The sequence below is a fragment of the Acomys russatus genome, chromosome 26 (genome assembly GCF_903995435.1).
Source record: "Acomys russatus chromosome 26, mAcoRus1.1, whole genome shotgun sequence".
Taxonomy (NCBI): Eukaryota; Metazoa; Chordata; class Mammalia; order Rodentia; family Muridae; genus Acomys; species Acomys russatus.
In genome coordinates, this window is record NC_067162.1 from 14,339,439 (window position 1) to 14,480,376 (window position 140,938).

General features: G+C 44.1%; 3 protein-coding genes across 3 annotated transcripts in view; all 3 read left to right on the forward strand.

The window, feature by feature from the left end:
• Cnep1r1 (CTD nuclear envelope phosphatase 1 regulatory subunit 1) overlaps positions 1-3,484 on the forward strand; it is a 16,047-nt gene extending 12,563 nt beyond the window's left edge. Inside the window, exon 6 of the mRNA XM_051168714.1 lies at positions 2,307-3,484. Within this exon, the coding sequence (XP_051024671.1) occupies positions 2,307-2,348 (42 nt within the window). The 3' untranslated portion in view covers positions 2,349-3,484. The remainder of the gene's footprint in view (positions 1-2,306) is intronic.
• Positions 3,485-8,916: 5,432 nt separating this feature from the next.
• Heatr3 (HEAT repeat containing 3) lies at positions 8,917-43,975 on the forward strand. Its single transcript, XM_051168519.1, has 15 exons — positions 8,917-9,156; positions 9,276-9,448; positions 11,240-11,327; positions 13,511-13,623; positions 16,660-16,769; positions 20,765-20,905; positions 24,140-24,414; positions 29,296-29,386; positions 29,505-29,662; positions 29,891-29,973; positions 31,013-31,149; positions 31,960-32,048; positions 35,366-35,509; positions 39,256-39,432; positions 43,259-43,975. Exons 1-15 carry the CDS (start codon positions 9,019-9,021, stop codon positions 43,379-43,381), a joined length of 2,040 nt encoding a protein of 679 aa, XP_051024476.1. The 5' UTR covers positions 8,917-9,018; the 3' UTR covers positions 43,382-43,975.
• Positions 43,976-58,005: 14,030 nt separating this feature from the next.
• Positions 58,006-119,046, forward strand: Tent4b (terminal nucleotidyltransferase 4B). Its single transcript, XM_051169273.1, has 12 exons — positions 58,006-58,639; positions 103,131-103,254; positions 105,560-105,606; positions 106,143-106,263; positions 107,405-107,512; positions 109,967-110,095; positions 111,398-111,611; positions 112,421-112,547; positions 112,644-112,747; positions 112,851-113,038; positions 115,512-115,676; positions 117,429-119,046. The coding sequence occupies exons 1-12, from the start codon at positions 58,053-58,055 to the stop codon at positions 117,603-117,605; spliced, it is 2,091 nt and encodes a 696-aa protein (XP_051025230.1). The 5' UTR covers positions 58,006-58,052; the 3' UTR covers positions 117,606-119,046.
• Positions 119,047-140,938: the final 21,892 nt, after the last annotated feature.

A 140,938-nucleotide genomic window follows, 5' to 3' on the forward strand; every position in this document is an offset into this window, starting at 1 on the left:
ATTATTGGCCATTTTATGCAAAGTCCCAGGCCTATTTCCCCACCTGAGTTATCTTAGTTGAAATCTTCCGTTATGTCTAGTTGTGTATGGGTGCATTGTAGTTTAACCTCCTATTTGACATATACTTCTTTTTCCCATCTTTCAAACCATGTGTTGTTTGTTTCCCACGGGAATTAAATGCACTGTGGTAGACGCTGCTCTGTGTGATTTTATTACCTAAGCTTTTAGAACTTCACATTGTACCTGGTGCGTAGTAGGCACCCAAATGATAGTTTGCTAACACATACGTGTAAATCCTTCGACCCGAATCTAGTTTCCTTCAGATAAACCCTTAGGAAGAAAAGTTGAGATTTTCAGGTGTGTACTTTATTATTACTGTTACAACTTAGTTTTATACATGTGGCTCAGCTGAGCTGTGGTGGCTCATGCCTAATCCTGGCACTCAGGAGGCAGAGGCAGGTGGATCTCTCTTGAGTTCGAGGCCAGCCTGGTCTACAGAGTGAGTCCACAGAGAAACCTTGTGTCAGAAAACAAAAAACTGGGCTAGAGAGATGGCTCAGCAGTTAAGAACACTGGCTGTCCTTCTGGAGTTCCTGAGTTCAATTCCCAGCAACCACATGGTAGCTCATGACCCTATAAAGGGATCTGATGCCCCCTTCTGGTATATAGGTGTACATGCAGACAGAGCACTCCTACATTTATAAACAAACAAACAAAAACCAAACCAAACAAAAGTTCTTAGAATATTCTGACTGACCACCAGCACTATATGAGTATTCAGTACCCTGACTGTTCGTTTACTATTTTGTTAAGAATTATTTCTCAATTCGAAGCCAGCCTGGTCTATAAAGCAAGTCCAGGACAGCCAAGACTACACAGAGAAACCCTATCTTGAAAAAAATAAAACAAGAATTATTTCTCCTTATTTTTAATTTTATGTGCATTGGTGTTTTGCCTGCATATATGTCTGTGTGAGGCTGTTGGATCCTTTGGAACTGGAGTTACAGACAGTTGTGAGCTGCCATGTAGGTGCCAGGAATTGAACCCACATCTTAACCACTGAGCTATCTTTCTAGCCCCCAGGATTTATTTTTATGTGTATACATATTTTGCCTGTATATATGTCTGTGCATCATGTTTGTACCTGCTGTCTTTGGAGACTAGCAGATGATGTCAGGACTCCTAGAACTAGAGTTGACTCTTTTTCTCTTTTTCTTCTTTCTTTCTTTCTTTCTTTCTTTCTTTCTTTCTTTCTTTCTTTCTGGTTTTTAACCTTGGGAAATAAACTTTATGTGGAAAGAAGCATTTTATCCAAATAATTTTATGTACTATAAACTTTAGTCTACTAAGCCATATAAATCCCAATACTTGGGAAGCAGAGCCAAGTGGAATTCTGTAAGTTTGAGGCCAATCTGGTCTACATAGTGAGCTCCAGGTCAGCTAAGGCTATATAGTGAAACCCTATCCCCAAAAAACAAAGGAACAAAAATACAACAAATCTGTAAGAGTTGCAGTTCCCAGTCAGTGTATTTTTTTCTTGTATGTGCCCCATCCCACCCTTCCTTTTGTATTTTCCTCAACATTCCCTGTTTCTTATAAGACATCTTAACTTAAACTAGTTTCAGTTTCTCAGCTGTATACAGCTGGGGGCAACCTAACTGGACAATGCCACCATAAAGCAGACAACCATAACATCAGGACAAAGTGTGGATGCACCTGGGCCAGTGGTGTGCTCCTTGACTCCAACACTTGAGAGGCAGGTCACAGGGGTCATTGGTCTCCTTCCACACTTGGGCCCTGGGGACAGAACTGTCAGGCTTGCCAGCAGGAACCTTGTCCCACTGAGCCATCTTACTGGCCCAGGAAATGCCCTCTTTTAAAGAAAGGCTTTTACATTGTCCATTTATTGTTGGATTGACAGTGTGTATGTGCCCAAGGGAAAGAATGACTTGTAGTAGTTAGGTCTCTGCTTCTGTCATTGGTTCTGCGGGCTGACCTCAGGCCACCAAGCTTGGCAGCAAGTGCCCTTCCCAGATAAACCATGCTCCTCAAATGCCCTTTAACTTTGTAAATAGCTGGCGGTATTTTACATAGAACTGTGAGCCAGGCACAGTGACGCATGCCTGTAATCCCAGCATAGGGGAGGCAGAGGCAGGGAGAGCTCTTGAGTTCGAGGCCAGCCTGGTCTACAAAGGGAGTCCAGGACAGCCAAGGCTATACAGAGAAATCCTGTCTCAAAAAAACCTATGTAAGTAAGTAAATAAATAGAGCTGTGAATTGACTTTTTTCTTTTTTCTTTTCTACAGACAGGAAAACTAATTTTGAAACCTAGACCTCACGTTCAATGACAGTCTGCACTATTAGGGAATTTAAACCAGTCTTTCTTTAAATAAGTGATACAGCAAAACGCCATAAAGGATTCCTTTTGGAGTTGGATATGTGACGGTTTAGCAACAACGGACAAGAAGCGTGCAATATTTGCCCAGATGCTCTCGATGATGCGGACTGAGCTCTCAGCGCCTCAGTACCTTTGATTACCTGTGTTCAGTATTAGTGTCACTTTAGCACTTCAGCTCCTGCACAGAACTCTGCAGATGAAGTCTGTGCATATGTTACTAAGTTAAACTTAGAAACCAAACCTCATTCAGTTTTTATAATGTATTTTTGCAAACTACTGTAAATAGCAAATCAATGCCAATGTTAAACCAAGAGGAAAATGTTTGGACTTTGTTCTCCTGCACCAGTATTTCAGGAACCATCTGCTTGACATCTCCACCACTCCTTAAAGCTGGCTACGCCGTGTGCCTTTCATTCTCAACGCCTCTTTCCATCGTGCTGCAGGAAAACACCAGATTCCACTTCGACTGAGCAAATCTCATCTCCATTATGTTGAAAAATTTATAGATGTTTTGACGATTTTTGTTAAACCCAATACTGGGTTCTGCCAACTATTGTTATATTTTTCAGTAAATTGTTTCATTTAACACTAAATTACTTTTATAAAAAAAGAATTTTAAAAACCCCTAAGTCTTCTGAATGTATAAGTTAAATTACGTATCGTCTGGGAATTTGACAGTCCTTATTTTAGGTGACTGGATTTTACGCTGTGGTAGACTGTACACTAGTACAGTCCTGGTGTAGCTGATGGGCCCAGTCCATCAATAGTACCCGGAACCACACCACAAACCAGAGCCTGCAGTTGTCACTGCTGGAAAGTGTTGATGGCATACTGTGTATGCGCAGCAGCCACGTGTACTACAGCAGCCCTTAAAATGAAACTATTGGGATTGCTGTAAATACATAGAGTACTCAAGGTGCCTTTTACTGTTTATTAGAAGATTTTGAAAAGGTTAAATTATTTCAAGAGGAATATTTTAAATTTCATCTAACATTAAACTCAATTTGAATAATAGGACAAAAATGTTTAACAAAGCTGCCATTTAATTTACGTGTTCATCTTGACTTTCCTGTGTATAAAATTGCATTCTCTGAATTGCAGCAATAAAACCCTCGGCTTCTGAGAACTCTCTAAGAGGGTATTCTGTATGTTCTGCATTGTTTCATTTTCTGTAAATTTTGTAGGTAAATATGTGCATAAAAATAAATACTTTATATATAACTAATTATTAGATTTTTTCTTTGGTTTATTGTATCTACAACTAGAAAAAAATGTAAACATTTTATGTATCAGATACGAGCTAATTCCAAATTAGGTATTTTACTTAAGTTTTTTCTTTGTGTGTGTGTGTATGAGAGGTCTGCCTTCATGTACGTCTGTGCATCCCTTGTATGTCTAGTGCCTGTGCAAGTAGGAAAGGGGTATCAGATCCCCCTGGAATTAGAGTTACAGATAGTTGTGGCCACCATGTGGGAGTCAGGAATTAAACCTCAAACCTCTGAAAGAATACCCAGTGCTCGCCGGGTGTGGTGTCACACGCCTTTAATCCCAGCACTTGGGAGGCAGAGGCAGGCAGATCACTGTGAGTTCGAGGCCAGCCTGGTCAAGGCTACACAGAGAAACCCTGTCTCAAAAAACCAAAAAATAAATAAACAAATAAAGAATAGCCAGTGCTCTTACCTGCTGAGTTGTCTCCAGCTCCTATTTTATTGTAATCCTGTCCTGTAGACCAAGCACAGTTGCAGGTATGGCAGCTCTAGACTATCAGTCTTCCTCATGTCCTACCCACCATGGTCTAATTAATAGTGTTTGGCCTTTACTTGGGAAATGCATGTTTTGTCTGTTGCTCTTACACACTTGGATTGGGAATTTCCTCCAAGAGTGTAAAGCTGAAGAGGATTTTAAGATCCTTAGTATTGGGGCAGAGAACTCAAAGGAGTATTTGATTAGAACCTGGCTCTTCACTCCTAGAAGATATGTCTGTCTGTCTGTCTGTCTATCTATCTATCTATCTATCTGCACCTCAGGGTAACTAGTTCTTTGTTGTTGTTTTGTTTTGTTTTGTTTTTAAAAGATTTATTTATTATCATGTATACAGTGCTCTGCTTGCATGTACTCCTGCAAGCCAGAAGAGGGCGCCATATCACATTACAGGTGGTTATGAGCCACCATGTGGTTGCTGGGAATTGAACTCAGGACCTTTGGAAGAGCAGGCAGCACTCTTAACCACTGAGCCATCTCTCCAGCCCTGTTTTGTTTTGTTTTGAAGACAGGGTCTCACTATGTATCCCTGGTTGTCGGAGAAGTCATATATAGATCAGGCTGCCCTTACACTCACAAGAGCTTCTCCTGTCTCTGCCTCCTGAGTGCTGAGATTAAGGATGGGTGCCACTACACACTGCCAGGATAATTACCAGTATTAACTGTACATTTACAGTAACCTTGTTAAAGGCAGTCTAGAGCTAGTATTCTGTAAATCCCATGATGTCAGGACCAGGGCATAGCTATTATTTCTAGCTCCCCAGGCAGTGCCTAACACATAGCAAGCAAGCACTTTTACATGAGCAGAGACTTGCTCATGAGTAGGTGACTTTTACAGCAACTTTCGCAGAGCTGTCAGCATTTATGTAATCACCACACATGCCTCAGCAAAGTCTGAGAGACAAATGAGACTAGAGAGCAACAGGCTAATCTCAGACTTTGTTCAGAAGGCATTTTGAAATAATCAAAATGGTTCTCCTTTGATATCTCGAAAACTATCACAGTCTTTGTAAATAGAGAGCCCTCTCCTTGATTTTAGTGGCAAATCTGGAACCAGAAGACTGTCTTGGCTTATTTTTCAGATGACTAGTGGCCTTGAGATTCTTTGATGACTAACTACCTAATCACTTAATGTAGGGCAGTGTAAGACAGGAGCAGACTTACTCCACTGCTAATCCAGACTGTTGATGCACCTGCCCTGCAGGGACAGCATTTAGGGATACCTTTTCTGTTTGCACATTTTGGCAACTCTGATGCTGGAACAAAGGCAGGGCCTGGCACTTGCTAGGCAATCACTTTAACACTGAAGCTCATCTCCATCCACCTACCTGCACACATGTGATGACAATTATGGACAATTTAAAGAGAGAGATGCACACACAAAACACATGAAGGGCCCATGGTAATGTGTCTGCTGGGACAGCAAGGAGAGTGAGGACAACATACCAGGCCTCAGAAATTGTCCTTTTTTGGATAGCTCTTATCTCTCCAGACTGTACCCCTACCTATAACAAAAAAGAACTTTTAAGTAGATCTGAGAATATGTCTTAGGTGATGATCAAATGATCAATGCTAGGGACATTGTGTAAACTTAAGCTATCTAGTTGCCCAGGCCTTAGAGTAGTCCAAGAGAGCTTCTGGAAGATTGAGGAGGCTCCCTGGTTTATAGAGGAGATTCTGGTAGCATGGAACAGAATGCCATGAAGTAATAAAAATACCAAGTGGGTTTTACAACTACATGACTCTGCCAACATTTTTAGAAAATATACTTCAGGAGCTGGAGTGATGGCTCAGCAGTTAAAAACACTGTCTGCTCTTCCAGAGGTTCTGAGTTCAATTCCCAGCAACCACATGGTGGCTCACAACCATCAATACCACCTAATGCACTCTTCTGGTGTGCCGTGTACATGCAGATGGACCACTCATATACATAAAATAAAATCTTTTTTAAAAAGTAATTTAAAATAAAAAGAAAATATACTTCAGAGTCTTTTTTAGGAAGGCTACAGTAGAAAAATATGGTGGGGCAACAGCTGACTGAAAAAATAGGTAATCTTAGGAAAAAGTGATGGAATGACTCAGCAAGTAAAGGCATTTGCCATGCAAACCTGAAGCCCTGAGTCTGAATCCTGGAAATTCATGTAAAGGCGGATGGGAAGAACCAATTCTTCAAACTTGTTCATGTTCATGATCACCACATGAACAAGATTACATGTCTGCCCGCACACACACACTATGCATACTTTTTTTGTTTTGAACAGGGTTTCTCTGTGTAGCCTTTGCTGTAGTCTTGCTTTGTGGACCAGGCTGGCTTCAAACTTACAGAGATCCACCTGTCTCTGTCTCCTGAGAGCTGGGATTAAAGGCACATACCACCAATGCCTGGCATCACACATACTTTTAAAAGATTTTGTTAGACCAATATTTTATGACATTTTTATGTCAAGCTTGTCTCAAGAAAAGAAGCTTAGCCTTTAATCTCAGCACTTGGGAGGCAGAGGCAGGTGTGGATCCCTGTTAGTTTGAGGCCAGCCTGGTCTACAAAGTGAGTCCAGCACACAAAGAAACCCTGTCTCAAAAAGCAAAAACAAAAACAAAAAACAAAAAACAAACAAACAAACAAACAAACAAAAAGAAAATGGGGGAAAAAAGAAAGAAAGAGAAAAAAGGCTCAATCTCTAGCACAATAAAATAGGCTGGGTAAGGTCAGTAGGCTCCTACCAAGCCTGTCTATCAATTACGGGTGCCTGGGGAATGGCTCCTGAGGATGGCAAATAAAGCTTATTATTTTCTTATTTTTGGATAGGCCTCACTATGTAGTCTCTCTCAGCTTGCCTGAAGCTCGCTCACTGCACAGGCTCGGCTGGTCTTGAACTCAGAGATCCACTTACCTTTGCCTCCCAAGTGCTGAGATTAAAGGGATGTGCTCCGTGCTACTATGCTCTCCTCCTTTGTTTTGGTTTTTGAGAAAACCAGTCTTGCCTGGTATCAGACTTATTCAGCCTCCCCTTAGCTAAGATTTTAAATCTCTTTTTTCTCCCTTGTACATGTCCACAAGGAAATAGTAGAAATATTTGTCTCATCTAAATTCTCATTTTATTCCATCTTGATTGCATGTCCTGATCTTTCCTGATTCTGTCTCTTTGTTCATTTAAGGAGTTGTAGACAATTTTGTGCCACATTAGTGTTGGAAATACAATAATGTGTGGGAATGGGTATCTTTTCTTTACAGAATGTGATTTTTCTGTTGGGAAGACAGCAATTGTGCAAACATACACAGAAACAGAAAAGTGGCAATCCTTCACTGTGCTTTAAAGCAAACAAACAGGGGGTGTCTCAAAGGCGACCCGTCTCTTACTAGGAAATCGGAAGAGGTACCTCTTGTGTCCACTAATTCATGGGGTTAGGGAAAGAGGTTTATACAAAACTCTGGACCCTAAAGACCAGGCACAGGAGTGAAGTGAGATGCGGCAGCCCAGCTGAGATCTTGGTAACTAACTACCCTAGGGGGAAGAGAAACCTCTGAACGGTTTTAGCAGGACAATGGCTATAATAAGAACCCATGGAGGGATACTTGACAAAGAGCATAGGTGGACACGGAGAGACCATATGATCAAGACCAGTGAACACTACTTTGGACTATGGGTATGGGGTAGAAAAGGTCAAGGAAATAAAACATGTATTTGGTGATGGCTCCACAGGTTATTGGTTGAGAGGATTGAATTTCCGTCGGGAACTACACTAATGATTTCCTTTTTTTTTTTTTCTGTTTTTGTTTGTTTGTTTGTTTGTTTTGAGACAGGGTTTCTCTGTGTAGCCTTGGCTGTCCTGGACTCGATTTGTAGACTAGGCTGGCCTCGAACTCACAGCAGAGGCAGGTGCTCTGCCTCCTGAGTGCTAGGATTAAAGGCGTGCACCACCACCGCCCTGCTCACTAATGATTTCCTAAACATGGCATTGTAAGGACTGTTACCTTTCTTGGTATCATAGTCCACTCCTTGTGGCTAGGTTACCACTTGTCTTTTTTGTTTTATTTTTATTTTTTTATTTTTTTTGGTTTTTTGAGACAAGGTCTCTCTGTGTAGCCTTGGCTGTCCTGGACTCACTTTGTAGACCAGGCTGGCCTCGAACTCACGGTGATTCGCCTGCCTCTGCCTCCTGAGTGCTGGGATTAAAGGCGTGCGCCACCACGACGCCCGGCTAACATCAATGGTTTTTTGTTTTTTGTATTTTTTTTTTTGGTTTTGGTTTTGGTTTTTCAAGTCAGGATCTGTGTTAGCCTTGGCTGTCCTGGACTCGCTTTGTAGACCAGGCTAGCCTCGAATTTACAGCGATCCTCCTGCCTCTGCATCCCGAGTGCTGGGATTAAAGGCTTGCGCCACCACGCCCAGCTCTTTTTCTTTTTTTAAGGCAGGGTTTCTTTATGTAGCCTTGGCTGGCTGGCTGGCCTCGAACTCACAGAGATCTGCCTGCCTCTGCCTCCCGAGGGCTGGGATTCAAGGCGTGCACCCACCACCACCACGACGACCGGGCTGAATTTGTCTTTTGTACATTGAATTAGAAGCCGGGCATTTGTCGGATGAAGATGACGCGAACCGGTTAACTTTCCCAGGAAAACTCGGGGCTCCACCCACTGTTAGGGATGGCCCCGCCCACACAGCATCTAGCGCACGCGCACACCCTGCACCCACCCTCTGCGCAAGCGCGCAGCTTTTACAGGCGTGCTCCGGCCGTCAGCTCGGCCCAGCTGAGAAGAGACGCCAAGTAGCGTCGGAGACTACAAGTCGGCACCGGCCCGGCGGCCCCCTTCGCCTGCAGCAGTCTTCCCCTCCTGGTCTGTCACCGCAGCCTCCGTCGCCATGGGTAAGAGTCGGACGAAACGCTTCAAGCGACCTCAGTTCTCCCCTACCGGTAGCTGTCAGGCCGAAGCGGCGGCCGCGGCGAACGGGACTAGGGACGAGGAGGACGACGGGCCGGCGGCGGAGCTTCTAGAGAAGGTGGGTCGAAGCCTTGGCTCGGGCTCCGGTGGCTTGAGGCGGGCGGCAGGGGGTCCGCGGGAAAGCGGGACTGCGGCGCGCGTGCTCACTACGCGCCTCTGACGTCTTGGTTCCCACAGCTCCAGCATCCGAGCGCGGAGGTCCGCGAGTGCGCCTGCGCGGGGCTGGCCCGGCTGGTGCAGCAGCGGCCGGCGTGGCCAGACTTGGCTCGCCGGGATGCTGTGCGCCGGCTCGGGCCGCTGCTGCTGGACTCTAGTCTGGCAGTCAGGGAGACGGCGGCTGGAGCTCTGAGGTGAGTCGGAGCAAATAAACCCAGCATACCCTCTCCCGATGCATTTTCTACCTTTTGAGGGGGGTGGGTGGGATATCCGTCTGTTATCTCAGGTTTGCAGCGGATGGAGATGTGAGTCTAGGCTCTGAAGGACCCCAGGTCCCACAGACGACACACATTGTTTGTATACAATTTGGCTGCTTCACCTACCTTCAAACCTGATGCACATTTCCTCCTCCCAAAACGCACCTTAGGGTCCCTGATAGGATGAACTCATAAGTCTGTGTTCCAAGTACATCCGACATCTCAGCATGTAAGACATGTCAGGACAGCAAGATTCTTCTTGTCTTTGCACGAGCTCCCTTGAGAGGGTATCTGGAAACTAGCAAAAAGGCTAGTATTAGTATTGATAGCAGTAGTGTGTGTGTGGGTTTTTTTGTTTGTTTGTTTGTTTTTTGTTTGTTTGTTTTTCGAGACAGGGTTTCTCTGTGTGGCCTTGGCCATCCTGGACTCACTTTGTAGACCAGGCTGGCCTCGAACTCACAGCGATCCGCCTGCCTCTGCCTCTCGAGTGCTGGGATTAAAGGCGTGCGCCACCACGCCCGGCTTGATAGCAGTAGTGTTAATGAGAAGTGCTATGTAAGCGAGAGGCTATTTGAGGGGCAGGGGATGGGGTGGGGGAGTTGGATTGGGGTGGCTTCTAGATGACATTTAGAAACTGGAGACCAGAACATCAGAGAACTAGGCATGGAAGAATAGGGTGAGACTATTCTTTTTTTTTTTTTTAAAGAATTTTTTATTATTTATTTATTTTAAGATTTATTTATTATGTATACAGTGCACATCAGATCACATTATAGATGGTTGTCAGCCACCATGTGGTTGCTGGGAATTGAACTCATGACTTCTGGAAGAGCAGTCAGTGCTCTTAACCGCTGAGCCATCTCTCCAGCCCCTGAGACTATTCTTTATGGAGGAACAGCAATGGCAGAGAAGTGAGACAGAGTGTAGATTTACCCAGCATAAATGTGGCTGAAGAGAGAGGGTGGGGGTGGGGGTGGAGGGGTGGGAGGTGGGGTGGGATGCTGCTAGTAGCTGAGGCTGCTGAGTTGAAGGACTTATTCTAAACTGGAATGGTGTCGTCTACTTTTTGAAAAAGCCACTCATTTGTCACATGAGCTAGTGGGTCTTACCCCTGAATGTAAATGCAAAACTACAAAAGCCCTAGAAGAAAATAACCAAGTAATCCATATAGCTAATAGTAATTACAGAGAATGCTATTGAGGGTATGGTGGTTTGACTAAGAACAGCCCTCATAGGACCATGTATTTGAATGCTTAGTCACCAGTGAGTGGCACTATTTTAGAAGGATTAGGAGGTGTGGCCTTGTTGGAGTAGGTGTGGGTTTATTGGAAGAAGTATGTCACTGAGTGTGGGATTTGAGGTTCCTAAAAGCCCACCCCAGGCCCAGCATCTCTGTCTATGGAGCAAGGTGTAGCCCTCTGCTACTGCTCCAGCACCGTGCATGCCGCCATGCTCCCCCGCACCCCATGATGATAACGGCTAAGCCTCTGAAACTGTTCTTTATATGAGTTGCCTTAGTCATGTTTTCTCTTCACAGCAACAGCACAGTGTAGGACAATGACAAAGCTTTTTGTTGTACTCAGGACCAGGACAGTTAAATCTGTAGGTTTGTTTTCCAGGCAAATGCGACAGATAGTTTTTCTGTAGGGAACCTTGTGCTTTGAGTAGCTGAGAAGTATTTTGTGACATGTGACTTGCAAGTAAAACACATTTAAATTTCTCATGTAGAAACCTCAGTGCTTGCGGAGGTTTTGAAGTTTGTGATGACATGGTGGCTAAGGACATCATGACACCCCTGGTGGCACTACTGAGAGAGGTATGTGGTATATAATGTAGCCTGAATGATGACTTGTAAGTGGAGCTTTTAGGAGCTAAGTTTAAGTGGACACCCCCCCCCCCCACCCCGTGTACTTTCATGTCATCTATTATGTGTCCCTTTAAACATCCTGTAGCCATTCCATTTTCCCCCCTGGAAACTGTCAGTACACAGGCATCACTAATACTGATCTCTATTGGTGTCCCTGACACCTTTACGATAATTAGAAAAGCCCTTTCTAAAACTGCATACTTACCCCTTTAGAGTTCAATCCTGTTTCTTGTTTGCTCACTCATATATGTACATAATTTAATCTTCACAGCAGTCCTTTGAGGCAAGTCTCTTTTTCTTTTTTGTGGTGCTGGAGATGGAATTCAGATCTTTGTGCCTACCAGGCAGGTGCTTTACTGCTCAACTATATCCCAAGTCCAAGGCAGTATCATTATACCTGTTTATATGCTGGTGGGCCCAAGGCATAGTCACTATGACCTTATAAGGATTATGTTGCACCCTCATGCTTAATATCACATGGTTCATGTCACGTGATATAGCTCATTGGTTAAGGACGGTGGGCTCTTGGATTTCCTCTCAGCCTGCATGCCTTTCTTCTCTTCTACATATAGCCGAATTTCACTTAATGCAGCATAAAAGATCCAGTTTAATGGGAGGCATCAGTCCTGTTCCTTTACAGTAGGGATTCTACACTGAGGGTGGTGTTGCCACATGGGCACATTTGGCGCTATGCTGCCAGCATCCAGTGGGTAGAGGCATGCATGCTGTAGGGCCTCCTACCATGGAGGGTGGTCTCCCCATAAGAAGTCCAAGACTCGGAAAACCTGTTCTAGAGAGTGCCCTGGACCGTCCTGCACAGAGGTCAAGGGCACCACTCTGAGGCTAGAGTGTCTGTAGGTGAAGCCCAGCCTCACCATACGTTCCTGTACCTTCAGCAGCCTTTTTTATTGTCTTTCTTATACTAGGAGATAAAGGTTAATAGTATCATGCCTCATAATTTTGTTTTAGAATTAATTATTTAATATATATAAAATGCTCAGAATAGTACAAATACTAGTTTTTTTTAATATTTAATTTTTAAATTTATGTGCATTGCTGTAGGGTGTCAGATCTTGGAGTTACAGACAGTTGTGAGCTGCCATGTGGGTGCTGGGAATTGGACCTGGGACCTTTGGAAGCTCAGACAGTGCTCTTAACCATTGAGCCAACTCTCCAGCCCCAATACTAGCTTTTTATTTCTTTTCTTTTTAAAAAAGATTTATTCATTATTTACACAGTGTTCCACCTACATATAACACCGGCCCACCAGAAGAGAGCACTGGATCTCATTATAGATGGTTGTGAGCCATCATGCGGTTGCTGGGAATTGAACTCATGACCTCTGAAAGAGCAGTCAGTGCTCTCAACCTCTGAGCCATCTCTCCAGCCCAGCTTTTTATTTCTTTGTCATTCTATCTTTCATCACATTAGGGAGAATACTTTGTATTGATTTTGTACTTTCATGCAAAGTGTAGGATGCTTTCCATCATGCCTTGAGGACCTTTTTGCCAAAGGAATGTATTTCTTTTTTAAGTTTTTAATCCATTTTTATTCGTGTGTGTGTGTGTGTGTGTGTGTGTGTGTAAATGCCATGTATGTGCAGGTGCCTTCAGAGGCAAGAGGGTGTCAGATTGCTTGGAGCTGTAGTTAACATGTGATTGTGTACCAGCTAATGTGGGTACTGGGAACTGAGCCCAGCTCCCCTGCAAGAACAGTACAAACCATTTCTCTAGAGAAGCAGAGAGTGCTCTTAACTGCTGTGTCTCCCCACTCCCACGGAATGTATCATTTTGAGAATTGTACTTACAATCATCTGATATGATTATATACATTATTATAATTTCTGATGGTTTTGCTTTTTTAATTCTTTATTGTTATTAGGGTTTTTTTGTTTGTTTTTTGCTTTTGCTTTTTGGTTTTGTGAGATAGGATTTCTCTGTGTAGCCTTGGACTCTCTTTGTAGAACCAGACTGGCCTTGAGCTCATAGCAATCTGCCTGCCTCTGCCTCCCGAGTGCTGGGATTAAAGGCGTGCATCACCATGCCTGGCTTTTTACTAGGTTTTTTTTTTTTTTTTTTTTTTGCTTAGCTCTAATTTTGTACCTGGGTGCTAATCATGATATTTGGTTGCAGTGTAGCGTTGGACTGGATTCAAATGAGATGTCTCCACAGGAGAAAGCAGACAAGAGCAGAGATTCTATTGAGAGCATAGCCAACGAGGCCGTGAATGTGCTGTGGAATGTCTGGTAAGGCGCTTTCCCAGAGCAACCTCCTGTTGCGTCACTGCCTGCCTGCTCTTCTTTCTGTGAAGCTGTGGGGACCGTCTATAAATGTGTGATGCTGATACTTCGTAGGTGCTTATATCTGGTGACGAGCTCGTCCTCCTAACGAGTCCAATGTACACCTGCTGTGGGATGAAATGGAAAAGGACCACATGCATTGGGTGATGCTTTCGTCCACTGCTCTGGTAGTGGCTGTTTGACTAGGAAGTGGCTTCCTGAGAGGACCTCTTCGGGACTGAGTAGGAGCAGGGTCACCTTTTATCCATGTTGTCAGCACTGGTTAGGACACTGAGGACTGCGGATGGGAATGAACGAAGCTAGAAATGAAGCCTGGAATCACTTTTTTTAGCTTGACTTTATGTCTGTAATTATAGCAGAATTATAGATTTTTTTGTTCTTGTTGTTGTTGTTGTTGTTTTCAGACAGGGTTTCTCTGTATAACTGCCCTGGCTGTCCTGGAACTCGCTTTGTAGACCATGCTGGTTAAACAGAGATCTACCTGCCTCTGCCTATTGAATGCTGGGATTAAATGGGTATGCCATCATGCCCAGCTATAATTATAGTTTCTTATTTTCAATTGGGAGCAATTAAAATAATGACCTAAAAGTAGTGTTTTTTTTTTTTTTTTTTTTTGAGACAAGGTTTGTTTTTGGAGACCTGGCTGTCCTGGACTCACTTTATACACCAGGCTGGCTTCAAACTCACAGCGATCTGCCTGCCTCTGCCTCCCAAGTGCTGGGATTAAAGGTGTGTGCCACCACGCTCAGCAAAAGTAGTGTTTCTTAGACTCTGAGATGAGTTAGATCTTGAAAAGCTGCTTGCATATCAGTCTCAGTCTGCCTGTAATTTTATCTTAAACTAGTAGGTACATTCTATTCCACCAGGAGCATTGGCAAAATATTTGAGAAAGTGGCTTTTCCCCCCTTTATAGTTTTTCTTTTTCTTCTTTTTGTTCTTTTTTTCCTTCCCTCTCTCACCCTTTTTTCCCCCAAGGTCTCACTATGTAATGTTGTCTGCCCTTGAACTCATGATCCCCTCGGGGATTACAAATGAGCTTTAAGAAATGGTACATGAGAGCCAGGCATGGTGGCGCACGCCTCTAATCCCAGTGCTCTTGAAGCAGAGGCAGGCGGATCGCTGTGAGTACGAGGCCAGCCTAGTCTACAAAGTGAGTCCAGGACAGCCAAGGTTACACAGAGAAACCCTGTCTCAAAAAAACAAAACAAACAAAAAGTAAAGAAATGGTACATGAGCAGCTGATGGGTGTTTTCTGCGCACCATATCTTTTTGTAATATAATTTGTTGTTTAGAACCTTGGACTAAACATGTTCTACCACCGTAGTTTATCTCCAGTCCCTAGAAGATTGAAGATCACAGAACTGGAATTTTGTTTTGTTTTTCTTTAGTTGATACAGGATTTCTCTGTGTAGCCTTGGTTGCCTGGAATTTTCTCTGTAGACCAGGCTGGCCTCAAACTCGCAAAAAAAAAAAAAAAAAAAAAAAAAAAAAAAAGAAAGAAAGGAAAAAAAGAAAGAAAGAAGAAAAAGTTATATTTAGTTACATATGTGTACGGGGGTATGTGCACATGAATGCTGGCGCCCTCCCAGGCCAGAGATCTGGGGTTAGAGATGGTTATGAACCACTTAACAATGGTGCTGGGAATCGAACTCAGGTCTCTACAAAAATAGCACGTACTCATAACTGCTTAAACATCTTTTCAGCTCTTTATATTTTTATTTTTTGAGACAGGTGTAGGCCAGGTTAGCCTAGGACTTGCTATGTGGCTAACGATGACCTTGAATTCCTGATCTTGTGTTTCTGTTTCCTTTATCTGGGCTTACAGGTATGACCCACCTCATGTGGCTCTGGGAATTTTAAGAATATTTTCTTTGAAAAGAGTTGAATGCAGCAGTTCTCAGCCTTCCTGATGCTGCGACCCATTAATACAGCTCCTCATGTTGTGGTGACCCCCAACCATAACATTGTTTTGTTGCTATTTTATAACTAATTTTGTTACTGTTATAAATCAAAATGTAGATGTCTGATATACAGGATCTCTGGCATGGGACCCCAAAGATGTCATGACCCACAGGCTGAGAACCATTGGCCTAATATAGCTATCTCCAAAGTAACCTTATTGTCTTGAGTGTGTATGAGTCCAGTCTTCACCACGTATGGTTATCATAGCTCCTAGAGTTTTGTTTCACACTTTACTTATACATACAATACATACTTACTAATACATACTTTGCCTTTATGGCTATAGTTTAGTACTGAAATAAAATGGACACCTAACAAAATGTCTTTTTGGATAGTGTGAGTCATCTGAATTACTGTTATATGTCTACATTGAGAATATATTCTGGAGGCATGAGTAAAATCATCCTTTTACCCTGTATTTAGTGTGTATGTTTATTAGTAATATTGATAACTTTTTATTTAAAGAAGTTTTGTGATTTCAGAACTAATATTTATTAGAGTAATTTCTCTGAAGATTGAAAATTCTGCTTGTTGAAACTATAATTGGAGTCTAGGAGTGGATAAAATGCGGTTTTTCAATTAAAAATGATGCTTTTCATGTGATAGAGGCATTTGTCCTTATTTGAACACATTATTATCAAGTCGTAATGGAAAAGGAACAGTCTGCACACAAGGAACTGAGACTCTGGGCCTGGTACCACCACGCACAGGACATGGGACTGCAGACGGATTGCCTTGTCTGTGGGTCGTGGGTTTTCTGAAATCTGTAAGATGGGAAGTTGAATGAGTGATTTCTGAGATTTCCTTCAGTTCTAACCTATAAGGAGATAGTGACTAAGATCCTGCTGTGATGGAAACGAAACACTGATAGGTGGTTGTCATGTTCAGTAACTGCATGGTGGGTGTTGACTCCTGATCTTTGGTTTTATAAAGAGTAATTGTTTTGTTTGTAGACTGCTGTGACTAATTTCTTGATGTTAAAGTATGAATAGTAAAATTTATTTCTCCCTTTTAATTTAGTGAATGCAGTAGTAGAGCAGTATCTGTATTCAACAGAGAAGGGTGTTTGGAGATTGTTTTAAAGTACTTACGTAGGTTCCCCACCAATGTTGACCTGGCTGTTTCTGTAGGTAAGTGAACAAAGCGCTCCTTTGATATTTGTGTGTTGCCATTTTCAAGCACAGTGTGTCTGTTGTACAGCAGTGATTGCTGCCATACTGTTCCAATATGTATAGTGGAGTTCTGTTTGTTTGGAATTCTTTAAATCTGTGACTGATATTTATACAATGCTGTAAGGTTCTGCTTGTTTCTTTTTTATTTTGTTTTTGAGACAAGGTCTCACTACATAGCTCTGGCTGGTCTTGACCTTGCAGTATAGACCAGGCTAACCTTTAATGCTGACTCCTGGGTGCCAAGATCAAAGGTGCATTGCCACCAAGCCTGGCCAATTCCTCACTGATTTCTTTTGAAAGGGAGGAAGGCAATTATGTGAGTACATGTAATGTGTAACTTCCCATCCCCACAGAGCAGTTTTTCTGTGTAGCCGAGGCTGTCACAAGGCTCAGGTAGAACTAAGAGACCCTCCTGACTCTTGAGTGCTAGGATTAAAGGTGTGCTCCACCACGCCAGCACTTGGGGAGGCAGAGGCAGATGGAATGCTGTGAGTTTGAGGCCAGCCTGGTCTACAAAGCAAGTCTAGGACATCCAAGGCTACCCAGAGAAACTCTGTCTCAAAAAAACCAAAAAAGGAAAACAAAAATGTGCACCACCACCTGGCTTAGTGATGCACTTCTTTATTTTTTTTCTTAAAGATTTATTTATTATGTACAGTGTTTTGTCTACATGTATACCTGCACACCAGAAGAGGGCATCAGATCACATCATAGATGTTTGTGAGCCACCATGTGGTTGCTGGGAATTGAACTCAGGACCTTTGGAAGAGCAGACAGTGCTATTAACCTCTGAGCCACCTCTCTAGCCTGTGATTTATTTTGTGTTGTTGTTTTGTTTTGTTTTTTGAGACATGGTTTCTCTGTAGCCTTGGCTGTCCTGGACTCTGTAGACCAGGCTGGCCTCGAACTCACAGTGATCTGCCTGTTTCTGCCTCCCAAGTGCTGGTATTAAAGGCATGTACCACCACACCCGGCTGTGATTTACTTCTTTTTTTTTTTTTTTTTTTTCCGAGACAGGGTCTCTCTGTGTAGCCTTGGCCATCCTGGACTCACTTTGTAGACCAGGCTGGCCTCGAACTCACAGCGATCCGCCTGCCTCTGCCTCCCGAGTGCTGGGATTAAAGGCGTGCGCTACCATGCCCGGCTGTGATTTACTTCTTAAAAGCCTTTATTTTTGAAGTTTTCATCTCTATTTACTAAGAAACAAAAACTCAAAGTTAATTGGAATGTAGCCATATTTAAAATGTTTTATGTTACTTTCTCTGACTTCTTTTTTTTTTTTTTTTTTTGGTTTTTCGAGACAGGGTTTCTCTGTGTAGCCTTGGCCATCCTGGACTCACTTTGTAGACCAGGCTGGCCTCGAACTCACAGTGATCCGCCTGCCTCTGCCTCCCGAGTGCTGGGATTAAAGGCGTGCGCCACCACGCCCGGCTTACTTTCTCTGACTTCTGAAGAACAGTTTTTTTTGATGTTATTGTTGGGACGGGGGTTGGTGGCAGGAGCTGTAGAGGTGAACTGATTTCTGTTAGGCCTGTGTCCCTTTCGTGGGAGCTGGGGACCTGGAGTCCATCAGTTGCCTTTAGCCTCCTACCTTGTCTGTGTTGGGCTAGAGAGCCATTAAAAACCCTCAGCTCAGAAGCAGGAGGCAGAAACCAGAAAGTAGGCAGCTGGGCAGAATTCTGGGTACCCACAGAGAAACACTTGCTCCCCTTTATTTCTTATGCATATTTCTAGGAAAGGAAGAAGTGTATTCTTCTTAGCACTGTTTCTCCTTGGATTAATAGATATTTCCTTTTTTTTTTTTTTAATATGGCTGTCCTGGATTCAGTTTGTAAACCAGATTGACCTTGAACTCACAGAGCTCCAGCTGCCTCTGTCTCCAGAGTGCTGGGATTGAAGGTGTACACCACCATGCCGATAACGTTCTTTCTTTGTTTTTTTTTTTTTTTTTTAATTTATTTAATTTTATTTTATGTGCATTGATATGGGGGCAAGGGTGTCAGATCCTTTGGAACTAGAATTACAGACAGTTGTGAGCTGCCATGTGGCTGCTGGGAATTGAACCCGGGTCCTTTGGAAGAGCAGACAGTGCTCTTAACCACTGAGTCATCTCTCCAGCCCCTTTCTTTGTTTTTTTATACTTTATTTCTATTTTAAGTGCATTGTTGTTTTACCTGCATGTATATCTGTGTGAGGGTGTCAGATATTGGAGTTACAGACAGTTGTGAGCTGCTTTGTGGGCACTGAGAATTGAACCCAGGTCCTCTGGAAGAGCAGCCAGTGCTTTTAACTACTGAGCCATCTCTTCAGCCCCCGAGCATTAGTCCCGTAATAAAACAATACATCATATGAAAATTTGTGTATTGATGTGTGTGTACACAGTTCTGCACATAGATGCATTTTGGGATCCAAATTAGATTACAGCAGTACCATGTGTTTTGTTTTCTATTTTAGATTTATTTAGTTTGTGTGTGTGAGTGTATGTGCACCATGTGCATGCCTGGTGCCTCCGCAGGTCAGAAGAGAGTTGGATCCTCTGAAACTGGAATTACAAATGGTTGTGAGCCTTCACATGGGTGCAGGCAATGAAACCCAATTCCTATGCAAGAGCAGTAAGTGCTTTTAACTGCTAAGCCAGTTTTCATTCATTTGAATAGATAACAATCTAATTTGAAATTTTTAGGTCTGGATTTTTTGGAATAAATATCTCAAAGGAAACTACTTTGTATTTAGTTTCCTTTTTATAATTTAGAGGTGTCTTCTATCAAAGCCTTTCATGTAGTTGAGTTTTGGTTTGTTTGTTTGTTTTGAAACATAGTTTTTCTGTGTAGCCCTGGCTGCCCTGAAACTTGCTCTGTAGATGAGGCTGGCCTCGAACTCACAAAGATCTGCCTGCCTCTGCCTCCCAAGTGCTGGGATTAAAGACGTGCACCACCACTGCCCTGCCATCTCAGTTATTCTTTATGCTTTCAGTTAATTTCTAGCACAAATGTTGCAATCCATTACGTTGATTTGTTTTATTATTTATGTATTTATTTATTGAAGCTGTTGTAGAACTATGTAGATGAGGCTGGCCTTGAACTCAGATACCCTTCTGAATGCAGGGATTAAAGAGTACTGGTGTTAAAGGCCTGCGGCACCACACTGAACTACTTTTTTTTTTTCTTAAATAACGCTAATGTATAAGGATATTGTGACCACAATGCCTAAGACCTCAGGTTTGTTCTTGGCAACAGAACTACTTCTAAGCATGTGGTGCATGGACTAGTTAGTGGTCATAAGCTTCCTGCTACTGGCCTATGATAAATGAACAAACTGAGAATAAATTGCAGATATTTATAGTAATTCAGCATTGTCACACCATTTAAGAGCCCTTTAAGTTATAGTTTATGAGAGTATAATTCTGTAAAAAATTAGAAAGCTAGGGGCTGGAGAAATGGCTTAGTGGTTAAGAGCTCTGACTAATCTTCCAGAGGACCCAAGTTCAATTCCCAATATTCACATGGCAGCTCAACTGTCTGTAACCTCAAGATCTGACACTCACATAGACATACATGCAAGCAAACCCAATGCACATAAGAATTAGAAATTTAGTCAGTGGTGGTGGTGTACATCTTTAATCCTAGCACTTGAGAGGCAAAGACAGGCAACTCTCTGAATTCTAGGCCAGCCTTGTCTACAGAGTGAGTTCCAGGACAGCCAGCTATACACAGAGAAACTCTGATTAGGGGAGGTAGGGGACTAGAAATTTAAAGAACTTGAGAAATGGAGATCTCTAGCACCGACAGGTTGTGAGGTCTCTTTGGCGTGTACTACCCTTGAAGTGAAGCCTATATATCTAAAGAAGCTGATGTGTCTGGAAGTTGTAAAAATGCACATTTCTGTATGAATTATTCTGGTGCAAATTATCTTCAAGAATTCAAGGTTTCTAAATTGTTATTCTTGTCGTACAGCATATTGTTTACAGATAGTGACCGAAGATAACCCAGAGCTCCTGCAGTCTTTTGATGGCACAGCACTGCGTGTGCTGGAGTCTGCTTTGCTTTGTCCTGTCACCTCTATGGAATACATTCTGCTAAGAACACTAGTGGCAGGTAAGGTTTAGTCAAATGAAATGGTAACTTGTAATGGATAGAAGTGGAGGGTGAAGATTCAGTTTTCCCCACTGTGCTCTGTCTGGTCTGAACATCTTTTTTTTTTTTTTTTTTTGGTTTTTCGAGACAGGGTTTCTCTGTGTAGCCTTGACCATCCTGGACTCACTTTGTAGACCAGGCTAGCCTTGAACTCACAGTGATCCGCCTGCCTCTGCCTCCCGAGTGCTGGGATTAAAGGCGTGCACCACCACGCCCGGCTCTGGTCTGAACATCTTAGTATTAGAACAGAGACCCTTAACTGACATGGTTTTCCATCATTATGAGGCCTTCTAGAATAGATATTTCCAGTCTCTAAAACTTATTTTTAATTAATTAGTTTCTTTATTTGGTGTTTTGATACAGGGTTTCTCTGTAGCCATGTTGTTCTGGAACTGTCTTTGTAGACTAGGGTGGCCTCAAATTCAGAAATATACCCACCTCTGCCTCCAGAGTGCTGGGATTAAAGGTGTGTGCCACCAATGCCCACATTATCTTTTGTTTATAATCTGTGTGAGTTTATGTGCCCCACATACATGAAGGATTCTGAGGATCAGAAGAGGGCATTGGATCCCCTGGAACTGGAGTTATAAACAGTAGTGAGCTTCCATGTGGGTGGTGGGAATTGAACACAGGCCCTCTGAAAGAACAGCCCCATCCAGTTTAACAAACTATTTTTCCTAATATAGAAACACAGTGGTCCAGACTTTCCTCTTTTTATGCTTTATTTATTTTTATTTTATGTGCATTGGTGGTTTGCTTGCATGTATGTCTGTAAGGGTGTTGAGTCCTCTGGACCTGGAACTATAGCAGTTGTGAGGTGCCATGTGGTTGCTGGGAATGGAACTGAGGTCCTTTGGAAGAGCTCTTAACTGCTACATCATCTCTCCAGCCCACCTTTCCTCTATTTCATGACCCAGTGAGATAAAAAATTGACTCAGGGCAACTAAGACATGGCCCACCACTTGCTCTTCCATGACTTCTTACTCTTTTTTGCCCCTTGTGTCTCTGAATATGGAAATCTGAAGTGATCTGATGGATAGTTAGTTGAGGCGTATACACTTTAAATATTTTATATTTTCCTCTTGCCTTTGACCTGTGCAGAAATCATCTGTTCATTTTATTATTGTTGTTCATATGTATGTGGCCGTGGGTGCACGTGTGCTCTGTATGCCTGTGGAGGTCAGAGGAGAAGGTAAAGGCAAGGTCTTTCTTGTTTCTGCCTCCCCGTGAGCTCCATACTCGCTAGCTAGCTTGCAGGCTTCAGAGAGATTCTTCGGTTTGTGCCTTCCAGCTCTGTGCAGGAGGGCTGCTGTTATAAATGTAAATCCTTCACCTCCTGACTTGTCTCACTGACCCTCTTGTACAGGTCAGTGGAGTAATACAAAGCATTTTCTTGTACAGCCATATCTCCAGGTCTTTTCATCCTGCAGAATGACTGTATCCACTGAATGAGAACTTTTCCTAACCTTGCTCCCCCATCTCTGAACACCACCGTGCTGCTTTCTGTTTCTGTGGATTTGACTACTGTAAAAATCTTACACAAACAGAATCATTTGTCTTTTACCCTTTACGACTGATTTATTTCAGTTACCCTAAGATCCTCAAGGTGACATGCATTAGTACTAGTCTTTTTAATTTTTGTTTTTGTTTTGCTTTTTGAGACAGGGTGTCTCTGTGTAGCCCTGGCTGTCCTGGACTCCCTTTGTAGACCAGGCTGGCCTCGAACTCAGTGATCCACCTGCCTCTGCCTCCCAAGTGCTGGAATTAAAGGTGTGTGCCACCACACCTAGCTTCTTTTTAATTTTTGAGACAAGGTCTTCTGTAGCCTGGTAGGCCTCAAACTTACTGTATAGTCTGATGACAGCAAACTTCCTACAACATGAATGCTAGGAGTATGGGTGTGTATCATCACACCCAATTTATGTGGTGTGGGGGATCAAGCTCAGGGCTGTATGCTAGACAAGCCCTCTGCTGACTGGGCTATATCCCTAGCTCATTTTCTTCTTTTTTAATGCTGAATAGTATTCCATTGTGTGCGTGCATGCGTGTGCGCGTGCACCTCTCTTTGGGTTTACTTTATTTAGTTGGTTTTGGCTTTTTTGAGACAGGATCTCTCTCTATATAACCCTACCTGTCTTGGAAGCCACTCTCCATTTGGTACCCGGGTTGTTTTTTGTTTTAAAATTTATTTTTTATGCCTGCATGTGCACCTGATGCCAGAAGAGGGCATCAAATCACATTATATATGGTTGTGAACCACTATATGGCTGCTGGGAATTGAACTTAGGACCTCTGGATGAGCAGTCAGTGCTCTTAACCTCTGTACCATCTCTTCAGCACCACACCTGGGTTGTTTTAACCTTTTAGTTATTGGTACTGTTGCCACAGTGACCATGACTAATTTCTTCTGGTCTCTGTTCTCAGTAGTTTTAGTTATATCTCAGTGGTGTTTTCATTTTATTATCATCTCTTGTTTCGGAGAGAAGGTCTTATATATGGCCCAGGCTACAATTTGTATTTTAGCCGAAATTGACCTGAAATTTGTGATTCTCTTGCCTCCCCTCCTGAATGCTGGGCTTCCTTGTGTGCAGCACCACCCCTGGTTTTGCAGTCCTAGGGGTTGAGCATGCTAAGCAAGCATTCTACTAGCTGAGCTAAATCCCCAGACCTTGTCATTCACTTAAAAACAAAAGCAAAACTCTGATTTCTTCCTGGAAGCACTGTTTTATTTTGGTAGGAAAAAGCCAAGAATTTGCTGTCTGTCTTCAATATGCAAAATTGGAGCAGTAATACATCCCAGTACACTTGTAATACAAAAAGCTGCCAAGAAGAGCAGCTTAGGTAAAGATGGAAGAAAATGAGGCACTTCCTGCCATTTTAAAACTTTACCAGTATTTCTGAGTATGCAAATTCTATACCAGAGAAAACTGTTGTGTGCCAAGACAGGATGAACAAAGGGTTGGATATTTTGAAATTACACCAGAGCCTAAAGATCCAGCCCTGTGGAGACTCTTTTTCCCCTCACTATTATATAATATTATGTTGTTCCACTTAGTTATACTTCTTTTTTTACTCTTTAGCACTTCCTTTTATTATACTAAAATCAGTCTGTGTATTACCCTGTCAGTGTTAGAACCCATTCTTAATAAAGATTCTATAGTAATTCCTTTGTCTTCATGGTTATTTTTTTCCCAGGCACAATGTGGAACCTAAAGGACATTATTCCATCTAAGAGTCAGGCAGAAATCATAAATGCCATATTAAACATCTTGTCTGAAGTTCTGGAAGTGAATGCTGCTGACACAGTCATTCAGATGAAGGAGGCTGAAGCCCAGCGGTTAAAGACTGCTGCAGATACCGAAGACATACTAGCAAATGCTAATGGGGATTTGGTTGAAGATGATGAGATGGAAGAAATTCCTCACAAAAGAAAACCCAGGAGGAAAACATTTATTTCTGATTTACTTCCAGTGAGTCTGAGTGATGTTCTTTTTTCTTTTTTTGTTGGTTTTTCAAGAAAGGGTTTCTATGTGTGTAGCCTTGGCTGTTCTGGACTCCCTTTGTAGACCAGGCTGGCCTCAAACTCACAGAGATCCACCTATCTCTGCCTCCCGAGTGCTGGGACTAAAAGTGTGCGCCACCACGCAAAGTGATATTCAATACAAATTAATACATCTATTTCTTCAACAGGTCTCCTTAGCATTCCAGAAAGATATTACAGCTAGATTTTCAGTAAAAGTCATATTTTCCTGTTGATTCTTATTATAACATTAGGAATGTACCCTGATAGAAGAAACAAACAAACAACAACAAAAAGTCTTGTCTACAATGAAGTCTTTCTGTGTGGGAGGCCTTCAGTTGAGGCAAACTTAAAGTGTTCCAAAAGGAACACTTTAAAAACACCAGCCTGTCTTTCTGACTGGTCTGTTTCAGTCACCCATTGCCTTCAGCGGATTGATCTTCACACTCATCATATTATGCCTAGCTTTTTTTTTTTAATTGAATTCTTTCCTCTTTTATTTAGTATTTATCTTTAGCAGAGCAATAGTCTAAACCTTCATCTCCCCACTGCTGCTGACAAGAGGTTGGAGGCGGGGTGCTTAGTGCCGATGTGAGGGTGCACAGCTGCGAGTTATTTTCTCTGAGAAGGTGTAGATAGATCCATGCTTTGGGAGAATGTTTTCACCCAAAAAGCGAGGACTGGGAGGTCTGGGTTAGGAAGACACATGCTTCCTGTGCTGCTCATGTGTCCTAGCTACAGCTAAGGCTCTTCAGCCGTGCTTCTGTGCTCGGGGAAATCCCTCTTTTTTAGGAAGACAGACTCCTGAACCTATAGTTCTATTAGCCCTATGCTAAGAACGGTAGTAGAATTGTGACAAAATTTCTGAGTTATATCTGCAAACTTGGTACATATGACTAGTTCTAGATGGGACAGCAAAGGAGGAGGCTGTTAGAGATGACACAGGGCCAACTGAGCTGTCTGAAATGGTGACGTAAGAGATAGGATTGTGAAGACATGGTAATCTTTAGAGTCACTCAGCTGGATGGAGAGAGCCTGATGGCAGGAAGAGTAGGAAGGAAAGGTGACAAGCCTTGGCTAGGAGAACAGAGTTCACGTTCTCATTGGACAGTGCTGGGGCTAGCTTGTCCTGATTCATATGAAATGAATTAGAATTAATTGTCTTAAATCAACATCTTACAATTCTGATTAGTCTATATTTACTTAGAATTCTTTAAATAGAATGTAGCTCAAAATAAACATTTTCTTGTCTTTTCTTGTAGATTTTGTTTGCCTTCTTGTTTGTTTTAGCTGCCCTAGTAGGTGGGGTTATGAGTATGTACCACCACGCCCAATTTTTGCATTCTTGAAGACTTACAGAGCATAGTTTTGTGGGTTTTTGGTTTTTTGAGATGAGGGTTCCTCTGTGTAGTCTTGGCTGTCTTGGACTCACTTTGTAGACAAGGCTGGCCTTGAACTCACAGCGATCTACCTGCCTCTGACTTCCAAGTTACTCTTTTTGAGAAGGAGGAGGCATGTTCATGTCATAGAACATGTGTGGAGATCAAAGGACAACTTGTAGGGATCAGTTCTTTTTTTTCTATCATGTGGAACCTGGGGATTGAACTCAGATCATCAGGTTTGGCAGCAGGAGGCTTTAACCACTGAGGCATCTCTCGAGCCTACGTAATTTAATCTTAGTGCTTTAAAGAAATCAAGCTTTTTATACATAGAATAGTTACATATGAACAAGCAAAGCATTGTGTTAAGTGATAGGGTATGTGCAGAAGCGAGAAGCCCATCCTATCCTCAAGTTGCTTACGGAACAAAAAATGCCTTAAAAATCATGGCACTTCCTCTATGAGCATGAAGCATGTGTTGGAGCCTCATAGTTAATCCTTCTCTCACTTTGCTTGCCTCACCATAATTGAAAACGAGCAACAATATCCAAAGTGAGGCATCTGTGAAGAACCTTAGTGATGTTTCTTGGAGCATCACAGGATGGTTAAGAGTAGACGTGAGATGTGCTTAGTTTCTCTCCAGGTGTGAAAAGTAGGAATGTTATGGATGCATTGGAGTTTTCAGCTGGAGCTGTGGTATTTTTATTGTCATAATGGATTCAGGCAAACTGCTTTTCTACTCCATCTGTCCGTCAGATGTTGAGGTGGTTTGGAGACAGTCTGCGTGTGTAGCCCAGGCTGGCTTCAAACCCTTCTGTCTTCACCTCCAGAGTGCTGGATTGCCACATTTAGCTTCAGAAATGGAACCTGCTGTTAGCCTGTCAGGAGACTGAAGGATCTGAAGTTCTTGCTGGGAGTCAGACAGTGGCATCGTGTGTGGTCTTGTGTGCATCTTACTTCCAGGAGGCTCCTAAAAAGAGTAAAGGAAGGAGAAAACCCCCTCCTGAGATTACAGTGCTGAACATTGATGTTAGCCAGAAGCATTTCGTTACTGCTTGCTCTGGAAGCATGAAGATATAAAGTACATACCAAGATAGATATAGATGTGGATATATAAAGCCATGGCTGCACGTGCCCGTATCTCCAGTATCTGAGGGCATGGACAGGTGGCTCCCCAGAGCTCAATGGCCAGCCAGTCTAGCAAAACAGTGAGAGACGATGTTGTTGCATCCAGCATGACTCCAGGAACAGACCTGATTGAGGTAACAAGGGAATGAAAGACAGATCCTAGAAAGTACGAGCCAGTGGTCTGGGCTCTCAGCTAAAGAGACTAGCATCCCAGAATCTCATTATGGTTTTTTGTTTTTTGTTTTTTTTTTGGTTTTTTTTTTTTTGGTTTTTTGAGACAGGGTTTCTCTGTGTAGCCTTGGCTATCCTGGACTCACTTTGTAGACCACGCTGGCCTCGAACTCACAGCGATCCACCTGCCTCTGCCTCCCGAGTGCTGGGATTAAAGGCGTGTGTCACCACACCCGGCTTCTCATTATGTTTATTAAATAAAGTTGGACACTTAGCTGAACAGGAGGTAGGATTATTACATACAGATAGACAAGGAGACAAGTTTAGCTAATCTTGGTAGGAGTAGTCTGCAACAGAGCAGTCTTCAGCCCATAAATATCCACGGGCACAAAGCACACACCATCACCATGCATATACACGTCAGAATGCAAGGCTTTGTTCTCCATGGCTCCGAGGATCTGAGATCCTTGACATGGCCAGAAGCATACATTTACTCAGGTCTTCATTCACTCAGGGCTTTCTCTGCTCCCTACACCCTGTCTCAAGGCAGTGAGGAGGGGTGTGATAGAGGAAGCCTGCTTTGCCCTGTGTGTGTGCACTTGTACACTCATGTGCCTATACTACATATACAGGCATGCATGTAGAGGAGCTGAGGATATTGACAGTGATAGAATGCATGGTAACTATGGTTTTGGTTTTTGGTTTTTCAAGACAAGTTTCTCTGTGTAGCAGACCAGGGTGTTCTGGACTCCCTTGTAGACCTGACTGGCCTCAAACTCATAGAGATCCCCCTGTCTCTGCCTCCTGAGTGCTAGGATTAAAGGAATGTACGACCACACCTGGTTTGTTTGTTTGGCTTTGTTTTTTTTTTTTTTGATATGGGTTTCTCCATGTAGCATTGGCTGGCCTGGATTTGGTTTGTAGACTAGGCTGGCCTGGAACTCACAGAAGTCCACTTGCCTCTACCTCCCTGAGTGCTGGGATTAAAGGCATGTGCCACTGCCCAGGTCCATAGTTAAATTCTTAGGCAAGGGATTTATTGGCAGGATTTTATTTTTTGTTTGTTTGAAACAGTGTAACTATGTAGTTCTGGCTGTCCTGGAACTTGCTATGTAGACCAGGCTGTCCTGAAGCTCACAGAGAGATCCATCTGCTCCTGCTTCCTGAGTGCTAGGATTAAAGGTGAGTGCCACCATGCATGGCTTGTTAGTTGCATTTTAAATGAGCACAAGCATTCTGGTAAGGAAAATGATAATGTATCATAAAACCTTTAGATATATTTTTAACTTTGGACCCAGTGAGTCTGAGGAAATAAGATATTTAAATACATATTCATAGGGAATTGGCTCTAGCTCAGCCCCCTACCCCAGGTTCCAAATCTTCAGTTGTTAAAAAATCCCTCATATGAAATAGTATATTATTTACATTTACTTATGCACATCCTCTCACAGCTTTCAGTCATCTTTAGACTAGGTTTTTGTTGGTTTGATTTGTTTTAATACAGGGCCTCATATATCCAAGGCCAGTCTCAGATTTGCTGTGTAGCCAGACGATGACAAGCATGTGCCACCTTGCCCAGGTTGTACAGTGTTGGAGATGATACACATGGCTTTGGCATGATAGGCAAGCATTCTACCAACTGAGCTATACTCCTAGCCCCATCTTTGACTTCTTAACAGTAGAGTGTTGGATAAGGAGGGGTTTTGTTTTGTTAACTTACTTAATTGAATTTCATGCTGAGAATCAGATCCAGGACTTTGCACATTGTTGGCAAACATTCTGCCACTGAGTTGTATCCCAAGAAAATCGCTAAAATGTTGTGTTTAAACATCAGGTGTCTGAAGTGAACTTTTGTTTAGTCTTAATGTGCTGAGCTGCTTCTGAACACATACAGTTAAAGTGGATATCTGTTTGTTCTCTCCAACTATGCAGCCCTGTGATAGATGGAATACAGTTAACAAAGACTTGCTCTGGTGGGCCAAGAGGAAATACAGTGCTCATTTGTATCCCTTAGCTTTTCTTTGACCTACTCCAGCCCCGATATGCTCCATTCCAAATGCAGAAATCTTCCTATAGACTTTAATGAAGGAAATAGATGCAAAAAAAAAAAAAAAAAAACTTGATTTTTAAAAAATTATTATTATTTGTTTTAGTCTACTGACAAGGAGCTGAGAGAGACCATGGCGTTGCTGACAGCTCAGCAGACCGCTCTGGAAGTTATTGTCAACATGTGCTGCAGTGAAGGTTTGCTCCCAACTTACACTGGACAGTCCCCACCCCAGTTCCTATCCCTGCACCAAGAGCAGCTTCCGTGGGAGTTTCTTTGATACCCCAGTTACTAACATCTGGTTTGTCCTCTCAGATGCCTCAGATGATGAATGGGAAGAGCTTTCTAGTAGTAGCGAAAGTGAAGCTTTTATGGAGAACTCCTTCAGTGAGTGCAGTGGGCAGCTGCTGTCCCCACTGTGCCTGTCCCATGAGATTCACAGCGCCCTTACCAACTGCCTCATCCCAAAGAAGGTAATTATGTTTCATCCTGGGCTCCGGTTGGGATGTAGGAAAGGCTGATGCGAGCTATTTACCGGGAGAGCATGGTCTTGGGTGTAAAGCAGAATTGACAGAGCTAGAAATGCACACATGTGATTCTGTCCTGACCACATTAACCTGTAAATAACATCTGACTTTATAGAGAAGTCCTGTTTAAGATGACCTCACTGTTATCTTTTCCTCTTTCCCATTTAAACCTAGGTTTTTGAGAAAACCGCTTCACCAAGCAGTGCTGCAATTGACGTATGTTCTAAGAATCCAAATTGGAAACCTTTGATTAGAAAGTAAGAAACTTTCAATTTTCAGAAGCATTTATCATTTTGACATTATGTGAAATGTTGGAATATTGAATAGAAAATGCTCCTAAGACCTACCTTGATATGTACCCCGGAGAAGTTTGTGCCCCTTATGTACTGGGATATGAGAATGAATATTCACAGTACTATGGGTCATAGTTACCCCAACTTGGAAACCACTTTGACGTCCGTCATAGTCACATGCATAAGAAGTTGACATTCAGCAGTAAAGAGGATCTGAACAGGAACTGCTCACAGAACAGCAGAACTTACTGTGTTGAGCTAAGTGAGTAAGACACACAAAATGTGGTTCCATTTCTACAAAACACACAGCTGGGCAACACCAAACTATTTAGGGACATATATCAAGTGGCTCCTCTATGGAAAAGAGGAAGAAAGCAGGCCCGGGGTGCAGGGTTGTAATCTCAACTGCCCGAGGCTGAAGTAAAAGGGTCATAAGTTCATGCTCTGCCTGGGCAACCTCTAGAGAGCCTGTCTTCAGAGTCTTTAAAAGTCAGATGTGGTCTGAGTGGTAGTTCAGTGTAGAGTGCTTGCCCGTCATGTGTGGTGCCATGGCATGGGTCCCCAAGACAGCACACTATACATAAAAATATAAAAGCAAGGAGTGTGCCATACAAGGTGAATAGAGACAGACTCGTGACTCACAAATGAGTTATACTAAGAGCCCTTGAGTCTCAGGTTCTTTGATTGGCAGATAAACAGGTTATATTAGTCTTTGTGACTTGCCTCAGATCTGCTGGAACTTATAGGTACTCTTAATCAGCATCTGAAGCTTAGGTTGAAAATTGACACTAATCTAGGCGTAGATCTTATAACTCTAATCCCAGTATTCAAGAGGATCACAAATTCAAAGCTAACATGACTTCGTAGTGAGCTCCAGGCTAGCTAGCCTGGGTTATAAAGCAAGATGCTATACTATAATCCACAATAATAGTGAAACTCTGTAGACTCATAGAACTCCAGTGTAGCAGTTTTAGAGACAAAACCATGTCCACTTTGTTTGCAGAATGAACACCATTCAGTGTAGAGCCCTTATGTGTCTCCAGAGCCTTGTGTCTCTCCTGGACATAGACCATCTTGGTGGAGCCCCAGCTCTTCAGACACTTGCACAGCACCTGTCACAACTTCTTTTTTCTCAGCCAGGTAAGGATTAGACATTAAGGTCAAAGACTACTTGGAAATAGCAAAACTTTATGGATGGGAATTGGACTCTGTAGATGGAATATTATATTTAACCTGCAGAAACCTTTCCTAGACACTATCATCCATGTATTATCATTGCCAATGATAGTCAAAGTGTGCTAGTGTGTGTGTGTGAGTATTTTTAAATTAATGTCAATTAATGTGAGTCATAAGTATCAGGTCGTCATTAGGATATTTGAGTAAACCTGTCATTTTTCAAAATTTTTTCAAAAATAGTAACACTATGGCTATCTAGTTTTCAACCCCATCAGAGACCCCAGAAGGAAATACTATCTACTATGAGGGAAGTGCAGGCAAGTAACTTCTAAAAGTATAGACAGAACAGAGAGAGCTGACTGTCAGGACAGTCACAGGTTCCTCTTTATTGTTGGGGCACGTGCACACACACATCTTTTTTGTGGGCTGGAGAGATGGCTCAGTAATAAGCACTTAACTGCTCTTACAGAGGATCTAGATTCAACTCCCGAAGCCCACACTGAGACTGATAACTTTCTTCCTGCAGTTCTGGTGTATCTGGTACTCTCTTCAGCCTCACTGGTTATTGTACTCATGGTGCACAGGCGCAGAACTCATCCACCTAAAATAAAATAAATTGGAGGGGAAGGGTGGGTGTGCTTTTGTTAATAGCAGCGTAAGCTAACCTTGTATGCTTTGTTTTAATCCTGTTTCTTTTCCTACAAAATAGTTTGTCTTGGAGAAGAGAAAACTTGTGCTTTATCTTTGTGTTTCTGGAAACTTCTTGTGTTTTAGATTTTGCTAAACATGCTGATTTTCTAGAAGCCATAAGTAGTGCTTTGAGGGCTCTTTTGCAAACAATGGCCTCCAAGAACATTCCACAGGTAAGATAAACTTCTTGGGAGAAACTTGAAAATATTCTGTGTTTCGCAAGCATGTTACAACCCCCCATCCCATCCCCCCAAAAAAGAACCCATAAACCTGTTAGAAGAGCTATAGGTGAGGTTTGTGAAAAGGCAAGGGAAGTGCTTAAGTAGAAAAGTGCTTCCACCATAAACATTTTCTCTAGATGGTGTTAGTCTTCTTCAAATACTTTATTCTAGAAACTCTGGCTTTCTAAGTCCTCTCTTGGCACGTGTCTTATGTTCATACTTGTTACTTTTCGTCAAGGAGTTTCCAAATGTTGCTGAAAGTCCATGTGCACCCATACCAAGTCTCCAACAATATGGTGTCTTGACTTTGTTTGTGAACATTCTTTTTAAAATAAAACTAGCATCTTACTGTATAGCTCAGGCTGGCTGGAACTCACAGAGATCCACCTGCCTCTGCCTCCCTGAGTGGTGGGATTACAGGTATGTGCCACCATGCCCAGCCTTCCCCCCCATCATTTATTTATTTATTTATTTATTTATTTATTGTTTTTTTGAGACAGGGTTTCTCTGTGTAGCCTTGGCTGCCCTGAACCCGCTTTGTAGGCCAGGCTGGCCTCGAACTCACAGCGATCCGCCTGCCTCTGCCTCCCGAGTGCTGGGATTAAAGGCGTGCGCCACCACACCCGGCCTCACATCTGTATCTTAAACTAAGTGTGATGGCTCTCACCTGTAATTGAAATACTGGGGATACAGACACAGGAGGATTACCATGAGTCCAAGGTCAGCCTGTGCTACAAAATAAGATTCTATCTCTTTCTTTCTTTTTTCTTTTCTTTTCTTTTCTTTTCTTTTTGAGACAGGGTCTCTATTATGTAGCCCTGGCTATCTTGGAACTTGGTATATAGACCAGGCTGGCCTCAAAATCACAGAGAGCCATCTGTCTCTGTGCCCTACCATGCCTGGCTCAAAAAGAAGGGCTGACAAGATGGCTCAGTGAGTACCTCTGGCAAGCCCGATGACCTGAGCACCCACGTAAATGAGGAAGGAGAAAACTGACTCGACAGAGGTGTCCTCTGATCTCCACACACACGCTTCATGGCACATTTCCATGTGTACATACAATAATAAGAATTTAATTTTAAAAATTAAATTATTGTTTAAGCAAGTTTGATATCTTTTTTCCCTTTTATTTATTTATTTGTCTGTGTGTGTGTGTGTGCGCGCGCGCGTGCACGCGCACTTCAAGACAGGTCTCTCTGTGTAGCCTTGGCAGTCCTTGACTTGCTTCATAGACCAGGGTGGCCTTGAACTCACATTGATCCACCTGCCTCTGCCTCCCAAGTGTTGGGATCAAAGGCGTGCCCTGCCATGCCTGGCGCTTCGATTCTTCTTAAAAACAATTTTATAGAGATAGGATTTTTATATAATGTACATTTTATCCACTTGAAGTGTACAGTTTGTAGTGTTTGTATGTCCATATCTCATGCCACTTCACCTGTCATTTTTTCCCCTTAGCTTCCTTCCCTTGCATCATTTATTCAAGGAGCAATCTTTTTTCATTGTCAGTGGGCTGATTTGAATGCTACTGATAGAATTTTTAATACTCTCTATAGCCTATATGAAGGCCTACATCTAATTAGATTCAGGTTCAGGATTTTTTGGCAAGAAAAATTCATATTGCTGTATGTATTTTATACTTTAAATCATAGATCATGTCTTAATGTGTTTACTAAAAGGTTTTAGAGACAATGATCATAGCTGCCCAGGTCCTTTTGGGAGGCTGCACACTGGCGGTGCCCAGCTTTGTTTTCTTTGTGTAGCGTTAGTGAGGATTCTGATGCAAATAAGACATTGCCTCATTGGTCCCTTAGTAATTTTGCAGTTTGTACCCCTGACCCTTTATCTCACACAGTGAATAGATCCCCTGGCAACCTCTTAAGTGCAACCTGCTCTGGTTTCTCTCTCTTCTTCCTCTTCTCCTTGCTTCTGTTTCGATTAGTTATTGTTGCTTTTCTGAGAGTGAACCCAGGGCTTCAAAATGCTTTCATTTTAGTCTCTTTGTGAGCTCACAGTTTTATATGCATTTATTTATTCTGAGATAGGGTTTCATTATGTAGCCCAGGCTGGCCTTGAACTACTGATCCTACTGCCCCGTCCTAAATGCTGGGATTATTTGTATGCCCATAGTCATGCCTACCAAACCAGCCTAGTTATTAATAACTTTTTTGGTGCTAAAATTGATATGTTATTGGTAGGAATTCTTTCAGGTTGGCTCCTATTCTCTGATAATGGATCCTCAGTCTGCCCCCCCATACTCATATGCTCTACTGGTTAGCTGTACCTCCACCCCAAACTCTTAGATTTCTGATTGCTTTCTGCTAAAGAAAATGTCCCACCTCCAGTTGTAGTTTTCCTCCTTAAAAACCTAAGAGGACTAGATTGATAGCCTTAGTGATTAAATCACTTGCCATACAAGTGTGGAAATTGTGGCCCAGAGCTCTGGAATCCATATAAATGCTCTGTGGGTGAGTGGCCTGCCATAATTCTAGAGCTCTGAAGGTGGTGACGGGACTCCTGGAACAAACCAGTCAGGCTAGCTATATTGGCAAGTTCTGGATTCAGTGCAGAGATCTGGCCTTGATGAATAAAGTAGAGCGTAATCAAGGAAGGCTCCCAGCATCAGCCTTGGCCTCCGTACATTACATACAGGTACATGAACACCTGCACATATATGTCCACTGTTGTGAGACAAAACACAGCACACATGTTTATTCAACCCAGATAGGGATTGTACAACAGACCAAAGTGTGTTTACCAACAAAGTCCAACTTGGTGAACCTGTGAGTTATTGATGTTACTTACAGGAGTACGGGTGAAAAGTTATTCACAGGAGCAGAAGACAGCTGCATGACCAAAGCCCACCCAGCACCTAGAACACACTGCACAGCCTGCAGCTCAACAGGCTGAACAGTGTCCTTTCCAAGTGACTCAGTTAGCCTAAACCTCTTCCCGACAGCCCAGCTGGCTCTTGCTTCTTCCAGGCAGCTGGTCTAGGCTCAGAGCCTTTGCAGCTTGCCTTCCTTCCTTCCATCTGAAAGGGACTCTCAGATTTTTTGCTTTCTCTGGCAGAGAGGGACCTAATGAATTTGATCAGGTTCAGGGACTTCCTGAAGCTATTTTGGGTGTTTATCCTTCTGTTTAAAGAGCTTCCCTGAAGGATGGAAAGTTTCAATCTCAAAGGAAACTCACCGAATATCTGTGCATGCCTCTCTAATATACACATGAGACAAGTAAGTGAATACCTGGAAATATTTCTTTTCTCTCAACAGTGTATGACACCTGAGCAGCTGATGGCGCTATGCAGAGCAGGCATTCATAGTAGTAGCATCGGGGTTAGAGTGAATGTGGTCAGTATTTTGGGGATCACTGGCAGCGTCCTAGCCAAAGAAGCTGGCACACTTGAAACTCTCAAGGTAAACAGTTTGTTTCTAACCTAAAATGCTCAGTAAGTACAAATGTGGAAGAGTTCATGATAAGAAGCTATTGTATAAAGAAATTGCTAATGAAGTTATTAGAATGTATGCTTTGGCTTTTTAAAACTATGTATTAAATATGTACCAGAAAAAGTGAGCCTCGTTTTCATTTAACTTTCCTCCTTATTATTTGCTTTCTTAAAAATGCATTTGTCTTTAGCATAGGCCAAATGTGGAATTTTTAAAGGTGGCTTTTGTCTTCTAAAATGTTTGTATGTTTTATTCTTCTAGATCAATAAAATACATTCTGAGAAACACTACATAGGCAATCCTTTATGTCCCTCTATCAGCAGCTCTGGCACGGCAGCACTCTAGGAGTTTACTTAGCATATTGGTTGTCCTGGCTGGTTCTACATCAACTTGACAGAAGCTAGAGTCATCTGAGAGGAGGAGCCTCAGCTGAGAAAACACTCCATCAGATCAAGTTGTAGGCAGACAAGCATGTAGGGCATTTTCTTAGTTAGTGATGGGTGGGTAGGGATACCCGCGAGCTGGTGGTCCTGGGTTTTGTAAGAAAACAGGTTGAGCAAGCCAGTAAGCGGCACTTCTCAATTCTCTCACAACTCTGTAATACCAGTCCTGCCCTCACTGCTTTCAGTGATGAACTGTTACATGAAAGTGTGAGTGGAATAAACCTTTTCCTCCCCAAGTTGTGTTTCATCACAGCAGTAGTAACCATAACGAAGACATTGGCTTTTAGCCCTTGATCTTAGTGCAGCTGTGAGAAACTGCACTGCTAGAGGGACAGCATCAGCATAGCTCAAGGTCAGCAGTAGTGGAATTGCCCTTTACTCTGCTAACTGCTGAGGTGCTGGTAGCTGGCTAATAAGATCTGTCTATACAGTCCTGGCTGTGCTGGTATTCACTATGTAGACCAGCCAGCCAGCTGGGCACAGTGATATACGCCTGTAATCCCAGTACTCGGGAGACAGAGGCAGGTGGATCTCTGTGAGTTCCAGGCCAGTCTGGTCTACAAAGCAAGCCCAGAACAACCTCGGCTATAAAGAGAAAACAAAAATAAAATAAAATAATCCAAAAACAAAAAACTCATAAGCAGATTTAAATCACTATTCTATCATACTGTATCAGATAGTATCTTTGCTGGGTATATTAAAGTAAATAAAAGATACCGTGATATTTTACCCCTGTCCAATATGTATCTGTTACACATAGGGACAGTTCTGTATGTAAATGCCATTATTGTGCATTGTACAGCTATCAGTCTAATACCTGGTCCATATTCACTGTTTTCCAGTTGTCTGAAAGATAATCCTTAGAGTTTGTTTTTGCAAGCAGAGCCCCTAAGTTATGTCTCTCTTGATCTATAACAGTTTTACCTTAGCACCACCTGCTCTTCTGTACCTCTTAGAGCAGTCCCATAGACTGGATCTTTTTGCTTCCTTGCTGTGCTAGGAAATACAGTGGCCAGGTATTTCCTGCAAACTAAAAGTTAGCTCCAATGTCATTGATTTAATCCTTTTTTTCTTTTTTTGAAATTTGTATATACAATGCTTCTTGATAATACTCTCCCACCTTCTCCTTCCAACTGTACCGTCCCCATGTTCCATCATTTTTTTTAATCAAAACTACTTCATATATGGTGGTGTGTTGTAATTATTTTTATATACCTGTGTTTGTTTCTCTTAGTTTATTTCTTAACCTGGCTGTCACTCTAATAATCAAAACTTTTATACTTGTTTATAAAGCTTTACAATTCAATTTTGAGCACTTTAAGTCTGATTTTTTTTTTTTTTTTTTTTTTTTTGGTTTTCAAGACAGGGTTTTTTAGCCGGGCGTGGTGGCGCACGCCTTTAATCCCAGCACTCGGGAGGCAGAGGCAGGCGGATCGCTGTGAGTTCGAGGCCAGCCTGGTCTACAAAGTGAGTCCAGGATGACCAAGGCTACACAGAGAAACCCTGTCTCGAAAAACCAAAAAAAAAAAAAAAAAAAGACAGGGTTTTTTTTTTTTTTTTTAAAGATTTATTCATTTATTACATATACAGTGCTCTGCCTGCATGTACACTTGCACACCACAAGAGGGAACCAGATCTCATGACAGATGGTTATAAGCCACAATGTGGTTGCTGGGAATTGAACTCAGGACCATCTAGAAAGAGCAGCCGGTGCTTTTAACCGCTGAGCGAACTCTCCAGCCTGAGACAGGGTTTCTGTGTGTATCCTTGACTGTTCTGGACTTGGCTTTGTAGACCAGGCTGGCCTCGAACTCACAGTGATCCACCTGCCTCTGCCTCCGGAGTGCTGGGATTGAAGGCGATTGAAGGCGTATGCCACCACCACCTGGGTTTAAGTCTGTTCTTAACCCTTTATGTTATCCTGACTCCACCTTTGCCAAACTCCCCAAGTTACTTGCTTTTTAGCTTTCTTTGCTCCAGCTGAATCTTTGTCATCTCTCCCACACCCTGCCTCAGCTGAATCCCCTACTTCCTCTTCTCACTCCTCCTCCCCTGGCTGGCAGGAAGTCCAGCCCTATTTTCTCTCCTGCTCTGCTACTGGCTGTAAGCTGCTTTATTGGCATACAAGAGGACAATTGGGAGCAATGTTTCATTGAGACAGGAGAGTGTCAGAACAATTACTGCAACACCCGATATGGGGGTGTACCTAAATCAACATTTGAATTACACAATATGCCAACAGTGGTGTATGCTTCATTGTACACTCTAAGATAGTAAGCCTAATACTGTCATAGAGGTTATCTGTACTGTTTACATTAAGAGGAACAAATTAGAGCCCAGAAAGGTTAACTGATTAGCATGGTACTGCTGGACTTTGAACCCTGTATTCTGACAGTCTCCATCCCCTCCCCCTATAATAGGTTACATGCCCGATCCCCACAGAACAGCTGAATAGTCAGGTTACTCTAGAAGAGCCCTTTACAGATTGGGGATGTTCTCATCATAAGCTAACTAACTGTGGAGGGAAAAGGAAGGGCATATGTTAAAAACAAACATGGTAGCCAGGCTAGGTGGCACATGTCTGTATTCCCAGCACATGGGAGGTAGAAGCAGGAGCATTAGAAGCTCAAGGACGTTCCCCCACATTCCTTAAGGGATATAAGACCATGTTTCAAAAGAAGACAAACACAGGGAAGTAAAATGAGAGTGTCACTTTGTGTGTTTGGTTTTGGTTTTGTTTTGTTGGGTTTTAGAGACAGGGTTCCTTGCTTTGTAGACCAGGCTGGCCTCCAACTCACAGCGATCTGCCTACCTCTGCCTCCCGAGTGCTGAGATTAAAGGCATGCGCCACCATGCCCATCTTTTCTTTTGCTTTTTTTTTTTTTTTTTTTTTTTGAGGCAAGGTTTTACTGTGTATCCCTGGCTGTCTTAGAACTCACTATGTAGAGCAGACTGACCTCGAACTCACAGAATGCTGGCATCAAATGTGGTGGTGATTATTGTTACAAATGAGAAGCCTTCTGAGAAAGGCAGAGGGGAAAGTTTATTAATAATTTTCATATTACTTATGGACCTCAGTTCACTTTATTTGTTAATATAAATTATAGTGTATTTACTTTATCTTGATCATATTATGCTTGGTATATTCATAGCTGTGTATAACATCTTCAGACCTTTAATGGTTTTCATTCTTCCTTGGTATCTTTGTAGAATGTAGGAGCAGTGCTTATTTTTGAGGCCGACCTTCATTATCCTGTGTTTGCTTTTTTGTAGACCATTGGGTGCTTTCTGTTGGAAGTCGTCACCAAAGACCCTTCCCTCGTGGTAACAGGAGAGGCTCTGGATGCCCTCTTTGATGTTTTTGCAGATGGTGAAGAAGCTGAAAAGGCCTCAGTTCAAATTAAGCTATTATCAGCATTGAAAGAATTTCAGCCAGTCTTCAGAATGAAGGTTTGTAGCTGCTGCTCTCAGCAGCTCTGGTAGAAGGCCCATGCGACGTAGAGGGCATGTAGGGAACCTTGTGATGTCTCAGTGACTAACCCAGCACCAGGGAAGTGCTTGTTGCCATCATGGGTCCCCAGAATGGTGCTAGGTTTGGGTACCTGATGTTAGCATAGCTGTGTTACATGGAGATACTGTCTGCAGCTTAAGAAGCACTTATAACACTTTTGAAACTTGATTTATATGGCGTAATGTGCTTTGTTGTGGGTATTTTTCCCTTGGGGAAAGAAGGCGTCTATAGGGTGTTCTGTTCTGCAGACCACAGCTGCCACTGCATTTGCTGAATAGGAGCAACCCACAGTTTTGTTTTATTTATTTTTGTATGCTGAGATTGAACCCAGGACCTCACATGTGCTGTGAATGTGCTCCACCCCCGAGTTACACCCAGTACCTGGGAATTTTAGGAACAAACTTGAATTCTTCCATTTTAGAAGGTTTTTTGTTTATTTGACTTCCTTACTTCTATCCATCTGTCCATTCATCCTTTCTGTTAGAAATCACATATGCTAGGCAAGCACTCTACCACTGAGTTATATCCCCCGCCACCATAAATAAAAATAATTCTTTTTCTTTTTGAGATATATTTAGTTTTATATGAGTGATTTTGGCTGTGCATATGTCTGTATGCTATATATGTACAGTGCCCATAAAAGCCTAAGGATTGGAGAAAAAAAAACCTGGTGTGGTGGCGCACATCTTTAATCTCAGTTCCTCTATGACTTCGAGGTCAGCCTGTTCTACTAACCAAGTCCAGGACAGCCAAGGCTATACAGAGAAACCCTGTCTCAAAATACAAAACAAAACAAAACAAAAAAGCCAGAGGATGGTGTCAGATCCCCTGGAACTGGAGTTGTAGATGGTTCTGAAACCCAAGGTCTTTGGAAGAGTAGTCAGTGCTCTCTAGTCTCTGAGCCATTGTCTCCAGCTCCACTGAATGTTTTAGTTTGATTTGATTTGATTGTTTGTTTATTTGTAGCAGATACAAATGTACCAAATGCATCTAGGATTTCGTCCTTTATTATCAAAAAAATTTTTTAAAAAGCATAATATAACTACATTTCCGCTTTTCTCGTGTTTTTCCTTAGCACTCTGTAAGACCTGTTTTCATACCAGTACACGGTGTCTGCATTGTTCATAAAAGCCCTTAGATTTCTGCAGAAGGAGCCTTTGAGATAAGGAGAACGGAATTTGCCTCGTTCTCCACAGCTGCCAGCAAAGCAGATTAAGCCAAATGATCAAACCTTCCAGGTGGATGTGGTGGTACCAGCCTCTAATCCCACTACTTGGAGGTGACTCACGAGTCCCAGGCCAGCCTGGACCATACAATATGATCCTATCTCAAAGGATGAGTGAATGAGGGTTGAAAACTTGGCTCATGGTAGAGTCTGTGTTTAGCGTTCGTGAGACCCTGGGTTTAATCTTCAGCACCAAAAATAGAACAAGAACAAAACTCTGAAGAAGGCAGTACTTTAGAAGCTCTATGTACATAAACTCTGAACTGGGAAGGCAACCTGAAATGCTGGAGGGCCTGCTGACAGGGTTGCTTTTCCTAGTTAGTATGCATTGCTGTAGTAATAACACTTCATTGCTGAATCTTCGTTTTTTTCTCTGCAGTGGAAAGTGAAGTTTCTTTATTAGCCAGAAGCTAGCTTACAGCTTAGGGTTTGAGGATTTGTTTGTTTGTTTTTATTTCATTTATTTTTATGTTATATGCATTTTTGTTTTGCCTGCATGTGTGTTTGTGTGAAGGTGTCAAATTTTGGAGTTAAAGACAATTGCGAGCTGTCATGTGGGTGGTGGGAATTCAACCCAGGTCCTCTGGAAGAACAGTAAATGCTCTTGACCCCTGAACCATCTCCCCAGCCCCATTTTTTGTTTTGTTTTTTGGATTGTTTGTTTGTTTGGTTTTGTGACATCATTTCTCTGTGTAGACCAGGCTGCCCTCACACTCAGATCCACCTGCCTCTGCTTCCCAAGTGCTGGGATTAAAGGTGTGTGCCACCACCACCTGGCTTGAGATAGTCACTGTTAAGAGCACTGACTGCTCTTCCAGAGGACCTGGATTCAAGTCTCAGCCCCCTACATGGCTGCTTACAACTTAACTCCATTTCCTGGATATCGGGCGTCCTCTTCTGGTCTCTGTGGGTACTGCAGGTATATAGTGCTCAGACTTGCATGCAAATAAGCCATTCATACACATAAAATGAAGAGGCTGGAGAGATGGCTTGATGGTCTAGAGCACTTGTTGCTCTTGCAGAGACCCAGCCTTGCCTCCCAGTGTCTACATGATGGCTCACAACCATCTCAACTCCAGTTCCAGGGGACCCATTGTCCTATTCTTAGCCCCATGGGCACCTGTAGTACACATACATACATGTAAGCAAAATACTTGTCCATATGAAATTAAATCATTTTTAATTAAAGATAAATAAAAATCTTTTTAAAAAAAGACTAGGAGTGGGTTATGATTTGCATTCCATAAATTTCAATCTTTTTATCCATGGCTCTAATTTCACTAACTTTTTTCCCCTTTGATATTTTGCTTTGTTGTTTTCAGACAGGGTCTCTCTATGTAATCCTGGCTGTCCTGTAACCAGGTGGCCTCAAACTCACAAAGATTTATCTGTCTCTGCCATCTCCTCCAGAATATTGGGATCGCTAGGCGTGCTTGGGAGGCAGAGGCAGGTAGATCACTGTGAGTTCGAGTCCAGCCTTGTCTACAAGTGAGTCCAGGACAGCCAAGGCTACACAGAGAAACCCTGTCTCAAAAACAAAAACAAACCAGAGTTTCGGCTCAAAGATGTGCTATTGGTCTGTAAGCATAATTTTAATGTGTGTATTCTGGTTGGGGAGATGGTTCAGTGGTTAGAGTACTTGCCATGCAAGTGTGAAAAGCAGAAGTTCAGATTCTAGGTCAGCATTTACCTACCAGAATACTCTGGAATTCCAGCTTCCATGGGCAGAGACAGGTAATCCCAAGAACATTCTGCCTGGCCAGTGAGACTAGGCAAATCAGCAAGCTCTGGGTTTGACTGAGGGATCCTGTCTCAGTGAAGATGGAAAAAAAAGAGGGGTCACATTTCCAGTTTTCTCTTCTTCATGTTCTGTCAGAGGTTGATCTAATCTATATATTTTGATGCTAGTTACTGGCCCACAAGTTACTGCCCTGAACCTTGCCTCCCTGCTTGGCTAGGAAGGGGTGGAGTGAAGAGGGGCCTTGAGGATCTTGGGAGAGAGAGGCAGACTGGACGGAAGAGGAAGAAAGAGGTCAGTCTCCATGGGATAGGAAAAGAGCCATGAGGGCCCAGGGGAGGAACTCTGAGGTTCCGCATGGAAAGAGATGGCCAAAATGAACAACCTTAGCAAGTATGCTGGGATTATGGGTGGGAGACAGCCCAAACAGAAATTATTAGAAGCAGGTGGAATAGGACGGAGACTGGGAGATAATGGAGGGTAGCGTAGGAGGTAATATCTACCTTGCCTCAGGTAAAGGCTTATTCTAAAATTCATCAGACGACTGGGCCTTTATTGATTGTAAAATCAGGTTAGAGAATACTGCCATCATAACTGTAGCCTAATAATAAGTGTTTATGAAGCCATACCTTTAAATTAACCACAACAATATCCTATTTAATCTAGAAGTAAAACTTTCAATATATTCTTCAAAATGTCTTGTGTATAAAATACTCTATTTAAATGAATTACTAATAGATAACAAATCAGGTAATATGTTCTCATTCTTTCTGGTGCTCTCTCTCTCTCTCTCTCTCATCAGATACGGAAAGAAGGAAGGGGCAAATACAGTCCAGAACAGCTGTGTGTTCTTGACAACGTGAAGATGAATTTGAGACGGTTTGTTGCTTACCAAGAAGCTGTTGAGAAAAGACTGACTTCTTAAACCATCAGGAGGACAGAGCTGGTGCTGGCTCAGTGGCTGCATGCCTAGCTGGCATGCACGGCCCTGGATTCATGCCTAGCTCTTGAGAAAAAGAGAGAGAGACTGCTTCTCCTGGTGGATTTAATGCTAAGAATACTAAAGGGTTTCCTTTGAATGTACGTGCTTCTAGAAGTACGGCTTGTTCTCTTTTGAGACAGCATCTCACTAGGTAGCCGTGCCTAGCCCGGCACAGAGGTCTACCTGCCTCAGTCTCTCAATTGCTGGGACTTAAGGTATTGACACCACACCTGGCCTCCAAAAGCCATTTTTAATGCCTTCATTGGATGTTAGTTTGAATGTAAAAACCTGGCGGAGACTTAATGTTACATATTTAGCTCCTGGAAATGCACCACAGCCTCAGGTGGTCCTGTCTTCCTTCTTGGTGCTAGGGGTGGCATTCAGGGCCTTGCTCCTGCTAGGCAAGCACTCTACCACCAACTACACCCCTAGTCCTCAGGTGATTCTTAACTTTGTGGTCAGACAATTATGTTCTTGATATTTGCAAGAAAAGAAATTAAGTCATAGTTTCAATTATTTTTTAAAGCCAGTATCATTTTAACTGAAATATGAAGATAAGCTTTATAAAATATTTTGGTATAGAGTACTGTGTTTCAAATTATGAATCTTTTGTGAAGTAAGCTATTTTAATTTCAGTTGATAATGAGTTAATGAGATGATTGTATTCTATACAGGGAGTCTGAACAGCTATTTTATGTAACATAACTCCTTGTCTTAATTTGATACAGAATCAGAAATTAGTAGGAAAAGCTGGGTATGGGTTAGAAAGATGGCTCAGAGGTTAAGAGCACCAATTGCTCTTCCAGAGGTCTTGAGTTCAATTCCCAGCAACCACATGGTGGCCAACAACCATCTATAATGTGATCTAATGTCCTCTTCTGGCATGCAGGTGTACATGCAGGCAGAGCACTGTATATATAATAAATAAAATAAAATCTTTAAAAAGAAAAAGCCAGGTATGGTAGTACATGCCTTTAATTCCAGCACTCAGGAAGCAAAGGCAGGTGGCTCTCTGGTTGAAGGCCAGCCTGATCTACAGAACAAGTACCAGACAGCTAAGTCTATACAGAAAGAGCCTGTCTCAAAAAAAAGAACAAAAAATAATTCATAGAAAATATTTTGAATAAATAACTTTTAACTGGATGTTTGTGTCTTACAGATTATTTTTTATAACCCTAAGTACACACATTTCTGGGCAGTGTGCTTTATGTCAGAGCTTACAAAAGGATAATAGCATTTTTTTCTCCCCCTCAAGACAGAGTTTCTCTGTGTAGCCTTGGATGAACTGAACTCACTTTGTAGACCAGGCTGGCCTCGAACTCAGAGATCTGCCTGTCTCTGCCTCCCCGAGTACTGGGATTAAAGGTGTGCACCGTCTGAGCTGGCTTACTGTCTGGTGTTAAGTAGAGGTGGTAATTGGCTAAGCATAGAGGAGATGAAGCAGGCACTGACGCAGATGCAATAGAGAAAGAAAGGCAAAAGACAGAAAGTTGGTGGAAGGCAGAGAATCTCAGGGAAAGTTACAGCTTGCCATGGGTTGCCAACGACCCCGCCCTGAAGATCATTGATGGCAGAAACAGCAGAGAAGGTGGGAGACCAGAGCTAGGCAGGCCCTCTTGGATGGGAGGCCCTTGCAGAGACCGACTGGCAGCTGTCTATATACAAATGCATCCCAGTGAAGAGTAGCAAGGAGAAGCCCCAGGGGAATCCTCAAACCTCCACCATCACTCTCTGACTCTGGGACCAAAAGAAAGGTGATCCTAACACAACTCTGCTGGCCCTGTGAATGGCCACACCGTAATCTATAAACTTCCTAAAAAGTCATGGGCCCATGTGTCGCTAATGCAAGGAAAGTAATATAGATTACTGGAACAAAACTGAGTCCAGAAATAGACCCATGGTTATATGGTCAATTGATTTTCCACTAAGGCGTAAGCAGAGAAATAACTCTTTTTAATAAATGGTGGTAAAATAACATCTAGAGCTGGTGAGATGACTTAGTGCATAAGGTTGCTTGCCACCAGGGCTACGACCTGCATTTGATTGGAGACCCACAAGGTGGAATTAGAAAACTGGCTTCCACAGATTGTCCTCTGACCTCGAAAATGTATTCATCCACGCACACAGGCTGAATGTAATAGAAACAATATCTATATGTACTTAAGAATCAAGAATTTTTAAAATTGTATTCATTTATTTTTGAAGACAGAGTCTTAATATATGGCTTTGTTTGATCTCCAACTTGTAATCCTCCTGCCCCAGTCTCCCAAATATTAGGATTGCCAATGTGCCTGACCATACCTGTCACTAATATTTATATTACTACTACTACTACGACTACTGCCGCCACCACCACTACTGTGGTACTAAAGCGTGACCTAAGGCCTTGAGCATGCTAGGAGAGCCGTCTACCACTGGCCTACATTCCTAGCCCCAAGTTAACGTTTTCCCCTCAAATTAACTTTTTGGGGGTAGTACTGAGGATTGAACCCAGGGCCACATATAGACTAAGCTTATGTTACTCCCTCCATACTCAGTCCAGAAATATATGCTACACTCCATCCCTTAAATCATCAAGCTCTCCAGCTGGAGAGATGGCTCAGAGGTTAAGAGCACTGGCTGCTCTTCCAGAGGTCCTGAGTTCAATTCCCAGCAACCACTTGGGACTAGCAACTACGTCTAATGAGATCTGGTTTTCTCTTCTTATGAGCAGAAGTATGTGCAGGCAAGAACACTGTATACATACTAAATAAATCAATCTTTTTAAAAAAATCATCAAGCTCTTCTTAAGGGAAGCCAACCTATGTCAGTGATGCCCAGTGCATACTGAGAGGGAATGCAGTGATTGCTAGCATGAGTTGCTGCTGGAGTCTTGACTTATAGCCAGCTCCCAGCCATTTTACCCATTGTGATTTTTGGTGACCGTAATTGCCAACTACAAGGTGCAAAAGCAGTCAAGAAAGGTCAGTCACTTTTTTGTTTGTTTGTTTGCTTTTGTTTTGTTTTTTTTTAGACAAGGTTTCTCTGTGTAACAGCTTTGGCTGTCCTGGAACTCTGTAGTCCAGGCTGGCCTTGAATTCATGGAGATCCATCTGCCTCTGCCTCCCAAGTGCTGGTTTTAAAGGTGTGTGCCATCACTGCCCAGCCTAAGCCACATTTTTTCCCCCTATTTTTTCAAGAAGGTTTCTTTGTGTAGCCTTGGCTGCCCTAGACTTGCTTTGTAGACCAGGCTGGCCATAGAGATCCACCTGTTTCTGCTTCCTGAGTGCTGGAATTAAAGGTGTGTGTGTGTCACCATGTCAGACTTTAATGCTGTTTCCTGGAGTTAAAAACATATACTATTTTAATTATCTAATGAGAAGTCTTGGGGTTTGTTTGTTAGTTTGAGACTAGCTCAAACTAGCCTTGAACTCAATGAACACCCAAGGCTGGCTTTGAACTCCTAATCTTCCTTCCTCCACATCCTGAGTGAGAACATTACCAGTATGCACCACCACACTCAATTGTCCTCATGTCCTCAAATTTCATCCAATAAGAGAACGCTAATTTCTTTAATGGAACTGTTTGTTCCACTTGAGCCCCTTTCCCTCTTTTTTATTTTTGTTTTTTTGATATTAGATTAAATGAGGTTTATTAAGTGAGCATAGGGAGAGAAGGAAAGGGAGGGTACCCCAGAGACAGACAGAGGAAGAGAAGAAGAGAAAGTAAGTGTAAGAGAAAGAGAGAGTCCTCCCCCTTTTAGTGCAGAGTGAAAAATTATAAGCAAGTAATTTCCAGTGTTTGCTTAAGTGTATCCTTATCCTCCCTAATCTTACGTACAAATCTTAATTATGAGAGCACAGTCACCTAAAATTTTGATGTTTTCAGAAATATTCATGAAAAGAACAAATTCTTTTTGAATTAAAGAGCCATTTGACTTCAATTACTTCCGCTTACTACGAGTGGAAGCGGGAAACACAGTCCCTTCTCTCATTTGTAGGAAGCAATTTCTTGAGTTTGTTTAACACACAGTTGAAGTTATTTATGTAAAATAGGAAGAAACCCAGTTGTTGTTTCTGAATGAATGTTGTCAAAGTAAAGAAATAACCAATTCATTTTTTAGGTTCCCAAAACAGCTCTAGACATGTAGCAGAAGCTTTTCATAAGGCTGTCTCAAAGCGTCATCTTCTCTTTTCCCTTTTTTTCCCAATGTACAAAGATACTCCCACGTTCCTACAATATTTGGAGTTCAGAAGAGGGTGTCCGGTCCCCTGGAACTGGAGTTACTGATGGTTGTGGGCACCATGTGAGTGCTTGGAATTGAACTTGGGATTTTTTTTTTTTGCAAGAGTAACAAGTGCTGCACACCTCTGAGCCATCTTTCTAGCCTCTAAAATAATTTAAGAACTAATTTTATTTATTTTAGGTCTCTGTATGTGGATGCAAATATGCCATAGCAGGCATGTGAACCTCCAAGGACAACTTGGGAGAAATTTCTCTTTCTACCCTATGGGTCCTGAAGATCAAGTTGCAAGTCTTGTTGATAGGTGCCTTTATATGCTGAGCCATCGTGGTGGCCCAAACACAATAAACTCTTGATGGACAGTTCAGGCCACATGGTACCTTCATGACCTTACTTTAACAGTGGTAGGCTGGGAGATCAGTTTGTCTCAGAATCCAGTCAATCACAGGACAAGATCTAGAATTTGATTTTCAGTAGTCTCGGCCTACACAAACAAGGGCAGGCAAGTTTCCTTCAGAGTACAGACAGAAGCCTGTAGGCCAGTCATTCTCAACTTGGGAGTCACAATCTCTTTGGGGGTAGAGTAGACAACCTTTTTACAAAGGTCACATATCAGATATCCTGAATAGCAGATATTTACATTACAATAATTTTTTTTTTTAAGAGACAGGGTTTCCCTGTGTAGCCCTGACTGTCATGGACCCATTTTGTAGACCAGGCTGGCCTCAAACTCACAGAGATCCACCTGCCTCTTACCTCCCTGAGTGCTGGCATTAAGGCTTGTGCCACCATGCCCAGCTATATTACAATTCCTAAAAGTAGCAAAATTACAGTTACGAAGTAGCAACAAAAATAATTTTATGGTTAGGGGCCCCTACAACATGAAGAATTGTATTAAAGGGACACAGCATTAGGAAGGTTGAGAACCACCGATGTAAGTCATTTATCCCAGGAACTGTTCATTGGAGTTCTTGAAGCTATCTATTGTGTAACACTTTCCTCCAAAATTGCAACAGTCTTAACAGTCTACCCTGCAAGGAAGTTTTTTTGGTTTGGGTTGGGTTGGGTTGGGTTGGGTTGGTTTTGGTTTTTGGAGACAAGAGTTTCTCTGTGTCTCCTTGGCTGTTCTGTACTCACTTTGTAGACCAGGCTGGCCTTGAACTCACAGAGATCCAACTGCCTAACCGCTGCCTCCCAAGTGCTGGGATTACAGGCGTGTGCCACCGCTGTCAGGCTGCAAGTTCTTTAAACAAGAAAACAAACAATTCAAAATAGCTTCAGGAAGTCCCTGAAGCTGGCCAGATTCATTAGGCCCCTCCCTGCCACAGTAATTAATAAAAGCTAAAGCCAGGCCTTTAATCCCAGCACTTGAGAGGCAGAGGCAAGCAGATCGCTTTGAGTTCCAGGCCAGCCTGGTCTACAAAGCTACTCCAGGATAGCCAAGGCTAACACAGAGAGACCCTGTATCGAAAAACAAAAAAAAAAAAGTTTTTTTTAAAAAGATGGAAGCAGGCCAAGCTACAAAACAGATAACAAGGCAAGGTACAAAGACTCTGAGCGCACACCATCTGCAAGAAGTAGAAATCTGTCTAGCTGCCTGCAAGTTTAGACCAGAGACACTTGGAAAGGACACTATCTAACCTGTTGAGCTGCCTGCAGACTGTGCAGTGCGCTCCGGGTTTCCCAGATGTTGTGAGCTGTCACCATGCTGGGATGGGCTTTGGTGATGCAGCTGTCTTTGAGCCATTTCTGCTCCTGTAAGTAACCCAAATAAAATTCCCTGGTTCGCCAAGTTGGACTTTGGTGGTATCTGTACTTTGGCCTGTTATGTGATTGCTATCTGGGGTGAGTAGGGGTGTGTGTGTGTGTGTGTGTGTGTGTGTGTGTGTGTGTGTGTGTGTGTGTGTGTGTGTTGTGTATCTGGGGTGAGTAGGGGTGTGTGTGTGTGTGTGTGTGTTGTGTATCTGGGGTGAGTAGGGGTGTGTGTGTGTGTGTGTGTGTGTGTGTGTGTGTTGTGTCTCCCCATGAAAAGTTTTGTTTTACAACAGGATTCTTTTCTTGTACTGCTTTGTCTAGTCACATTAACAGTGATCAGCTAAGTTAAATTAAATTCATTAGGCATCTGAATTGCTTTTCTTGTATATGTGTGTGTGCATAGTATATTCATATGTATGTGTGAGAAGAGAAACTAGAGAACAATGTTCTATTGTTACTTGTCTGACTGTCTTTCCTTTTTCTTTTGTTTTTTTGAGACAGGGTCTCTCTGTGTAGCCCTGGCTGTTCTGGACTCGCTTTGTAGACCAGGCTGGCCTTGAACTCACAGTGATCCGCCTGCCTCTGCCTCTCGAGTGCTGGGATTAAAGATGGTTGCCACCAGCCCGGCCACTTCCAGCTTTCTAAGATGGGTTCTGGACATTTGAACGCCTGTCCTCATGCCTGGTCAGCAAGCACTTTATCCACTGTGCCGTCTCTCCAGCTCCATTCCGAATGCTTGGGAAGTACCATATACACCCAGCTTCGTGTTTCCTTCCCTTTGCCACCCCCATTTCTTTCAGAGGGTCTCTTCTTGCCAGGGCTGATTGTAAATGCACTATGCAGCCGAGGATGGTCTTGAACATCTGGTTCTCCTGTGTGCCAGGATTGAAGGGATGAGTGTCAGCTTAGGACCTCCCAAAAGCAAGTTCTCAGCACAAAGCAGATTTGTTTGCCTCAGAAGGACAAAGGGCAGAGAATAAGAGACAAAGACAGGAGATAGAAGACAAGGAAGACAGGGGAAGGGAACAAAAAAAAATGGGAGAGAAGGACCTCTGGATATAGAGGAGACAGCCATAGCCCATAGGCAAATAGTGGCTTACAAAGGTAAAAGGGGAGGGGCTAGAGAGATGGCTTAGAGGTTAAGAGCACCGACTGCTCTTCCAAAGGTCATGAGTTCAATTCCCAGCAACCACATGGTGCCTCACAACCATCTACAATGAGATCTGGTGTCCTTTTCTGGCTTGCAAGCAGGATATTGTATACATAATAAATAAAGAAATCTTAAAAAAAAAAAAAAAAAAAAGGTAAAAGGGGGAGCCCTTTTAGGATAAGGTGTTTAATTTTGAGTGGGCATGTTAATTAGATGACACAAAGGGGCTTCTGATTGCTGGACTTCAATACTTTTTTTTTTTTTTTTTTTTTGACTTCAATACTTTGATAGCTGGACCTGGGTGGTTAGCCTCAGGAGGAGGAAGTAGCCAAAATAAGGGAATAGACATTGGAGCTTAGCTTTAGACCTGGCTAACCATTTTTAGCAAGGCAGAAGGAACGAGGGAATTTGAGAGAAGGGCAAGGCCTGCCAGAGCCATGTTTGCCATACTGGGGCCAGCTAGAGTCCCTTCAAGAATTACAAACACGTGACACCATGGCCGCTTTATGTGTTGCCAAGCATTGACCCCACAGCCTCATGCATGTTCCAGCTCCAGTCCTACATGTTTTGTTGTTGTTGTTGTTGTTTTTTGAGACAGGGTTTTGTTGCAGTGTTTTTTCCTTCTGCCTTCAAGCTCCCAGAGTAATGACTCATGAGACTCAAAATATATTTATAAAATACCTAGGCTATATAGCTAGGCTCATAACCTAAAATAACCCAGTATACTAATCTACATTTTGCCACATGGCTGGTTACCTATGCTCAGGTACCATGCAGTTGTCCTCCTCACTTCTTGCCGGGTGAATTTTCCCCTGTACTGGAATCTCAAAATCGTTTCTACCTACTGCATATTGCACCTTCTGTTTCCTGCCTCAGCTATAAGCCATTAGCTTTTTATTGACAGGTGATACTTCTAGACAGACACAAGAGATTCTGTCTACAGGGTTTCTCTGTGTAGCATTGGCTGTCCTGGAACTTTGTAGACTAGACTGGCCTCAAACTCAGAGGGATCTGCCTGCCTCTGCCTCCCAAGTGCTGAGATTAAGGGCATGTACCACCACTGCCTGGATTTTCATGTTTTGTTGTTGCTGCTGCTGCTGCCGCCGTTCTGTTTTCGAGACAGGGTTTCTCTGTGCAGCCTTGACTGTCCTGGACTTTCTTTGCATACCATTCTAGGCCCGAACTCACAGAGATCTGCCTGCCTCTGCCTCCCTGAGTGCTGGGATTACAGGCGTGTGCCACCGTGCCTGCCTCTCTTTGTGGTTTGAATGTGAAATGTCCCTCACCAGCTTATGGGTTTGAACATTTACTTGGTCCCCAGCTGGTGGTGCTGTTTTGGCAGGGTATGGAACCTTTGGGACCTGGGACCTAGCTAGCCTAGATGGGTCCACTAGGCGTGGGCTCTGGGGTTTATGACGTCCTGTCTGGCCTGCTTGTTCTCTGCTTCCTGGCTCAGCTGTGACATGACCGCCTGCCCCAGGTTTTCACTGAGCTGTGCCTGCCACCGTGCTTTTGTCACCATGATGTCCTTCTGAAACCGGGAACCTACATAGTTCCTTCCCCCCTTAGTTTGCTTCAGTCAGCTATTTTCTTCGTCAAAATGAATACATTCCCAATGTCACTGTGGAAGGCATGTCCGAGGCAATCCAACTTCTTCCAAGTAGGCTCTGCCTTTTAAGGGTTCAACCATTAAAACCAGAGCTCAGTGTGCATAATCTGTTCCTCTAGGGCCATTCAGGACCAACATTTGTGTTGTGGTTCTCCAGAAAAAGAGAATAACACACACACACACACACACACACACACACACACACACACACACGTCCTAAATCAATGGCTGAAGAGACTGTGTGAGGCCTATCTACAATGGAAGGGCTATCTGCTTTACTCAGTCTCTGATTTAATGCATGTCCCACTGAGAAAAACACCCTGTCACACTTACATGTAAAATTAGCCATCGGAAACATCCATACACCAAAGATCCATGAGTAGCAGCAATTTGAGCTTTGTCTCTTGAATAGTAGAAGACATTTTGACTATTTTAAATAAAATACAAGATTTCACATTGCTTACTTTGAAGAGCCATTGGAAAACAGGTGTTTATAATCTTTATGGAAGAGAAAAAAAGCATGTAGTGATGGTATATATTTTGTGCAAAAGGAGGCAAATGTATAAGTGGGGACTAAGTCTCAGATTATTATTTTTTAAAGATAGATTTATTTACTATGTATACCATGTTGTATCTGCATGTACACCTGCAGGCCAGAAGAGGACACCCAATCTTATTATAGATGGTTGTAAGCCACCATGTGGTTGCTGGGAATCAAACTCAGGACCTCTGGAAAAGCAGCTAGTGCTTTTAACCTTTGAGCTATATCCAGCCCCTAAGTCTCAGATTATTAATTCCTGAAACAAATGCTTCACAACCTGAACACGGAAGATACTAACTAGTACATAGTGTCACTCACAGTTCTTATTAACCAGAGAGGAGTAATTTAATCTCACACTGCCATAGATTTAGTTATAATGACAATTATTAATAACAAAGGTATCATGTGGCAGTCTATATGCATAGTTTCCCATTTTATCTCATAACTCAGCAAAAACATTAAGTTTGTGTGATTCTTGGCTAATTTTAACTTCTCTACCCAATTTGAACTGTGTAGAAGTTTAGTGCTTCAGCAAATCCTCCAAGTTAAGATAGTCAACTCATTTTCCCCTACAGGAAGAAGCACACTGAAAACAAACAGGCTGCGGGGCTATGGAGAAAAATGTCTTGGTCTGTAATAGCTGTGTTCTTGCCTTGTCAATATAATGTAGATTGTTTTGAATAATATAGTCTTTCAAGTAGTTGGAGTTAATCTTGTGCCACTATAGCTGGTATAAGGCTGGGTGATTTTATGTGTCTACAATGTCTTTTACTTTGTGTGTGTATGAGGGCACACATGCCTCTGGACACATGTGGAGGTTACCATTGGATCCAAGCATCTTTATTCACTGAACCATCTTGCTAGATTCCATAGTATTTTGATATAGAGACTCTAGCCAGGACCTGGAGCTTGCCAAGTAAACTAGGTTGGCTGAGCTATGCTGGGATCACAAGCACCAACCACTTATGCCTAGTTTTTTGCTGTTTTTTGTTTTTCCTTGTTTCGTTTTGTTTGAGACAGTGTTTCTCTGTGTAATCTTAGCTGTCCTGGAACTCATTCTGGAGACCAGGTTGACCTTCAACCCAGAGATCTACCCTCCTCTGCCTCGAGTGCTGGGATCAAAGGTGTATACCACCACTACTTGGCTATTCCTGTTTTTTGTTTTTTTCTTTTTTTGGTTTTCTGAGGTAGGGTTTCTCTGTGCAGCTTGGCTATCCTGGACTCACTTTGTAGACCAGGCTGGCCTTGAACTCACACAGGTTGGCCTTGAACTCACACAGGTTGGCCTTGAACTCACAGCGATCCACCTGCCTCTGCCTCCCGAGTGCTGGGATTAAAGGCGTGCGCCACCATGCCCAGCTGTTTTTTTGAGACAGGGTTTCTCTGTGTAAAAGCCCTGGCTGCCCTGGAGCCCTCTATGTAGACCAGGCTGGCCTCAAACTCACAGCATTTGCCTGCCTTTGCCTCCTGAGTGCTGGGAATAAAAGTGTGTGCCATCATGTCTGGCTTGTGATTCCTGTTTTTTGTTTGTTTGGTTGGTTTTTTTTGGGGGGGGGGCCACAGGGTTTCTCTTCTAGTCCTGGCTGCCTTGGACTCACTTTGTAGACCAGGCTGGCCTCAAACTCAGAGAGATCCACCTGCCTCTGCCTCCCAAATGCTGGGATTACAGGCATCTGCCACCATGCCTGGCTGGTTGTTTGTTGTTGTTTTTTTTTTTAAGATTTATTTATTATTATGAATACGATGCTCTGTGTTTGGCTGTTCATCATTCCACTTCCAGACGCTCTTAGAGAGAACTGCTCCAGGGAAGGCTTTAAGGCTTTGTGTTCCGGCTGAGACTCTGGGTTCCTGTTGCTCCAGGTTTCAGCAGCAACTTTGGTGGAATTACTGGTCTGCTGAAATCCTGTTGACTACGCCAGGAGAATTCGTTCCTAGGAAGTGATACCCAGAAGGTTTCATTCTTGTTTTCCTTAATCTCCTTTCCCTCTTGTTTAGGCTAGTAAGGTTGTAAGGGAGCTATGCTCATTTAATAAGTTCATAATCAAGTATAATTGTTAAGGAAATTGAGCCTCTGTCTGCATGTACACCCGCAGGCCAGAAGAGGGCATCAGATCACATTATAGATGGTTGTGAGCTACCATGTGGTTACTGGGAATTGAACTCAGGACCTCTGGAGGAGCAGTCAGTGTCCTTAACCTCTGAGCCATCTTTCTAGGCCCCCATTCCTTTTTTTAATGTGGGTGTTGGGGATCAAATTTACGACTTTATGCTTACCTAGGAAGCATTTTACCAAACAAGCCATCTCTGGGTGGGATGATTTTTAAGGAATCTTTCAGAATATGTACTCTGTGAGTCTATGCCACACACTCAATATTTAATTAAATTGTCTTCTTATGTTGTACACAAAGTAGATTTCTGCCTCAGGGCCTTTTGACTTGCTACTCCATTTAATAAATCATTCCTTACACGGTCATGGCCTAGTCTCAGATATCACTACCTCAGAGCTGCCTTCCCTGATTAGCTCATCTAAAAATAGCATCCCTTCAGCCTGCTTCACCCCATAGCAGCACTGGCCACACTCTGACTTCCGAACACTTGCCTCACCCACTGGAATACAAGTTCCATGAAGGCAAAGGCCTTATCAACATTGTTCGTTGCTGTATCCTCAGAACCTGGCATATAATTGCCTGTGACATATTTGTTGAATTAACTGAATGAATTGCAATTTGGATTTGAATAGTTACCTCTTTGACCAAGCAGTAAATTCATGGAAAGCTGCCAAATGCCCTGGCTGATTAACTTTTTAAAGGTCATTTAACTTAGCTCTGCATGGAAGGATAGAAATCCCAGCATCTGCTGACAGCCTGGAGGAATAGCTAAGCCCCTGGAGGGACTGGATAGTGCTGAGCAGAGGTAGACAGGGGTAGGCGGGGCTGAGCAGTAGTGCAGGGAGGGGTAGGCAGGGCTGAGTGGACAGCAATCCATGTTGCTGTATGAAATCTGTATGGCAGCTTGTTCAGCCACATTTGAATTTATAAAATACGTTAAAATTTATTTATTTATTTTTGGTGTTTTGAGACAGGGTTTCTCTGTGTAGCCTTGGCTATCCTAGACTTGCTTTGTAGATTAGGCTGGCCTCTATTTCATAGAGATCCACCTGCCTCTGCCTTCCAAGTGCTGGGATTAGAGGCATGTGTCATTGCACCCGGCTAAATTTTTTTTTCTTTTTTCTTTTGGCTAATTTTTTTAATGTTATGTAAATTGGTGTTTTTCTTACAAGTATGTCTGTCTGACAGTGTCCTCTGGAACTGGACAACTGTGAGCTGCCATGTGGTTGCTGGGAATGGAACCTGGGGCCTCTGGAAAAACAGCCAGTATCCTTAACTGCTGAACCATCTCTCCAACTCCTATAAAGTACTTTTTACATACTATCTAATTTGGTCAGTTTAGCTATACTATATTAGTTCTTAATGTCTTCTGAAAGAAAAAATAGTTCAAACACAATTTTTTTTTGGTAAGGTACTATTGTAACTGAAAAGATTTTAAATATATCAAAAATTAAAAGATACCAATGGCGGTGGCATTTAACATATAACATTTGTGGAAATGTGCTAAGCAACTTGTATTTTGATACGTATTGTACACAGAGATTTGGAGAAGAACAGAAGCATGTTCAACAATGTCTTCATAGTATTTATAGCAGGCATTGTGTGTGTGTGTTTAAGGTCTTAACATATTCCAAGTTGCTATATAGCTGATGATGACTATGGATTTCTGATTCTCCTGTCGGATCTATAAAGTGTTGGGGAATCTCAAGTACTCTACCACTGAGTTACAATTAGCCCAGCCAGTGGACACTGTATTCTTTTATAGCAAGAAAAAAATGTAGACCAATGCTTCATTCTGTGACAGACACGTTTTTAACCCTTTGCAAAACAAGTAAATAAACAAAAGCAACGCCTTTAATCCCAGCACTTGCAAGGCAGAGGCAGGAGGATTGCTGTGAATTCGAAGCTAGCCTGGTCGACAAAGTGAGTCCAGGACAGCCAAGGCTACACAGAAAAACAAACAAACAAACAAACAAAAAAAACCCTGTCTCGAAAATCAGAAAACAACAAACAAACAAACAACCGCTAAACTTTACAGGATATTGAACTGGGCACAGAACCAATACACACGTGTCAGGGACTTGGTTCTAGAATTTGCAGGAAGCTTGAAGCATGCGCACTTTAAGTGTTCTACTCTTCTCTTGATGATCTCAAGTACTGAAAACTGCCCCCTTCCCCCCTTTTGGGGTATTTTTCGCATAACAAGAAAGCTGCACAACTGACCATTCTATGAAAAACGTCCACTAATGGCAACGATAGTCATTTTAGGCTTAAAAGGTTTCGAGTTTCTTAGTCACGGAAGTTATGGAGCTGTGAGCCTGTAGGTGCACCTTGGAGCGACCGTGCTGTGTGGTCCCCGAGCCGGGTAGTGGTACTACAAGTCGCGACACAGAGACCGCTGAGACCTCTCCGGAACCGAGGTGCGCGTGCAGCCGCGTGCAGGCTCGGCCTCTGAGCGGAAGCCCGCACTTCGGGTGCGCGCGCGCGCGGCCGGGAGTCCCGGGGCCGCGCCCGGACCGAGGGGCGGAGCGGGCCGTCCGGAGCGGGGTGGGCGGCGCAAACCAGTCACTTTCCGGGGAGTCGGCAGCCGCCTCGTGTTCCTCGGCGGCCCTTCAGCGGGAGCGCAGTCGGGCGGCGGCGCGCGCGTCCGAGGTGCCCGGAGGCCCCAGGTACGTGCGACTCCGACTAGGCTAGCGCGGGACGGTTGACCGGACGGTTGCGGCCCCGCTGCCCGCAGCCCGCCGCGGCCTCTGTGACGCGCCGTGCGGCCTCGGGGCGCCCGTGGACGGCTGGCATCGGGACGGGGCGGGGCGAGCGCGGCGGCGGGGCGGGGCGGAGCGGAACGAGGGGCGGAGCCGGCGGAGGCCCCGCCCCGGGGCCGAGCAGCGCGGACGCTACGGAGCAGGCGCGTCCCGCTGCCGCCGCCGCCGCCGCTGCTGCTGCCGCCGCCGCTCGCCCTTCTCGGGAGCCGCCGCCGCCGCCATTTGCACGGGAACCCCGGTGACAGGGGCTCGGCGGAGGGGCGGAGGGAGGGGGGAGGGCCTGCGAGCTCCGAGTGAGGGAGCGACGCCGCCGGCGCCTGCTAGGCTCCCTGCGCTACCGCGCCGCCCGCGGCGGAACCCGGGTGGCAGCGGCGGCGGCGGCCGAGGCCGGGCGTGCGCCTGAGGCGGCGGCGGCGGCGGCCCTGCGGGCGGCCGGGAGGGGCGGGGGCAGCGGCCGCCGCCGTTTGATGGATCCGAGGATCGCCTGGTTTCAGCCAGAGCAGCTCGGACCGTCTAACAGTCTGTGGATGCAGATCTGGGAGACGACCCAGGGGCTGAGGAACCTCTACTTTAACCACCACTGTCACAGCAGCGGCGCGAGCGGCGGGAGCGGCAGCGGCCCCGGCAGCCCCGGCGGCACGGCCCCGGCTCCTGCCGGCATGTTCCGCTCGGGGGAGCGCCCACTGGGCGGCCTCGCCGTGCCTGCGGAGCAGCGGGACTTCCTGCCCCTGGAGACGACCAACAACAACAACAACCACCAGCCGGCGGCCTGGGCACGGCGGGCAGCGGCGGGCCCCTCGGCGTCGCCGGTCCCATCGGCGCCCTCGTCCCCGCGTCCTGCAGCCTCACTCCCTGCCTCCGAGTCCGCCGACCCGGCCTCGGGCAGCAGCAACAAGAGGAAGCGTGACAACAAGGCCAGCACCTACGGACTCAACTACAGCCTGCTGCAGCCCAGCGGAGGGCGCGCGGCCGGGGGCGGCCGGGTGGACGGCGGCGGGGGCGTGTACAGCGGGACCCCTTGGAAGCGGAGGAACTACAACCAGGGAGTCGTGGGGTGAGTACTGGCGCCGCCGCGGCCTGCGCCTTGGAGGTGTGTGCGCAGCGGGGCACACGCCCACAGGGGGCTGCGGGGTGCGGAGCCCCGGTGGGGCCTCCTCCAGAGCGAACAGCCTCGGTATAGTTTTATTTTATCTTTTTTTTTTTTTCAATTCCTTTCAGCTCTCCCCTTCTCTACCTTCCTTCTCTCCTAACTGTCCATACCTTTCCGATGCATTCTAGCTCGTCCTTCTACCGGATCCTCCAATGCTTTAGAGTTGAGCCTGCCCTCTGATCCCTTCCTGTCTTCCACACCGCGCTCTCCATCACCATCACCACAAGATGAAGCCCCTTAGCCCTGGCTAAGCATTAACTTCCCGAGAACATTCCAGCCTTGGTGGCGTTAGATGGTTAGGATCAGGAGGTGCTCTTCTTGCCAAGAATAGAAACATCCAGAACGCTCCTTCCCCTCCCCCAATCCACGAGGAAAATCTTGTCAGCTCATAAAGGCACTGCCTACTCTTGACCCTTTGGCCTATCTTGTATATTTGCTTAAAAAACAAAACAAACAAAGCAAAACTACGTTTGCAGTGCCTGAACTGTAATGAACGAATGCAGCGAGTGACAGTTACATTGAGGTTGTCACAGATGGTGAGCTCTTCTGAGCCCTGACAGAGTTTGCAGGAGTTCATGGTCAGCAGCTTCTGTCACCGTGGCAAAGGTGGTGGTGGTGGTTTTCATTTAGGGGTGATGGTGCTAGCGTGTGAATGTTGCACCACCAGTGACTGCATGTTTAAAGTTCAGCTCTTACAAAATGGAATCTTACCTGAGCCCTAGTGAATTATGTACATAAGCTGGGAATATTTCCAGCCTGATTTCCCTTTGGGAAGAGCCCCTGTGTTGGCTGGATTAGGTCACTGAGTCAGTCTCTCTCTGTCTCACTCTTTCTCTCCCTCTCTCTTTCTCTCTTTAAATAAGCTGATGCTTCTGGACCTTGGTGCAGTGTGTGTGAGAAGTATGGTGTAGTTTGTGTGGCTCCTGTATGGAGAACCAGCTTTGAACCAGCTTCTCATTTTCAGGTACTGATCTATAGTGAGACCTCTGGAAATCAATCAGTAATCCTTTGTGAGCCCACTTAGACTCACCCATTCAGATCTGCGCTGGTTGGCAGGGAGACATAGTTTTGTGTACCTTTTTGAAGGTCTGGTAAATGAGTTGGTGGGTTCCATCTGCTGTAGTGGGTTGGCGTCTGCTCTGTACACTACTATTACAACTCCCACCTTCTATGGAAAGATGCTGTCATGTGGTTCAGGACTGGTGCTGGGGAATGCCTCACAGCCACCCTCATTTTCCAGAGGAGATCCTTCATGGCTCAGTCATTTTTGCCCACCCTCAAGGGCGCTCTCCATGGTCATTCTCTTTTATGAGAGATTTGTGGTTCCACGTGTGAAGCATACATAAGCTTGTGGTTTAGTGACAACAGATTGATGCTGAGGGGTTCTGGTGGTCTAGGCTTACAGGAATGAGCTCTGGTTGGGCAATTACTGTCAGCTAACACCTGGAAGGCCCCTAACTGCATTTTACTGAAGCCTCTGGCCTGTTTCTAGAAAAGATAGCCTATAAATCCAAGGTGCTGGCTGCCTCTTAATCCTGAAAAAGTTCCCACGCAGAAGCTTCAGGCTCTGCATTGCCTGCAGAAGGATCAGGGAGGAATGTTCATTTCCCTGAGGGATTACCGCTTAAAAACTGATTGTAAACTTGTTAAGCGGCTTATCACTCCATCAGACTTTCTGTTCTTTCCATCTCCCTGAAGAAGACACCAGCAGTTAGTCTAAATTCTGAGACTTCCTAGTGTTGAGAGATAGAGTGAACAGTTCCTAAGAAGGTTTGCTAAGATACCCTGGCTTCTGAATGATTCTTGTTTTGATATAGGTGGCCTTATTTCTTAGCTTTTAAGGGAGTTTTGCTAATTTTTACTATTATTTAAAAAAATTACACTGGATAGTGGTGGTGTATGCCTTTAATCCCAGCACTTGGGAGGCAGAGGCAGGCGGATCTCTGTGAGTTTGAGGCCAGCCTGGTCTAAAGTGAGTCCAGGACAGCTAAGGCTACACAGACAAATCCTGTCTTGAAAAAAAAAAAAAAAATTAAACTTCGTACACTTGCACGTACGCACGTACATGCCAAGGTAGGAGAATGGAAGTCACAGGACAACACAGTGGGAGTTGGGGTTCTTCTAAGTCTTGAGGATCGAATTCAGTTCATCAGAGCTTGATGGCAAGCAGCTTTATCTGCTGAGCCGTCTCACCGGCCTAGGTTTCGCTGGTGTAAATATAGATATTTAGACAGTTGGAATTCTGAGTGGACCTCAGTATTGTTCTGTTTGTTGTGTGGCAGAACTTTCTGTGGGGAGGCATAGCACACCGTCTGCTCATCCTCAAAACAGACCAAAGTATGGGTACCAAAAAAGTCTATGTAATTTTTTAGTAATAGAGGAAACTATTAACATTGAATGTAGTATGACTCTTAGCTATATTTTCTGTGTTCTTGGGATTTAACTGTGCTGGTAGGTTGAACAAATTAGAGTTCCTTCACTCTGAATTGACTGTCCAATTAGGGACTAGGGACACACAGCATGTGGACAAGGCATTAGAACTCAAAGGCTGACTGTTCCCCTACTGTCCTTTATGTCTTGTGTCCCTTGTGCCATGGTTGACTAAACTCCCTGGGTGCTCCTAAGACTTACAGTTTGAACCCTGCCCAAGTTCTTGAGTACTTTGGTTCTTTGTCAACATGCTTCATGTTCTTTCAAGTGCAAGATTATATTGGCCCTTCTTTTGTGGTATTCCCTTCAACTTACTGGATAGAATTCTTAATGTAGAATAGGATACTTAGGACTGGGGGTGTAGCCGGTGGTAGACCACTTGTATGACACCTTACTTAGATCTAGTCCCTAGTAATGCCACGAAAGAAAAAGAAAAGAAAGCAAGCAAGCAAGCACGTGCTTGGATTTCATCCTAAAGTCTTCTTTTCAAAGAAAAAGAAAGAAACTACTCTGGATTTACCATCCCTTAGCCTTTGTCCCCCCTGAAGCCACAAACCCAAGTCCAGAGTGGGTATTTGCATCCTGTCTATTTATCTTAGAGATGTAACCCAGGGCTTGTGTGTGTTATAAAAGGACCTCTGACCAATGATCTGTATCCCCTGAGTTTTTCCCCTTTTTACTGTTTGAGACAGGGTCTGGCTAAGTTTCCCAGGCTGGCCTTGAACTCACTCTGTAGTCCAGTTGGGGGTTTTGTTTCTTTTTTTTTGTTTGTTTTGGTTTTTTGAGACAGGGTTTCTCTGTGTAGCCTTGGTTGTCCTGGACTCACTTTGAAGACCAGGTTTGCCTCAAACTACAGAGATCCACCTGTATCTGCTGGGATTAAAGGTGTTCGTCGCCATGCCCGGCTGCCCAGTCACTGGGTTTTGATCCTATGATCTTCCTGGGTCAGGGATAGCACCTGGGCCATGAGGCCCAGTTTCTTTTTATTTTTTATTTTTACAGTTGTTTCCATGTACCCTTTTCTCTAGGGCTGGTTGTTGGAGGATGCTGTCTACCAGCACTTTCTTGCTTGTGGAAATGAACCAGAAGCCCTTGTCTTAACTTTGGTGTGAGCCTTATGGCTGAGCCATCTTTCCAGCCCTAGAATCCCTTTTCTTAGAAGTTTGGCAGTACTTGTGGTAAGGAAGGAAGGATGAAAAGAGTTACAAGCAAAGGGACTTAGAGGTTCAGAGCCCTTGCTCCTGACCTGGTGTTCAGAGGCTTTTATGGAAGGTGCATGAGAGTGAACTGTGGCTGTCCTGGGAGGTCTCTGTGGTTTGTCAAGGCTTAAGTGACTTTCTCAGTCATGTTTGGGCTATGAATTAACCAAAGAGATATCAGAGAGTGCGTGGGGGTGGGGGTGCTTCACTTTTGGAAGTTTGGATGGTTCTGGAATTTGGGCCTGGGCTCTCATAGTGTGCTAGGGAGTCATCACCCTCATCAAGCCACGCCCCAGCCCCCTGAAAGTGCACGTTTAAGGAACCAGTTTTTGAGCTAAGGAGGAAAGAATATGAGTGGATGGAAGACAGGTTAAGAAAGGATCCTGGCTCAGTGGTGGGCTTAATAACTACACAGCTTTGTACATTAGGGCCTAAGGGGCTATTGCTGTACAGCAGTTCATTCTTTCAGCTCCACCATCATCTAGTGCTCACTGTTCATTGTGGAATAGTGCTGATGGCTTTCTTTAGTGCTGGGATTGGTGTTCCTGCTGGGTGGCTGAGTAGTCAAGCAGATGAATACAGGTTGAGTAGGGAGGAATTTGGAAGTCTACATCTACATGGCTTGTGCTCAGTTTACTTTCTGTGTGTTTGAACATCTAGTAACCTACAGTAAGTCTTCAGTGAACTGAACTCTTCTGGTTGTTTACTTCTACTAATTGGGAGACTGACATGTACTGTGGATTCTGTGCCACCCTAATTCATAGTTGAGACTTGCTGAGGTATACTAATTCCAACTAAGTTACTTTTTGCCACAACCTCATCTTCTGAGGAAGTGTGTGATGGGTGAGTGATGTTTCTTTTGGAGTCATTGGCGCAGGTAGTCTTTTAAAACTCCAATTACAAGCTGGGTGTGGTGGTGCACACCTTTAATCCCAGTAGAGGCGGGCAGATCATTGTGAGTTCGAGGCCAGCCTAGTCTACAAAGTGAGTCCAGGACAGCCAAGGCTACACAGAGAAACCCTGTCTTGAAAAACAAATCAAAAAAAAAAAAAAAAAAACCTCCAATTACATCTTCAGCTGTTGAGAATCAAAGGGAAACAGCAACTAGATCCTTTTAAAGTCTAAAAGATTTAGGACATTAGAAGGAAGAGAGGAAAGAAAAGGGTGATAGACTGGTGTGAGAGAGATCCTAATATGATGGGTGGTCCTTCTCTCGATGTCTTTCATGAAATAGCTATCTGTCCTAGTGTTGGGGAGTCCAGGAAGGCTTTTGGAAGAAATGCGATGGGTTCCGTTGGTGACACTGGACTGGGCAAATGGCTGTCGTCCTTGATGAATTCTTTCTCAGACAACCTGAGAATTGTAGAGATGGGGTAGACAATAAGGGCAGTGAATAGTTAGGCATTCTTATACCTTCTGAAGCTGAGAAAAATTCTGGGTACTTTCCCTGTGGGAAGCCGAAAAGCTGGCTGTTGTATGATTTCACACAGCTCCTCTTCTGTTCTCTTGACTGATAGAGTAGCATTTAGTGGTGGAAACTATTTCAGAATCACACCCACAACACTTCAGACTACGAACCATGTTCACATAGGTGTGGGGTGTTTCTGATGGGGCAATGGGCCATGAAAGATGCTGTTTTTGAAGATTGTTGGTCCACTTATTAGCATGTGTGCTCGTTTTTACAGAGCTGACTGCACAGCTCCGAGCCTCCTGGGAAGTTGAGAGGGCGAATGTTCTTTGTTGTGAAATATTTGCTAAGGACTCAGCTGCTCTGGAGCGCCAAAAAGGCTTCCATGTATTACACTATAAGATTACACGTAATGATTTTCTTAAATGATTATATTTTGAAGTTGAAGATGGCTTTGAGCTAGGATTTTTCTTAATTTGCAATTACCTTTAAATTCTGAGAAATTGCTTGATGGTGTAAGACTTGTATACTAAGAAATTTGGGCCATATTGGAATTTTTATTTATTATTATTATTTTATGTATATGAGTGCTCTATCTGTGTGTACACCTCCAGGCTAGAAGAGAGCATTAGAGGATATAGATGGTTGTGAGCCACCATGTGGTTGCTGGGAATTGAACTCAGGACCTCTAGAAAAGCAGTCACTGCTCATAACCACTGAGCCATCTCTCCAGCCCAACATACAGGAATTTGATTTGAAGATTTTAGGACAATGTTGAGCATGGGACCATTCAAGGTATGTATTGCTCAGAGATTACATTAGCATTTAATAACAAGATGTTGGAATTCTAGCTCAGGTCTCTCCTTCTGGAATAGTGGTTTGTAATTAGTGCAGAAATGCTTGTTTTCCTACCAGTTTATTAAGTAGAAGTGTTCAAGAAAATAGAAACCATTATTAGCCTTATTACCAAGTTTAAAAACTTTAACAAAAGTGTCTACTTGTTACCACAAGTAACCTCTTTACATACAGTTGCATTTTTTGAGATAATTGATAGATTAATAGGAGGTTATAGTAACAAGTGGCGTGTAGTCTATTTGTTCCATTTCATTGTAGTAACATTCTAGTTACTAGTTTCATTCAGAAGCAGGTAACTAATGTTTTCACAGTTTGTAGTGTTTTACATGCATGTGTGTGATGTGTACAGCTTTGTCATGTTTGTAGATCCATATAACCACCACCACAGTGAAGATCAGAACTAGGTGAGGGTCATCTTGGACAGTTTCCCTCATGGGAACAACAAAAAAGGCACAGCTGTTCTACCAGCTCCAAGATGCCCATGCTCTCCACAGTCACACTGTCCTTCTCCCTAACCCCTCACAAGCACTAGTCTGTTCTCTGTCTGTAGATTTGCCCTTTTGATCAGATGTAAATGGATTCCTGTTGCCTGGAACGCTGGCTGTTTTCTTCTCACTAAAACTTCCTTGCGAGTCCTTCAGCTTGCCTGATGCGCCAGTAGTTCCTGTTACCTGCTAGTATTCTGTTGTATGGAGGCACTAGCTGAAGGATAGTCCAGAAAAGTGGTTTCCAGTTTTTGACTGTTAGAAATAAAGCTGCTATAAACATTTATGTACATATTTTTATGTGCACATAAGACTTCATTTTGGGGGGAATAAATGCCCAAGAGTGCCATATGGTAAGTACATGTTTAGTTTAAAGAAGCTGCTAACCAGTTTTTATACTTTATTCTTTTGTGTGTGTACATGTGGTGTGTGCACATACATTTGGAGGTCAGAGGTCAACACCACATGTCTTCCTTTTGCTCTCCACCTTAGTTTTTTTCTTTTAATTTATTTTATTTGTTTGTTTGTTTGTTTTGAGACAGGGTTTCTTTGTGTAGCTTTGGCTGTCTTGGACTAGATTTGTAGACCAGGCTGGCTTCGAACTCACAAAGATTTGCCTGCCTTTGCCTCCCGAGTGCTGAGATTAAAGGTATGCGCCACCACGCTCGGCTCTCTCCGCCTTATTTTTGAGACAGAATTTCTCTGAAGGTGGAATTCACTGTTTTGGTTAGACTGATTGGCCATGTAGGTGCTTAGGCACCCATGTCGGTGCTTCAGGGTTAGACTCAGGTCCTCATGCTTGTACAGCGATCCCTTTGCCCACTAGAGCATCTTTCTAGACTCCCTCCACTTTCTACCTTTGGGGTTTTTTTGTTTTTGTTTTGTTTTTTTTAAGTTTTTTGAGACAGGGTTTCTCTGTATTATCTTGGCTGCCCTAGACTCGCTTTGTGGAGTAGGCTGGCCTCAAACTCACAGTGATCCACCATACCTGGCTCTCTACCCTTAATTTTGGTCAGGAGGCTGAGAAGTGAAGCTAAGCCATGTTTTTATAGTGGCTGCATCGTGCCAGCTTCCTGTGTGAGGGGTCCAGAATCTCTGTGTCTCTCCAGCACTTGCTGTGGCCAATGTGCTGTAATGTAGTTCTTCTAATAGGCGATACCAGACTGCTCCTGTGCTGTGGCTATGCTAGACTTCTTGGAGTAAACCTGCCTAAGGAGTCATGTCCCCACCTTCCATCTCAGTCTTATGTATCTGGGATTGCAGCTCAGTGGTAGAACCTCTGCCTTACATGCACAAAGCCCTGTGTTCCATCCTGGCATTGAAAAAAGTCTAAGTTCCCAAGGCTTACTTAGATTTTACTCTTAGTTGTATTATTTAAAGATGGGGGGTGGGGGCTGTCCCTGATATACTCCTCTCTCCACTCAGTGGAGTTTGTCTACCAGATTGGTCTTAAACTGGGGCTGATGGTCTCTCCACTTCAGCTTCTTGATTAGACAGAACCAGGTGTATACCACAACACTACCTTTAGTGGTTAGTGTTTTGAAATAAATAAATGTAATATCAGGAGAGGAAAAAGTGGCTCAGACTGGTCTTGAACACTGGCAGTCTTCCTGCCTCCACATCCTGAATGTTGGAACTGCCAGTGTTGGCCACTATGCCTGCCTGTAGTCATTGAGTAGAACGAAGCATCCATTGTTTGTCTCCGCAATTGTCCTATAATAACCTCTTAAAAACAGCTTGTTCAAAGCATGATCCAAATATGGTTCTTTCCCTGCTATTTAAATCTTTTAATCTATAGGTTTCTCTGCCATCTGTTTCCCTTTCTATTAAATTTGTTGATGAAATTAGGTAATGTTTTTCTTTTACTTGAGATTTTTGGATGTGTTGTGTGTGTGCATTTGTGTACTTGCACATGTGTGCCTGTGTGTGCAACTGAGGAAGGCAGAGAGGACAACTGGTGCCCTGCTCTATTGCTGTCTACTTCAGCTCTTTGAGATAGGGTCCTGTTTTGGTTAGGCTGGTTGGCTGAAAAGCTCTAGGATCTGTCTGTCTTTTCCCCTTATAGCACAAAGGTTGCAGACATGCATGCAGGGTCACCTGTGAGCTTTACATGGGTGCTAGGGGTCTGGACTCAGATTCTCAGCTTAGGCAGCAAGCACTCTTACTCACTGAGACATTTACTCAGCCCTAGGTGCTTTTTTTTTTTCTAGAAATTTCCCTATTCTCATCCTTTTTCTGATGTATTTCCATTATGTCATTTATTTTGTTTGTTTGGCCAGATAGATTCTTTAAATTCATAATTGGAACTGGAGACCTGTTTTGAATTTTTTTTTTTTCATGAAGACTTTACAGGTGGATGGTACTTGTTTTTGAAAGAAAGATAGCTGGAGAGATGGCTCAGTGGTTAAAAGCATTGGTTACTCTTCTAGAAGGCCTAGGTTCAAAATCCCAGCACCCACATGGTAGCTCATAACTGGCTGTAAGTTCAATTCCAGGGTGGAATCGCCAGCTGGATGTGGTAGTATGTGCCTTTAATCCTAACACTGAGGAGGCAGAGGCAGAGGGGCAGAGGCAGGTGGATCTCTGTGAATTCAAGGCCACTCTGGTCCAAACATGTCCTGATTTCAGGATAGCCAAGGCTATGTTAAGAGAACCTGTTTCAAAAAACAACAAGAAGACAAAGTCTGGGTTTTTGTTTTTGTTTTTGTATTTGTCTTTCCTCCTGAGACAGAGTCTCTCTGTGTAGCCTTGGCTGTCCTGGAGTTGCTTTGTAGACCAGGCTAGTCTCGAACTCACAGCGATCCACCTGCCTCTGCCTCTCGAGTGCTGGGATTAAAGGCGTGCTTCACCACGCCCGGCCAAGAAGACAAAGTCTGAATAGCTTTTGAGATGTTAGCAGCCATTAATGGTGGTTGCCTGATGGTATTAATGCACTAGCATTGTAAGCTCATATTCTGCCTTGATCCTTTTCCCTTGTTAGCTGGTACTTCTATAGATCATCCTTCCTTGGCTCACTCTGGTCGTCATTATGATATAGTTCTCTGATGCAGTACAGCTTGAGTGAGGATGGAGGTGGGAGGAGTTTGACACGAGAGGGAAGTTAAGGTACACTATGGAGTGACGTGGGCTTTGAGTTGCTGGTGTGTGTGTGTGTGTGTGTGTGTGTGTGTGTGTGTGTGTGTGTATGTGTGAAAAGAGAAGGAAGTTCTCATCACAGTGAACTGTAGTAGGCTTTTTGTCTGTGGTTAGCAATGGCATGAGAGCCCTTTGCCCATTGCCACCCTGCCCTGGCTTTTGATCTGTGGTAGCCAAGGGAAGCCATATGAAATCTGTGACCTGTGAGCCTGTGCCCAAGAGACAAAGTTCACACAGCCTTAATTCAGAATTCAGGAACAGTATTTTTTTTTTTCCCTTCCAAATTAGCCTTAGTGTTTTTAATCTTGGAGCAAATCATTCTTGTTTTCAGGTTGATAGAACCCATAGGCTGCTTAGAAAGAATTTCTACAGGAAGTAAAGTTGTCAGGTGACCCCTTCCTGCTCCAATACTTTAGTGGCTACCACTAACAACAGTGGAGCAAGGTATGTGACAGGTGGGTGACCTCTGGAGAGCAAGACTGAGGAATCTATGGCTCCCAGCCCTAGATCAGTTTTAGCTTCCTCAGGAGGTTTTTTGGGGGTGGGGAGAGGTTGGGGAGGAAGCAGTCAACTGGGCAAGATGGCAGTTACACACTGTTACAGTCTAAAGAAGTTCTTTTCCTTTTTGTCTCCTCCTCAAGGTATTTCAGTGGGTTTTGAAAAGCAGTTTTTGGGTTTATGAAAAAGGTGAGTAGCAAGTTCAGTTTTCATATGCCTCCTGCTCCTAGTTTCCCTATTACTAAAGTCTTGAGTATAGTGATGGACTTGACAAACCAGGTGCTGTTAAGTACAGTCATGTTTGGCAGTAGAATTCACTCTTAGTGTTACAGACTCTAGAGTTTGGGCAAATATGTGATAAGAACGGTTCAGGTGCCCATCCCCCAATTCTTTTTTATCTACCCATTCATTCTGTCTTCCCGAACACCTGGCAAACACTCGTCCTTTCTTTGTCTATACAGTTTGCCCCACTCGGAGCTGGTTCCTGAGTTGCCATCATTAAGTCTTTCTGTTACCTTTCACTTGGCAGCCTGCATTTGAGATCCCTTCATGTGTTTTCCTGGCTCGGTATAGCTGATTTTTCTAGTGCTGAGAATACTCCATGGTATACATAAATCTACTCATATACTAGAGAGTATCTTGTTGCTTCCAAGTTTGACATTTGTGCACAAAGCTGCTGTAAATAACCAGGTGCAGGTTTTGTGTGGCCATACTTTTAGCACCTTTGAATAACCACCAGGGAACATGATTGCTGGATTATATGGTAAGAATATATTCAGTTTGAGGGGGTCTTCAAAGTTGCCGTATCATTTGCATTCATAAAACAGAAGATGGGGTTTCTTGTTACTTCATTTCTTCCCCTGGATTGCTTTGGCTTTTTGCCATTCTGGTAGATGACTAGCGATAGCAATTTAATTTGTGGCTCTGATTTCCATCATGTGCTGGAAGCACGATCTGAACGCATCAGTGTCCAGAGGTGGGGCCTGTAAGACGATTAGACAGCCAGGTGTGGGGAGGCTGAGCCAGGCAGGTGCTAAGTTCAAGGTCAGTATGGGCTTCAGAGCAAGACCCTGCCTTTTATAGGAGTTTCAGTGACTGAACCAAGGCCTCATGCATGCTAGGCAAGCACACTTGTCATTGCGATGCATCCCAGCCCAAGGCCTTGTCTCAGGATGAAGCAAACTGATAATAAGTAAATGTTAAATTATGAGAGCCCTGCCCTCACAACAAGATTGATGTTATTATGTTGTTGTTTTTGTTGTTGTTTCTTTTTCTAAAAAATTATTTATTATGGCTATCGTATTCTTCCAGGGTGTGTGCCTACATGCCAGATGGCACCAGATCTCATTATAGATGGTTAGGAGCCACCATGTGGTTGCTAGGAGTTGAACTCAGGACTCTTAGAAGAATAGCCAGTGCTCTTAACCTCTGAGCCCTCTCTCCAGCCCCTGTTGTTGTTTTTTTTGAAACAGGGTTTCTCTGTGTAGCCTTGGCAGTTCATGTTTTGTTTTTCAAGACAGGATTTCTTCATGTTGCCCAGGATATCTTGGAACTCACTCTGTAGATCAGGCTGGCCTTGAACTCAGAGAGACTGCCTCCCAGGTGCTGGGATTATAGGCTTGTGCCACCACCACCACCTGATACTTCCATGTCTTTTCATGGCTCAGCAGCCTTAGTTAGGACCACTGGCATGTGCTACTATACCCATATTTTTTTTTGCAGTTTTATAACCTGTGGTTTACATTTTAGTCTGTGGCCCACTTTAAGTCATTTTTTTGTTGTTTGTGAAAGGTTAAGATTTGTGTCTAGGATTGTTTCATTTACTTAGTTTTATATGTGTGAGTATTTTGCCTGCATGTATATATGCCATCATGTCGGAAGACATGCCAGAAGAGGGTGCAGATCCCCTGGTACTGGAGTTGTGGATGTTTGTGAGTTTCTAGGTGGGGGCTGGGAATCAAACCCAGGGCCTCTCTAAGATTAATAAATGCTCTAAACTGCTGAGCCATCTCTCCAACCCCCTATACACCCCTACCCCCAAGTTCTTTGTGTAGCTCTGGCTGTTCTGGAATTCTTTCTGTAGACCAGGCTGGCATTAAACTCACAGATATCCACATGCCTATGTGTGGGATAAAAGACATGCACCACCAGGTTCCCTAGAATCTCTTAAAAAACATATATTAGGGCTGGAGAGATGGCTCAGAGGTTAAGAGCACTGGCTGCTCTTCCGAAGGTCCTGAGTTCAATTCCCAGCAACCACATGGTGACTCACAACCATCTGTAATGTGATCTGATGCCCTCTTCTGGCCTGCAGGTGTACATGCAGGCAGAGTGCTATATACATAATAATAAATGAATAAAATAAAAAAAACCCATATATTATCTATTTTATTGTGTACACATATATGTGTGTGCACTTGTGTGTACATGTGTCAGCACATGTGTAGAGGTCTGAGAACAGGTCTCTGCATTTTGTAGCTTCCTGGGATTAAACTTGGCTTGTCAGCCTTGGTGACAAACATCTTTACACATTGAACTCTCTTTTTCTTTCCTTTTCTTTTCAAGACAGGATTTCTCTGTGTAGCCTTGCCTGTTTCTGGATTCATTTTGTAGACCAGGTTGGCCTCAAACTCACAGAGATCTGCCTGCCCCTGCCTTCCAAGTTATGGGATTAAAGGTGCGCGCTACCACGTGTAGCTCAGACTTATTTTCTAGTGTGGTTCACTTGTTCTGTTGTTATTTGCTGAAATGAAAGATGGCTTGTGTCCTCGTCAGCTTCTTTGTCAAACTTTGGTTAATTGTAGTGTGTGTGTGTGTGTGTGTGTGTGTGTGTGTGTGTGTGTGTGTGTGTGTGTTTCTGGGCTATATTTTGCTTCATTGATCTGTTTATTTTTGAGGGTTTTTTTTTTTTTTTTCCTTTTTTAAAATTTATTCATTATGTATACAATGCTCTACCTGCCGGCCAGAAGAGGGAATCAAATCACATTATAGATGGTTGTGAGTCACCATGTGGTTGCTGGGAATTGAACATGGGACCTCTGTAAGAGCAGTCGGTGCCCTTAACCTCTACGCCATCTCTGCAGCCTTATTTTTATTTATTTGTTTATTTATTTATTTTGGTTTTTTAAGACAGTGAACCTCGCTGGGTGGTAGTGTCGCACTCCTTTAATCCCAGCACTCGAGAAGCAGAGGCAGGTGGATTGCTGTGAGTTCGAGACCAGCCTGGTCTACAAAGCGAGTCCAGGATAGAAAGCCAAGGCTACACAGAGAAACCCTGTCTCTAAAAACAAAACCAACCAACCAACCAACCAAAAAGAGACAGCGTTCCTCTTGTAGGCCTATTTTTTTTTCTTAGCAATGTCACATTGCAGATTTTTTGTTGTGTGTGAGTGTGTGTGTGTGTGTGTGAGAGAGAGAGAGAGAGAGAGAGAGTGTGTGTGTATGTGTTTGTGTGTGTATGTATGTATGTGTATGTGTGTGTTTGAGACTGGGTGGATACACTAGGCCTAGAACTCACTATGTAGCTGAACTTTCCTCCTGATTCAGCCTTCCATGTGCCAGGCTTATAGGTCTCTGTGGTGCTCGAGTTTGAACTCCTGGCCCCTTGAATGCCTGACACTGTCAGATTCCCAGCTTACCAAGTTATCATTAAAGGTTGAGGTTAGTATTAGTACTCTGATTTTGGGCTTCTTAATATTATGTTGTCCTTTGAGTTGTGTGTGTGTGTGCACATATTATGTTCATTGTTGTTTTGCCTGCATGTATGTCTGAGCGTGTCAGAAGCCCTAGAACTGGAGTTACGGACAGGTATGAGCTGCCATGTGGTGCTAGGCATTGAACCCAGATCCCCTGAAAGATCAGCCATTGCTCTTAAGCACTGCGCCATCTTCAAGCTTTGAGTCTTGTTCTTTTATGTTAATTTTAAAATTAGTTTCTAATATCCACAAGCTTTTCTAGTTCATTGACTTTAGAGATGAAGTTGTGGGGGAAAATGGATTTATGGCTACAATTAGTTTTCTTGTTTAGGAACATGGGTTTCCTCTATTTATTTAGACCTACCTTCTTTTCTCTCTCTTTTCGTTTTTGAAAAGGAAAGAGAGTGGGATGTGGTGGCGCACGCCTTTAATCCCAGCACTTGGGAGGCAGAGGCAGGCGGATCACTGTGAGTCTGAGGCCAGCGTGGTCTAAGTGAGTCCAGGACAGTCAAAGCTAACACAGAGAGGTCCTGTCTTGAACCCCCCGCCCCCTGAAGAAAGTGTGCAGATCCCATTACAGATGGTTGTGAGCCACCATGTGGTTGCTGGGAATTGAACTCAGGACCTCTTGAAGAGCAGCCAGTGCTCTTAACCACTGAGTCATCTCTCCAACCCTTTATTTACTTATTTTTAAGTTGTATGTATCTGAGTGTGAGTGTGTGTGTCTCTATATAGGTTTGTGAATATAGGTGTTGTCTCTCCAGAGGTCAGAAGAGGTTGTTGGGTTCCCTGGAGCTGCAGTCACAGGCAGGTGTGAGCCATCTCACCGGGTGCTGGGAACTGAAGCAGCATGTGCTGAGCTGTCTCTCCAGCCTCTTTCATTGCTAATATTAGTGATGAAATATGTTGATGTGTATGACCTGCAAGTTTTTGCCTGCAAGTATAGTTGTGTACTAGATGGATGCCTGGTGCTTGAGGCCAGAAAAAGGCATCAGGTCTCCTGGAACTGGAGTTAGGGGTGGTTGGTTGTAAGCAACCATGTGGGTTTTTTTGTTTGTTTGTTTGTTTGTTTTTTTAAAGATTTATTTATTTATTTATTATGTGTACAGTGCTCTGCCTGCATGTACACCTGCACACCAGAAGAGGGCACCAGATGCCCCTTATAGATGGTTGTGAGTCACCATGTGGTTGCTGGGAATTGAACTCAGGACCTCTGGAAGCGCAGCTAGTGCTCTTAACCTCTGAGCCATCTCTCCAGCCCCAACCGTGTGGGTTTTAAGAACAGAACAATGGTCCTCTGCAAACGCACCTAGTGCTCTTAACCACTGATCAATCTCTACAGTCCCTAATAGTAATTTTCATATCCTCTCTCCACCAATCTGGCTAGAAGTTTACCAGGTTTTTGTTTTGTTTTGTTTTTTTGAGGATTTAATTATGTACACAATGCTCTGCCTAAGAGGGCACCAGATCTCATTATAGATGGTTATAAGCCACCATGTGGTTGCCAGGAATTGAACTCAGGACCTCTCAATGAGCCCTCAGTGCTCTTAACCTCTGAGCCATCTCTCCAGCCCCAGTTTTGTTTTGTTTTTTAAATCAACCTTACTATTATAGTGTGTATATGATGTGTGTTTGTGTGTGCATACATGCCATACCGTGCTTGTGAAGACCAAAGGAAAACTTTTGGGAGTTCATATTCTCCATTAACCGTGGGTTCTGGACCTAGATTAAGCTTCTGCAGCACACCCCACTGAGCTATCTTATTGGTCCAGATTACGGATTTTATTAAGGAATAAGCTTTTGATTTTATCAGGATTTTCCCTCTGTGATGTTTGTTTTCAGTTTCCTTGATCTCTTCCTTCTTGTTTTCCTTCCTTCATTCTGAGGTTTTTCGAGGCAGGGTTTCTCTACATAGCCCTGGCTGTCCTGAAACTCACTTTGTAGACCAGGCTGGCCTCAAACTCACAGATCTGCCTGCCTCTGTCTCCCAAGTGCTGGGATTAAAGGCTGTACCACCACATCTGGCCTTTGTTGTTTTTTTGATAGGGGCCATGATACTCTTATTTGTACAGTCTAAGTCTTAGCTTTTGTGCTGCGGAAGTGACCGTGATCTCTCCTTTGAGCTTATTCTCCTCTGCTTGCTTTGGATTGAATTTCCCCATTGTTTCCCAGCTTCCTAAAAAGGAAACATAAAATTAGTGATATTTATTTAGATCTTTAGTACTGTACATTTTTTCTTCATTTTCTCAGGACCTATAAAATTGATGATAATTTTTCTTTTAGTTTGAAGTATTAAACTTCTTGTTTGATACTTGTAGTTAGAAATGTCTCTTGGAACTTGTTTGACTTGACCCTTCTGTTAGCTTAGGGTGTTCGTGGGTGTTTTCGTGTGAACACCCCATGCCATGACCCCCTTTACTAACCAATCAAACCATCCACACTCATGCTTTGAGTTAACTAATGGAATAGTATATAAATTATCTGAGGCTTATGATCTGGGGATTGTTTTTTTAAGTTCATCTTTGTAAAAACTTAAAACGGGAGAAAAAGCGGTTGGGGTCTTCATGTAACCATCATTCTGACTTCTGACCTCTTCATGGGAGGTGCTAATTGTTTCCAATGTTCTGAGGAGCCTTGCAAGGCCTTTTCCTACCAGGAAAACTGAACAGGAACCATAGAAAAGGCATTATTGTGTAATTTATATATGTAATGTTTTTAAAACATCATTACATGTAACATAGCTTAGAAGTTTTGCTTTTTCTCCTTGTGTGGAAGTCATGAATGCTTTGTAGACTCAGTTGTAGCGCTGTGCAGCAGTTCCCCATTATGGGATTATGTTCCAAGATACCCAGTTGATGTCTGAACCCTATACCATATCCCCTGCTTTCTCCTCTGCATACATACACATGCTGTGATGCTTTTCAGAATAACACAGTGGGATTAAGGAAAAGCTATAGAGGGCCAGGCGTGGTGATGCACACCTTTAACCCCAGCACCCAGGAGGTAGAGGCAGGCAGATTTCTGTGAGTTCAAGGTCAACCTGGTTTACAAAGCTACTCTAGAACAGCCAGGACTCTGTTACACAGAGAGTCTCTCACAACCCCTCCCCCCAAAAAAACCCACAGAGATTGAGTGCTTTGCTGTACTTGCAGAGGCCTGAGTTTGGTTCCCAGTACCCATGTAGTGTATAATTCCAGCTCCAGGGGGAGCCTTCAGCTCTGGCCTCAGTGGGCACCTGTGTATATAACCCCTTTGCACACAATTTAAAGATTAAAGCCAGCCAAATGTTCAGCCTAAGCCTGTTCCTGAATCTCAACATCCATGTCTCACTTGCAGTAAGCTTCTTGGTGCTGCTTGTCTAAGAGCAGCTCTGGTGGAAATCCCTTGGTCTCAGCTTTTCTGGTGCTGTATGCTGCAGTCATTTGGAACTTCCCCTTCCCCCTCATCTCTTCTCCTTTTTTCAGTCCCCCGTGCCTTTTCCTCTTTTTCCTTCTCTATCTCTGTTCTGAGATGGGATCTCGTGTTTTCCAGGCTAGCCTCAAGCCGTGTAGCAGAGTGACTTTGTCCTGCTGTTTCCAGCTCTGCAGTGCTAGACCACAGTGCTCACTCCTCCCTGGTATGTGGTGCAGTGGACTGAGCCTGGGGCTTCCTGTATGTCAGGAGTCATCTGCCAATTGAGCTACCTCTCCAGGCTCTTTGAACATGTTACTTCTTCATGTCTTCTGCCCACAAATGTAATGCGCTGACTTACGTACTTACCACACACCGTGACTCGATAACTTCCACAGCAACAGAATAGGGAGTTTCCTTTTTGTCTTCACAGTTTCAGACAAGAACTCTTAGGAACTTAAGGGCATATTCTTTTTTTTTTTTCCCAAAGCAAAAGACTTTTTTTGTTTTGTTTTTTGAGACAGAGTTTCTCTGTGTAGCCTTGGCTGTCCTGGACTCATTTTGTAGACCAGGCTGGTTTCAAACTAACAGCGATCCACCTGCCTCTGCCTCCCGAGTGCTGGGATTAAAGGCGTGCGCCATGCCCGGCTAGCAAAAGACTTTTAACGTTTTCACTGAAAGGCTGTTTTATGTGGGGGGTGGGATCTGCTCTTCTACTTTGTGAAGAGTTTTGAGAAGACGAAGGTGCTGGAATATAAGCAACTCATCCCTTACTCCACTATAGAGAATGATGCCAGCTTATTAGAATGCCAAGTAATTTAAGTTATGAATTGTGTGTTTCTGGAATTTCCTGTTTAGTTTTGAAACTACAGTTGACCATGGATAACTGAAACCACTAAAAGCACAACTGCGGTAACAGGGTAGGGTGGCTGGGGCCTGCTGTACAGGGCTTTAGCCACTTTCCCAGGCATGAATGCTGGAGCTCTGTCTGTGCCCTAACCTGCTGCTGTGCTGCTGTGACCACTCTTGGTGACTCCCAGGAGAGGGCAGCAGTTAATGCCCAGCAGGTTCTGCCTAAGTGCCTTGCAGCTGGCCTGTGCTGCAGAGAGGATGGAGGTAAGATGACACTCAGGAGACTGCCGCATCTCACTGATACCCCCACCACCATGGGAGCAGAGACAGAGGTGGGGGCAGGTCTGCAGGCCCAGCACAGGGTTGTTGGGTACCAGTTTAGAAATATTTATATAAAATGCCAGGATGGTGATAGGAAGATGGTTGCCAGATGATGATAGTTGGACTGGTTGTGTCAAAAACCGTCAAGTATTAAGAGAAAACTTGAATGATTTTAATACTTAGTGTGTGTGTCTTCCCCTACACAAGTGTGCCGTGCTTTAAGCACCCCTACAGTTGGACATCTAAAGTGCTTTCTTCTTGTCTGTTGTAAATGAAACTCTAGAAAAATGCACAACATTTTCTTTTCAGCTATAATCTCCGTCTATGCTGCTTAGGATAAGCTTGTTGGATTTCTTTTTTTAATGTTGCCTGGAAAATTGTGAGGCCCAGCAGTGAGGGAGGGAGCCTGACACTCAGCTCCAAGTCTCTCATCCGTGCACTGAAGAGTAGAACTTCACTTTCGTGTCTTGGGGTAGTGCTTATAACCACCATATTAGAAAATTGTCCTTGGCAAGAAGATGCCATGCATAGGATTAGAGAGGGGTGGGTACAGGTCAGTGGAAGAGTGCTTGCTTGATATATGCCAGGCCCTGAGTTCTGTCGTAGTGAATGAAGAGAAACTTGTTAATTCTAAAACAACAGCTCCATCTTCAGTGAATAATCTGTCATAAAATGAAGCAGAGCTCTTTGGGTCAGAGTAAGTGTGAAGACATGGGATAAATGCTTCTTGGTTAAGGAAGTTAGTGGTAAGAAGGGGCTTTGAGCTTGTGAAAATTATTGAGTATTATCCCGTGAAAACAGCAGTGCCCAGGAGTGAGTTTAGCCAGGTAGGTTGCCTAGTGCTTGTAGACAAACTGGTGGGCCCTCTGATCAAGCTGTTCTCACTTTAAAGCTCTTAGCACCCTAGGAGCAATGACCTGGGATATCTTGTGGGCTTTAGCATAAAGTTATTGCAGAAGTTCTAAGTTTTTAGAAAGGGTAATAACAACTTGCCTGTTAAATAAAATACCAGTTGTCTGTGTAAATGCTTCATTCCTTTGATACACACATCTTTGAATTGAGTGGCAGTTCTGTTGTTTTAGTTTGGATTTTCTGTTGCTGTGATAAAGCACCAAAAACAGTGTGGGGAGGAAAGGGTTTATTCCAGCTAGGGCATGGGCTCATGTAGAGGGCCTGGAGTACTGCTTTCTTAGCACACCAAGGACCACCAACCTGGGTGTGGCACCACCCAATCATTAACCCAAAAAAAGGTGGGTTGACCCCCAAAGGGGTTGGTTGGGAACCACTGATCTAGAATAGCTAAGGACAGTTTTATTTTTAAATTTTATTGACTCTTCTGTTTTCTTTTAGAGCTTTTTCTTTCAATTTTGTTTATTGGGTTTTATTTTTTCTAAGAAGAGATTTAATTCCTCAATATATGAAATTAATATTTAGTTATATTTTTAAAGGTTTGTTTTATGTATGTATGAATGTTTTTCCTGAATGCATGTAAATGTACTGTCTGTGCCTGGTGTGTTTTGGAGGCCAGAAGTAGTCTGCAGCTGGATTTATAGACAAGCACGAGCCACCACGCGGATCCTGGGAGCGAACCTCAGTCCCTGCAGGAGCAGCCAGTGCTCTTCACTACTGAGCCATCCTTCTCATCAGTACCCAATCATTCTGTAAAATTACATTTCAATTTTTTACTGTGCGTGCACGTCTAATGAATATATAGAGGTTAGAAAACAGGTTCTAAAGTCAGTTCTCTCTATAATGTGGATCCTAGAGAGTAGACTTGGTTGTTAGACTTGTGGCAGATGCCCTTGAGAACCAAGCCACTGGTTTAATTTTTAGTCATTCTAAAAGTTTTTGTTTGTTTGTTTTTGTCTTTTTGAGACAAGAGTCTGAATATGTAGTTCTGGCTGCCCTGGGACTTGCTGTGTAGACCAGGATGGCAGATCCTTCTGCCTCTACCTCACCTGGATTACAGGTGTGCACCGCCATACCAGCCCTGTTTAACATCTACTTGTGCTATTGCAAGCATGTAGTGAGGATGCAGAGTAACATATTGAATCTTTAAGCACCTCCCACCAAATTTAAAACCTCTTTACTTTCCTCTTCCCTTCTTAAGGACTACAGCTTTTCAGATCTTTTAAACACTATGTAGCACACTCCTGTTTTCCAGTGATTGCTGCCACAGGGAAGACAGGTGTCCTTTCCATAGTAATGTGCCATAACTTGTACTTGGATCCATGAGCAATGTGCAATATTTTCTTTCTGTATTTACAAACATTATATTAGTGGTTTATTTCTCTTACTTTAAAAAAAAAAAAAATTGTGGGGCTGGAGAGATGGCTCAAAGATTAAGATCACTGACTGGCTGCTCTTCCAGAGGTCTGGAGTTCAATTCCCAGCAACCGCATGATGCCTCACAATCATCTATAATGTGATCTGATGCCCTCTTCTGGCCTGCGGGTGTACAAGCAGGCAGAGCACTGTATACACAATGCCAAATAAATAAATCTTTAAAACAACAACAACAAAAACATTGTGTGCATGTATGTGTTTGTGTGTGTGTATGTGCATGGACACGTGCCACAGCTGTATGATTCAGAGGACAACTTGAGGGAATTTGTTTATGTGAGCCAACATTCAATATCTATGTGTGTATGAGAACTTAATTTGAGAAACATAGCTATAGCCAGGCATGGTGGCACATACTTTTAATTCCAGTACTCGGGAGGCAGAGGCAGGCGGATCGCTGAGCCCAAGGCCAGCCTGGTCTACAGAGTGAGTCCAGGACAGCCAGGACTACAAGAGAAAACCCTGTCTTGAAAAACCAAAAAGAAAAGAAGAAGTGTGAAGTCTCATGTAGTGCTATGCTAACGGAATGTGCATGGAGCCCCAAGTGCTTGCAAGACCATCTGTAGGTGGGTCAGAACACGTAACACTTTGCCACTTGTTTCCAAGCCACATGTCTCTCCCTAGCAGGCAGGTGTCATTACGGACATTGAATAGATGAAGAAAATGAGGCGGAAGGAAGTATTGGAATCCTTCTGTGCAGATGTGTATGAGAAGGAGGTGTAGAGTCTAAGGCTAAGGCTCCTTTTGCAGTGATTCAAGGACTGCCGTCAGCGGACGTGGTGCTTCCAGGAAGTTTATGGCAGAGTAGCACTGTGTAAGTCTCAGCCATCATGGATGTGGGTGCTGGGGAGTCTGGACTCTAGTTGACATGGTTGCATGGCATCCACTTTACCTCCTGGGCCATCTCCACAGCCTGATTTGTAACTTACAGGCTTTGAACTTTTTCAAAGCTACTTTATTTGGGGTTCTTTAATGCTTATCCCTCCCTTTCAACCCATCTACCCTAGATAGGAGAGAAGAGAGGTTAATGGGAATAGGAGAAGTAGACTAATTAAAATTCAGTTCCTTGGAGTGATTCCACTCTTCGTAGCCAGGATTTCAGTATATCCGTTAAACAGCAAACCAGAAGTTCAGCAAAAGTGAATGCAACTGCAACACGGGGAATCCGGAGCAGCAGCCTTGAAGCATTCTCTGGAGCATTTCTTTCTAGGAATATCTCAGAGCAGAGCAATGAACAGCCAAACATAGGACGTGATACCAAAACCAAAGAGCCAAGCCTGTGGTTTTCGGCCCATATATATATATATCCCTTCAAAATCCCTATTAGGATATTTATCAGTTGGCAAAGACCATGCCCCCATAAGAGGCGGTTCCTCTTCCAGTAAACAAACACCACATGCTCTCTCACAAGTCTGTTTCCAGTGGACAAACACCGCACACCCTCACACAAGTCCGTTTCACATCCCACACGTGGGATCAAAACAAAACCATGTTTACATCCATCAGAGTAACTTGTTGAATATATCATTCAGCACATTTGCCTCATTATGCAAACATTGTTTCTTTTGCTTTTTAACCTTTATTTTTTATTTTACCTGTATGGGTGTTTTGCTTGCACATATGTCATGTGTGTGCAGTGCCTTTACAGGGACTGGAGTTACAGATGGTTGTGAGCTGCCATGCTGGTACAGGGAATTGAACCTGGGTCCTCTGGAAGGACAGCTAGTGCTCTTAACCACTGAGCCATGTACCTCCAGCTCCCTTATTATGCAACTTCTACTACTATCTTTATCTGTAATAGTTTCTGTCACCTCAAATAAAAACAGTCATACTAAATGAACAATATACCTTTCCAATCCTTCCTCCTGTTTTCAGTATCTAAAATTTGCTTATTCTTTTTCTGTCATATGAGTAGAATCATGGAAGATCTTTTATGTCTGGCACTTTTCACTTAGCATAAAGGCTTAAAGACTTGCTCATATGTAGCATGTGTCAGAATTTTATAGCTTTTATGAGTATAATAGTCCATTGAATATATAAGCACTATATCTTTTCCTTGTGGTTTTTTGTTTTGTTTTGTTTTTTGTTTTTTCAAGACATGTTTTTTCTGTGTAGCCTTGACTATCCTGGACTCACTTTGTAGACCAGGCTAGCTCAGAATTCACAGCCATCTACCTGTCTCTGCCTGCCGAGTGCTGGGATTAAAGGCATGCACCACCACCACCCGGATGGTTTTGGGTTTTTTTGGTTTTTTGGTTTTTTGGTTTTTTTTTTTTTTTTTTTTTTTTTGCCTTAGTTTTTTGTTGTTGTTGTTGTTGTTTTCATTTTGTTTCGTTTTGTTTTGAAGTGCTGTGGATACGATAGGCACATACATTACATACGATAGGTAAATAAATGCCTTATCAAAGCCCTGCCATTATCCATCTTTTATTATTTGGGTTGTTTCTTCTCCTCCTCCTCCTCCTCCTCCTTCTCCTTCTTCTTTGTTGTTTGGTTTGGTTTGGTTTTTTTTGAGACAGGCTTTCTTTGTAGCCCTGGTTGTCCTAGAATTTGCTTTGTTGACCAGGCTGGCCTCAAACTTAAGAGATTTGCCTGCCTCTGCTTCCCAAGTGCTGGGACTAAAGGTGTGCGCCACTGTGCTAACCTGTTTGGGTTGTTTCTACTGTTCGTGACTATTACGGGTGGGAATGCAAACTAGTACAACCACTTTGGAAAGCTATCTGGCACTTTCTCAGAAAAATGGGAATAGGTCTTCCTCAAGACCCAGCTATCCCACTCCTTGGAATATACCCCGAAAATGCCCTACCACACAACAGAACATATGCTCAACTATGTTCATAGCTGCTTTATACATAAATAGCCAGAACATGGAAACAGCCTAAGTGTCCCTCAGTAGAAGAATGGACTAAGAAACTGTGACTATTACAAATAATTCTGAAGTCATTGATGTGCACATATTTGAATCTTTGCTTTCAGTTTTTTGGGCTTATATCTAGAAGTAAAATTATTGGATTGGGAAAAAAATTCTTGGATCGGATGGCAATTCTGTGTTAAGTTCTGACATTACATTTTATTTATTTTTTAAAATTAATTTTAGATAGGGCCTTTGTTGCCCAAGCAAGCCTTACACTTATAATTCTGCTGTGGGTTTATAGATAAATAGGTATAGCACCATGCTAAACATTTAACTTTTTGAGTAGTTCATCCATCTGTTTTCTACCTCTGCTAAGTCATTTTACATTCCCAGTAACAAAGTTATGTTACCACTCATCTGACTGAAGACCTTTTGTTCTGTCTACCTGGAAAGGAGTGGTAGGTAGGCAAGGAGAAGCTCTTCAGTGCTAGGGTTTCCCAGGCCCTTTAGTACCCAAGCCCTAGGGGCTGAATTGCTGGATACAGTCTTACATACTAAGCCTTCAGCCCTGAGAGCAGGGGCCAGTTGTCCTAGACTGTTGAAGCTCGAGCCAGGGCAGGTCATGCAAGCCTGCTGACTGCGTGTGGTCCCTGGAACCCACGTGAAGGCGGAAGAAGAGAATCAACTCCATAGGGTTGTTCTCTGACTCTATAGACATGAGTGACATGACACAGGTTGGTCTTGTGATTGAATATTTGTGTGCGCACACATGCATGACACACACACACACACACACACACACACACACAGAGTAATTTTTTTAAAGACAAAAATCCAGAAACATGACTGTTGTTTTTAAATTACATGTATTATCAGTAGGGCCCAGCTATTAATCAATCAAGACACAGACACTTGTTATATTTTAAAATAGCCTTAGTTAACCTGGGGCAGGGCAGATATTAATGCTCTAAACTACCTCCCATAGTGGGGCAGGCATGGGATCCCTGCCTCAATCCCATGCCATCTGCTTCTAATAACTTCTATTAGAAGTTACCCCCCATCCATAATCTCAAATACTTGCTAACGTTCTTCATCTGGGCTGGATGCTCCATCTATGCCATGGGCCATGTGCTTCTCCTCCATCTAACCCATGGCGGCCTTCCTCTCTTCCTTTAGGTCTCTCTCCTTCTCTTTTTGGCAGTCTTCCCCCCCCCCCCCCCAGAATCCTCTCTCTCTAAGCCCCACCTATCTCTTGCCTTGCCCAGGTGGGATGGCTTTTTATTAAGCAAAAGGGGGGTCAGACAGCAAGCAGTAATTAACATCAAAATATATCAGATTATCCCAACATCTCCCCTTTTCTGTCTAAATAAAAAAGGCCACTTTATGCCAGGTGTGGTGGCCCACGCCTTTAATCCCACCACTCAGGAGGCAGAGGCAGGCAGATATCTGTGAGTTCGAGGCCAGCCTGGTCTACAAAGCGAGTCCAGGATGGCCAAGGCTACACAGAGAAACCCTGTCTTGAAATCCCCCCCAAAAAAAAGACCACTTTAAAAAAAAAAGGCCACTTTTTCTATACAGTAAGTACAATTATGGAAAATGTAAAAACCAATAGGTAAGACTTACATAATTTCTAATCAAAATGTATTTGGCAACCTTGTAGAAAATATTATCTATTTTATCTTGGTAAATCTAAAGTTTTCAACCTAAATCAATCTATTAAAGCTCAAATCCATCAACCTAAAAGTATCTATCTAGACTTAAAAGTATCTTTTTAATTCTTAAACAATTAAGCTTAATTTTAAAATCAAATATCTGGTCTTTAATCCCATTCGAAACTTGAGAAGGAATAAATTTAACTACCTGAGTAAAAGGGAACTGCAGGTTAGCAGCTTCCAAAATGAAAAAAATGACAGAGACAGATTGCTGTCTGAACAGACATCCAACACTCTCTATAACGTTGGAGCATCATCTTCAGCCTTCTGGCCCAGTATATCTGACAGACATATTTGAGAAGCAGGAACCATTGAGGACTTGCTTATCCTGTCTTGATAGAGTCTGGCCATTTTAGGCAGAACTCTGTCTTTGGGAGAAATGAGGACATTTTTGTCCAGTGGCTGTTTTGCCACACTCAAGCCATCTCCACAAGGAAGTTCTTGAGTGCTCATCATCTTTGTGCTAGGCTGGGTACTACCAAGAGTTAACTTGTCTTATTGTCAAAGAATCCTTAAAATAATAAAAATATTTTTAAGTGCTATATTCTGTAGGTCTCTGAGATTTTTGAAGACCTTATCTAACTATTTTACCATATTTATCTATAAAAATCATATCTGTTAAACACAGCATGTATATTCTTATACTTGACATGACTATGAATTAATCAACAATTCACTTGTATTTCTTAATTATCCTAAACAGCCTACAATAACATTATCAGACTATTGGAATAAACTATTAATGAGCTGATGTGTACAATATCTCATACTAGAGTAGAAATATAATGTGTGAAGAACAGTACCAGATTTGAATTCTGTATCAATGAATCAAAATTAAACCTACTTTGCATCAATATACAAATTTGTATATCAATGAATCAAAATTAACCCTATTTGTGAGTAACAATTATGGCCTCAAATTGAGGAGTAGATTCAGTAATCTACTTTTTGTCTTATCATCCCTACACAGGTTGTTGGTTTATTTTATGCTTTACGCTTTTAACTGCCAGTGCCAGCAGCGTGGTAAGCCGTTGGCTTTCAGATGTCCTGAGCAGCAGCAGGTAGTTCTTGCAGGTCTTATACAGGCCTGGGCTGCTGGGATCCCCTGCCCTATAGCAGCAGGTATTAACACCTCTTGGGCCTGGGTATCCAGATACTCAGCCCTTGATAGTGACAAGTGTCACCGCTCTCTGGCCTAGGGTATCAGGATCTCCATCCTTTGATAGAAGCTGGTGTTGCAGTTCTTGGGCCTTAGATGGTCCCTGAAGAGAGAGGCTTCTGATCGTCCAGACTCGGGACCTATGTTTTGTCTTCAGCTCCTCACAGCCCTCACTGTTTCTGCTGTCCCTCTCTTGTTTCTGCCCTGGCCACTCTAGCTGCCCTTTTGTATCTATTGTCACTGTCTCTGCAATGGCTGCTTCCACCATCTCCTTTTTCTGTTGCCAGCCCAGCCAACCCTGCTAATTATAAAGACACAAGAAGCAAGGAAAAGCTTAGAAGAGGAGCTTATGATTGGGCCCAATGTTGTAATGCCAGTGTAGGCTTGTGTCACCTGCCTGGTCAGTATCATGAGCTGAGCAGCCTTCAGTGTCATCAGAAATGGGTATGGCATATGTGTCTGCCCCTGATTTTCATGAAAAGGAAGAACTATTTGAACCAAAAAATATCACAGTCCCTTATGCAAATGAAGGACTCACCCGCCTTACACCAATCACAGGCCTTCTGTTTCCCCTTATTTGGGCAAAAATGCCTGTAAGGTAAACTCATCTCAAATTCACCGAGGCTTACAGTGGTAAAATGTCTAGTGCAAGGTGTTTCACACAGGCCAGGCACAGGCCTCCTGGAGCTGGAGTTACCACTCTTGGGTAGCAAGCTGCAGTGGCTGCTGAGTAACTTCATCTGATATCTCAGTGCAGTATACACAGTAGCCAGTCCAATGTGAGGATAGCCCCACAGCTGGCGGCAGCCTTGGATGCCAGGAAGAGCTCTGAGAGCTGTGGGCACTAACAGTGAAGGCAGTATTCCTGCTGCAGCTTCCACACCGTACTGGCTTTGTTTTCTGGCTTTTTTTTTTTTTTTTTTTTTAATTATGTGGGGGAGGTGGGAGGAGGATGTATGCTGTGTGTATGAAGGGAAGTCAGAGGACAACTTGTGGAAGTTATTTCTTTTTCTTTTCACTGTGTAGATCACAGGGATTGAATTCAGGCCGTTATGCCTGGAGCATCTCTGCCGTCTCATTAGCCACTTATTCATTCGTTTTAATGTAGCTACCTAGTAGATGTGACTTGATGTCTTGTAGTTTTCATTTCTTAATGGCTAACGTTGCATTTTTATGTGCCTATTGGCAAACTGTTTCTTTGGAGAAATGTCTGTTTACACCTACCTTTCTACCTTTTTCCATTGTTGAATCATTCTTATGTATTCCTTTATATGATAGGATTCCTTTATCAAATGTATGACTTGCAAAAATATTCTTCCATTCTGTGGGTTTCTTTTATTTTCTTTTTACAAAGACTTGGCTTTTTAAAAATTTTTATCTCTATGAATGTTTTGCCTGCATGTGTGTCTGTGCACTGTGTGCATGCCTGGTGCCCCTGGAGGTCAGAAGAGGGCATTCGATGTCCTGGAATTGGAGTTAAAGATGGCTGTGAGCTACCACACAGGTGCTGGGAATTGTACTTTGGTTCCTCTGAAAGAGCAGCAAGTTCTCTTGACCATCAGCCGTCTCTCCAGCCACATCTATTACTCTCTTAATACAAGTTTACTTTTTTGCACAAAAGATTACAATTTTGATTAAATTCAATTTGGTTTTTCTTTCACTTGTGTGTTTAGTATCATGTCTTAAGAAATCATTGCCAGCCATGCGTGGAGGCAGCAGGTGGATTGGATCACCATGAGTTCGAGGCTAGCCTGGTCTACAAAGGGAGTCCAGTACAGCCAAGGCTACACAGAGAAACCCTGTTTTGGTGGGGTGGGGGGAAAAAGAAATAATTACCAAATGTGGTGTTGTGTGAAGTATTTCCTTAGTGCTTTCTTCCCAGAATTTTAGGTTTTAAGTGTAGCTTTCTGGAACTATTTATTATTGCTTATGGTGGAAGGTAAGGGTATAGCCTTCTTCTTTTGTATGTGGAGATCCAGTTTCCTCAGTATCATTTGCATGGTCTACTGAACAGTGTTTTCTGACAAATTTGAGTTATTTTTATTATGTTAATTGAGAATGCACAGAAATAGAAACTTCTTGTGCTTAAAGATGATTTAAAAATTTACAAATGAAAGCGATGCTATAATTGAAGTTGTATAAGGAATTAATTTTTATGGCATTTTATTCAAGTTGCCACTCACACTGAAACATGGTGGTGGTGTGGTGATGTGGAAGTACAGTTAGCTCCTGGCCACAGTGACAGGACCCTCATTCTTCTATTATGAAAGTTTGACACTTGCAGCAGTGTCATCTGCTCTTCAGTTGGCATGCATGTGCATGGATGGGTCACCAGGTCATGCTTTGATCTTGACTGTTAATAAAGACCAGTTAAAAGTCCCCTCACTTGGCCTTAGCGAGACAAGTAAGCAATGTATATGTGTTGAAATCACTGGGCAGCTCAAAAGAAAACACTGTTTGAGATTTCCTAGAGCACTCCTATGGACCAAGTGTTCTCCTCCTCTTTCTTTCTTGTGCTGCTTGTAGGGTTAATTTCCCCCAAGTTTTAGCAGTGAAGGGGGAGCCATTTACATCCGCTTGGCAACGGGAGCTTGTTTTGCTTTTCCCAGAGGAATTATTTATAGTGCAGCTTGCTCCTGTGCTCCCTTAGTGGCTGGTAGTTAGGATGCTCTCCTCCATGCTGGTGACCTTGCCTCAGGTCTACTGGAACCATAGCTTTTCTCATGCCTTGTGTTTATCGCCTTTATCTTACTGCTTTTTCATTGAATACAACTAAATTCAGGGCTAAATTCATAGCTGAGTTGTTCCTGTTTAAAGTGTGAGACTGTGCCAATTTGATTTTTGTTGTTGTTGTTTGTTTTTGTTTTTTGAGATGGTTTCTCTGTGTAGCCTTGGCTGACCTAGACTTGCTTTGTAGACCAGGCTGGCCTTGAACTCAGAATGATCCGCCTGCCTCTGCCTCCCGAGTGCTGGGATTAAAAGTGTACGCCACCACGCCTGGCTTTTGCCAGTTTGATTTTTACATATTGGAAATGAGTGATGCTGAGATAAAGCTGCTGAAGAAGGATTTGTGACGCTTGGTTATGGAGGCTCTTCACTTGCTCTGCTTGGAAGAGAGAGCCTGGCTTTGTTTGTTTTTTGAGACAGCCCTGGCTGTCCTGGAACTCCCTCTGTAGACCAGGCTGGCCTCAAACTCACAGAGATCCACCTGTCTCTACCTCCCAAGTGCTGGCATTAGACAGTGTGAAGGCAAGTGACTGCAACAGGAGGGCTCCCCAGGCTTGGGAAGTGTTGGAGCAAGTTCTGCATTTCTAAATGGATTGGCTCCTATACAGCACCCCAGATGAAAGCATTGCTTGTCTTGTATGCGTAACAGGAAGTACAGTACTCTTGTCTGACTTTGGGATGGGATTCATTTAGTATGACAGAATGTAACATTTTTCTAAGTTTGTCTCAAGCAATAGTTAAGCAAATAGAATTTTTATAACACAAACCTTGAGTGTTTATGTGAAACAACACATATAGGCTGGGTGCAGTGGTGCATGCCTTTAATCCCAGCACTGGGGACGCAGAGGCAGGTGGATCTATGTGGGCTCAAGGCCAGCCTGGTCTCCACAGGAGATCCAGAACAGCCAGGGCCCCACAATAGAGAGTAGGATGAGACCTAATTCCTCAGCAGTGTAAGCCCTGATTAGTTGTGTCCTGTCTCTAGGAGCTGTCTCTTTTTGTTTTGAGTTTTAGGGCTTGAGCCCAGGCTTCAAGCTAGGAAAGAGCTCTACACTGAACTACATGTCTAGCTCTTGGTATTTGAGATAGGGCCTTGAACTTACAGTCTTCCTATCTCAGCTTCTGAGTGCCAGAATTAGAAGCATGCACACCCTTTGGCTGATAGACTAGTTTATTCTAAAATGCTTTTAAAATTTGAAGTATGCAAAACATTTTACCAATTTGACATTTTACTAACTTGTAAAACGTTTTAATTATGAGTTTTTAAAAGATTTCTTATATGTGTGAGTGTTTTGCCTTGAGATCTCTGAAGACGAGAAACGGTTGACTACTGGAGCTGGAGTTAAGGATGGCTGTGAACCACCATGTGGGGTGCTGGGGACAGAACCTGGGTCCTCTGCAAGGGCAGCAAGTGCTCTCCAGCACCCCCTTTTTATAGTTAAAGAACTGTATGTATATCTGTGTTCTTCATGTATGTTTGTGTATGTCTGGTGCTTGCACAAGCCAGAATAGGGCATCAAATCCCTGGGAACAGGCTACAGACCATTGGAAGCTGCTATATTGGTCCTGAGACTTGAATCTGGATCCTCTGGAAGAGTGGCCAGTTTTCTTAACTAGTGAGCTATCTCGCTGGCCCTTATCTGACTTAATTAGTTAGTTAATTAATTAATTAGAGGAAGAGTCTTACTATGTAGCTCTAGCTTGGAACTGCCCTTGAACTCCCAGAAATCTGAATTCTATCTGTCTCTACCTCCTGAATGCTGGGATTGAAGGTACATCCCACCGTATCTGGCTTTAATTTGATTCTTGGTTTTTTGAGACAGGGTTTCTTTCTCTGTGTAGCCTTGACTGTCCTGGACTCACTTTGTAGACCAGGCTGGCCTCACAGAGATCCGCCTGCCTCTGCCTCCTCTAGTGCTAGGATGACAAGCTTGCACCACGGTGCTAAGCTGGCTCTTTGTTGTTGTTTTGTTTTTTTCTTATGTATGAGTGCTCTGTCTCCATGTACACTTGCTGCCAGAAAAGGCCATGTGATCCCTTCATAGTTGGGAGCTTCCATGTGGTTGCTGGGAATTGAACTCAGGTCCTCTGGAAGAGCAGCCAGTGCTTTTAACTGCTGAGCCATCTCTCCAGCCCTGATTTGACTTTAACAGTGCATCAGAGTGGTATTAAGTTTTTTTTTTAATTAATTAATTTATTATTATGTATAAAGTGCTCTGCTTGCATGTACTCCTGCAAGCCAGAAGAGGGCGCCCTATCACATTACAGATGGTTATGAGCCACCATGTGTTTGCTGGGAATTGAACTCAGGACCTTTGGAAGAGCAGGTGGCGCTCTTAACCGCTGTGCCATCTCTCCAGCCCCCAGAGTGGTATTAAGTACAGTTACTATGTTGTGTGGCAATTGCCACTATTTAAGTTCCAGGACATTTTATCACCAAATAGAAATTCTGTCCCTTCCACCCCTGGCAACAAAGAATCTGGAATCTGCTCTCTATCTCTGTGGATTTCCTTGTTCTTCATGTTTCCTGTAATACTGTGTAGGGCCTTTTGTGTGTTTAAGGTTTATTGATGTTGTAGCATGTCTCACCACTTCATTCCTTTTTATATCCGTTGCATGGATATATCACATTTTACTAATCACAAACCTTTTAGTTAATTATATTAAAAATGTATTAAACCTATGTGTTAGTCAATGTTCTGTTTCCGTGAAGAGATATCATGACCATGGTAACTCTTTCAAAAGAAGACATTTAATTGTTAAGGACTTGATTGTCATAGTGGGATGTTAAGCATCAGGATCTGCAGCAGAGTAGGGGGTGGGGGGAGGGAGGGATGGGGGAAGGGGGGCGAGGGAGGGAGAAAGATTGAAATTGAGATTGACTGACTGAGCGACTGAGCAACTGAGCCTGGCTTGAAAGTTTGAAACTCCAAAGCCCACCACAGTGACACACTGCCTCCCACCAGGCCACATCTCCTAATCCCTGTCAAGTAGTACCATTCCCTAATGACCAAGCATTCAAATATCAGCCTATGGCTGGGGGCATTCCTCTTCAAACCACCATATATATGTGTGTGTCCAAATATATTACAAAATTTAGTAATCTATTTGAATGCATACAGTTTATGGTGTCACTATTGTCCATCTCCAGAAATTCTATCATCCCCAACTGAAACTCTATCAATTAAACCCAGTGTATTTTCTTCATCATCCTTGCCCCACTAGGCACGACTGACTATTATATCTGTCAGTGAGATTTGACTGCTCTAGGGACCTCATAACAATGGGATCAAACAGTCTCCTTTTGAGTCCAGGAGATTTCACTTTGCATAACAATGCCCTCAAGGGTCATTTCATCTTTCATCCTCCATTCATCCACAGACTCACTTAACTTTGTCTCTCTTATTGCTGTTATGAATAATGTTGCCTCAAAAAAATACCTTTTGGAGCTCTGCTTTCAGTTCTTTGGGGGTATGTACCTATGTGGTAATCCTATGTTTGTTTTGTTTTTCTTCAAGAAATTGCTGATTTCTTCACCTACTGTTTCTTTTTACATTTCCTGCAGCAGTAAACAAGGGTCCCAGTTTTTGTCACATCCTTGTCAACACTTTTTTTTCTTCATAAAATCATGCTAATAGCTACTAGTAAATTTAAATGCATCTTAAATTTTAATGTGTAAACTAAGTCTTAATGTATAACTGAGCAGCAGTTACACTAAACCCTTCAGGGAGGGTGGAGGACGTTGACTGTTGTCACTGTACCACTTGTGACAACTGCCAGTCTCTTCTTCAGCTTTTTTTCCCTCCCAAATATCAAGGCAGTGCAGGGAAAGGCACAATGTAACTTGTTCTGTCACATTACTTTTGAAGACATGGGACAGACTTACTCTTTATTGGGTCTGTGGTCTCTGTCTCAGCTGCTCCACTATGGTGTGCCGGGGACAAGCAGCTGCAACAGCATGGAAAGGAGCAAGTGGTATTGTATTCTAGAAAAATTATTCCAGTATTCTTTTTTTTTTTTCTCCCAAGACAAGGTTTCTCTGTGTAGCCTTAGCTGTCCTGGACTCACTTTGTAGACCAGGCTGGCCTCAAACTCAGTGATCCGCCTGCCTCTGCCTCCCGAGTGCTGGGATTAAAGGTGTGTGCCACCATGCTCGACTTCAAGTATTCTTTAATTTGAATTATATAACTTTTTAAACAATTATTTTTGCTATTTTATGTGTATGAATGTTTTGCCTGTGTTTATGTCTGTGTACCACATTCATGCTTGGTTCTGAAGGAGGTGGTAAGCCTCTGTGTGGGTGCTAGGGGTTGAACTGGGTCCTTTGGGATAACAAGATGCTATTAACCACTGATCCAGTTCTCCAGCCCAAATTATGATGCTTTTCATGTGTCCCAGTATAAGTCTGATTTCTTTTCAACCATTTAAAAATGTAAAATCACTTTTAACTTACAGGCTGTATGAAAATGCCTTTGTTTTGCTTTTTGGGTATGACTATAAAGATTAGGGAATGCTGGGAGTGGTGAGGAATGTGCCTTGTTAAAACTTATGGAAGTTCATTTTCTTGTTAAGGTAAAGGGCACAGTACTTAAGTAGTCAGGCTGATGCCAAGAAGTGCTAAGTTCAGAATGGAAGGCCCTGGAATTTTTTTTTTAATATTTATTATTATGTATACAGTGCTCTGCCTCCATGTACACCTGCAGGCCAGACGAGGGCATCAGATCACACTATAGATGGTTGTGAGACACCATGTGGTTGCTGGGAATTGAACTCAGGACCTCTGGAAGAGCAGCCGGTACCCTTAACCTCTGAGCCATCTCTCCAGCCCCAGGCCCTGGAATTTTAGTGAGATGTATATTTATAACAAAATTTAAGTGATTGGCCCAAGACCTGACACTGTTTTCCATCCTGCCTGCCATTAAATGCCTTATGGGACATAGGTGGTGGCGAGGAAGGACAAGGAGGATGATTGATCGCTACCATGCTACATGGTTGCTGTTTTGTCTTAGAGACATACTGTCATTGCTCTGTTTCTGAGTTTGCCCGTGAAGATCTGTGAGAGCTGAGGTGTGGGAGCCACATCAGCACTGAAAGTGTATGGAGTAGCCTCCTGGCTTTGTTCCCACACACAGGGACTGAAAATAAAAGAAGGTGATGTCCTCTTGTTTCTACTGTAATGGGACACCAGAGACAGGGTTATTTACAAAGAACAGAGATTGTTTTCATTTAGCTCCAGCTGAGAAGCCCAAAGTCAAAGGGCCTGTGTGAGATTCCGAGCTACTTGCTTAACCCTCACTATATTTGTTCTTAGTGCCCTGTTCACAGCAGCTGAAGCGCTTTCTAACCCATGTCTCCAGCCTCTCCCAGCCTCTGCTCACTACCTGCATCCAGAGGTGTTTGGCCACCTGTCTGTATTTAGAGCAGCAACCCCATTCTCAGTAGCAGTAGGGTTTCTACAGAGGCAGAAACAATAGGGATGTAGACAGAAAGACCAGTGATTAGGAAAATTAGCTTATGTGATTATGAAGGCCAAGAAATTCCACACCAGGCTGCCTAGAAGCTGGAGGTGTGGATCCTCTGGAACTGGAATTACAGCTATCTATGAACCACCAGATGGGTACTAGGAATTGAACTCACGTCCTCTGCAAGAGCAGCGAGTGCTGTTAACCACTTATCCACCTTTCCAAGTTCCAGTTCATATCAGGATTTTAAAGGATAGAGTATTAAACATGCAGCCATAGCCTGGAAAGAAAATCCAAGATTTAACACAGAAATGAATGTGAATGAGGGTTTATGTATGTGAATTAGAGGTTTTGTGTGTGAATCAAGATATTCAGACAAAAGGGAAAGAAACCGACAAACCTCAAAACAAACTAGAGGCATTTCCTGTGTGCTTAGCTTTGAGTGATACTTGCCTCAGGGACCCCAAAGGCCATTCAGGCACCCTACTTCTGGTCTTTTGCTGATAGCAGTTGGCTCTTTTTTGTTTCTTTTCTCTTCCTTCCTTCCTTCCTTCCTTTCCTCTCTCCCTCCATCCCCCCTCTTTCTTTTGTTCTTTCTTTCCTTCCTTCTTTTTTGAGACAGGGTTTCTCTGTGTAGCCCTGGACTTACTTTGTAGACCAGATTGTTTTTGAATTCACAGAGGTCTCCCTGAGTGCTGGGATTATAGGTGTGTGCCACTGGGCCTGGCTACAGTTCTTGGTGTTTAGGCTTCTATTTTTATGACCTGTCTGTGGGCCACAACCAAACGGTCTAAGACTGTTCCTGTCCAGAACCTCCAAGATTTTGTTGTACAGTCTTGAGAACACTTGGAAGCAGAACTGTCTCCCTCAGTAAAGTTTGGTAATAGAATTAAGGAGTAGGGGACTATACAAGGAACAATATATACTCAGTAGCTAAGAAAAAGATGATTATTCTGTATGAGGTGTTGAACACTTAGCTTCAAAAAAAGTTTCTGATCCTTTTATCTTCTATTAAACATTTACTGGGAAACGTTAGAAATAATTTTTTAAGTTTTTAATTGTACATTGCTGTGGTAGCTAGCATGTTAAAATTTTGCTCTTGTCTGGCAGGACTTGGACCCCACCCTTGTCCAGTGTGTCCAAATGCGCTTGCTACTCAGCAGATTGCCACTGAGCTGCCGCCTCAAATGTCTGCTTATAGACTCTTAGGGCAACCATAAAACACAAAGGAGCGATGCTTGCAGTTTGGATGTGCTGAAGAGAAGATAAGCTATAAAGTGGAAAGATAAAAACTACAGCAGATAGTGTTTACTGTTTTGGGAATCAAACTAAGGGGCTTGCACGTGTTGTATGGGCCTTCTGCTCAGCTGTATTTCAGCCTTGTAAGAATTAAAAACATTTTTTTCTTCAATAAGAGTGTCTGCACTTGGGAGATAGAGGCAGGCAGACCTTGTAAATTCAAGCCAGAGCTACATAATAGAAAAACTCTGTCTCATAAACTTAACAGCCTCACATCGGTGCTGCACACCTTTAATTCCAGCACTCAGAAGGCAGAGGCAGGCAGATCTGTTTAAGTCTGAGTCTACACATTGAGTTCCATGACAGCCAGGGCTGTTTCACAGAAAAACAATCTTGGATAACCAAACAAAACCAAGCAAAAAGGAGTGTCTCCTGGCTACCCTTAAATGAATTAAAGACTCCTCTTCCTCTGCCTCCTGAATTTTGGGAATTGTAGGTGTGTGCCACCATGCCCAGCTAAGTAAAGCAGTTGAGAAAGAGAGAAAGAAGAAAAAACCCCACTGTATTCACATAATCTGTGTTACCATAATTATTGTATTTTAATCTTTCAAATCTTTATAAATTATCATTGATGTATGTGTCTAGATGAAATTTGGCACATGCACCTCTGTGGTTCCAGGTATCTGCTGGGTTCTTGGAATGGATCCATTGATGGAGCACACTACTGTATCTCCCTTTCACAATAATCATAAATAAGTGTTAGTTTGTTTGTTTTTTTTAAGAAGAAGAATTGGAAGAAAATCTAGATTTTTTTTTTCCTGTAGAATTTATGTTTAGTTTTATCAAGTTTGTAGTAAATTTGAGTGGAATGTGTAGAGATTTCCTGTATAAGCCTGAGTACCTATCATGACATTCCACCCCAGAGTGGCATATTTGTTCAGTTAGTGGATCTTCATTGACATGTTGTTAGCAAGTGGTCTGCAGTGTGTATCAGTATTTACTGGGAGCTTCTCACATCCTATGGAATGATAAATCCACTTTACATTATCATATAGAATTGTTTCATTGCCCAAAAATGCTTTGCTCTGTCTTTCATCACTTGGTAGCCACTGATCCTTCTTTTCCTGTCTTCAGTTTGACTTTTCCCAAGATGTTTATAGAATTATATAGTTTACAGCCTGTAGATTTGGCTTCTTTCACTCAGCAGCCAGCATTTAAGACCCCTCCACATTTTTCCTGGCTTGGTAGCTCTCTTCTTTCTAGTACTGTGCAGTAGTCCTTTGTATGGATGCACTAGACTGTAGTTTCATCTGCTGAAGGCCATGTTGGCTGCTTCCAGGTTTGAGCAGCCATGGCAAACCTGCTCTGTATGTCCTGGTGTAGGCTTTTGGGAGCAGCATGCTTTTAGCTCCTTGGCATTGCTGGATTATATGCTGTGAGCATGGTTACTTATTTCATTAGAATTCATTCATTCATTCATTCATTCATTCATTCATTCATTCACTCATGGATAGGTTCTCACTGTGTAGCCCTAGCCTGAAACTCACAGAGATTTCTTGGCCTTCAGTGGGATTAAAGGAATGCACTACCACTAGCTTATGTCTTATCTTCTCATTCTCTCTTTAAATTTTTCCCCCTTTTTACATTCGCTTAAATATTTTTCCTATTCCATTTTTTTTCTTCCCAAAAACCTTTGAAACAAACAAAAAACAAAAAGATAAAAACACAGATTATGGGGCTGGAGCAATGGCTTAGTGGCTAAGAAGACTGGCTGCTCTTCCAGAGGGCCTGGATTCTATTTCCAGCACCACATATCACCTTAAAACTGTCTATAACTTCAGTCCCAAGAGATCTGAAACCCTCTTCTGGCCTCTGAGTACACTACATGCACATGATGCACAGACATGCAGGCAACATACACACATAGCACACAATAATAATAATAATAATAATAATAACAACAACAATAATAATATTCACAGACATGCAGGCAAAATATAAACGACAACAACAAGAACAGCAACAACACAGATTGAGGGTAGTGACCTGGTGATTGGGATCAGACCTGTATACACATTAAATTATGCCTGCTCGGGCCAGGGTGGCTCTACATGCATTTGGTTGGTTTTGAGCAGAGGAATTTGGTAAGCTATCAGGTCAGTGTGTGAAGAAAGGTGGACCTGGAAAGTGCTGGGGACAGCTGGGAACCGGGGGTAAGATGAGCTTTGGTTCTGGTCCTGTGGCATTTGAGGTGACAGCCTGGCAGAGTATCTATCTAGCTGGTAGCTGGAATGCCTGAACTGGCTAAACACGTTTCTGTTTCTACCATGAATTCTGGAGCCTTCCGGAGTCACTCATATTGCTTTGTGATTTTGTAGGGGCTGATGCTCATTTCTCATAGTCTTGGTATATTTGAGAAAGATTAAATGGTATAGAAAGCTGTAAGTCCTGACTTCAGCTGTCAGATCCACTCTGTAGGAAAATACTTCCTCCCGCCCCCTGCAGTTTTAGATGTTTGTCTCAAATTTGAATAGGTAATGCTGAAACCAGCAGACAGTTAGTGAGCACGCATGAAGCCGACCATGACTTCTTAGTGGGGTCTGTACCAATGTACTGTCAGTGAAGCCTGGGCTTGGGGTCTGCCTCTCCCCCCCTCCACCCCCACCCCATCCCCCCACCCCCGCCATGGCCTGGCTGCCCACCATATGACTGTAGATTCCCTTCTTCAATTGCTCAGGCTTCCCAGTCACACAGTTATAAGCTTTTGGTCTACACGGTTAAGGTTATTGCAGTAATTTGATTTTACTTTAGTGTTTTCACTAGTAGATATATTTACTTGTTACAAAGATTTAGTTTTAAAAACACACAATGCTGTTGACATGTACATTTTAAAAATGGGTCATGTAAATGAATACACTTGAAAACAGTAAATCCTTTTCTCCCAGGTCACTGCCTGAATTTGATCACTATTAATAATAAGTTACAGATTGTTAAAAAGATTTATTTATTTAATGTATGAGTGCTCTATCACATGTACACCTGCAGGCCAAAAGAGAGCATCAGATCACATTATAGATGGTTGTAAGCCACCATGTAGTTCCTGGGAATTGAACTCAGGACCTTTGGAAGAGCAGCCAGTGCCCTTAACCATTTCTCCAACCCCAAGTTACAGATCTTGCTTTGTGAGAACAGGGAAATGTATACATATCCAAGAGAAGCATGTGCACATACATACACATGTATCCTATGGGAAACTATGGAGAAGACAACAAATCTAATGACCGTTATGTTACCTGGTGGACATGGTCCTTGTTATAAGAGCAACAAACAAGTGCATGCTGATGATTGAAATTTTTCTGGATTCTATTATGGACTCTAAATTTTTAGCATTTTCTGACCATGAGTACTACACTGGGCATCCTTGTACTCATGCCCTTTACCCTTGTAGAATATTTCTGAAGGATAGGAGTAGGGAGTTTGGAAATTATATGAACCTCATATATGATAATGCATGCACCTGCAGTATGTGTGCTTTTCCCATATGTCCTTTTCAAAAGTGTATGCTCTTAGTTACACTAAGACTTAATTAAGACTAGTTACTAACAGTTCTTGGGTAGATATGGTCAGTGCTTTGGTGTAGCATGAGATCCTTCTGTTCAGAATGGTGGTTGTACCAGCCCTTGCTTCATCTCAGTATTTGCATATCCCGTGCCTTTATAAGAAGCGTGGGGGGGGGGGAGCTAGGCGTGGTGGCCTGCGCCTTTAATCCCAGCACTTGGGAGGCAGAGGCCAGTGGATCACTGTGAGTTTGAGGCCAGCCTGGTCTACAAAGTGAGTCCAGGACAGCCAAGGCTACACAGAGAAACCCTGTCTCGAAACGCACCCCCCACCCCACCCCCCAAAAAAGAATTTTGCTTGTTTTAACTTTTAGAGCGAAAATACTGTTACCCAAATGGAGGACATATGTGTAGAAAAATCAAATCCAGTTTCTCCTGTCCTCTGAAAACACAGACCACCTTTGTGTTCAAATGTGTAAGGGTTTCCAATCTGCACCAGGCAAAGCTACCAGTTCTGTAGTGGACAACAGCTGGATGTCCTCTATTCTAGTTGATGCTGACACTACTTACCCAGGGATAGCAACAGAGCTTCTATCACTGGTGGCCCCAGCCCATTTGCAAGCCCCAGACTATTACCTGTGAACTAGTGGTTTTGTGACCACTTCCTTAGGGGGTAGTGTGCTAGAGCTGCTTCCAGAGTTCAAAAATGCATTTACTAGATTATCTTATAGAAGTTGCTTTAAGGGATAAGTGACCAGATGCAGTTGGGTGCCCCCTTCCTGGTTCTTGCTCACTTTCTGGGAAGCTCCAGCAGGTTCGATCTGTAAGTTCTGTCAGACCTAGGCCTTTTGGGGCAGGGGTGGAAGGTTCATCCTGTAGGCATGATCAACTCAGCTCTGCTTTCTGGTGTCTGCCTGGCAGGGTAGACATGAAGCCCTGAGCCTCCTGTCTTATCCTGGTCTTTACAGTGAATGGCCTCATTGTGATGCTGCCCAGGGGCTGTCCACCATCAGCCAGTCATCAGTGCACAGAAAAGCATGTAATACTTTGAGGATTCCAAATATTATAAGGTTGTATTTTGGGAAGCAGGGACAGAGACCAAATACGTAATTCTCATAGTCAGGGCAGTGTCACATAGCACAGTCTTGGTCACAGAGCTCAGCTCTCAAGAGCTGTAATTTATAATTTCATCTAAGGAGCTGTAGTACTGGGCATGTGGTGTCCTGCAGAGCTTCCTCATGTTACTGTGATCAAGACCCGGGAGAAACTGTTTTCTCTGCATAGTTAGAGGGTTCCAGAGGCATGCAATTGCATTGCCATGTGAAAGAAAGCCTACAGAACTTTGTTGGCTCTGTCTTAACGTCTGTTATCATGGCATCAAGCTTGTACCAAACCAAGGATGGGCACTTCAGAGACAGAATTAGTCACTACAGTACCTAATCAGGAAGCACTTAGATTCCCGAGATTCTGTGCTAGCAAATTCATACAGGCCAAGGAGCCTCTCAGAAGTACTGGAAAGTCTGCTATGAAAGCTTCTGAAAAATGTACTCAGATTTAGTGCCGTATGCGTCACGCGTGTCACTAGTTGCATAGAAAAGGGCAGGGTTGTGCTTGGCATGAGTAAGAGGACCCTACCAGGCCTGAGATGGGCCTCCTTTTTTTTATTGTTCAAGGACATTTTGCTTTCATAGTGTGGCCTCCTACTTTCCTGTATTCCTCATCCTCTCTTCCAGTGTGACAGATACACATCAGTAAGAGAAATGCAGATGGGTGTGTTGACACATGACTATACTCTCAGCACTTGGGACGCTAAGACAGGCCCACCTGAGCTGCATAACAAGACGCTGTTTAAAAAGCAAAACTGGCAGGGAATGTAGCTTAGTGGTAGAGCTCTTGCCTAGCATGCACAGGGGCTTGGGTTCTCCTAGCAATTTAAGAAATTAAATAAATACAGTAACTACTGGGAACAGAAGGGAGACATTAGTTCACGGAATATTAAGTACTTGCATAGTCCTTTCTTTGTAGTGCTGGGGATCCAGTCCAGTCCCTGTCTATCACATGCTAGGCAAATACTTCACCATTAAATTGCAGCCTGTGTCCTTAGGGGAAATCCTGTCTTAAAACTCGTAGAATCCTGAATAACTTCCTTTCAAATTAATGTGTTGGCAGAAAGCCCAGGAGGATCCCAGCACTGAATATGAATTTTAGAATCTTCTCTACCTTTTCACTGTGCTCAGAAATCCATTTTGTAGGGTCTTTGCGTCATGATTGTTTAGTTTGTTTTCATGTGTACTAACAGGGACCTGTGGTCCCTGTCTGGAACCTGTCTGTGGTGCAGCAGTGCAGAACAGACAACTGGCACTCTACAAAACCCATTTTGATGAGTATTTTCTCTGTGTTCTTGGCTAGAGATAGCTCAGGGTGAGGCTCGGCTTGACAAGCCCTGTTCATCCTATACCTTGGCGTACACACTCAGGAGTGTTTAGAGAACACACTCTTTTTGGCTGGTGTCTTCTGACTTGGTCTTAAACTGGCAGGTGGGCTCGATATTTCTGCCTGCATTTGAATCAGAAACTGCATAAGGGAGCCTTTATAGGGTAAGTGAAGTCAAGTTTTCAGGGTCCGTCTCCCCCCCCCCCCCCCCCCCCCAGGATGCTGGTATTCTGCAGAGAACTGCTTTGGCACTTAGAGCTGCAGATAAATTCTCACAGTCCATAGCAGACTGAAGTGAGCTGAGGAGCAACTTGTGTGCTCTGCTGTTGATCTTTGGGCAGGTCTGTGTAGAGGAGCAGTGCGAGTTCTCCTTCCTCCTGGCTGCTTTCTTCTAGTTGCCCTCTGTAAGTAGCTGACCTGGGGAACCTATAGAAACCCATGACCCTGAAAGAAGCTGACAATGTGAAGGCCTGCAGAAACATGCCAAGGAACTCTGGGTCCCTCAGAAGAGCTGGGAGTTTTCAGGCTTTATCACGTGTGTGTGTGTGTGATTCAGGATGAGTTCTCTTGGGAACCCAAGTTGTCAGTGCCCTTACCTACAAGTCTCTGCTTTTTTTGTTTGTTTGTTTGTTTGTTTGTTTTTCGAGACAGGGTTTCTCTGTGTAGTCTTGGCTGTCCTGTACTCACTTTGTAGACCAGGCTGGCCTCCAACTCACAGCGACCCGCCTGCCTCTGCCTCCCGAGTGCTGGGATTAAAGGCAGACGCCACCACCACCTGGCTCTTTGCTTTATTTTTTGAGACATGTTTTCACTCTGTGGTCCTGGCTGGCCTGGAGCTTACTGTAGGGACCAGGCTGGCCTCAAACTTAAAAGAGATCCACCTTCCTCAGCCTTGGGACCCTGTGAGTTTTCAGATCCACACATTACTCAGTATTACATGGCTCATGGGCAAATGTGATCATGTTTATTATTCCTTCTGGCCTACATGGCTCCTGGTTGGCAATCTGTCCTGCACATGAGCACATGGCTAGGGAGCATCAAGTACTAGAGTCACATACATAGCCAGGAGACATAACTGCTCTCAGGCAGTGTCTGAGCTAGAACTCAAAAGTTTTGGCTTCATATCTTTTCTAGGCATCAAAAGAGGCAAGAGCAGTAGGTTAATTGCTCAATTGATCACATTTTTAAAAAGTCATCAGTGTTCCATGAAGTGAAAGTTGCAGGCAGTGAAAGTTTCCCTTTCTCAAAGCCAGTTTTGGTCCACTTAAATTTCTATCTTCCTGCTCTGGAGCCAATGAGCTTTCTTTGTGTTGTTGTTTTTGTTTGTTTTGTTTTGTTTTTCAAGACAGGGTTTCTCTGTGTAGCCTTGGCTGTCCTGGGCTCACTTTGTAGACCAGGCTGCACTCACAGAGATCTGCCTGCCTCTGCCTTCCTGAGTGCTGGGATTACAGGTGTGTGTTACTGGGCCCAGCGCCAGTGAGCCACCTCCTGAGGGTACCCCAGGTCTCTTCCACCTTCTCAATCCCAGGGAAAGCTGAGTGGGTGCTTCTCAGGTTTCTTTCCACTTCCTCTCTCCAAGGTAACTCTCCAGGGTCTCAGAACGTGAACACAAGTAGTGCTGCTCTCATACCGTCTTTGTCCTCTGGTCCTGGCCAGCCCTCCTTCACCCTCAGCCAGGCGTCTATGCATGTACAGTGCTGCTGGAGCTCCTTCTTGTCCTACCACAAACCCTAGGTCTTCCCTGTGATGCGTCTTTTCTAGGCCTTGCCCCTCTGTCCATCTCTGATGCAGTTTGATCTTTTTAAATACATGTCGCAGTCAAGGTCGCCCCAACCCTCCCTATTCCCACAGAGGGGAGCTTGAACTCAGTTTCCATTCCCTTTCCTTTTCCGTCTCCTCTTTTTCTTTCTCTTCCCTTTCCCATTCCTTTCTTCTTTTTTCCCTTTCATTTTTCTTGTGGTTCTTAGGGGTGAACTCAGTCCATTGAACATACCAGGGGCATGCTCTACCGCCGAGCCGTAGCTCAGCCCAGCCTGAACTTCTTAGCTTGTTATTCACATGTGTTGTTCTCCCGAGCCCATCTTCCCCTTCATAGGCACCTCTGTATTCCTTTCCAGATGTGCCTGTCTATTGACTGTGCTTAGGTTTCATGCCTGTACACTCAGCCTTTGGAAGCCTGCAGCTCCTTCTCAGAGCCCTGTCTGCCATCTGTTCTTCTCAGGGCATTGCTGGTGTTCACTGACCAGCTTGCTATGTTCTGCTCCTTGTGGAGAGGTGAGATGGTCAGAAAGCTGCCTGTGCTCCCTGGGCTCAGGGCCTTCCTTCCTTCTTTGGGGCTGCAGAGTCTGAGACTAGGCCTGCACGACTTCATTTTTATTTAAAAAGAAAAAGGAAGGGTGAAAATCACCACAGCTAAGCTGTGGACTACACAGGGAATTTCTTGCTCTTAATTAAATTCTGTACATTACCATTTTAACTTGTATGAATTGTAATATTAAAATAAGGGTAAAAACCTGCAAGTATAAGGCTATCAGCTGAATTATGAGACTTTTTAAAAAAAAATTATTTATAAGATTATTCAAGAAACTGACTCTTTACTGGATTGGCCCTGCTCATAGTGGCTTTCTGCTTTTTTCTTCAGTCTGCATGAAGAAATCAGTGATTTTTATGAGTACATGTCTCCCAGACCCGAGGAGGAGAAGATGCGGATGGAAGTGGTGAGCAGGATCGAGAGTGTGATTAAGGAGCTCTGGCCCAGTGCTGACGTGAGTACTTGTCCTGGACCTGGGCTGCAGGCAAAATCAGGCTCATAGAGAGGCCTCGCTCACTGTAAGTGCTCCTCTGGAGGCAGCCTACTTTCTTTTGTTTCTTTTTTATTTTATTTTGCAGCAGGGTCTCACTGTGCTGTGCCCCTGGCTAGCCTTGAACTCACAGCAGTACCCTCCTTCTGCTTTCCAGACATAGGCCATGCCCAGCTTTGGTCAAATTACATTTTAAAGGCACAATTTTCTGGAACCTTTACACTTTGGGGCCTGGTGATCACTTTAGCCTTATCCAAAACTTGTTCCTCTCACTTCTGAGTAGCACCTACTAAAAGTGGGCAAAATTCAGGACCCTTAGTGTAAGGAAAAGGTATCACTTACTTCTTTACAGTAGTTTATTATTGAATGAGATTTTTCAAGGCCCCATTTTTGTTTTTATTCTAGCCTGTCAGTGTAAACAGTACAGTTTGCTTATAACTGAAGGTGTTTCTTTTGCTGCTTGAAGTAGACTGTCTTAGGCAATTGCAGACGAGCGTGTGCCTCTTCACTGGAGACCACTCTTTGTTCTCCTGGCCAATTTCTTTTGATCCCCCAGTCAGTGAACAAAATATTTGCCTGGGTCTCCACTTGTGTTTATCTCTCATTATTGGCATTCAAACTTCACTTTTTAAGGTCTATTTGCAGGTTTGTTCTAGAATCCTATCTTTTCAAAGAGTAACATTACTTTGTGTGGATAGTATTAGACCGGCGCCAGGTTATGTAAGGGAAGCCAGGGAGAGTTTTATCCATTTGGCAAAAGAAAAAAGTTAAAATGTGATGCTTCAGGTAAAGAATAGACAGGAGGAGCTGGATGTGGTGGTGCACACCTTTAATCCCAGCACTCGGGAGGAGAGGCAGGCAGATGGCTGTGAGTTTGAGGCCAGCCTGGTCTACAAAGTGAGTCCAGAACAATCAAGGCCACACAGAGAAACCCTGTCTTGAACCCCCCTCCACCCCCAAAAAAAGACTAGACAGGAGGGTGTGGGTGTTCAGTGAGCAGCTGCTCTGCACTACACTGTGATCTCTCCCCTCCCCAGCCGGTTGTGTTCCCTGGGGCAGAGAGAGAGGGTTCTGCCTGGCATGATTTGGTAAGCACTGCTGACATCTAGTGGGTGGAAAGGGAGGCTGCTGAAGATGCAGTGAACAGCACAGTCCCTACAGCAAGGAATGATCTGCCCCAGGTCAGGGTGCCCTGATCTTTTAGCCTCCATCTTTGTGAGGTAGGCAATTGTGTTCTTAAATATAGAAAAAAAAAGGATGTGGCTAGGTCTTTTCACCACAGTGGTTTAGCATTATCCTAGACTGGCCTTAGAGACACATAAAATTGCCTGGGTGCCACAGTTCTCTCCAGGATGTAAGGATCTTACACAGGCTGCTTTTCGTACTCTTGTTGCACTGGCCAACACACCAGCACATTGCCGGCAGCTAGAATGTTCTGTTTGTGAGAGGACTCCTGCAGGGAGTCCTCTGGAACATAACTGCAGAAACTTTTTTTGAGCCAGGGTTTCTCTGTGTAGCCTTTACTGTCCTGGACTCACTTTGTAGACCAGGCTGGCCTCAAACTCAGAGGGATCCACCGGCCTCTGCCTCCCGGCTTTTTTTGTTTATTTTTTTTGGTTTTTTGAGACAGCATTTCTCTGTGTCACCCTGGTTGTCCTGGACTCGCTCTATAGACCAGGCTGGCCTCGAACTCAGAGATCTGCCTGCCTTTGCCTCAAGGACTGGGATTACAGCTTTGCATTTATTATTAAAGTGTATAATGTGTACATGTATATATGTATATGTAGGCATGTGTATGGATGCTAGGACAGTTTTATAGTCAGTTGTCTTTTACATGGCATCTGGGGGTCAGGCTTGCATATCGAGCATCTCTCTTTTTTTTTATTTGGTTTTGTTTTGTTTTTTCGAGACAGGGCTTCTCTGTAGCCTTGGCTACACTGTACTTTGTAGACCAGGCTGGCCTTGAACTCGCAGTGATCCACCTGCCTCTGCCTCCCTGAGTGCTGGGATTACAGGTGTGCACCACCATGCCAGCCATTTGAGCATCTTTAACTGCTGAGCCATCTTGATGGTCTCCAGGTCTCTGTTGAGACTGTAGACTATGTTCTGAGTGAATGCCTGTGAGGCATGGTATCCCCACTTTAGGAAAGCCTTATATTGGCAGTGGGGGAGCTCCTACAGTTCTAAAACACCAGAAGACGGCAGAAAGAACATGTATTTCTCTATAGGCACCTTAATGTGATTTTTTTCCCCTCCTTCCTTGTTGCAGGTCCAGATATTTGGAAGTTTTAAAACTGGCCTGTATTTACCCACTAGGTTAGTATATTTATGGAACTTTGAAGGGGTTGATGTATGCTTTGGCTGTTGAATGTGCCTGAGCAGAAATGGGGCTTTGTTTGTTTGCTTATTGTTTTTGAGGCAGAGTATCTTTATGGAGTCCTGGTTGTCCTGAAGCGTTGTTAGACCAGCTGTCATAATTTAGATATGGAAAAGGCACAAAAGTAATGAGATTGGAAGTGAGTATGTGTATTTACACATTGGGAGCAGACCTAAAGTTTAATACCAGAAAGCTTTATGAAAAAAAGTTCATTGATACTTGAAGCTTTGTCTCATGTCCTGGGGCCTGCATTTTGTGAAGTAGCTGAGGGTATGAGGCTGCTAAAATCAACACCCCCACTTCTCCCTCTGCTTCCCTTTCGAAACTCATTACCATCAGCACATTGGTCTTCTGAGACAGAGAAGGAAATGGGTTCTCATTGCACTGATTTGAAGTTCATATGGGTGATTGTCAGCTAAGATGGAGACTTGACTGGTGCTTCTTAAACCTTGTCACATGTGTTACCACAATGCAGTGACATCGACCTTGTGGTGTTTGGGAAGTGGGAGAACCTGCCTCTCTGGACCCTGGAAGAAGCCCTTCGGAAACACAAGGTCGCTGATGAGGACTCCGTGAAGGTCCTAGACAAGGCGACAGTAAGTTCTTACCATCGTGTCTTTCTCAGCTTTGTTACCTGCATGGAAAACTTGGGCTCTCATCTTGCTTAGGATAGTTGCCATGTGACTCGGTGAATCACTTGTGAATGTCACAGTGACAGCATAAAGACTGTTGCTGGTGAACCAAGATAACTTGCCCGGGCTATACATTTCTTTAGGAAATAATAGCCAGCTTTTTCATGCATAATACTGTCAAGACTTCAGTATAAAAATATTTAAGTAAAAAAAAAAAACAGATTCCTAGCTGGGCAGGGGTGGCACACGCCTTTAATCCTAGCACTCGAGAGACAGAAGCAGGTGGATCTCTGAGTTTGAGACCAGCCTGGTCTACAAAGTGAGTTTATTTCTGTTAAGTAGCTCCTAGTTACACAGAAGGTATTGTTCTCTTATTTTGTATTTGAGAGCTTGGCCTTTTTAAAAACATGTATGTTTATTTTGTGTGTGGAGCAATGCTGTATGTCCTCTGAGCTGAACTGCAGGGAGCTGTGATCCACAGCGGGAGTGCTGAGAACTTAGTCAGGGAGCTGTGAGCCACAGCAGCGGGAGTGCTGGGAGCTGAGTCAGGGAGCTGTGAGCCACAGCAGCGGGAGTGCTGGGAACTTAGTCAGGGAGCTGTGAGCCACAGCAGCGGGAGTGCTGGGAACTGAGTCAGGCTCGTTAGCCTCTTTGGACAATTCAAGAGGCAGAAGCATAGAGATCACTGTGACGGTGAGGCCAGCCTGGTCTACAGAGCGAGTTCCAGGATAGCCATGGCTACACAGAGAAATCCTGCCTCAAAACAAAATTTTTTAGATAAATTTTATTGTATGTTTTCATTGTTTTCTAGTAATTTAATCATTATTCCCACATATGTACACTCATACCCTGTGTAGGTGTGGGGCTCAGAGGACAATGTATAGCTAGTCCTCTCTTGCCACCTTGTGGGCCCTGGACACCTAACTCGGTTTATCCAAGCTTGACAGCAGGCACGTCCCTCCACTGGTGCTTGGTCCTTGGAGCACTTCATGTTTCTGTGGTCTCACAACAAGGGTAGAGATTGCAGGCCTAGCTTGTAACCTTGTGCCTCCTGATTTTGTCACTTAATTTGGGGACTACTTTAAACTTTTCTGTCTTTTTCTAGGTTCCTATTATTAAATTAACAGATTCTTTTACTGAAGTGAAAGTTGATATCAGCTTTAATGTCCAGAATGGTGTGAGAGCAGCGGACCTCATTAAAGATTTTACTAAGGTCAGAGCCTTGATCCAGTCTATATAGTAAAGCTGTTAAAAAAACCTAAGTTTGTCTTGAGTGTCCACTGAGCTGTGTTCTGTCCTTTACTTGGCTACTATGTGTGCATGTTGCTGACAGATGATTCTTTGTATTCTGTGTGCACCCTGTGAATGGGTTTATGAAAGACTGAGGACACTTCTTGGGCTGAGTGGCAAGGGGCCTGTGGTGGTGCTATGTGGTGATTCTTGTTGGGTTTTTTGTTTTGTTTTATTTTTTGTTTTTGTTTTTCAAGCAGGGTTTCTCTGTGTAGCCCTGGCTGTCCTGGACTCGCTTTGTAGACCAATCTGGCCTCGAACTCACAGTGACCCGCCTGCCTTTACCTCCCAAAGTACTTGGATTACAGGTGTGTGCCACTGTGCCTGGCTTTTTTATTTTTATTTGGTCTTGTCATTTTTTTTTTTATTAAATTATTCTTGTTACATCTCAATGGTTATCCCATCCCTTGTATCCTCCCATTCTTCCCTCCCTCCCCTGTTCCCCTCTTTCCCCTCCCCTATGACTGTTCCTGAGGGGGATTACCTCCCCCTGTATATGCTCATAGGGTTTCAAGTCTCTTCTCAGTAACCTGCTGTCCTTCCTCTGAGTGCCACCAGGTCTCCCCCTCCAGGGGACATGGTCAAATGTGAGGCACCAGAGTACGTGAGAAAGTCATATCTCACTCTCCACTCAAGTGTGGAGACTGTTCGGACCAATGGCTAGATCTGGGTAGGGGTTTAAAGTTTACCACCTGTATTGTCCTTGGCTGGTGCCTTAGTTTGAGCGAGACCCCTGGACCCAAATCTGCCTATCATAATGTTCTACTTGGTCTTGTCAATTTTTAATCTCCAAGTTTAGACTAGAATCCTCCCTGGGAAGCCTTTTCTCAGTCTTAATCCCAAATTCCCTGTCAGGAGGTCCCTGAAAGTTTTACTATTTTATCTTAAGATAATATTAGTTTATTTCAATTGGTTCCAAAATAAGGACACTGCCAGCATCATCCTCAGAGCATCTTACAGATCCAGACAGTGGCTGCTGCTTCCCCAGAGTGAAAAGCACCCACAGCTCTTTAGCAGTTCTCCAGTCTCCAGTCACTACTACTACTTTTTTTTGGGGAGGGGGGTTTGGTTTTTCAAGACAGGGTTTCTCTGTGTAGCCTTAGCTGTCCTGGATTCACTTTGTAGACCAGGCTAGCCTGGAACTCATAGTGATCCACCTGCCTCTGCCTCCCAAGAGCTGGGATCAAAGGCGTGCGCCACCACTGCCCGGCTATTGTTTTGATTTTGAAATAGAGTTTCTCTGTGTAGCCTTGACTGTCCTGGAACCAGCTCTGTAAACCAGGCTGGCCTTGAACTCACAGAGATCCTCCTGCCTCTACCTCCCGAGTACTGGGATTAAAGGCGTGCACCACCACTGCCTGGCCTTTTGCTTGCTGTTTTGGGGTAAGGTCTCACTGTTTGTCTGGCATCAAGCTTGAATTCCTTGTAGCTCAGTGTCCAGGAGTGCTGCTGGGGCCACAGTTGGGTCCTACCATGCTTCTTCCTGCTGGGCCTTGCTTCTCTTTCCCTGTCAGGTGTGCAAGAATATAGAAGGTAGAAAGAAAAAGAAAAGCATCTGTTTCGGAGGGATTATGTATATGTACGTATCTTTTCCTAAAAAGAAACTGGAAGTTAAAAATTGTTTGCTTAGGGCTGGAGAGATGGCTCAGCGGTTAAGCGCACTGGCTGTACTTCCAGAGGTCCTGAGTTCAATCTCCAGCAACCACATAGTGGCTCACAACCATCTGTAATGAGATCTGGTGCCCTCTTCTGGCCTGCAGACATACATGCAGGCAGAACACTGTATTCCTACATAATAAATGTCTTTAAAAAAAATTGTTTGCTTAATAACAAGCAGTAGAAGATGACATGAAAAATCAAGGTCACCTACTCTGGTAGGTATTGTGTTCTGTGCCTGGAGCATTAGCAGTTCTGGAGGTGTCAGATTTGTCAGCTCTGAGAGCCCTGCCCCATCTTTTGTAAGGCAGGGAGGAAGGGCAAGCCTAGGTGGTGGTCTGGCCACGTGGATGGTGGCAGGCACAGCTGTGCTCTGGGCTGCTGCAGAATGAATTGAGGGACCTTGTTCTGTGGTAGAGAGCTACTTAGAAATGATTTCTTGAATTTCCTACTGGATTGGTGCCTTAAATATTGAGGGGCTTTGACCTTTGTGCTAATTGTTTTCTTAAGAGACTATCCTTTGATCATGGTCATCTGGCTGGGTGGGTAGTGTGTCTGTCCAGAGAGCATGTGGCCGCTATTATCCTCATGAGGAGGAAAGTTTTCATTACATAGAAGGTTATTTTGAAAATTGTATAAGGATCAGTTTATGCTCCTGGTGATGCTTTGGGCTATTACAATATAGGAATTCATTGAAAATGTAATTTTATTTCTCTTTCAGAAATATCCTGTATTGCCATACTTGGTTTTAGTATTGAAACAATTCTTATTACAGAGGGACCTTAATGAAGTATTTACAGGTGGAATTGGTTCTTATAGTCTCTTTTTAATGGCAGTCAGTTTCCTTCAGGTAAGTTGTGTGGGTGTGCTATATAGGTGTACATTGAAAAAAAAAGATAAACTACTTACAGAGACATTCTGGGAGAAAATTTTAAATCAAGCATTTAAAAATGCTTCTCTCTACACTGGGTACTTTTGTATAATTTAGCAAATTAGTATTTAAAAGTTCTTAGGAGAGAGCATGAGACTTCCTTTGGTATGTCAACATGCAGTGTTTGCCCTGGTTTCTGTAAGTGTGAGTACTAATAACAACCAAAAATACAGGGCTGTCTGGAGCTCAGTGGCCAGTCAGCAAGCTCTAGGTTCAGTGAAAGACCTTATTGCAGACTCTAAGATGAAAAGTGATTAAGGAATACAGCTGGCGTCAGCATCAGACCTCTGACCTCATGCACGTGCACGCACAGAATGGCGCACACAAAGGGGCTGGGAGGTGGCTCAGTCATTAATGTACTTGCATGCAAACCTGAGGTCTGAGTTTGGATCCCTACAGCCCACATAAAAAGCTGATGCAGTGCAGTAGGTACCGATAATCCGGGCACTGGAGAAGCAGATACAAGAGGATCCCTGGGGCTTGTTGGCTAGCCAGTCTAGCCCAATAAGTGACCTCCAGGTTCAGTGGTAGACCCTGTTTCAAAAAGGTGTGGTAGAAAAGAACTGGGGATATGACTCAATGCTGGTACACAAGCCTACCATGTGTGGGTTTGATTCCCTAACACTGTTATCCAAAATAAAAAATAGGTATAGTGGCCAAATGTAGTGGCAGGCAGATCTCTGTGAGTTCAAGGCCAGCCTGGTCTACATAGTGAGTTCCAGGACCAACTAGAACTGCACAATGAGACCCTATCTCAAAAACCAAAATAAATAAATTAATTAATGAATAGGTATTGTAGAAAGTGATTTAGGAAGATACCTCTCAACTACTCTCTTTAATATGCATGCGTACAAACACACACCAAAAATAAAAACACATTTAAAGTAATTATCCATGTAATTTCAGCTGTAATTGAGACATGTTATTCTGGTAAGAGTCCTACTTTTGCCTGCTCAGCAGTGGTTGCCAGTAGCCAAGCTGCTGAGTGAGGTGCATTCCCTGATGTGGTTCCCACTCAGCGTTACCTGCCAGGTCTGTACCCATGGGGCATTGCATGGTTTCTGTAACAGCAGCATAGCTGTCAACTGGTATCATAAACTAAAATCATGATAATAGTAGTCCTCATAGCAGTTAGGATCTCACTTATATCCTTCGTCCTTCACAACAGAGAAAGTCTAAAATAATCTCTTCCTTTTTTTTTTTTTTTTTTTCCTGTTTTAGTTACATCCCAGGGAAGATGCTTGCATCCCCAATACAAACTATGGTGTTCTCTTAATAGAGTTTTTTGAATTATATGGACGGCACTTCAATTACTTAAAGACTGGCATCCGGATAAAGGATGGTGGTTCTTATGTGGCCAAAGATGAAGTACAGAAAAATATGCTTGATGGCTACCGGCCATCAATGCTATATATTGAAGATCCTTTACAACCAGGTACTGAGATTAGGTGAATGTGTGGGCTTCAGAGGGGGTGTGGCACCCACCTCATGCTTTACTCTGCTCACACTCAAAATATTCAGACACACACCCTAACCCTAGTTGGGAGGTGGGGGGGACAGACACACGGGAGAATTTGTCTTCTTCCAGGTAAGCTGTGACTAGCATCCCCTTGACCCTTTTAAAGCCAAGTAGAAGAGGAATACACTTTGGGGTGGGTTTGTAGGCTTCTCTCTTCCTGTGGGCTGTTATTTCCAGCCAGTTGTCAGCAGGGCTTAAGGAGGTAAGCTGGAAGTCCTCAGATAGCAGTGAACATGGGCAGCAAGTCCAGGAGATTGCTCTTGTTATTCATATTCTGACTGCCTTTTTCTAATGTTGCTTCACTAGCTTTGGGATTGGCTTGAAAGTGTACAGAAGGTAAATTTCTTCTGTGCTTTCACAAAGTTATACGTATTTGCTTGTGATATGGAAAAGTATGTTTATAGCTAATATAGACAAAGAACAAGCAAACATCATCCTTCTTTATCCTATTGTTTTCAATTTAGCTTGGCTTTATTCTTAGGAGAGACTAGCCAGCAGTTTCTTTGTATATGTGACAGAATCCTTATTGGGCTAAAGTTGTCTGCAGGAACCACGTGAAAGCTCTGCAAATGTTCAAGAACTTCAGTAAGGGGTGACAGCCCACTCATGATGCTCCTCCCGTGAGGAAGCTATTGCCCTTGCTCCTCTGGACAAGGGCTCATCAGCATTCATTCATGGTATCCAGCAGCCAGGCTTACTTCTCTCTGTATCCATTTCTTCTAAAGGTAATGATGTTGGAAGGAGTTCCTATGGGGCCATGCAGGTGAAACAGGCCTTTGATTATGCCTATGTGGTGTTGAGTCATGCTGTGTCGCCCATTGCAAAGTACTATCCCAACAATGAAACAGAGAGGTAAGTCTAGTCCAGATGAGCCTGTTGTATCAAGAGTGGTTGGTACTGATCTTTGAGTTAATGTGCACCTCTTTTTTTGTTTTTAAACCCATGCAGCATATTAGGCAGAATAATTAGAGTGACGGATGAAGTCGCCACGTATAGAGATTGGATATCAAAACAGTGGGGCTTGCAGAATAGACCTGAGCCAGCATGCAATGGTAAGACCTTTTCCTTGATGGTGGACTGGATCTTGGAGGCTTTTTCTGTGTTGTGTGTATTTAATGGGAAGAAACGTTTTCCAATCTTTTGCCACTCTTTCAGGAAATGGTGTTACCTTGATAGTAGATACTCAGCAGTTAGATAAGTGTAATAATAATCTGTCTGAAGAAAATGAAGCCCTTGGAAAATGTAGAAGTAAAGCCTCGGGATCTCTTAGTAAACACTCTTCAAACTCTTCATCAGGTCCAGGGTCCTCCTCCTCCGCCACGCAGTCCAGCTCTAGTGACGTGGTAAGTATGACTCATGCAACCCCTGCGTGGACGCCTGCCTGCTCTCTGTAGTTAACAGCTCAGACCCGAAGGTTGCTTCCTTTTTTACCAGGGGAAATTTCGTAGCTTTCACTCTGGTACTTTTTCCTCAACATTTTTTTAAAGAAAATTCAAAATATAGTGAAGGTACAAGCTCTTTAGCCAGTACGTGCTCCATTAACATTTACCTACTTAGAATATTTCTAACCCTCTGTCCATTAGTTCATCTTACCTTTGATCCATTTCAGGGAAGATGACAGGCGCGGTCACACTTCACCCAGCCACACTGTTAACTGGATTTTGATTGTTTGAGTTTTGTGACCCAGAGCTCTAGTAAGACAATGAATGTCCCCATCATCCCAGAAGATGCTTTATGACCAACAGTTTCAGGTCTCACTCCTAGAGGGCACTCTTGTTAAAGGATTTTCTAACACCATACATTAGTTTTACCTGTAGGAGTTTGTAGAAATGTGATCAGATGATATATAGTATTATTTGTAAGGTTTCTTTGACTTTCTTAGGCTTGTTTTTATTTTCACTTGTTTTTGAGATTTTTAATAGGGTTGTTAATTGATAATATGTGCTTAGCAGAAAGTTAAGCTAGTAAAAGTATAATTCAGGGTTCCCAGCAATGATGCCAGGCAGCTCACAACTGCCTGTAACTCCAGCTTTGTGTGTGTGTGTGTTCTGGAACTCAATATGTAGACAATTCAGAGATCCATGTGCTTCTACCTCCCAAGTGCTGGGATTAAAGGTGCCTGGCTCAATTTAGTAGTTTTTAATGTATTCAGTGTTACACAGCTATTTTCACTCTTAATTCAAGGATATCTCCAGCCAGGCATGGTGGCACAGCACTTGGAAAGGCAGAGGAAGACAGATCTTTAACCAGCACTATGTAGGGAGATGCTGTCTCAGTCCCCTCACCCTCCAAAACAAAACAAATACCCACATTACTCAGTTGCCTCTCCCAGCTCCCCTCTCCCCTATCCTTTAATCTACTTTCTGTCTCCATTGTGGTGAATTACATATTTTCTTTGTCAAAGAAAACTTTGAATCTATTAAAGTTTAAGGTGGGGTTGTCTTTGAAATTTGATTTTAATGTGTGATTGCAAAAAAATCCTGTTAGGGTCTTAGCAGTCCGTGCTAGCCTTGCATGCTCTCTGGTTTTAGTCCCTTTCTCTGCATAAATCAGGTTTGGTGTATACCTGCAATCCAGTAATAAGGACAGTGGAGGCAGGAGTTAAAAACATCCTAGCATAGTAGGCTAGCCTGGGCTAAATGAGACTACGTCTCAAAGAAAAAAATATGAAAGAAAATTAGAATTTTACATTGTTGATAAATGATAGCGTATCATATCATTGTAGAATCATAAATATTCAAGTGCAGGGCCTCCTGGCATCTGTGGGTTCTGGAGTGGGAATGAATGCTAGGCTAGATGTCCCAGGTAGAAACTGCCTTGGAAAGAAGGGTTTAGTGTGCCAGCAAAAAGCAGCCAAGAAGCCAGATGAGGCTTAGACAAGGATCACTGTCATCCTAGACGCTCCAGTTGAGTCCTTACACCTGTCATCTTGTGTTTGATTGAAGATACTGGGCCATGCCTGGGTCCTAGGTCCCTCCCTCTGTATCCTGGGCTTCCACTGTTCTGTTAACTTGCTATCAACAAAAGCTCCCATCAACTGGCCCATTCACAATCAATCTAAGAAATCACTGGACACAGTGGTGCAGGCCTTTAATCCCAGCACTTGGGAGGCAGAGGCAGGTGGATCATTGTGAGTTCAAGGCCAGTCTGGTCTACAAAGTGAGTCTAGGACAGCCAAGGCTACACAGAGAAACCCTGTTTTGAAAAACCAAAAAGAGATCAGCTAGAAGCCCAGCAGTGGTGGTACACACCTTAATCCCAGCACTAGGAAGGCAGAGACAGGCAGATCTCTTGTGAGTTTGAGGACAACCTGGTCCACAGGGCAAGTTCTAGGACAGCTAAGGCTACACAGAGAAACCCTGTCTTGAAAAACTAAAAAGAAAAACAAAACAAGAAATCAGGTAGATGTGGTCAGTGACTTGGCAATAGACAGAAGCCCATGGTGAAATGGAGTGCCTCAGGGGCTTGGAGACGGGGCTTGTGAAATGACTGACTGGGAACGAGAGCACCTGAGTTTGAATACCCAGTACCCACTTGGTGTGGACTATGTGTGTGGGCAGCTGTAACATTGGAAGCAGAGGCAGAAGCTTCTCATTCAGTGAGAGACCCTGTCTCAAAATAAAGTGGAGAGGGACAGAGGAGGACACAGTTGTCTGGTCTCTGGCTGTGCGTGCTTTGGATGCACACACTTTCCACCCACAGCATTCGAAGGAAAGCCTCTTGAGCTCCCAGATGTGTCTGCTCAGATTAGAATGTACTTAGCTGAATATGACAGTTACTAATGTATTGCTTTCTACCCCATGTCACTTGTGTTAGGATTCTGATGCAACACCATGCAAAACCCCCAAACAACTGCTCTGCCGTCCACCCACTGGCAACCGAGTGGGCTCACAGGATGTCTCTTTGGAGACCTCACAGGCAGTTGGGAAAATGCAGAGCAGCCAAGCCACTAACACAGCCAATAGCAACAACAAATCACAGGTGAGTAGAACTTGTGCTTGTCAGTATCAGAGAGTCAGAATTTCTCTTTCAATTTTAAAGTGTATATTTATTAAAGCATCATTTATGACAAGGTTGAATATGCTATCCATACTTAACTGCAGTTGATAACTTAAATTTTTCAGGGCATTGCTCTTCTCCATGTTTGTAAGCCCCATCACACATTCTCATGCCTTTACTAAACACTAATATTTCACAGGGTGTATTGCCTCAACACCTGTTAACATGTCCTTATTGGTATGGACAGATCAGATAACAGTTGTGTTTATATGGATTTAAAACCACATAAGCTTATCCTAATTTAAATTTAATTCTTGCCTACTAGTATTATTGGAAGAATAATGAAATACAACCTGAAAAAGCAGAAATCAGAGAGAGACAGCATAGTGTACTTTATATTTAGTAGCATGGTTCCTGCTCATCAGCTGTGGGGAGTATGGCCTTTAACATTTCAGTTAACCCTTCTGTGTGTTACTTGTCATCTGCCGGATGGATTTAGTTATATATCTACCTTACCTATAAAATGATGACAAAATAGTATATCTTTTAAATTCCTAATGAATATTATTTTAATACTTATAAAAATGCTTAGGACACGTAGAAAATACTTAGCATATACTAAATGTCATATAGTTAGACTTCTCACATGTGCACAGTGGCTACCATGCACTTAAAGAATAAACTGTTTTGTCATTTGTTTCCAAAGCATGACAGTGCTTCTAAAACCAGGTGCTCTGAGGCTCCTTGTAAGATGCTGTAGTGACATAGATCTTAGGGCCAGCCTGGCCCCTTTGCACCCTGAGCATTGAGGCTGAGCAGTAGCTGAGTGAAGAGCAGAGTATGAGTGGTCTTCATGGCTGTGCTTGAAGTACATTGGCGTGGAATGTCCACAGCATTCCTAGAAACTATTCTTATTTATATTTGATATTTGTTGCTTATGTCAGTTATCAGGTAGCTGGAGACAGGTTCAGTTAAGTAGCATCAGCTTTGACTTCAGTGTTTATAGTTGCCTAGTAGTGTTACTAACAGCCATGAGTGAGGAACCAGGCAAGAAAGGAAGCCTTTGATACTGGTCTCCGCCATGCATTTTTTCTCTCATCCTCAGATGTAGCAGGGACCATGGGAAAAGGCCTTTTGGTGGCTGTGATTTGACTTACCCAGCCCACTGTACCTCCACAGCCTTAGCATGGTTACCAGATGCAGATACAGGGAGAGACAGGGCTAACCAAGAGAGTGGTGCAGTAGGAAGCCACAGGGGCTGACTTTGGAAACAGAAAGGAGCAGCCACTGCCCCTGACCTGCCTGTAAATTGTGTAGGTCTGACAGCCTCTTCCAGTACTGCTGCTGGGCGTGTGCTGTGAGCTGTAGGATCCTGGAATCTTTCATGTTGTACACATGCTGTCAGAAAGAGACGTTATGCTCTGTTCACTAGAGGGCTCACCCCTGTTATTCCTCCTTTTCTAGCCTACAAAAAAGTCTGTAGGAGCTGGGCATGGTGGCACACTCCTTTAATCCCAGCACTTGGGAGGGAGAAGCAAGCTTGCACTACCAGGAAGTGCCAGCTCAGCCTGGGTGACAGGGATTGTCTCAGCTTGGCACACAAATTAGAATTGTTGGTGGGGGATCAATGGTAGAGGGTGTGCCTACCCATTTCTAGTTTGGAGAGCTGCCCCTGCATTCAGGTTTGCCAGTGGACAGCTCTACTATTTTTCTGACTGCTTTCTTCTTCTGCAGCATGGATCGGCAAGGCTCTTCCGTTCTTCCAGCAAAGGCTTCCAAGGTACAGCTCAAACAAGCCATGGTTCCTTGATGACAAGCAAACAGCATCAAGGCAAATCCAATACTCAGTATTACCATGGCAAAAAGAGGAAACACAAGAGGGACGCGCCCCTCTCAGACCTTTGTAGATAGTCGGCGCTGTGCGACGGACTGTCTTCTGTGTGCAATGATCTCATGCTCAGGACAGTTGCACAGGGACTCCTGGGACGGCAGGAGCCTCACACTGTTCAGACATTGATTTAGCAACTGCGTTTTTTCCCAGCTCGCCACGGAATGGATCATGAAGACTGACAACTGCAAAAACAGAAAGCAAGCAAAAAAGGGGGAAAATGGCTGCTTATTTGATAAGTCATGTGCTACAACAGGGTCACTTTAAGATTTAAAGCTTGAATGTAAAATAATTATATTTCTTATTGGCTTTATGCAGAGCTATAGGGGATAGTGCTCAGTGTGGGTAGCTGATAGAGACAGAGAGCAGTTTCAAGGAGATGGGTGGGAAGGCCAGCAAGAGCATCTCATAGGAAGTCAGATTCCAAGAGGGAAAATGATTTGTGCATGGTTTTTTTTAAAACTAATTTTGCATATATTTGCCATTTTATTGTGTGTATATATAGAAGACCATATAGGAAATTGATATTTGTAATAGTGGATTTGTTAATACTTTTTACATAACATTACTGTTTGAATTGTAAACAGATTTTTTTCTCAGGATTAGTTTGAAGAATAATCTGAGTTGTCATCCTAACACTCACGCAGGGAAGTGATTAGCTCTGTTGCTCTATTTGTTTTCCTCGGCATTGAAATGACTTCATAGAACCCTTGTGACCTGCTGCGAAATTCTTTCCTCTCTAAAGAAAAGGTTTTATGGTAGCAAATGATGTTTTTATTTTGTAAAAAAGAAAAAGATGTGCTATGTAGTTTGTGTATACACTGACCAACCTCTAGTCACCTCTGAGAATGAACTCAGCTGCCCTCAGCACTGCTGTCCTCTGGGCTCTGGGCAGCAGCAGGACTGTGTGTGTTTCCTTCGCAGTCTCTTCTCCCCTCCTCCCTTCTTCCTCATAGGAAACAAAAGGCCACCCTGGGCCTGGGCTCTTCCTGTCACAGTGCGACCTCTAGCTCCACAGACCTCGCATGCTGGCTCCTCTGACCTGTGTGCTATGTGCTTGTGGTGTTGTCTCTCATTCTTTTTAAGTTCATGCTTACTACTGTGGGAGAGAGTAACTGTAAACAGCTTTAATTAAATCATACTTATAAAAAACTATTTTCTTATACTCCACTTTATGCTTTTGGTATTGTCGATCTTTAAAAATTAAATGGTCTTTGATAATGGATCGATTTTGTATTGCCTTATTAAGACCAAATACTTCTTGTCATCCCATTCTTTATCCTCTCCTTTAATGGAATTGCTGTCTTTAATTAAAACTTTGTAAACACTGGTTTGTTTTACTCATCCTGTAACTTTTGGCTGTGGTCAGCTATGAGTGCAAACGTGTAATCCTGTTACTCATCACCTGCTGAGTCCGAGACTCAGGTGGGATATTTAACATGATGGATTGTACTCGCTCGTCGTCAGAGCCCTCATGTCTAGCATCAGTGTGTGTGTCTGTGGCTCTGTTCGGTATGGCGGTTTCCGAGATGGGAGTCTTTTATCTATGTGTGTGTGAAGTACTGTTGGCTTTTAGGGATTTCTGTTATATACACTTATGAAACACTGAAGACCAATCAGACCGCTGATGGACACTTAGTGCACCTTTTTGTAATGAGAATAATGCTATACAGTAAGACCAAAACTGGTGTCATCACTGAAATTAACAATTTTCAATATATTGATATTTTATTTTACAATGGGGAAGAATGTGTTCCACAACTGGAAATTCACAGTACTGTGTAAACTGTGGAAGATTTTAAATGTGATGTTATTTTGACTGTTTTAAATTTTAGAGTCACATTTTATTCCGATCAGAATTTTTATCAGGATGTTGAAGTTTTGTTGTTCTGGAACTAGTTTGTCATAACATATTGTGCATAATCACAGTATTTATTTTGTAGGGCCTGTGAATGTGTAGACTTATGTTTACCGGTAAGGGAACAATTATTTATAAAATAATATTAAATCCAGTATTAGCTGCCTACTTCAGACACTTAACACCTGCAGAGACCTGTGTTACATTTACCACACTGACGTTTTTTTAAAGGATCACCCTCATTGTTGAAAGTAAATGTACTCTTAGGCGGGCTATTAGTGTCCAGTAAGCATGTGGTTATATTAAGGTGGTGGTAGCGGGAAGATAATCTTGATTCCATTGGGAATCTTAGGTTTTCGTAAATTTATTGGGAAAATAGTTTTTCCTGTACTGCTGATGTTTCTTTTTGGTAAACAGTATCTTTCTAAAAGAAAAAGCATGAAGGAGAATTGAGGTGTGTATACATTTCCTCAGATGACCAGCATTGTATTCGTGAATACTGTGTATCTGGAATGGACGGCACGGAAGCTGTCCATTTTTCAATCTGAAGTAAAATACTTTCAAGAACTTTTAGTTTGCCTGCTCATTTGTTTTGTACATTTTTGTCTTTGTCTTTGCCTCCCATCTGTCTCTCTTGAATTTCAATACTTTAGATGAAGGTTTTTGTAACTGTCTCTGAAACATACTGTAACCGTTTCTGGTTGGTCTTTCTGTGCCCGTGCAGCGCTAGTAGCCGCCCTTGGCCTTCTTAGAGGGGATTTTTACAAATACTGCCTCCCTGTGGTGACATTTCTCTGGCGGTCATGTTTGTGTACCTGTCGCAAGAAACATTGAAATGCTACTATGTAGTGGTGGCTAGTAGGCTGGAGAGGTATCCACAGAGAGCCCCAGTGTGGTTTGGAGAAATCCGTATGAAAAGAAAGTGTCGTTCCCCCCCCCCCCACCCCCCGGAGTTACAGTTTGAGGATTCTACACTTAGTTTTCAAGCCTAGCTTTCGTCTATAGGATCTTCAACTTTTAAAATAATTCTTTTAGAAGATGGTGTGTATATGTGAATGTATGTGCGCCCTATATTATGTACAGGAGCCCATAGAGACCAGAAGAGCATCTGGGATGTCCTGGAGCTAGCATGACAGCTATTGGTGCATCACCTTGAGGGTGCTGGGAACTGAGCATGGGGCCCTTGAAAGAGCCCCAGGCACTCTAAACTGCTGTGTCATTGCTACAGCCCTAGTTTCTGGCTGTTAAGTGTGCTCCCTCCAGTCTTTGGCAGTTGGCCGTGTCATACATTTGTCTGTTCTGAGGGCATTTTATCTCAGTCTGCCTTAGGGCCCTCTCTCCACGTTAGGTTGTTTTATTCATCCCAGATCTTCCTGTTTATAATGCCTATGGACCATAAGTCGGTGCTGTCTCTTTGCAGGGGTGGGAGTTAGGGTTTGTCTCCTGGGACTATGTTAAGACATGCTGTAGTCCAGCTGACCTCAAACATGACATCATCCTGCCCCAGCCTCCCAGGTGCTAGTATTAATGGTGTGTGTTACTGTGCTCTGCTCGCTCTCAATTGGTCTCTTTGCTCTGGAATCTTCAGTTTCCTGTTTTCATCCCCTGCTGTGTGACGGTGAGTATGTGTTGTGTGCTGTGGCCTCTGGCTTAGCCACTTGAGGCTTTCAGAAAGGCAAGAAAGTCAGGAAAAGTGGAAACGGGCAGTGCAGGGTCATCCTGATGCTGTGGCTCGTGTTTGTTGAGTCTCCTCCCTGATGAATGGGGATATGCTGAATGAATGTTCTAGAAGTCACCACCCTGATGAATCCTGGGTTATATTTTGCAGTCCCAGTTGGCTGGTGAGCACTTTGGAACTGCTCAGTTCCTTTCATCCTCTTTGCTTGGGGTTTTTATGTTGCCTTCAAGCAAAGACTGTTAACAGAGAATCGGTTCTTGTAACATTAAGAATTAAATGTTCGGGGCTGGAGAGATGGCTCAGTGGCTGCTCTTCCAGAGGACCTGAGTTCAATTCCCAGTGCCTACATGACAGCTCACAACTGTCTGTAACTCCAAGATCTGACACCCTCACACAGACACACATGCAGGCAAAAAAACAAGTGCACATAAAATAAAAATAAATAAATTATTAAGAATTAAATCTTATCACTGATACTGAAATGTGAACTTGGAGATCTCCAAGCCTATGAATCAAGTGAGTGTGTGTGTTTGTGTGTTTTGAGGTGGTCTCATTCTAACTCACTCTGTAGACCGGGCTGGCCTCCAACCTCCCAGGTGCTGAGTAAAGATGTGTGCCACCGTGTTTGAAAACACCTTTTTTTTTTTTTTTTTAAAGAATTTATTTTATGTATGATTGCTATATTTGCATTTACATCTGCATGCCAGAAGAGGGCATCAGATCCCAGTATTAGGTGGTTGTGAGCCCACCGCATGTGATTGCTAGGAATTGAACTTAGGACCTCTGGAAGAGCAGTCAGTGCTCTTAAGCCCTGAGCCATCTCTCCAGCCTGTTGAAACATTCTTGATGAGAGAGCAGCATCCACTGGAAGCAGTTAGTGAGCCAAAGCTTCTTTCTGTAGGGGTTGCTTTAAGCTTGACCTGTTAGAGTCAACTGCTGTAATTTCTGTAAGTGGCAGTTCATCTAGTGGAGTGTTGAGAAGGTGCAGTGCACACTTGGGAGCATTGTCGCCTTGTCTCTTCTGAACCTCAGGAGCTCCAGAGTCTTTTCCTGCTATTGTGTCAAATTGTCCTTGGGAGCTGGGCAGTGGTGGCGCACGCCTTTAATCCCAGCATTCGGGAGGCAGAGGCAGGCAGATCTCTGAGTTCGAGGCCAGCCTGGTCTACAAAGCGAGTCCAGGACAGCCAAGGCTACACAGAGAAACCCTGTCTCAAAAAAACAAAAAACAAATTGTCCTTGGGTGGAATAGATGGAACAGGTTGCCCATCCACATTTTCATAGAGCTAAGACCTGAGAGATTGTCTGTGGAAGCCTGCTTAAGACAGTCTGGTTAACTAACCAATGGCTCGGCTCACTGTAATCAAAGGTTTATCATTTTGATTAAGTATTTGGCCTCCTACTTAAGCTTCCCACTGAGTTTGCTCTAATCCCTAGTCTAAATGGGGTAGCAGAGGGGGCGGCTGTGAGGTACTGTGAGGCTTAAGTATGTCCCGGGCCTTAGGGGACAGAGCCAGAGCAGTGTTCTGTGAGATTGTGTATTGCACTGAATGTGTTTATTGGTGGTTGGTAATTTTAATTTTACACTTTAGGGTTTTTGTTTGGTTGGCCTCTGCCTCCCGGAGTGCTAGGATTAAAGGTGTGGCGCCATCACCGGCTGGCACTTTTCAGTTTTTTTTTTAAATAGGAAAATGGGTTTATTTGTAGTCTGAGCCAGAGTGACACTTACCGTTGAGATTCCTGTCACTGTCCCTCCATCAGCTTGTGTTCTGCAGCTTCCCAGCAGCTTGCTGGAGAGGGGCTCTGTTAAGGAGTCTGGAGGAACATGGTGTTAAAAGTGTTATGGAAACGGCGGCCCTCATAGTGGTCACTCCTAGGTGGTGGCTAGTACTGTTGGGGTGTAGGGCTTGCCTCCTAGGACCCAGTACCCAAAACTACCTGCATTGTCAGCCTCATTCTCTGATTTGGGGTGCAAACTCATCTTCCTCTTTCCTTGGGTTCCATGCTATTAACAGCTGTTCAGGGGTCAGTTTAACCTTTTACACTGAGCACCTCTAAACCTAGTCTCTGAAGTGTCCAAGTCCTTGAAAGTCCAGCAGTCTCAGGACTCTTCCATCCTCCGCTGACTGCTAAGGAATGATGCTTCCATGTGCACTGTTCAAGGTGGGGTGGGGTGGGGGTGTGGGGGGCGGAGTCAGCAGTCAGTGTTGCCTTTGCACATAGAGTGAGGTAGGCTGCTACGTCAACCTTTTGCTCTGGTAGCCTATCCTGTAGACACCTGCTTAGGAGTTGGGTGCAGTTGGCTTGTGTCTAACCAGCTTTCTGTTTATTTTCTTCTCTGATAGCGCTGCCTTCAGGGTTAAGCAACGCAGACGTCCATGAGGTGCTGGACGTCTGAGTCCTCAACTCTCCAGTCTTGTCTAGTTTCTGCTGCAGAGGCACTAAAAGGAATTTACCAGAAAGAGATTTGATACAAATGGTTTATGAAATCTCGACATTTCCGAGGCCGTGTGACTGGGCACCAGTGATGAAAACTGAGTGAATTTCACACCTGGAAGCATTTTTTTTTTAAAGCTCACAGTGTCTTCAAAGATGTCAGTTGTTTGCCTTGAAAGTTTATAAATTGCACTTCTATGCACACACACCCTATCCCATGGGGCTTATTCACAATCTGCAGTTCAATAAAGGCTTTGTGCTTTCTTTAATCTTCATACCTCTGGTATGAGCGTCTATGAAAAACCGGAATAGTTACTTAAGACAAATTCTAAATGCAGCCATGTTTAGATGTAATGGACATTTCCTTGCTCGCACATCTGATGGCAAAACATTTTTCTTATAAGTGATGCCAGTGAAGAAGCCTGAGACACTCCGCTGTAACCAGTACAAAGCTGGAAACAGAATTTGGTTATTTGCAAATAGCTACCAGTTTTTGCTTGGGCTTTTGTTGTTGTTGGTTTGTTTGAGATAGAATTTTACCACGTAGCCGTAGATGGCCTGGAACCCACTTCCCAAGTACTGGCATCAAAGGCATGCCCAATCATGCCCAATTTTATCTTGCTGTGTAAGCTATTTTTATTTTTTAAAATTTATTTATTTGGGGGCTGAAGAGATGGCTCTCAGAGATTAAAGAGCACTGTCTGCTCTTCCAAAGGAACTGAGTTCAATACCCAGCAATGACATGATGGCTCACAACCATCTTTAATGTGTTATAATGCCCTCTTCTGGCCTGCAGGTGTACATGTAAGCAGAACACTGTATACTCTCTTTTTAAAAGATTTATTTATTTAATGTATATGAGTGCTTTGTCTTCATACACATCAGAAGAGATGTTCAGATCCCATCACAGATGGTTGTGAGCCACCATGTGGTTGCTGGGAATTGAATTCAGGTCCTCTGGAAGAGCAGCCAGTACTCTTTAACTGCTGAGCCATCTCTCCAGCCCTTGCTCCGTAAACTTAACTGCTGTAAGGAATTGCAGTACTTTGCTGTAGATTTATTGGAGCAGGGCACAGAACAGTAGGGAAAGGAGCTTGATGATGGACCACTTGTCTAGTGTGATGCAGGCCCAGCGTTTGAGGCTCAGTACTACTGGAGAGAGGGAGGGACAGAAACAATTGTCTGAGAGGCAGGGTTATTGACTCTTAGAGTCCAGGCGGTGGCCAGGTGGAAATTTATTGTCTGCCTGGGACCCCACTGAGAAAACCAAGCCGATTAGTATCAAGTTGCTCAGTGGTGTATATAGACTGCCTAGGAGAAGCCAACCGGGCCAGCAGATTCCTTCTGCTCACTTCTTGAGAGCCAGAGAAAACAAAATTAGAATCCTTTTCAGTAGCATCCCAGTCGGTTCTCAGTAAACGATGAGCCGGTAACAATTCTACCCATCACTCAGTGAGTTTGCGCATATGTAGGCTCCATTGTGAGGAAGCTCCCTGGATCTGCTTGGGAGTAACCTAAGCTAGTTTTTGTGCATTTGCCCATATCAATGAGTGGGGCATGGCGGGGGGGGAGGGTTGGGGGCCCGGTGTCCCTCTCTTAGAGTACCCGAAGCTCCCTGTTGTCTGCACATGTGCAGAACTAATCTTTACCAGATATTGTACTGGCCAATGGGAGTTGCCTTTGTAAATCAGCTTGGTAAATGCCCCAGCGTTAAGACACCAGTGGGCTTCTGTGCAATGTCCAGCGCTTTCAGCTTAATCTCAAATACATGTTTTAGAAAGTTGCAATAGTGACACTCTTGAACCAAGTTTACTAAGTTAAAACAAAACCAAAAATCTCTATTTTTTTCCCCACACAGTCTTCCTATGTAGGCTAAGCTGACTTTGAACTCAGATCTTACTGCCTTACTTCCTCAAGCCAGGATTATAAGTGTGAACCACTGCCAGGCATGGTGGCGCATGCCTTCCAGCACTCAGGAGGCAGAGGCAGGTGAATCACTGTGAGTTTGAGGCCAGCCTGGTCTACAAAGCGAGTGCAGGACGCCAAGGCTACACAGAGAAACCCTGTCTTGAAAAACCAAAGAACTATAAGTTCTTAGGGAAGTTTCTCTTTTTTTAAAAAAAGAAAACTAGGATCTTATGTAACCCAGGCTAGCCTCACACCTACTATGTTTCCAAAGATAACCTTGTATTTTTGATTCCCTTGCCTGCCCCTCAAATGCTGGGATTTAGGCATGCACCACCACACCCAGTTTACTGGGTGCTAGGGACTAAACCCAGGGCTTTGTGCATGCCAGGCAAGCACCCTACCCACTGAGTGAGTCCCCAAACAGCACTCTGTTCCTTTGCCATTTTCCACTTTTAAGAAAACCAGCCTTGCTTTAGGCAAAACTGATGGGAGCAAGGATTGGTTCTTTGGTCACTTCTACTACCTACCAATTAAAAGTCCACCTTTTGGTCTTTGAGACAGGGTCTCTCACTGTAGCCCTGGCAATCCTGGAACTTACCACCTAGTCCAGGCTGGCCTCGAACTCATGTTTCAGGATTCGGGGTAAAGAGGAAGCACTCCCAGCCAGAGTTAACTGGATTCCAGTTATTTGAACCAGAGAGGGGCAGAGCTGCCCTGCATTTGTTTTTTTGAGCACAAGGCTGGCTGGAGAGGGCTGGGAATAAAAGCCAACCTAACTGTGGGAAATTCCAGAGTCTTCTCTAAGCTCTAGGTGCACAACAATATTTCAAAAGATGTTTTCCTTGGATTACATTCTTGAGTCTTGTGGCTGGAGTTTTTGCTGCAATGCCTCTTTTCTGGCATTCAGCAGTAAGTGAGGCAGACTGCGTTGACCAGCTTAACTAATAAATGCAACATTTTTGGCTTTTGCTTGGGAACATTTTGCCTTTTAAGTAAAATGGTTTAAATTCTGTGTTTGTCTAAGAAGACCATTTTTTAAATCCAAGGAACTGGGCCTCTGAAATAATCCACCTGGGTAAAACAGAGAGTCAGGGGAGAGAGGAAAGAGAGGTTGAGGGGGGTGGGGCGGTCTGGTGGTGATGGTTGTAATTTCGCTCTAAATTAAGTGTGTGTGCATTTAAAGCAGGTAAATAATGCCTTTTTAAAAAGTTGTGGAATTAAAAGAGGAACTGACCAATGGATGGGTATGAATAAAACAGTCCCCCCCCCCCCCAAGACAGGATTTCTCTGTGTAATAGCACTGGCTGTCCTGGACTCACGTTGTAGACCAGGCTGGTCTTGAACTCATGAAGGTCTGCCTGCCTCTGCCTCCTGAGTGCTGGGATTAAAGGCATGTGCTACCATGCCTTATTTTTTATTTTTTAATAAAAGATATACTTTATTTTATTTTATTTTTGGTTTTCCGAGACAGGGTTTCTCTGTGTAGTCTTGACTATCCTGGACTCACTTTGTAGACTAGGCTGGCCTTGAACTCAACAGGGATCCACCTGCCTCTGCCTCCCGAGTGCTGGGATTAAAGGCTTGCGCCACCAAGCCCGACTGATATATTTTAGTTTTATGTGTTTCAGTTTTGCCTGGTTTGCCCATGCATCTTGTGCTTGCAATGCCCAAAAATGCCAAAAGAGGGCAGCAGAGCTCCCAGACCTGGATGTAGAGACTGTGGTGAGCCTTCTTGTGGTGTTGGGAATCCAGGTTCCCTGCAAGAGCAGGAAGCACTCTTAACCACTGAGCTATCTCTTCAGCCCCTGGAAAATGCCTTTAATGTTTAATGTTAACATTAAAAGGGAAGAAAGGGGTTATTAAAAGAATGAAGTGGCCTCTTTAAATGAAATATCAATTTTCAGAAGATTAACCACTCAACTTACACTACGTAACACCAGCTCTGCACTCAGGGCGCCGGGAATGTGGCTCTGCTTGAGCACTCTTCAAAATAACCTTGAGGATTGCACCAGGCCTCCCTCTGTTTAAAAATCCACTTCAACACAACAGTGCTTCCAAGTACCAGGCTTAACTACTCAGGACATCCCTACAGGCGAGGAGACAGGAAAGGCCTATGTGGAGTGAGAGGCAGAGAGCAAGGGAGGCGTGGAGAGTCTTAGGCCCCACCAAGAAAGTGCAAGACAGATCTTTGCGGGCCGGGGCACCAGCGCTGCCATCGTGCCGAGCCGTTCTAAATGCCTCCCCCAACTTCTGGGCTAGCCACTTGCAAAGTGTGCTGAGTGGTTTTTACCTAGGGCTGAGGGACAGTCACTGCTGCCTCTCAGTGACATGTTTCCTCCATTTCTCAACTTTCAGGTTTTGAAATGAAGTGTTGACTTCCCAATATTCTTAAGCCTCTAGGCCTGCTCCTCCTGAGTGGTTTTCAGAGTGCAGCGCTCAGCGTTTCTGCTCCGGTGACTGTAAATGCTCTTCTTACTAACCGAGCTATGTGATGAAGTGGAGTGCGGCAGGGGACAACGATGCTGTGCCTGGAATCACATGCTGGGCAGCCTCGCTACATCCTTAGTCCTCTTTCCTTTTTCTGAACAAGCATTTTAATTTTTTTTTTCCAGGAGTTTAGCAATCGAGCCTAAACTCTGTCCGTGTGTGACCCCCAGCCCCCCACCCCCTGCAAATTACTCAGCTGCACCAGGTGTTTTGTCACAGTCACCTCAGTTGCCTGAGGCTTCAGCTGAGCTCGATGTGCGGATGTTCACTTGGCCCCACAGCCCCTGCACCTGGGAGCCTGCCTTTACCTGTCCACACTGCAGCTCATCTGTTTTCTGAATTTCCTTCTTCATAGAGTCTGCTAGATGTCCACCCACCCAGCTCCCTGGAACACAGCGCACCGCTGTAAACATCTGAAAAGTGCTTTGCATTTGTGTTAAGTTTCAGAATTCTGGTTGGGAAAACATCTTTCAGAATCTGAAAGCATCATTTTCGGTGTCATTAGAAGTCCCTATTGGTTTGATAAATTTTCCTCTCAGACCTTTTAGGATCCCCGCCATCCCTGGCCCCCCCCCCCCGACACACACACACAATGTTCTGAAACATTGCCGTATGGAAATTGAGTCCTGTCTATTGCGCAGGGCACTCTACGGTAGCACACACCCTTCAGATAGTGGGAAATCCTGAAGTAGTATTTACTCCAGTCCCCACTGCTTTGCCAGGAACTCCGCATTTGTTCAAATACTGAGTGACCCGGACAGAGCCTCTATTTGTCTTTTTTTTTTTTCCATCCTTTCCATCTTTGACTTTTTTATTTTGTATCTCTAACCCTCCTGGGAAGGTTTCATTTCTGCTTTCAAGTTTTTCTTGTCTTTTCTTTGTGTCTCCTGATATTTCTTTCTTTTAAAGATTTATTTATTATTTATACAGTATCCTATCTACATGGGAGCTAGCAGGCCAGAAGAGGGCACCAGATCTCATTATAGATGATTGCTGGGAATTGAACTCAGGACTTTTAGAAGAACAGCCAGTGATCTTAACCTCTGAGCCATGTCTCCAGCCCATCCCCTGATATTTCTTGTTAAGAAAACTTATCCAGCCAGGCGTGTGCCCTTGGGAGGGAGAGGCAGGTGGATCTTTGTGAGTTCAAGGCCAGCCTGGTCTACAAAGAAAGTCTAAGCCAGCCAAGGCTACACAGAGAAACCCTATCTTGAAAAACCAAACAAACAAAAAACCAAAGGAAAAAGAAAAAAAGAAAAAGAAAAAGAAAGCTTATCTACCAGCACTCAGAGGCAGACTGATTTCTGTGAGTTTGAGGCTAGCCTGGTCTACAGAGGGAGTTCCAAGACAGCCAGGCCTTCACAGAGAGAGAAAGGACAAAGGCTTGTGTTGGCTCCTGGTTTCAGTCATTATGTGCGGAAAGCCTAGCCATGGGAACCTAGATGTAAGATTTTGGTGAACTGGGAAGCAGGGAGCATGGGCCAGGCTGGGACGAGAAGTGTCACTTTTCAAGCCCCTGGTGCCCTGCGCCTGTCACAACCCCATAGCTTACCAAAAACAGTGCCACCAGCTAGGGACAAAGTGCCCCAAACATGAGCCTATGGGGGACATTTCAGTTTATACATTTGCCCCTGAGCCCCCATAGGCTTCATGACGTCTCAAATGTAAATGAACGCTGGGCAGTGGTGGTGCACGCCTTTAATCCCAGCACTCGGGAGGCAGAGGCAGGTGGATCTCTGTGAGTTCGAGGCCAGCCTGGTCTACAAAGCAAGTCCAGTACAGCCAAGGCTACACAGAGAAACCCTGTCTCGAAAAACAAAACCCAAACCAAACTAAACAAAGTAATGAAATTCAGTACATCAGAAATATCCACAGTTTTGAATCCCAATGCTCAAAATGCAAAGTTTTTTCTGAGATTCAGGGGAAACTCAGTTTTGAGCCCTTGTAATATTTAGAAAGTTACAAACTTCCCATTTCTTGGGGTGGGTGGTTGAAACAGGGTCTCTATATAGCCCTGGCTATCCTAAAACTCACTCTATAGACCTGGCTGGCCTGGAACTTAGAAAGATCTACCTGCCTCTTGAATGTTGAGATCAAAGGCATGTGCCATCAGAAGTTACAGACTTCTCATCTTTATTGCCATAGAGTAAATATTTCCATCCCAAAAGGAAATGGGAAGACAGCAAGAGGAAGCTGGGCCTGAGCCAGCAAGATGGCTCCACAGGTAACTGCACTTGCCGAAGCTTCATCTCCGGAACTCAAAGTGGAAGGAGAAAACTGCCTCCCAAAACCTGTCTTCTGACCACCACGGACAAGTGTGTACATCTGTGAACGTGTATTAGCAATGAAGGTCAACCCAAGGTTGTTATGAAAACGTCGATGATACCAGGAACGTGGGATGTCTGCTGAGGAAAGTCATAGGCGCCCAGTAAGGCAGCCCTAGGGACAGCCTGTGTGTGCCACAGGAGGTGAGGCTATAGGTACAGGGTCCTTAAGGCAGCTGGAGCTCACGGGGATATAGGGCTTTTGTGTGGTCTTGGGCTTGGAGATGCCCTTTTTCTATTAGTGTGGGTACATTGTCCCATAGCCTCATTTCTCTTGGCATTCTGGTCTTCTGTTTTCCTCCCAGAATGGCCTGTTAAGTTCTGTTTGCAGCTTTCTGGGGCTGCTTTCTTCCTCAACTCCAAAGTCTTCCAGAAGCCAATCCTGAAGGCTGGTGAGACCCATGGTCCAGCTCCATCACACCAACAGCCCCACTTCTTGGTACCAATTTTCTGGATTACAATTTTCATTGCTACGACCAGACACCTGACGGGAGCAACTTAACAGGAGAGGTTTATTGTGCCCGTGAAGAAGGCATGGCAGAGAGGGAATGGCTCGGTCTGCGGTGGGATCGGAAACTTACCGCAGAGCAGCTAGCTCTCCCAGGCTCCAGAGGACCAGAAAGCAAAATCCACAGGCCAGGCTAGAACCAGAGTGGGCTTGACCTCCAAAGGCTAGCCCTCCAGTTCTTCACTTCTGACCTTCGAAGGCCTCACAGACTCCTAAAGCAATGCCCCAAGCACGAGCTATGGGGGTGCTGGGTTAAATTTTCCTGAGACATTATAAACAAGTTATTTTTTATTAGATTTATTTATTATATATACAGTGCTCTACCTACATGTAACACCTGCATGCAGAAGAGGATACAAGATCTCATTATCAATGGTTGTAAGCCACCATGTAGTTGCTGGGTATTGAACTCTGGACCTCTGAGCCATCTCTCCACACATTTAACATTTAACATTTAACATTTATTTTTGTGTTTGCTTCTTTTGCCTGCATGTACGTATGTACACCATGTGAGAGCTTGGTGCTGGCAGAGGGCAGAAGAGAGTGTCAGATCCCTAGGCATTGAAGTTTCAGATGGTTGTGAGCCTCCATGTAGGTGCTGGGAACTGAGCCTGGGTCCTTTAGCAAGCGTTAATTAGTGCTCTTAACCACTGAGCCATCTCTTTGCCTGCAGACATGGACAAATTCTGCTCATCCCAGATAGGGTGCCAACAACAGACCAAAGGACCAATTTGCTCTGGCACAACTTGGCGAACCACAGGATTACTTTTGAGAGTGTGGGAGACCCCTGAACAGCTGCATTATTAAACAGCCTTCCGCCTCCTAATAGCAGGTCCCGAGACCACACAGCCAGGTGGTGCATAGCTGGGTCTGTGCTCCCTTGTAACTCCAGCACCAGGCATGGAGGGGGTGGAGACAAAGGGATCCTTGGAATTCACCGCCAGCTACTCTAGCCAAACATAATTCCAGGTTCAATGAGAAAGAATGAGAGGCCCTTTCCTTCCTTCCTTTCTTCTTTCTTTCTTTCTTTCTTTCTTTCTTTCTTTCTTTCTTGATATAGGATTTCTCTGTGTAGCCCTGCCCTGACTGTCCTGGAATTCACTCAGAGATCTGCCTTTGCCTTTGCCTCTAAATGTTGTGATTAAAGGTGTGAACCACCATCATTACCCGTCACCTGTCTGTTAACTCCAGATCCAGGGGTCTGACACCCTCTTCTGGCCACTTCAGGCACTACACACACTTGGTGTACAGACATATATGCAGATATACCTAATGTAAAAATAAACTTTTTTTTTTTTTTTTTTTTTAAGATAGAAAGCCAATCCAGGTGTGGTGGCACACACCTTTAATCCCAGCACTCAGGAGGCAGAGGCAGGTGGGATCACTGTGAGTTCAACGACAGCCTGGTCTATAAAGTGAGTCCAGGACAGCCAAGGCTACACAGAGAAACCCTGTTTTGAAAAAACAAAACAAAACAAACAAAACAAAAAGATAGAAAGCCAAGTCCCCAGCCCCACTATGCTAAGTAAGAACTCAAGTCAGCCCCACCTAGTGAGTGCTTGCATTACACCTTTGGGAGACTCTAGTGTGGCCCACAGGTTGGACAGACTCACTGACTGGGCTCAGAGTGTCCATCCCATCAGGCTTCAGCAGGGATGTCCACCGCAGAGATGAGGATGACGAAGGTGCCATGTGGGCTGGCAGCATGTTCTGAGGCAAGCATTCTCCAGCTTTGTTTTCCTCTCTGCTGTCAAGGCTGGTCACAGGCCTGTGTGACAGCGACATACAAATGACGGAGACCAAAGTCATAGCATCGTTAACTATGCTACCCACACCAAAAGAGCTGAGGGCTCCTTGCAGTCTGTTTGGAAAGGCCAGAGGATATGCCACCTCTGCACCAAGATGCGCCGCTGCCACCATCACCACCCCACCCCATTTTGGAACCAATTAGGAGGGCTCCCTATGTCCTGGCTTCTGTTGATGGGGTGGGGGTGCTGGGGTTCTGACAAAGGCTGCCATCTCACCGCTGCCAGGGGCTCATCTCTTGGGAACTGAGGCCAGGGTTCCTAGTAAGGAAACCAGCAGGCTCCAGTCTAGACAGCAAGTGTCAATTTGGCCATCACTGTGGCATGCCAGAAGCAATGCCTGGCCCAATCTCAGAGAGCCTGGGTAGGCTTGCTGGAAACAGGGGTATAAGCTTTGGTTGGAGCCTCACTGGTCACCTGAAGTGGAAGTCAGTTTCTACCTTCCAGATGATTCCAACCCAGGATGATCTCTGGGTTGGGTCCCAGAACTACTGTGGGAAACAGAGTCATGACCCATTAGAGTCTCTTCCTTCTTGTATAAAAAGGGTCCTTGGTCCCAGGGTCCCACTAGACCAGACAAGTTCCTCCCCTCTGTTTGTCCCAAGATCACCTGTGTGCTAGAAGCCAGATGCTCAAGACATCCCTGGGCAGATCCTATCAAGGCTGAATTGGCTCTTGAAAAAATGTGAACAGCAGCAGATGCCCTGAGAGTTCCCAACCGGGTGAAAAGTCATTCATAGACACAAGGATGCGGGGACAGAAGGACATTCACCCAGCTGAATGTCCTGCTGGGTGGATTTCATAATGACTCACTTCTTGCTTGCCCGGTCTCAGAAACGGTAGATTTTCTTTTCGTGCCAACTCTGGTGCCCCACCCCAGGTTATAGGGGTCACCATGAGGTTATATACCTACTTTATTAGGCTGGTTTTGTCCTCTAGGTCAATAGAGTTGTGCTTGCAAGACAGATGGGTGGGTGGCTTTCACCTCAGCCAATCCTAGGAGGTCAAGGTCTGGGTGACAGAAGCTTGGAACGTCTACATTTGGCTGGAGAGCATTAGTTGCTGCGTAGAGCCTTCCAGAAACAGGCGTAGCCAAAGGGCAGGCGAGATCTGAAGGAAGGCAGCTGAGACATCACTGTCTGGTCTCCTCGGAGGAGGGAATGGGCCAGGCGCCGGGGACCACGTGGGAGAGGTACTTTGGGAACCCGGAGATGTAGTCTGTCTAGTGACCTAAGGCTGCGGGCGTGGCTCGCTCCTGAAGCCTCAGGGATTCGGGAGACGGTCTAGCGGTCTAGCGCCGCTGGAAACGGAGCCGGAGGCGGCTACGAGGGACCGTGTGAGGAACGTTCCCGGCCTGTGCCGCGAGCTCCCCGGCTGGCGCCCCATATGGTCAGGACAGCCATCTGGGGGCTCCCGGGCTCTCGCGCCCTCCGGCGGGAACTGCTGTGTGAGCCAGGTCCCTCGGCGGCGGCGGCGGCGGCAGGTGAGCGCGAGCGCAGGCCAGGAGGTTCGGGGGCGCGGGCGACGGGCGTGGCTGTAGGGTCCTCATCTGGGTTCCCTCGGGACAGGACGCACAAGGTGGTCATAGGCGGCTCGAGCCTCCGCTTCTCCGGTCGGGGCGCGGGACCCGGACAGGCCGCCACCGACCCGCGCTTCTCCCAGAAGCTTCCTGGCGGCAGGGGTCGGGGGTGGGGGGTCGTGGCGGGGACCGGGGGACGGGAGGCATGGGAAGCACGAGGCTCTAGACCACTGGGGCGCCGGTTCCCGCACACCCCTCCCTTGGATATCTGTGGGCTTTTGGTGGCAGGGACGATCTACTCTGTGGCTGGGGGCTAGCCAGGGGGCTAGGCGGTCTGCTTAGAGTGACTAAGGGACAGGCTCACTAAAAGCCATCACCTAACTGGAATCACCAGGATGCTGGACCCTGCTAGGTTGGGGTTCAGAGTGATCCCAGCGGGGAACCCCCACCACCCCGCATGCCTACAACCACAGGAAGGAAGCTCCAAGGTGCCGGGATGCTTTCCTTTGGGTAGCTGGTCTTTTAAAGAGGCCCAGCCCAGAGCGAAAGCTGGAGAGGAAAGTAGGAACCAGGATCCATGATGCTGGACGGAGGATGAGCTACGACCAGTAGAACTGAATGGCCTGCTGTGTAGTTCAGGGCACCAGGCAGCTCTAGGCTGCCTGGGAACTGTTGGAGCAGGGGCTGATTTTATAAGTGACAGGGGCTGCGCAGAGTAGGGCAGCTTGTGCGCTGGTGACTTGGGGTTTGGTTGGACAAGAAAAGTCAGTCCCCAGATCTGTTAGGAGACAGGCCTACTCGGAAGAGGCTGCTGGGTCTACGCAGACGGTCAGACCTCCTCCCTTAGGGCACTTGAGGTCATTATCTGTGCACACAGGTATCTCAGAGCCATTTCCGGTGGTGCTGAATAAGGCTCCTCGGGCGTTAGGTCATCTTGGTTTTCCATAACCTTGGGATTTGGGGAGCGGATGCTCTTCCGAGGGCCTTCTACGAAGGAGGCCTCGGGGTGGGGAGGCGGAGTCCTCCCGTACCAACGGGTCCTGATCATGCCTCGTATCGGTTTACCGTGAGTTAGGCAAGATTGGGACCAGCAGCCCCATCAACTGTTGGGAAAGATGAGGTCATTCGAGTCTCAAGGCAAGTCAGGCCAGGAGCTGGGAGCGAGACCTAGTCTTCTGGCCTTCGCCACATGTGTCAGATCTGCCAACCCAACCCCCACACCCAAAGGCAAAAGTCTCCCGTAGGCCTGAGCTAGCCGGAGGAGAGAAAGGCCATATTGCTTGCCCAGTGCCTTCCCACCTCTCCCTTCCTCCTGTACCTCCTTAGGCACTTCATCTCACTTCATGAATGCCTCTCTTCAATAGTGGGACATAGTGGCTTAGCTTATGTTGGTTGCTCCCTCACTGAACTCAGGGAAAGAACCTGGTAGGCCTACCAGTCCTACGAGCACGGCAGGCAGATGGTAAGTTAGTCTCAAGTGGTCCTTTACTGCAAGGGACACTGGGTGATAGGGAAGACGGGGTGGCTTGTCCTTTGCCTCCAAGGACTGGCTCATCTGTCGAGTGTGGTCTGTGTGGAGAAATCTTTGGAGAAGTTTATTGCTGTCATGTATTTGTTTACGCGGTGTTTTCAAAATGTCCTAGTGGGAGCCGGGCGTGATGGCGCACGCTTTTAATCTCAACACCTGAGAGGCAGAGGCAGGCCAATCTTTGTGAGTTCAAAGCCAGCCTGGACTACAAAAGGAGTCCAGGACAGCCAGGGCTACACAGAAAAACCCTGTCTCTGAAAAAAAAAAAAAAAAAATGTCGTAGTGGGGAGGAGAGGCCAGTTTTTTTCTATGTTGATTTTTGTGAGTTTTCTTTCGTTTTTCTTTCTTCTTTCGGTTTTTGAGACAGGGTTTCTCTGTGTAGCCCTAGCTGTCTTAGAACTCTCTTTGTAGACCAGGCTGGCCTCAAACTCATAGCCATCTGCCTGCCTTGGCCTCCTGAGTGCTTGGCTCAAAAGTGTGTGCCACCACACCCGGCCCTTTCTGCTGAGTTTTCAACAGTGGCCCTGGGCATGGGACCTTTGACGTTGCATGAAGCTAGTGTATCTGCTAGATGTCCCAGGGTGAGGTCATGAGGCGTTTTCTTCCCAACAGAAAGGCCTGGGACACAGGCTGAAGGCATAGCCTGAGGGGCCACCTGTAGAGCTCTACAAAGCAGGATCTGAGATGTGTGCCATGTTCGCTGATGGGAGGAGGCTGGACAAAGGGTAGATGGGGAGATGAGTGGTTGTAGATTTCCTTCCGGGAGACAGCCCAGGATGGAGGTGGCAAGGCTGGTGACAGCGTTCATTTTGGGGAGCCAGTGTTTCCTGGTCCACAGAATGGTAGGTGGGCTTCTGGCCCACAGTCCCCCTCTGAGGAGGCTGAGTGTGTAGGCGCAGCCCAGAGACTCCCCTGTTCTTCCCAGATACTTTAGAGTGTACCTCTCTTTGCCATCTGCGGTGCCATCTGTGCCATGTCCACCTCCCAGCCTTTGCTCTGATGTTTCTCCCTCTCCCGCTGGGCAGCTCTAGCCAGCTTTGGAAAGTGTTCAGGCCCTGGCTTCAGAGCTGGCCTCAGCATTCCTTTCAGCCTGGTTGGTCTGTGGGTCAGGGAAATGGCCTGGGGCTCTTGGGGGCTTTAGGCTCTGTCTCTGGAGCATTCATCCTCTTTTGCCCTTTGGACATAGTGATCTAACCTGTAGCTGCTGCACTAAGAAAAGGCCAGGCCTATGGAGGAGGAAGCCCAGTCAGTAAAGTGCTTGCACATGAGTTTAATCCCCAGGACCCGAGTAGAAAAGCTGGGTGGGCCAGGTGTGGTGGCAGAGGCAGGGGGATCTCTGTGGTCAGCACAGCCTACAGAAGAGTTCCAGGACAGCAGGAGAACTGTGTTGAGAGCCCCCTCCCTCCCCTTTTTCCTCTCTCCCCTTTCTCTGTCTGTTTGTCTCTCTTGGTTTTTCAAGACAGGGTTTCTGTCCTGAAACTCATGCTGTAGACCAGGCTGGCCTCAAACTCAGAGCTCCACCTACCTCTGCCTCTCAAGCTCTGGGATTAAAGGTGTGCATCACCACCCCCTATCTGAGACACCCCATCTCAAAAAACAACTAAACAAAGCATCTGAGTGATGGCACACACTTGTAATGCCAGCACAAGGAAGCAGAGATGGATACTATGTTTTTTTGGACCATAAGACGCACCTGACCATAAGATGCACCCAGTTTTTAGGGTAGTAGAACAACAACAACAAAAAATATTCTGAACCAAATTAGTACTAGTATAATAAAATATTTATTAAAATATAACAAAATATAGAGGAAAGACTTAGATACTCAAGCACTTTTCTGGTTTTCTAGAAACCCCAAACACTCATCATCTCTAGTGTCAGAGTTTAGGAAGCTCAGTTGCTGACAACCACTTGTGTCACTTTCTTCACTATCTCCATATATGATACTATCTTCAGTTCCATCTAAGGCATTACTAATGCCACATTTTTTGAATGATCATATGATTTCCTCCTTCACTGACTGCCATGATGTTTTAACCCACTCACAAACTTGAGTGATAGTGGGCCTCTTCATCCGTCCTGTTGGAGTCAGATCATGATTCCCAGCTGCCATCGATTTCTTCCACTCTTCTCTCATAAAGACTTTAAGTGATTTGTTGATTGAAACATCAAGAGGTTGCAACTGGCTGGTAAGACCCCCAGGAATCACAGCTAAATGAGTCTTCACCTCTTTAAGTCTGCTTTTTTGTTGTTTTGCTAATATGTGCTCTGAACTGGTCAAGTACTAATAAAGCAGATTTTTTTTTTCAGAAGCCCTCCAGGACGTTTGGACTATTTTTTTTTTTTTTTAACTTTTTTGGTTTTTGGAGACAAGGTTTCTCTGTGTATCCCTGGATACCCTGGACTTCCTTTATAGTCCAGGCTGGCCTGGAACTCACAGAGATCCACCTGCCTCTGCCTCCTGAGTGCTTCTCACATATGCAGAACGATCAATTCTGTCTTCTCCTATATGCCCAGTAACAATTTCTGCATAGTAATGTGGCCCCGTTGGAGTTAAAGAGGGACAAAAGCTTCCTTATTACTACACATTTTACTGCAGTCCCCCTGGCCCCCTCCCTGCAGCAAGCTGACAGGCACCTGCTTACCAGGCAAGCTAAGATAGGCATTCAGCTCAGACCAGTGAGATGGGGGTGTGGGGGCTCAGTGACCAAGCTCTGTGTGAGAAGGGATTTCAGTGATACCGCCCACCCCTCTTTCTGTTCCCATGGACACACTGAACCCTGCGCATTCCTTGGCTGGCACACTGAAGACATCAGTAAGTAACCTCTTTGTTGATGCCCGATATGGACAGCAATTGAACCATAAGGCACACCATAATTTCCCCCCACTTTTGTGGGGGAAGTTGTCATATGGTCCGAAAGATATGGTAGGTCCCTGAGGTTTGCTGGCTATTGAGTCTAGCCTAGTTCCAGGCCAGTGGAAAATTCTGTTTTTAAAAACAAGGTTTATCTGAGAAATGGATGTATAAGATTGGCTCTGACCTTTACATGCTTATGTACATACATACATGTCCCCCTACACACACACACACACACACACACACACACACACACGAAACCAGGCCCGACTGGGCTGCCTGCCTGTCTTGCTGTTTCATGTCCTGTTTCTAGCAGCTTCCATGTCTGTGTTTCATGTTGGTTAGCTAGTCATGTTTACTGCTCTGAGAACGCACCCCTCCCTTCCTCGAGACTTTTCCTCCTGTGTGCAATCACCTCTTGAGGGATTTCACCTGGGAGGAGGAGTCCTGTTTTGCTGCCTATAAGAAGGCTCTTTGGAACTCTGAAGGGAATGAGAATAATAAACTGCGGCTGCGGCGGTGGCGGCGGCTGCTGCTGCTCTCTTAGCACGAAGGACCCACTGTGTGTATGAGTTAAATCCGCAGTCCCTCGCCCTCAACTCGGTACCGTGGTGGCGCAGGCACCCCCCCCACCCACACACACACAAGAAAAGGCAGGTAACTCTGGCCCCAGCTTCCCTTGGTTCCCTTTGTCTCAGGCTTACATAGATACATAGCTGTGGGAGTGAGTCTTCTCTGCCTGAGCACATGGTTTATCTTCCAATGGTCTAACTGGGGACACAAAATGAGGTGACACCTAGCCAGGCCCATAGCCATGTGTGGGACTCCAGGTAGTATGCCCAGAAAGGTGCTTGATAACGGCCATCTGCGGAGTGAGGTGTCTGTGCACAGCGGCCACCTGCTGCGGAGGGCGCCCAGCCCCCAGCTGCTGACAACAGACGCTGCTGTTTGCAGTCTGAGGCCTGGAGACAAGTGCACAGCCTGGAGGGGAGTGCTGGGAATAATCTGGATTTTAATCTCAGGTTATAGAATCACATGATACTAAAGTTTCTGCACGGCGAAGGAGGCAGCCATGGGAAGAGACGGTTTGTGAACTAGGCGAAATATGTGCAAGGTAAACATCTAATAAGGGGTTAATACGCAAAATATGTGAGATAGTAAAATGATAGCAAGAAACTAAAGAGCCATATTTGAAATGGGCGAGGGGCATACACAGACACGAGGCTACAAGTGAACAGCGGACAGACGCTAGCATGCTCGTGAGTCATCAGGAAAGCACACGTGCAAACCCACAAGGAGAGGCTACGTCACACCTGTCAGAATGGCTATTAGCAAACTGATGAGAGATGACTGTTGGCAGCATGTGGAGATAGGGAACACGTGTCCAGGGACGGAGTCAGTGCAGCTATTGCTGAAAACTGAGAGGAGGCTTCTCAGGAAACTTGGAACAGAGCTAACACATGATGCAGCCCTGGATACATAAGTCAACATTCAGTTTGCTGAAGAGACACTGTCAACACTTCCATGTCTGTGGCGACTCTGTCTCTGTAGGCAGCAAAGTAAAGAGGCAGCCTCTGGTCCCTTCGGTAGATAACACGGTGGAGGAAATGTGGCAAGTTATGCGGTGAACTACTATGGAGCCTCTAAAAAGAGGACGTTCTGCTATTCACAGCATCCACGGAAGGCAAAGAGGCCCAAACGCTGCTCACCTTCATTCCTTTGTGGGATGTAAAATAACCAAACTCAGAAGCAAGAAAGGAGGTGGGAAGGGGGACGTGGGGAGGGGACAGGCCCAAGGGGACAGTCTCGTCATTAGATGAAGCACTTCATTCAGGAGCTCAATGGCCCTCTTGTTCATAATGCACATGACTCATTTACAAGGACTTTCCAGTGCTTTATTAGGAAAAACAAAAAATATTGAGCTCACCGTGTACACGCCGCAGCACTCAGGAGGCCACGGCAGGGTCAGGAGTTCAAGGCCAGCTTAGACCATTTGTCTCAAACAACAAAATTGGTATCTTTCAGTATTTAAAAGAATCCGGATCCAAGTTAGGCATGATGGCAACGTGCCTTTAATCCCCACACTCAGGAGGCAGAGGCAGCAGGATCTCTATGAGTCTGAGGCCAGCCTGGTCTACATAGTGAATCTGAGGACAGCCAGAGCTACATAGTGAGACCTTGTCTCAAAAAACAAAAGAATCCAGATCTTGAGGTAGTTACTGTTATATTTGTCATTCATGTGCTCTCTCTCTCTCTCTCTCTCTCTCTCTCTCTCTCTCTCTCTCTCTCTCCTCTCTCTCTCTGCTGGTGTCTGTCTCTGTCGCTCCTGTCGCTCTCTGTCTCTCTGTCTCTGTCTCTCTCTCTGTCTCTCTCCTCTCCCTCTCTCGTGCTCTCTCTCCTCCTGCTCTCTTCTTCTGCTCTCTCTCTCTGTGTTGTGTGTGTTGGATAACA

Excerpts from the sequence above, each read along its gene's own strand:
- Heatr3 (XM_051168519.1), top strand. The coding sequence starts at position 9,019 with ATGGGTAAGAGTCGGACGAAACGCTTCAAGCGACCTCAGTTCTCCCCT. Across the intron at positions 20,906-24,139 it reads GCTAAGAACACTAGTGGCAG|GCACAATGTGGAACCTAAAG; the intron begins GTAAGGTTTAGT and ends TTTTTTTCCCAG. Across the intron at positions 29,387-29,504 it reads CAACATGTGCTGCAGTGAAG|ATGCCTCAGATGATGAATGG; the intron begins GTTTGCTCCCAA and ends TTGTCCTCTCAG.
- Tent4b (XM_051169273.1), top strand. The coding sequence starts at position 58,053 with ATGGATCCGAGGATCGCCTGGTTTCAGCCAGAGCAGCTCGGACCGTCT. Across the intron at positions 105,607-106,142 it reads GGCCTGTATTTACCCACTAG|TGACATCGACCTTGTGGTGT; the intron begins GTTAGTATATTT and ends ACCACAATGCAG. Across the intron at positions 115,677-117,428 it reads ATAGCAACAACAAATCACAG|CATGGATCGGCAAGGCTCTT; the intron begins GTGAGTAGAACT and ends CTTCTTCTGCAG.